We start from the raw sequence: 132,964 nt of genomic DNA, 5'->3' as shown, positions 1-132,964 counted from the left end.
TTGGCAATTCTGTTCTTCTGTATTTCTCTGGGTCTTCCTTCAACATTCACTTCATCCCAGCATCCAAGGTTCAGTAGGATCCATAGAAAGGGTGACTTTAAATGTGTCGATATGGCACTAATGTATTTTAGTTTGTGTTACAGCAAACAGAGTAAGATGTCATATGACCAAGGTGTCGTGAAAGAGAGATGGATTTGAGAGGCACAGTCAGGCGTTAATGTAAAATCCGAATCTCATCAGATGGCAGCTGGGATCAGGATCTGCTGGCTAACCCCTGCAGCAACTGTGGCCATTGATTCCTTGGAGGGATATTGTACTCTGAATGCTTTCTGCATTTCCCCACAGACAGCAACCAATGGTCCTCAGCAAGACTGGGAAAGTGGAAACGCTGCCCAGTGTATTTCTCAACACCAGAATATAGATGAAACACCACCCACCTCCTGGTTTCTATGCGTTATACTTGCCAAACTGCGAGCTTATAGTGCTGAAATAAACGACAAAAGGAAACAACATAGAAAATATGGCTGGTTACCAAATTATTCGGACCATAATTATTTAAAATGCTTTTCAAATGCCACCTGAGCAGAGATGTAACAGGCTAAGCTGAGAGAAACGTAATATAAAGAGTGGACTAGAAATCGCGAAGAATAAGCAATCATTTTGAAAACGCATTAATTTTAAGGAGCTGGATATTCACATTGAAATATATAAACTTGGAAAATCATTTAAAAATACTGTAATGTGTGTAATGTGTATATTATACGCCTAATATAATCTGGTGAGACACTGCTTCGCGGAGCTTATGGGAGTCACGCGCACATGTTTTCCCGCGCTTATGTGAGGCAGTGACAACGCCATTAATTATTAGTTTCTTATCTCTGGAGCAATTCATTTTTTATGGGCTTCATTATCTGCCCTGCGTCTCTGCGCAGCAGATCCAAAACCTTTGTGAAAATTAGATTCACTACATAGGAATCATCCTCTAAACACACGACGTTTGAAAAGTTCCAGGTAGTTCACTAATTTCTCCAAACGTCTCCTGCCTTAGGGGTTTCAGGAGCTCCAGCCAGCTAACGAGTGCCTATAGAATGAAAAAATTCACCGAAAATGTGCCCGGGAGTAACATCTAATAATTATTTTCATACGGAGATCGTATTAAGGTTTCAGGTCTGGGACATTTCTGGGATCATAAAATCTGACAGAAACTGAAAAAAAAAACATTTAATTCGTTAACATATATTCCATATTAATAGCAAAAAACAATGCCATAAAATACACGTAGACCCTCACCTATGGCTCAAACGTGTGGTCTAGTAAGAGTTAAATCCGTGTGCGGAAACAATAAATTCCTGATCTTCCAGCTCCTATTGATTTTTTTCTGTGTGATACGAAACCAGCAATCAGCTTTGCAGTTAGAAATTGCCCTGAAACCGAAGCCGAGACGTCGATGAGCCGGCGACACGTTTCAATTAGAGAGCCGCCCGGGCCGGTCTGTCCCCCGGGGCGCCGTGGTTCAGTCACGCCCCACAGCCGCCGCCGCCGCGGCGCTCCGGGGGGCGGAGAGTGCGGGGGCCGGGAGGGGGAAGCAGGCAGCAAAGGAAAAAATTGATGAAACATTATTCCTCCTACTCGCATAGCACACAGCCATGTTTTATGGTGCTTTTCAGCTTTATTTACGTATACATATATACACGTCGGTGTTTCATGCGTTTAATGGTGCTTGTTAATTAATTTTTCAAGCACGTATTGAAACAATTAATTAGCTTGGTGGTCCTTTGGTAAAATTTTTGTTGTTGTTGTTGTTGCAGTCGTTAACTCGACTTCACATATGAAAAGAAAATGTCTAGTAATAATACTATTAGCAGTAGTAAGGATTAGAACAGTACAGTCACTGTTGTCGTCGCCGTTGTTGCTATGGACAGGGGGGGGGGTGATGGTAATTAAGGGCACAAAAGAATGCTAATCCAAGGCCCGGGAGAGACCCTGCCATTTTACAAGGAACTGAACCTTAATTGTTCCAATGAAACATTTATCTGTGCATATATGTAACTGGGAAAAGAGTATGTTGCCCAACAAAATGATACAATACTTTACTGTAAGCTATATGTATTGGCTTGTTTATTCTTTATTTTTAATTTACTGAGTAGTCAAAAAAAAACAAGCAATAGGCATTTCTTGCATGAGAAACTTAAACTTTAGGCTTACATTGGAAATTAAAGGGTGAAGTAAATATATTCATGAAGGCACTTCAGTCTGACTATCGGTCTGACCTCGAGGGAGAGCTAACCTCCCCTGCCCCGGCTGTGCCTAACCCTAAACCACCCCCCTCCCCCCCATGTGCCTGCCCTCTCCGCTGTCATAACACCACAGCAGTGACACTCTACGTACCTACGCATGACCATGTACATCACGTACAGACCAGTCCTTACGTTATCTATCTATCTATCTATCTATCTATCTATCTATCTATCTATCTATCTATCTATCTATCTATCTATCTATCTATCTATCTATCTATCTATCTCATACCGAATGATTCTCCTGCCCAGCTGAATGTTGGACACCCCCGGGCATGATGTGGTTTCAACTGTGAGTTCAGAAACTGCACTGGAATAGTAAAGGCCACAGCTTTGCCTCGGCTTGTATATAAAAGACTCCCATTCTGCTGTCGGCCTGCCCAGTTGATGCAGTTTGGTTACTAAGCATTGCTGTCCAAAGGGCTACAGTGGGCCATGGGGTGTATTCATGAGCACTGCTTCACTGGCTAGGCTGCCTCCCATATGGGTGGAAGTTTATTACACTGAGCTGAAGAGCTTTAATCTGAGCTGTTCAATCATATTTCCCTTTGTTAAAATATGGGAGTAGATTATGGCTTAGAAAGAGAGGAATAAAGATCCCAATGAATAACTGGAAATACATTATTAGATATATACTATATATGCTAAAAGGGTTATGGTGGGCTGGCTAGGTTTTGCATATGCACACAATCATAAGCAATACAGCAGGAATACATATTGATTCAATAGTATTTGATAATCTATGTATGAGAGTACAAAATGAACCTACATATGAGAGAATATATTGAATTTATGAAAATAAATATTACAGTATGTTGTAATATTTGCTAAAAGCAGCAAGGAGGGCGTGTTAAAAATGGTGATTAGGACATCTAGATCAACATTGCTGAACGTACTCCACCTCTCAGCAATAGGAGAGCTCACGCTGAAGAACCGTCGCGAGGGAACCACTAGCAGTGGGATGGCGACGGACAGCTAGCTGCCCGGCACAGTCCTCACATCTGAGCTACGTCTCTGTCTCTTCTAGCCTCCCTCTGTCTCCCTTCCCACCAGATCAATAACAGACTTTGCCTTTCATCTGACTGACATGGGGGATTTGGCACTGCCTGATAAGAACTCACCACTAACACCCTCCCAAAAAAAACAGCAGGTTACTGTGGAAGACAGGCTCTGTCATTCATATTTGTTCTAATGTTACTGCTGCCAGAAACTGCTTGAAACACTGAAATGCTGAGATTAACTCAAATTAGACTCTGGGTCTTACGATTACAGAGCTGCTTTGTCGATATGATTGTTAACAACCCATAAAGTCTTATTTAAAGATGTGCCTTTAAACCTAGTTTCAGGTTTGGTTCCATTAATAAGAAACAGAGTATATCCCATAACTATGAAGGTTTTTTTCTATTACCCCCTAGACAGTATTTGCACTCATGTTTTAGGGGGGTCTGAGGAAATGCTTTTCTGCCATTTGGGTCTTCGGGGAATGACCTTTTCAATCTACAACACATTCCTTTCTTTCTTAGTAGACTGTCCTCCAAAGCGGCATGTCTCACACATCGCTGGAGTACGACAAACCCACCCCCACATTTCACCCCAGCCAAAGAGTCGCTGTCCCAACAGATGTTTAGTCTGCCTAGAGCAGGGCCGCAGCGTCTTGTTTTTATTGGAGGTTTATGTCGTGGGCTTTTCCCGAAACCGTAGGAACAGCGTCATGTGTGCTGGCTGTTTCCATTACAGACGTGGCTGTGGGAGTTGCGGGGGGGGGGCAGGATGGAGGCCTTAGCAGGAGCAGAAGCAGCTGCCAGACCAATAGGGGAGACGACCCGGAGCTGTAAAAACACTCCATGGTGTTGCAATCCGGAGTTTTATTGTTGTTGTTTTCAAAAACAAGGAGAACACAGACTTACACTTTCAGTACCTCACATAAAATGCTCAACTCTAATCCTTCCAGAAAGAAAACATTATTGGTACCAAATATGGACTGCTTTGCTACTTAATTTCAAATAAAAGAGAAGTCAGAAAGTTAGTTAATTTTGTTTAGTTCTGTTTGTTGTGAACAAAATCCAATTGTTATTTTGGAAGCTGTGAACATGAATTTGGTGTGATTCAACAGCCTGTATGAATGCATGCGAAGAAGGCCTTAAGTAATGCTCGAAGCGGACTAGTACTCACCGGTACATGGTACCGATATCTCTTTGTTTTCCTCTCCAGAATGCCACTTCTCGTGTACCGGAACCTCTGATAATCAGCCAGTCCTGAATGACAGGCACCTGCTTTTCCCACTATGCACTGGCTTTGAAGTAGTGCTATGTGAAGGTACCAGATAAGGAATTTAGTCTTTGCTTACATTAAATTTGGTACACTTATATCACACATATGGTTATTTAGTCTGGGAGTGCCTTTCACACTACAGCAGACGATTAAAGTGCTTTGCAGGCTAAGTTTGTTTGGGAGGCCATTAGATTCGTGCAAGAACATGTTTAGCCTAAGAGGATTGAGTGCTTTCTGGTGCTGGAATGGTTTTGCCCCAGACTCTGTTAAGGTCCCAATTAGCATTTACCACAATGTTTTTTTTTTTTTACTACAGACAAAGATGGGGTAAGTGAGAATGCCTCAGCTAAGAAAAAGAGATGGATGGTGCCCTAATCTTAACTGATAATGGCAAAACTAAACCTTTAAGGCTGGTAAAAAAAAATGTTGTGCTGCTGAATACTTAGCAAATTCGAGCCGTAACATTGTCACACTTACCACTGCCATTTTGCAAGATGTTATCACAATGGCTCAGCCATCTCTTACCACCAGGGTTTGGTGTTTGAGTCCCACCTTGGTATGTGAGGGAAGAGGAATTATCCTTCAGAGGTATGGAAGATGATACAGGGAAAATATCTATTTAATGAGGCAAGGGACTAATTAGGGACTAGACCTTAAATCGTCATTTAATAGAACTGAAAATGAAAATATGTGAGTATAACGGCAGAAAAATGAGCACAGCTAGTGAACTACAACGTAATCACCTATGGATCTGAACATTACATGGTTTGTCTTTAAGCAGATGCTACCGAGAGATTTGAGGATGTCTGCTTCTGCTGCATTGCTGGGTCATTTCTGTTCGCATTGTTGGCCACATTGCACTTTTTTTGGTCATTGTTTTGGATAATTACTTACTCTGGAATACTATCTTACTCTGCTGCAACATAACATTTTGAGATGCATGTCAAATTGCTATTACATCAGTCCAGGTCTTGTCACTTGCTCAACTAATACAGCTTTCCATAGACATTAAAAGGCAGACTGGACATCTACAGATGACAGAATAAACATTCAAAGATAAAATAAAAAAAATCAGAATTGTGGTTCTTCCGACTGGTTAGTTTCATGCTGTGTGTTATATTTAGAATGCCTACTTCTGAATTCTCAGGAATTTGATAAACTCCGCATCCCATGACAGTACGTTGATAAACTCTGAAGACATCCTTCCCTTATGTGAAAGGGCAGCTTGCTAGCTTGAGTGAGCCTGAGACACTTTGTTAACGATGGGCTTCAAAGAGCTTCCCTGGACAAGACCAGTAGTCACATGGCGATCATTTACTCTTCCTGTCAGAAAAAAGAAAAGATCAATTATTGATGACTTTAGTTTGTTTTCTGACTGTTTAAGGAGTGTGGGTGGAGTGGTTGAGCTCCACGCCGTCTCGAACCCAACCATCAGCTCGCTCCATCCCGCTGCCTCTGCAGTAGATGACTGGCTGCTTCTTCTTCCAGGAATCTATATTTCATGAGTGTGCTGCGTGGCGGCAGAGCCCAATTACCCACAGATAAGGCAGAAGCCCTTAAGCAGCAGGAGAAATATTTAGACAGTGCAGGGAGAAGACACGGATCCACGGTTCCCTGAGGCAGCCGAGCTGCTCTGAGACTTTCCTGGCTGCCTTCGCAATGACATCCATCTTTATCTTAATGACAGTCTTCAATTAATGCCGGCGGCTGAGCTCCCCGTCTGTCCATGCTCCATGTGGAAGCAGGACACTCAGACCGGTGAGAGGGGGGACTGTACAGGGACTTTAAACAGCCGGGGGTGTCTTACGCAGGCATTGCAGTTCGTTGTGCCAGGGTGACCTGTTCACATGACCCTGTGGGATTGTCATCTGCTTGGTTCGGACTCTCCACCTATCGGTGCTGGTTCGCACCTTAATACTTAATTCTGGTAATTGTTATTTTGATCGTGATAATGATCGCCTCACCGAGTTCAAAGTTTGTGCTCATTATGCATGTTTGGATCTTAAAATCAGAGTACTTCATTAGAATCTGGCACTGGACAAGATTTTCATAAAAATAATAATAACAACAACAATAATTATAATAATAAACTTGTAGTGCTGTTCAGGCAAACTGACCTGATGCCATAGTAAATTGTACAGACATATGCTGTGATGGATAAAATTCTGACAAATTTGTCAACATGTACCACGATTTGGAAGAACTGGAGCTTGTTAAAGGATAGGAGACATAAAATGTCATCTGTTGTGCTGAGAGACAAGATGGGAAGCAAATATGGTCAATTCTCTGTCAATTCTGGCCATTCTTCTCTAACATCTCACACTAACATGGTGTTTTGGTCTCAGAAGTGCCATTGACTGAATTTTTTTGTTCATCACACCATTCTTTGTCAACTCTAGATACTGTAGTGCAAGAAAATCCCAGTAAGGTGGCTGTGTCTGAGGTTCCAGAGCCTTCACATCTGACAACCAGTAGTCACATTACATGTGTTTTCCTTTTCTAGGGCAGGTTTAGTCATACATGTTTAGTCAAACAGCAGTTGTACCTCTTGACACTGCCTGAATGCTATACTGTATGCAACCACGTGACTCACTGCTTGGAGGAGCAGGGTATTTGCATTAGCCAGCAGGTGTAAATAAAGTGGCCACTGATGGACTCAAGGAAAATAAATAAGGTGGGTCTCTCCTCTCATCTCCACACAAAAGCAACTGTTTCTGTGCCTGTTGTTATACATTCATTTAGAGCTACTTAGTGATTATTTAGCAGGCAAAATCACTTAAGAATTTTGTAGAAAGAGAAAGGATGAACTGTGAGGAACATGGTCGGTGATGAGAATCCCTTGCAGCTCCGGGCATCTAGTTACATTTATCATTGCATTTCCTGTGTAGCTGGGTGTGAATGTCAAGCTGAAAAGCATCAGCAGAGACACTGAGAGCGTGACCTGGTGTGCATGAAGGTATGGCCACATCTCAGAGCTAGTCCTGCTGAGGCTGTAGCTCAGATCGTCACATCCAGCATTAACAGGCACAGCAACGTGCCTGTTTCACATCTAACAGCTGACTCTTGGGAGCCATTCAGGCTGTTAATGTGTCAGTGTCATAGTATTGTATCCAAAATCAGTCCCACAGAAATGTACAATTCACAATTTATTTGTATGTGTTCAGCTTCACTAGAAACTCATGACTTTTCATTCAATTCAGAGAACCATTCAGTGTCATGTGACCATATTTTCACCAATTCATTTAAAATATATGGAGCGTTAAAGAAAACACAGAATTTTATAGGAACAGCTTGATTTGGAAATGTAAATAACAACCAAACAGGGATATCCACTAAATTAATTCAAAAACTTGAAACCTAAAATTCATTTTTACACAAGATAATGATTGATTATATACTGTGCTATAGAAAAAAATCACTGAGACAGTTGTTAAAAGCATAACTGATTTGCTGTTCATTGCTGTTCATAGCAATGATGATGAGTTATTATGACCCAGACCTGTAAGAGCTACCAAGACAGCGTAGAGTGGAAAGACGAGGGTGTTGAATCGTGGAAGCCAAGTGCAGAGGCGAGGTGCAGAATGGAAAGTGCTTAAAGTACGCACACCCCCGCCCGAGGGAAGCCCTGTGCTCTCAGGGCTGGGGCACGACGAGCCTGGCAGGCTCGGGTAAAAGTAGAAAACAGAGGAGGCGGCGAGGAGGCGAAGATCGGGCTTCGTGTGAGAAGAAGCGGAGGCTGTAAAGCAGAAGGGCTTGCCTTCAGGTGAAGGGGAAACCCGCCCCCTCCCCCAGTGCTTGTGGTGGCCCACAGGCGTCCGGAAACTCGCACTCTGAAAAATCTCGCTTTGGAAAAATCTGTGAACTAAATGCATCGGGCTTTATCTAAAGATCCAGCACAAAACTGTAGGTGTAAGTATGTCGAAATTCTGGGTAAAACCTTGCAGTTTCTTAGTGATTTAAATCAAGCACGGAAATGTGTGGACAAAAGACTTTTTAAAAAATATATTCCAGCCACCTGCATTGCCATCAACAGTCTGAACCGCAGTCTGATTTTTAAGACAGGAAGGATTAGCCTTTAATAGCATGCACAGGATAACTCTGCGAGTACATAACTGTTCTGTCAAACCTCCCAAAAAAATTATTGTAGCAATCATAGCTGAGCCTAATATCGGTTTACTCAGAAATGAGGCCCAAATGGAAAAATGAGAAATAAGATTTGAGGAAGTATGTTGATCTGTGTGAATGTTATGTGAAAATAATTGTGATTTCAGCATCAACAGATATAGACCCACAATCAGAGGTATCTCTGCTGTGCCAATTAGCAGTTCAACTTCCAGCTGAGATTCCAGGAGATTTTTTTGTTTCATACATGACAATATAAACTGTATGTGACATGAAAGTCTGTATGCTACATAAAAACCTTTAAGCACTGGATGCGACACACTAGCTATGTCGCTTTGTGCCATATTACATATTACTGAGGAATTGTGTATGAAGACAAATGAATTCAGAGGGCTAGTTTATAGCTCCACATCACTTGCCTCTCATCCTGCCTTTTTCACACTCTCAGGAAGGCTGTGACATACTAGCAACCTGCTCCCAGCAGTGCTTATACCCTGCAAAGCCCCCAACTCCCACCCTGTCAATATCCCACCATGTCACTACTCTGCGTGACGTTAACCTTCTCGCTAGCTGAAGCAGCAGCAGAATATAAAGCTGAAGACATGGCTCCTACAATCACCAGCAGACACACATTCAATCAGATTAGCAAGCAGGCTGCGGCCTGTTTTGATTTTAGTGTTGCTGGTTCAGAACTATTTGTCTTTGGGCCATTGTTGACATTTCCCTAATAAATCCTACTTGTGATTGCTGGTGTATCTGAGTGTTGAAACCAAACAAATGTTACTCACTAACTCCATCTACTGGGAGTATTGTATACTAAGAAAATAAGCAGAGCCAAAGCTAAACAAAAAGAACTGCGCACAGTACATTAAAATGTATATGCATGTTTCAGTCAGGTGTGGCAGTTCTAGAAAGGAAAAGTCAGGACACACAGCTCAGGTTGTTTGGAAAAGCAATAATCATACTAAAACATGATGCATCTCTTAGAGATCTGGCAGATTTATAACCTTGCAGTACACTGCCCAGGTGATACACATTGTATAGATTAGGAGCACATTCTCACCCATTCTTAGCCTCATAATGATATATATAGGACACAAGTGGGACTGGTTTTGGCAGATTAGGTCTATACCTTGCTCAGTCTTTTATTTCAGTTCCTGGGGTAGTTTATTTAAAGAGCAAAGCTGAATAGTGCAGAATTATTGTTGGTTCCTAAATTACACCTGTAGTTTATAAACTTCAGTTGAGCTGACAGCATGGTTTGTTTGATTAGCATGGAGTTAGATTTAAAAGAGCGATAGCTTGCGAGTTCTTGTCTGGAGCTGTCATGACACCGAACACTAATTTTGGCTCAGACTCATAAGGGGGGAGGATTACTATTTTCTTTACCGTTATCCTATTTTTCTAGTGGTTGTGACACACCAATACTGGCTTCCCTAGAGCGACAAAAATGCGATACGTATGCTGATGGATTTAGTGATAATATTTCATAGCCTTCATGCTTAAGGATAATTAATACTTAATATTCCATCCATCCATTTTCCAAACTGCTTATCCTTACTGGGTTGCGGGGGGTCCGGCGCCTATCCTGGAAGCAATGGGCACGAGGCAGGAATACTTAATATTATTTTTTTTTTATTTTAAAATATATATGGGTTTAGTGTGAGCTGTCAGGAGCTGCAATGGAGAATCACTTATCACAGTATGTTGCAGCTGCGGAAAAGGGGCACTGATTTGCTGGCCAGAAATGGTTTATTCAACCAATAATGTAAATAATTTACACTTTTAAGTAGCTCAGCATTTATCAAAAGTCATCTATGATCATACAACATCACTGTTACCAATCGTACATGACATTAATTTTATGCTTTATTAGTCTTGAGCAAGGGGCGGCATGGTGGTGCAGTGGTTAGCACTGTCGCCTCACACCTCTGGGACCCGGGTTTGAGTCTCCGCCTGGGTCACATGTGTGCGGAGTTTGCATGTTCTCCCCATGTCGTTGTGGGGTTTCCTCCGGGTACTCCGGTTTCCCCCCACAGTCCAAAAACATGCTGAGGCTAATTGGAGTTGCTGAATTGCCCATAGGTGTGCATGTGTGAGTGAATGGTGTGTGGGTGTGCCCTGCGATGGGCTGGCCCCCCATCCTGGGTTGTTCCCTGCCTCGTGCCCATTGATTCCGGGATAGGCTCCGGACCCCCGCGACCCAATCGGATAAGCGGTTTGGAAAATGGATGGATGGATGGATAGTCTTGAGCAATTTTCTTGATTTGATATGTTTTGCACATCTATATTGCTTTTTAGCATAAAATGCACATTAATGAACTACAACCACCCTTAAAGTTTTTCAGAGCCTTTCATGGCTTAATATGCTTGTAACACACATTACCAAACATAATATTTTCATGTATTGTAAAACAGTGAACAACAGTGCTATAACCTCTTCAGTCCAGCAGGGGGAGGTAGGAGTAGCATAGTCCTGGACAGCATGGATGCCCTCTACAACCTGCGACTCAACCAGGAATTACTGCCAACTAATGAGCTTTGTGTCTTACATAAACTTCTTGGCTGCAGAGCTTGTGGCTGAGTCTTGTCACTCCATAGCACTAAGTCACCAGCCTTGTGAGTCAATCTGTTGGAATTTTCAGGTTAACAGCTGACTATTTTGTCGTAGACCTTGCTTCTCCTCTTATCCTTTAGGTGTTGGTTTATGCCCTTGTTCTTAGAACTCTTGTTTTTAGTCTTCTCCACAACATTGTGGGGTTTCTTCTGGGTACTCTGGTCCCACCCCCACCCCCCCCCCCCGCCACACACACACACACAGTCCAAAAACATGCTGTGATGAATTGGAGTTACTAAATTGCCTGTAGGTGTGTATGGTGCGTGAGTGTGCCCTGCAATGGATTGGTGTCCCATCCCAGGTTGTTCCCTGCCTTGTGTCTGTAGCTGCCAGGATAGGCTCTGGACCTCCTGCAGCTCTGAATAGGATCAGCAGTTACAGAAAATGGATGGAGAGATGGATTAATCTCTAAGAGAGCATAGTCTCAAGATCTCTCCTTAAGTCCTGACCATCAGTGGTTTCACCACCAATTTCCTTTCTACTTGCATACAGCCTTGTATGCTTTGTCTAAGCATGATATTTTTTTTTTATCTAACATAACTTTATCCTTTCCTTTTTATTAACTCACCATTCATAACTTTCCTCTTGCAGATTTATAAGATGCAATATAAAATTTCCTCAGTTCCTGTTTTTATTGTTGTGTCTATTATTTTATTATTCACTTATTTATCTATATATTTTTTATTTACTTTATCAGGCACTCAGAGGGGCACCTCAGATGGCACTTTATCATGTTTGCTCACTTGGAAGGGCACCATGGAGGGCAATTCATCATATTTGCTCACTTGGAAGGGCACCATAGAGGGCACTTTATAATGTTTGCTCACTTGGAAGGGCACCATAGAGGGCACTTTATCATGTTTGCTCACTCAGAAGGGCACGTCAGAGGGCACCTCATCATAATTGCTCACTCAGAAGGGCACGTCAGAGGGCAATTCATCAAGTTTGCTCACTCAAAAGGGCACCATAGAGGGCACTTTATCATATTTGCTCACTCAGAAGGGCACGTCAGAGGGCACCTCATCATAATTGCTCACTCATAAGGGCACCTCAGAGTGCACTTTATGAGTTTTTTCAACCAGAAAAGCAACTGTAGGACACCTCAAGCTTACAGTAGGGGTTCATAACCCCCAGTTCCCAGACGTACCAGTTTGTGGCCAGCTTTCGATTTAGACATAGAGGTCACCTTGTAATGGCACCCATTTCTATTAGAGTATTAGAGTACCCACAGGGACTGCTTAGACCATTATATGGGCACAGCATAGGGCACTGCATCACATTTTCTCTACTAGAAGGGCACTTATTAAAACAGCTCATAACATTTCCTTGTCATCATGCCATCTCACGAGTGGCACTCAATCATTTTTTTCCATGCAAAGAACAGCCAATAGTGGCATTTCAACCATGGTGCCACCAGGGTGTAGTTGCTCACTGTGCTCCGCCTAAGTCCGGCAGTGATACACACTGTAGCTTCCCTAAACAATATTGGTAATTTTGAATTTTACTTCTGCACATTAAATCCAGTATTTCAGAAATGTGATTAAATCTGACCTCACTATTGAACCTGGTGTTCACTCATTACCTACTAAGTCATAATCAATTTATCAGGACATAAGCTGAAACACAAAGGTTATGTGGTATTGTATAACAACAGGAAATTGCCAAGGGAGTTGTCAGAACAAGTGTACAAATCATATTTTTGTTTGCATTGTTCCAGTTTTAATACATGCAAATTCAATCTAAAGGAAAAGAAAGAAAATAATGAGTTAATAATTGCATCAACAGATAAGCATATGCCTTTAATGTCATCTGTGTCTACAACCTCTGATGTTATGACCAGATTAGTGTTTGCAGTATCACAAGAGTAAGGCTTTCAGATATGATTCTTTCTTGCATCTTTAAAATCATATGTGCAGAGTTTGTAAGTCTTTTGACATCTACGGTAGATGTTTATGACTTAGAAGGAGCAGGCATGCCTCAGAACTTTCATAGCATACAAGTTTGTTTTGAGACTTCAATACTCTACTAACCCAGAACTTACATAACATCCAGAGGTATAGTTAGGACACACAGAGAACTTGCATACAGTGCCACCAAGATTTGGAACGAGCATGCATATATTACTGGCCCAGCCGCACTAATTGCTTTTCACTTTGACAAATCTTCAGGCAATCACAGCCAGGCTTGTAGCACTGCTGCAGGGGGCCCTGGGGGGCAGGCAGGCGAGTGGAATAGAGGAGAAGAGGCTGCTGGGAATGTGAGCACCTTTAGAACTGACAGTAAAGGGAGAGGTGTCTTCTGAGAATTTGTGAGAGTCACCCTCCAGTGTCTCCAGGTTGGACAATCCCACATTCCTCCATCAGCTTCCGCTTCAGCTTCTCAGATCTCTGTAGAGAAAATATCACCCTACATCTCTTTACCCTGCCACTTCCTCTGGAGGTTCTCTGAAAAACAGAGGGGATGATGAAACCCCAGGAAATCAATAATGCAGAAGGACAGGGTGATAACGCTCTTTAGCATGTCCCCTAGGTGCGGGAGCCCTGGAGACAATATTGTGGTGTATGAATTCGAAATAAGTCCCTCATTTATTGTTGCCCACAGCTTGGTGTGAATATCTAATCGTTTTAATCACTCCTGTTTTGTCATTATGGAAAAATGATTTACATAATAAATTGTTCCAGTTATAGATTTAACTATGTAAAGATACAGGAAGCCATTATTTCAAAAGGATATTTACAACTTGTTTTTAAACTTGTTCTTTTTAGTATTTATCATATCTACAGTTATAGGAGAAATGAGGGTTTGAAACTCAGGGTGAGTGGAAATACCATGGTTTTGTCTCTAACTGTGGAGCATTTCAGTAGATACTAATGGGCTAAACTTTTTGCTGATAGCGGATTGTGATTTTGCATACAGTTGGTTTAGAGTTTACTGTAATTCCCAGTTGCACATATACTATCCATCTTCTGGCTACTTACCCCAGTCAGGATTAGGCACAATACAGGGGTACAACCTTACACAGGATGACGATCCATGGTAGGGCAGATACACACAAGGAGACACCAATTAGCCTAACTACACTGGACTACCAGAGCAAACTGAAGTACCCAGAGGTGATCAGTGCAACGCATTGATTCACAATTGAGGGAGCAGGGTTAGCCAATACCTGGAGCAATTGGGGTTACGGACCTTGTTCAGGGGTCCAAAAGCAGTAATGCTAGGAATTATAGTACTGGTAGTAAGACAAACAGCAGTAGAATGCTATTAGTCATAAAAAATAGCATTAGCCTTGCTATAATTTCCAGTTCAGCAATGGCCAGAGCGGAATTATTCAAGCCAATCTGAAACATGAAATAACATTTCATTTCATTTCCTCAAGAATATTTTAAATTAAGTTTGTTCAGTGGCTCACACATTCAGGATTTGAATGCCACCTCTGTATTTTCATTTGCATATTCTCTCCAAATCATACAGGGTTTTTCCTACAATTAGCCATGCAGCTCATTTAACTGGTGTCCTTAAATAGCCCATAATGTGTGAGTGTGCACTGTGATAGACTGGAATCCTGTATAGAATGTATCCCCTGCTGGTGTCCTGTGCTACCTGGGATAGGATCCAGGCCCTCCTGTAAACCTGAAACAGTTAAGCAATTGGAAGATGGATGGATAGTTTTAATTTGCATTGTATACAAATGAACAGCAACTATTTATTTGATGTTTCTTGCTACAGCTTAGAAAAAAAAAATCTTTCCTTGGTCTCCTTGATATCTGGCGCCATCTATTGATGTTATAACATTTTTGTGTATCCTTTAAGAACAGATGTAGTACCAGGGCATTTATGGTAGACATTTTAGTATAGTTTGCAACAGATAGACACTCAATGTATGACACCCATGCCATACTAATAACAAGCGACATCTCCTTCTTTATTGACCCCTCTCAGACTTTCCATACTGCTAATCATTCATACTATTTCGTCCCCCAGATGCTAGTGTTTGCTCGGCTCATTTCCATGTTGAATTAATCTTGGTGAATCAGACACATCCATTGACATAAATAACTGTAAATCTGGTTGAAAGGTAACCTGTAATTGAATATATACTTACATTATCTGATTACAAATAGAGAATTAAAAAATATATAAAAAATAAAGTTTTATTTGCAAAAGGAAGAACGGTAATCATTTTATTAGGTATAGATTTCAGCAGAATAGTTTACATGCAGTTACCGATTACTTTTTAATACTTAATTCAGTTTATCACTGTTCTCATACATATCTGACTGGTTTGTAAAATAAGGATATTGGATTCACTTGAACATATAGGGTGAGCAAAGTGAACAATTTTCTTCCTGCCATAGGTTTTATTTACAGAACTACAGGTGTTACATGAAGAATTAAGGGATTTTTTAATTCTCATGTCTGTGAAAATTTTTTAATGAAACACCAAAACTACTTTTTAAATGTCTTTTAAAAAGTTAATACAGTTATAGAATCAGTTATCATAATACATTGTTTTAGTTAATATTTTAAGTTATAAGATTACCCATATCAGCCAGTAACACAGGAAAACTAAGTGATCTGTTGTTTATTTGTTCTGTAGATTATTTATATATATATATATATATATATATATATATATATATAGTAGATAATAGAAATATTATTTTGGCTTAGACTGAGTGGACAATGTGCTTGAAAAGGTGCTGTTAAATGTTAGTGACTGATATAATGAAGATAATAATAATAAAAATAATAATAATTATTATTATTATTGATCCCCACTGAGAGGTTCTCTTTCATGCCTCCATCAACTTGCTCTTCGTATGCCATGAAGGGCAGCCAGCTATAGCAGCACCCAAAGGCAGCTTGGGGTTAAGGGCCTTGCTCAAGGACCCCCCTGGATGTGCTGAGTCCAGGCTCAAACTGGCGAACTTAGACACAGAGGCGAGTGTTCCTCCAACCCCTGACGATGACCCAAGGGAGAACAGGGCACGATGCAGAGAACATTCCAGACCATATGGTTGTCAATTGCAAGGTACACAGACAATTACATTTCATGGGCAGTTTTAGAGGCACCAATTCACATAATCCTTTGTTTGGGCCTTTGACAGGAAATGGGAGATGTTTTATTCAAAGCAATGTGCAGTTGGAAAAAGTCAGACAGTCCCTGGAGAAACTGGAGTTAAGGGCCTTGTTGAAAGGGACAACCATGGGATTTGAACTATCAATCTTTTACTCACAAGTGCACTGTCCCAACGCCCCTCCCCAAAGCTCCTGCATGGATCAATCTATGATAAAATGAAACATTAAACCATCTTACATTTTTTTGTATTGCTCAGATGTTTTTGACTTAGGCAGGTTATATGACTTTTCACCACTGTCCCTCTTTTCCAAAGCAGATGACTACTGTCCAGCTTATACCATCCTGATTAGAAACTGTTCCAGTTGAAACGTTAAATAATTAAGCAGTTATTGTAGCCATTGTACCTGCATTTTGGCATAGTCACTTTGGAACTCTTAGATGCCACATGCTGATTGTCAAACCTCTTTTAAAGCTAATTGGCAGACTTCCTAAGATTTACCGTTGCAACTGCGTTTCTGATTCTCACTTAAAGTCTTTTATCATGAAGTTTTTTTTTTATGCATTCCCCATATTTTAAACAGGGAAGTATTGAAACAAAGAAAACAAAAATGGTTCCACAGTGGTCTGTTTATAAAAGCCTTCACAGTTCAATACATGTATTTTTCCACCAAATGACTCGTAGGTGACTGCAGTAACCTGTATATGACCCACGGAAAAGCTGTTAGATTCCAAGCGAGCTGACAGCCTGAAACTTGAAGACGGTACATCTGGTTCAAGGGAAGCAGCGCTTCTGTAACAGAGCACAGCTGGATGCGATGTGCTAAGCCCCTGAAGCTGCCAAGCAGCGGACGCTGAGCACCTTCCTCACAGACGCAACGTTTTCAGTTCTTATTAGCATAAAGACTCAAGGTGACAGGAGAGGCTGCCAAACACAAAAGAACTGCCACCGTTAGGGCAGGAAGGTTTTTTGCCCAACATTAGGACATATGCAGCATACTTTCATTACCTTCATCTGCACTCGACTGGCAGCAATTGTCATATGGATCCAGAAGAGGCCTTGGTGGGAATATCCTTTTATGTCAGACACAATATTATGCTATACCTGTGAAATTCCACTAAAATAGCATGCTTAAGAAAGGAGTCCTGAGCAGAAGACTGACGAAACCAAAACACTTTAGACACTCAAAGGATGTACAGGAGGAGTTGTATAATGCACATCCTTTACTCTAAATCAGTGTTCCCCAATCCGGTCTCAGGCACCTACAGACAGTCCGTGTTTTTTGTCTCTCTCCCAGCTCCTGAAATGTGGATTGTCTGTTAGGGGGCAGGGTGAGAGCAAAAACAAGGACCAGATTGGGAAACGCTGCTCTAAACAAAAGTTCCCGGTTCTTATGTAGCCCTCAGGTAAACAGATGTTTCTTCAGAAGATGCAATGACGGCCCTGGTCACCAGGGGTCAGAATTGTGTATTTAAAATAAAAAAAAAAAAAAACATTTCAGCTATTGACTCTCCAAACCACAGACGAATTATGACTCGATACTTTGCCCACTATTTGAGTAGCGCCTGGGCACATTTTCACTCCAATCTTTCTCTATATTCCATTTCTTTGCTTTTTTTATGCATTAAAGCTCATTTAAAAAATGTCATCACAAAATACCCAATAGGTACCGGAGTCTCAAATGTTACCAGCCATATTTGTCTTATAGAAAGCAGAAGTTATTTATAATAGTCTAGTGTTTGATTTGTCAACATAACCATTATCTACTAAAGTCAGGTCTGGTGTACAGCTCTTCTAACATAAGCAATTTGCTTATAAAAATATAAATAGGCACTAAGACTAAGAAGGCACCAAAAAGGAACACTGTGGTGTAACTTAAGTTTATTTCAATTCCACAATTTTTTCAAAAAAATTACAAAATACTTAAATGGAGAAAACACAGGACTCACAAATTTTTAATTAATTTCTACCTTTTGTTTACATTGTGTTATCCCATGGTGAACTACTAATATATACAATAAGCTTCAAGATACCGGTATATATATAAATTTTTAGCAGTCTGAATTTACATTCTGTTACTGCCACTCTGAAACAAGAAACTAAATGACAACACTCAACATTATAGGCTTGATACACAAAGGCAAAAAAGGTTTTAAAAAATCATGGGGGTGTGAGGAGAACATGGTATCAAGACAGAGACAGGCAAACTGAAGCCGCAGGAAGCAATCCAATTGGTTATCCACTTATTTCGATGGGATATTTAATATTAGTGAACTGGATCTGAACTTCATTTGTCATAATAAAACTCAATGTTATTTCAAGCACATCTCTGATGTTCATAAAAAGTAAGAAGACTGACATACAAGTCTGAATATGTATTATATTTACTAGCATAACAGTCTGCAGTGGCATATAGACTGCCCTCAGCTCCACAGAAGACACACCAGGAAGAAGCAATTAACCACATCGAGAGAAACTACTGACTGGCTGATTTAAGTTATGTCCCGGGTTCCAGATCCGCTCCTTCAACACAACCTCCCATGCAGCCAATCGTGTCTGTCTGGTGCATGCCTCACATCACAGTGAAAATGGTACCAGAAATGTTGTTTCATTTCAAGATCTTTTTTTAAAGCCCTATTATGTCAGTCAGGAAAGCCGAGAGGATAGAAAGTGAACTAATTACAAGATTTAGTTTCATTCACACAAATTTCTGTGACTTAAAAGCAAGTATGCCGATGACGTCTGTTGAAGTGTTTACTCCCATTATGTCCACAGTGTTCTGCTGAGGAAAGATCAAGAAGGACAGGTAGCTGGCACCATCAGCACTGCAATTTATTTAAATAAATGTCACCTGTCCCATTCAATAAATATCAATGCAAGAAATGTTTTTTTCCCCATGAAGCAATATTACCAATATGTTAAAAGTGCATGTTTGATTAAACCAAAGCCATGGTGATATATATGTAGTATATTCAGTGCATATGGCTCCCTGGATTCCTCACTGATACTGCGTCGCCGATCACAGGATCTCTCCTCTTTAGACATCGTGAAACACTAAGTCAGACCGACACTGTAATAAATCTTTACAGCCAAGCAGAAGAAATTAAAGTCTCCAAATGTCTCGGTTCTGAAAGATGACAGAAGACACCCCCCCGTCTTGAGTTGTGGTGATGAGCTACAACCACTCGGTACTTTTAATGCTATTTGCCCGTTTCCTGCTCAAATAATGCCATCGTGCTCCCCTTTGAGACAAAGGGATAATGCTTGATAATTACAATATTGGAGGCTTAACATCTGTGTTAGAAGTTCACACCTAATATATATTATTTACAAACCCAAAAAAGCCATGCTTAACATTTTTATCTTTGTTGATGGGAGGGAACTATCCTATGTAATAAAATAATCTGAATTTCAGAAAGCACTTTTAAAGTTTCGGATGTAATGGCTTAACTGCTCTGTTTACGTTAAGCACAGTGACAAGGTGACCAGTACGGTTGGTTTTCTTTTTTTTTGAGCGCCTACAAAAACCGTAGGAATGTTTGAGTATTTCATGCAGTGAAGTCAAACAGTCTTGCAGATGTCTATACTCAAAAAGTATACATCAAATTAATGTTTAAAAAAAAAAAAGCACAAAGCAAAAAAAAAAAAAAAAGATCTTCATGGAGTCCTTTCCTATATGCTTCCTGGAAAGGAAAGAGCTCCCCAGATCTGCACTGACAGTCAGTGTCCCATGTTTCCGTTTCTCTGAGGCCTCACGCTCGTTAGGAAGTTAGAGCTGCTTGTCACTTTCTTTCTTCAGGCGGCTGGAAAACAAATCCAAAGCAGCATTAAACAATCTGCATTTTAGGCCGTCAAGCACATATACATGAGGCACAAATACATCACCACTTACAATTTTATACTTACACTTTAATTTTAAATTAATTTACTATTGCTGGTGCTGACCTTTAAGTTGCATATATTATTGACAAATACAAAGACGTTTATATTAGTATTTAGTTCAATTAATTTGACTACTGCTGGTGACTTTTAATGACCTTTACGCAACATATAAAGCAAGTTTTACTGCAAACATTAATAATCCGTACATGACTTTTGTATTTGTTTCGTAATGAATGCTGAAACGCTGGGCCCCCCCTCCAGTCCCTCACCTGTAGTAGTCTTCCTGGCCCGGCAGTGGACCCCCGTGCATGTGGTGATGCCCGTGCAGCCACTGCTGTTCCATGGCCAGCCGCTGCAGCTCAGCTGACTGTGCATGCATAGCCTGCAGCTGGTGCGCAGCTGACATGGGTGGGGGCAATGCTCCAGGGAGGTCTCGTGCATATGGGTTACCTGTGGGCAGAGATCATGCCACGGGTCAGGCAAAAAAATAAAAAATAGCAACAGGGCGTCAATGTGCAATCCACACATTGTTCATCATGCAATGCAAGCAAGAACACAAGAGACATTAATGCTTCCTTCCATTTTTTGATCCATATACTATGACTGCTTAACCAGTACAGCACGGCGTATGGATGGGGGAAACCCAGGAGAGCCCACCATGCCATTGCGAGGGAATACAATCACACAGTACAGGGAATTCAGAGACACCAACACACATAAGCGAATAGGAATAAAGTCACAAACTGAGGAAAGCAGCAGCTCACTTACCAAACATGGGATGACGTAGCATCTCATGTTCATGGGGAGGTTGGCCCAGCAGGGGGTTGGGGATGGCGCCAGGTGGGTAGGGGAACCGGGCCAGGTGGGGTCCAGCTGCCAGGGGGTCAACTAGCGGATGGGCCCCAGAACCTGGGGGACACACAAGACATTCACCACCACCTGCTGTGTGTCAGGATTTTTGGTTGAAAATACAGAGCAAAAACATACATAGCAATGTCTTAATGTGATATATTTTATTTTTAATATAAACAATGCTAATTGCTGAAAATCCACATGCATGGTCACATATAAGAATATTAATATATATTAAAACAACAACATATCAAGATGTCATTTCTAGGCTAGGAAACCAAACAAACAAACAAACAAAATGCACGAAAAACAAACTGACAAACAACAAAACACCATCAGCAAATTAAATGAAATGAAAGTTCACCTTGGTGCAGGGGGTCCTGCTGGTGCAGGTGCAGGTGCGAGTGGATGTGCGAGTGCTGGTGGTGGTGCGGCGTCACGTTGAACATCTGTAGGCGGGCGATGGGGTCATTAGCGACAGAGGCCATGCGCTCGGCATGAAGTCGCTCAGCTGCCAGCCGCTCCGGGTAGCTCATCTCGGGCCGCAGCTGGGGTCCGGCCAGCGCCAGCCGCTCCCGCTCCAGGGGATTGAGGCCCGGGTGGAAGGAGGCGAAAGGGTGTGGGCCGGCCATGGGCGGCAGTGTCAGCGCACCGTGCCGCGCAAAGTGCTCCATGGGGTTGGCACCGGGGTGCAGGCCGTCCAGTTCAGGCGGCTTCACCTCAAAGCCGGGTTTCATGCGCTCCCGCAGCTCTCGCTCGCGGATCTCCCTCTCGCGCATCTCGCGCTCCCTCAGTTCCCGCTCCCGGAGGGCCGGTTCGGCGCTGTACAGACCCGGCATGTGGTACGCCAGCAGCGGGTCAGCGGGGTTCAGAGACACGAAGAAGGGGTGGTTGCGGTTCGTGGGCGACATGACATGCGGCCGGGCGTACTCGCTCAGCGTGCGCAGCGCGGGGGTGTCCGGCCCGATGTAGGGCGGCACGGTGGCTATGGTGGTTGGGGGCTCGAAGGATGGGCGCATGTGGGTGGGGCCCACCATCTGTGGCTCGTTCATCCGGCCCTCATGGGAAGTGCTGGAGCACTTCTGCATGGAGAGAGGAGCCTATTAAAAACACTACTCAGGTCAAGCAAAACAGCTCATCAGTAAACGGACTTCCTGAAATTACTGAGTGCAACGTGCCCCTAGGTCAAGAAGGGAGGGAATTGTTTCACCTTTTGTTTTTTTTTTTCTGTTTTTTTTTTTTTCCTTCCCAGTCAGTCTTCATAATATGACATCATATTGGTTTGTCTTTTTCCTCATTTTCAAAGTCAATGCTCCCAGGTGTCCAACCATCAGGTCAGTGTATGGCTCAACAAGCTAAGCCTCTGTGCTTGTGAGTGGAAGGTTGGTGGTTCAAACCTCTTATCACCACCATGAAATAACGACACACCCTTAAACTGCTCCGTACTGCCTTTGCAGGTAAGCAAATTTTGTTTTGTCTATGTTTATCTATGACATGTCCCTTAACAAACGGCACATACAAGTAAGTTAGAAATCTGTGCACCATGCAACATAAAAAAATGGTTTTAACTAATGTTGTGATGTCATACAATGAAGACTGTGATTGGTTAAAGCAGTGAAATGCAAGCCCCTCCCTTGTTGCCCCAGGGACACATTGAACTCGGCAAAATCAGAATGTGATCAGTAAACACTCAAAAATTAACACTTCATCATCTTTCAACTCCTTCAGAAACAATTAACGCTGTTGATCCTTCCGTCACAATGACCTAGAGAAACCTCAGTTGGTAGGTAAACGTCTTACCGCCACTCTCTCTTCCCGCTCGCGCTCCCTTTCCCTCTCTCGCTCCTTTTCCTTTTCCCGCTCCTTCTCCCTCTCCTTCTCCTCTCGAGCTTTCTGTTCTGCCTCTCGCTTGGCCTTCTCCAGCGTCTCCTCCCTCTTCTTGGCCAGCTTGGAAGCTGCCAGGGGGGTGAAGTAGAAGTCTGTCCGAGCACAGGAGTTGTACCCTCTGTCCAGGTGTTTGTAGAACCTTGGGGTGAGAAAAAACAGAACATTTTCCTTTTTATCAATATGAATATTATTTTTAAAAAGTATAGTATCAGGTCTCTAAAAAGCATATTAACCACTCACTCATGCATTTTACAAAATTCTTATGTAGTAAGAATATTTTGGTGTCTGAATATTCTATGGTTTAAAATAACTAGTCAGATTTTCTTTTTTTGGGGGGGTGGGGTGTGAAAGGCAAATCCTGGAATTGTGCAGGGCTGCCAGTGTGACAGGTTTCTCTACTCTGATGGGCTCACTGGAATCCATAAACAGCCTTTACAGGACTTTGAATGAACAGCATAACAGGCAAGACTAAACACAGGCACCGTGATGGAGAATTGCTGTAATAAGGTAACTAATCCATTGCTAAGAACTAGCAATCAGATAATTTGTTTTTTCAGCCTGCTCCCAGACAGCAGATTACTGAAGGATTTTTCCATGCTTATGCAAGCTTTTAAAGTCAAATCGACCAACAGACAGGGTACTAATGTGCAGCCAAGAAAAGCACTTGCTCTCATAATTGAGATCGGTTTTGAAATTAAATTTCAAATTATCAAAGGAAATTGATCTTTATCAGCAGCGATAAGAACTAAATGATATTTATTCCAGATATGCAACCTGATAAGACACGTCACATTTCACATTTTTCAGCTTAAGCTTAAAGGGGCAGTTCATCCCAAAACTGAAAAAGATGCGTTTTAAAGGGGCTTTAGTGCTGGTATCTAGGCAACTCCCAGTAGAATAACCTTGATGGATATATAGCGTGAAAGCCCCTCTAAAACATATCCTTATGATTTTGTGGTAAACTGCTCCTTTAATATCTCGCTGCTCAATTTCTTTTGTGGGGAAGTAAGGTGTACTTTTTAATACTGGCAGTGCCCTAAATGGAAGTCGCCGGTGCATACCGTGCCGACTGACTGGCGTGACTTGGCGTGTTGACGATGGTGGGCTCAGGGGAGGGACTCCGGGGAGGAGGCGGTGGGCTTTCTGGCTCTTCTGACTCATCAAGCGGCTCCTCCTTGATCTGCACGGGAGGAGCCCCCGCAGAAGAGCTGCCCGACAGAGGCGTGGCCAAAGACGACTGTGGGGGCTGCAGGATGGGCATGGAAGCCGAGGAAGAGGGAGGAGCAGAGGAAGGCGGCCCGCTGGGGATGAAGGGGTGCGTGGAGAAGGTAGGCTGAGAGGGAACAGGGTAGGTGGAGGATGCTGAGGAAGGCAGAGGAGGAATCGGGGGAGGGGGGAGGCTGCTGGAGGATAGACTTTGGGACTGTGTGAGCACAGGGGGCTGAGCCGCAGGGGGTTGCAGCTGCTGGCTCTGGGACATGAGCTGCAGCGGCGGGGGGTGGCTTGACGGTGGGTGGTGCGTAGACAGTGAGCTGAGGGGCTTGAGGGCTGGTGGCGGGGGGAGATTTGAGGGCATCTGTGGGAAAGGTGGTGCAGACAGGTGTGGAGGGTGCTTATGGGATTGTGGGGTGGAGATCTGCGGGATGGGAGTGGTCGGAGGAGGCTTGATGTGAGGCATGGACATGGGTGTCGGCGGCAGTGGCTGCTCTCGGGGGGGCTGAGCTGGGCCCGGCACGGAGCACTGCGCCTGGGAATGCAGTGTGTGCGGAGAGAGCTGCTGAGAATGCCCGGAAATGGGAGGCTGGCCGGGGAGAGGTGGGGGCAGCTGGGGAGGAACCTGCGACTGAGAGGACAAGGGGAACGACTGAGGGGGCAGTGGGTGTGGCAAATGGGAGGGACCAGGCTGCAGTGGGTGCGGCATGGACTGCAGCTGGCTGTGCAGCGGTGCCTGGATAGGCTGTAGACCTGGCTGGCACAAAGAAGAGCCCTGAGACAGGCCCTGCAGCGGCGAATCAGGGGAGGACAGCCTCTGAGGGTGCAGGGGGGGGCCGCCCTGGATGAGGGAATGCGGAGCTACCTGGGGTTGCTGTGGCGGCATGGAGGTCTGGGGGTTAGATGCCAAAACTGGCTGGGCCTGGGAGGAAGGATTAACTGGGGGGAGCTGCAGGAGCAGAGCCTGAGCTGGGGCAGCCTGCAGGGATCCAGCCTGGGCTTGGATGACAGGAGGGTGCTGAGCCTGCAGAAGCTGCTGCTGGGCAGAGGAGTCGGAGTCGCTCTCGTTGTCCCGCGGGGAGGGGATGCTGGGTGACGAGCTGCGATTGTCCTGGTCGATGTCTTTGGGGTCGCTGCTACCCTCGTCGTTCACACTGCGGCTGTCCGAGCTCTCACCCTCACCCTCGGCCTCGCCTTCCGACAAGGAATCCGGACGGCTTAACTCCTAGGAGAACGAGGGAGCGGTATGAACAAAACCTCCTACTCTCATCCAGGGGGGTGTTCCACCAAGCAAGACTTCAGTTAGCAGGATTAACTTAAGCTAGAATTTACGATTGTCCAATAGGAACGCTCCTTACCTAAGCTCTTACTGAATAATCATGCCTTCTATCTTAAGTTAACCTGGGTAACTGAGAAATCCTGCGTCATAAACACCCCCCCATTGTTTTGGTCTGACCCATCAGGGTAGCATTCATTAAATTGTTACCCCACAAGCCCCATTGATATACTGACAACAATTTGAATTACAATTATTTTGACCATGAGTTTTTTTTTTTGCTTCAAACGGTGTACAAAGCATTTGCTATGGTCTCACCTGAGTCTTTGACTTCTTTGCTGTTGCCCTCTCAGTCTCCTCTGTATCTGAAGCACCTTTCTCTCGCTGCCGTTTGGAACTTTTCATTGGGGAAGATACCTCCTCTTTAATCTTCTGTGGACAACAACCACCCATTTAGTGCAAAGTTCTGAAACTATCTTCCACAATGTCCTCAAATGGAAACATACTAACATGGCATACAAGACAATACCACTGTTAACTGGAAAAAGTACAATGCAGCCACCGATGGACTGGAATGGATGGTAATTTGTTGTAGGGTGGGACAGCTAAGAGCTGAGGGACGCGGCACCTTGATGGGCTTCTTCATGGAGTCCGTCTTGCTGTCAGTGCTGGAGGTGCTGGCGGCGCTGGGTGACGTCCTACCACTGGACCTCAGGTCTTCGTTTGTGGGCGACGCTCTTCCATCGGGACTGGAAGTCTGTTTCTTACGACCACTTCTCAGAGTTGACATCTAAACAAAAGTGAAAAATAACATTTCTAAAGGAAGTAACAGAACATCCCACCTTCACTAACACAAAGCCCCAATTTCAAGCCACTCTACTAATGACAGTCCTGTTAAATTTAGCTAAATTAGTTAGGCTCATGTTCATATTAAATTGGGCTGTGGATGCAGACGGTCACGGCCGGTGCATGTAAACAGCAGTGATACTCCACCAGACCAGGTGAGGGCAGATGTAATGCAAACCTTGGGTAATACTACAGGAAAATAGATTACCACAGAATTATGAAATTGTTGAAAAAAAAAAATTAGCCATGAAGTGCAGAAAAGTGAAGTATGAATTGGCCTTAAGAGGAGGGCCTGTGACTGGGGTGGGGGGCCTACCGAGCCCCGGCTCCGTCGAGTCCTCATGCTGTGCTTCCCGCCAGGCCCATCCTCCTCCTCCTTCACGGGCTTGAACATAAACGGTGGCGGGTCGACCGGCTTCTCGATGGGTGGCAGCTCTCCGTACTTCTTGAAGTGCAGCCGGCAGTCTGTGCAGAGCAGGATGTTCTCGCGCCCCCCGTGGTGCCAGTCCTTCGAGGCTGAGGAGCCAATGGTGTTACCGACAGGGCCCAACCGGAGCCAACGGCGTTACCGACAGGGCCCAACCGGAGCCAACGGCGTTACCGACAGGGCCCAACCGGAGCCAACGGCGTTACCGACAGGGCCCAACCGGAGCCAACGGCGTTACCGACAGGGCCCAACCGGAGCCAACGGCGTTACCGACAGGGCCCAACCGGAGCCAACGGCGTTACCGACAGGGCCCAACCGGAGCCAACGGCGTTACCGACAGGGCCCAACCGGAGCCAATGGCGTTACCGACAGGGCCCAACCGGAGCCAATGGCGTTACCGACAGGGCCCAACCGGAGCCAATGGCGTTACCGACAGGGCCCAACCGGAGCCAATGGCGTTACCGACAGGGCCCAACCGGAGCCAATGGCGTTACCGACAGGGCCCAACCGGAGCCAATGCCGTTACCGACAGGGCCCAACCGGAGCCAGTGACATTACTGCATGACACTGTGTTACCTATGTGAAATAGCTTGCTTTCATTGGATGTCCACAATGCAGTACTTTCGATAGAAACAGCTGACTGAGATTTGGGAATTCCCAAAAAACAACCTTGCATACATTGCATGAGACATTAATCAAATTGTTATGCATGCTATAAGGCTCTATTAGCTGTGTAGATTCTGCACCAAACACTAAATAACGTGCAAACTCTATCCAAGCAGAGGCAGGGTAACAATCAAACTCACAATCTAGAAAGTGAGACCACAGTGCTAACCAAAAATAGCCACTGAAGCATCTACTGCTCAGAATATGTTCCTGCTAAACAAACTACACACAAAACAACAGTAGCAGCAGAAAAACTTAGAAACAGCCTAGAGGATCTAAGTATGACTGCGTGGTGGCTTGAGAGAAACAGTGCTGATGAGGACAGGCGGGAACTCACTGGTGGTGAAGCAGTGACGGCAGGCGTAGCCCTTCAGCTCCTGCTCGCTGTCCTCACTGTCAAAGTCATCCTCACTGGCTGAGCTGAGATCCACTAAAAGAAAAAAAGCAGCATTTAAAAAGCAGAGCACTGCATTTTGACACTAAGTGTTATTACTAGCAGTTTCAGAATTTATCACACATTTATTTATTTTACAGCCCTTAGCACTTTTGCACTATTTTGCACTTTCAGATAAGATGCAAAACTGCATTTCATTGTCCAGGTATTTGTACTTTGAGCAATGACAAAGTTGAATCTAATCTAATTCAGAAAATCTGCTTCACATGACAGCTAGATATTGTATACCATATGAAATAGACCGGCAATCTCAATCTCTGTGCCTTTAGAAATAAGGGAATATTTAAGCAGGAAGCAAAACAAGCAAGTACCTGCCAACTATACAACAGGAAGTTCTGTTTTATTCCACCCCTCAGGCCCAGAAAACACACCCAGATCAAAGTCTGAAACCTCATTGTTTTCACTCGTGCTAAAACTAAAAAGGCTGGTTTTATTTTTCATTTTTCCTCACAGTTCTGGTAAATCAATCTCTACTCCTGCAGCTAAAATCCCTCAATCCTTCCTGTCATGCAACATCTGCCATCCTGCCCAGAGCAAAGTCTTTTAATTAAAAAAACACTATATGGCCAAAAGTATGTGGACGGCAGCTTGTCCAATATCTCATTGCAAAACTGAGTATTAATATGAATTTTGTCGCTATAGTAGTATCCACTCTTTTGGGAAGGATTTGCACTAGATGCTGGGACATTGCTGGTGGGTTTGCAGCCATTCAGGTTGGGTATTGATGGTGGGTGATTGAGTCCCATTCTGTGAGCTTGTGTGGCCTTCTACTTCACAACTGAACATATTTCCAGATGTTTCCACTTAATCACTTCACTTGCGGTTGACCGGGGCAGCTCTGGCGGGGCAGAAATCTGGCAAGCTGACTCGTTATGAGTGTGGCATTACGTGACTCAGCCAAGTTGAAAGTCACTAACCTCTTCCGTATGACCACTCATTCTGCTATTGCTGGAGATGGCTGTGTGCTAAATTACACACCTCTGACAGCAATGGGTGAGGATTAATTAGGTAATTCATCCAACTAAAATAGGGTGTCCACATTCTTTTGGCCATTTAGTGTAATAATACTTAAAATGAGTATTTTGCACACATACGAGTGTCACATCAGAAAATATTTAAAAACAAAATAAATGGAGACGTACAGAACTCGCTGGATGGGGGCCGGGAGGGAGTGTTGACAGGAGTGGAAGCAGTGCGCGTCTTGATCCTGCGGAAAATGGGCTGCCGGCGATGTCGCCGATGAGCCCGGGATCCTGCAGCCTCGGGAGTCTTTTTCCAGTAGTAATAGAACGTAATCAACTCGCCCTGCAACAATATAACACACCTTCAACTACCCACCCCAAGCATGGGAACAAAACTGCAGAGTGGACATCTAAGCAAGAATTATAATAAAAATACATAAAATATTGTATAAAGTAATGGTACATTTTTGCCTCAACAACAAAAACTCAATTTCAAGCCACGTTCTTAAAGGCAGACCTGCTGTGTGCTGAAATAGTTACACCGAGCCCTTACAATGACTCTACAACCCCCTGACGAGCAACTAACCTACAATTCAAGAGAAGACTAAATCTCATTGCAGAGACTAGAAAAAAAAACAGCATTGTTGCCTGGAAAAACCGGTTTTGCTTTTTGCTGTGACTCAGACCCAAGACAAAAATGACTGAGAGGGGAACCGCCGACACCGGGGTGAGGATAAAGCGAATCGATAAAACAAAGCTCCATGCCGGGCTTTATTGGGAGACCAGTGTGATAGCTACAGGCCTGTCTGCCGGAGGATTAAGCGATGAGGCAGAGTGACTATAGGGGTATTAGGATCAGTGCTTTGATGGCTGCCTGGGTGGCAGGCGCATGAACGCAAACAAAAGGGCACGTCGGGTGGAAGCCCAGTACGACAACTGGGGAGAGTAATGGCTTCTGCCCCCTCTGCTGCCAGGGAATTGAGGTTTAATCAAACATACACAGCACAATAGCTCAGGCATGGCCCATATAAATCCAGCAAACAATGGGCAGTGAGCAAACCAAAAGATTAAAGCTCAAACAGACACACGCAAACACAGATATTTCCTTTTCTCACAGTACACACTAAAACTCCTACTTAGCGGAACCCACATGACTACCAACCCTAAACAGTATTATTCCAAAATCCACGTTTTCCCAAATCGCCTCACATTTTAGGTAAGCTTGTCCGTTATAATGGTTGATCTTATGTGTAATTTTGCCAAGCATTCTTTACAGTGAGTCGAGGTTCCAAATGTTTACTCACCTATAAACCATAAGACTGCATAATACATGCATTTCATTTCAGACCAAGAGCACTAACTTAACTCCTTTCTCCCTAAATATACACTACATCACAAACAAAGAAAAAAATAACTACTGAGGTAAAACATAGTCCGACAAACTCCAGATATACCGAATGTATTTAATGCCGCTTTTAACCCATTCTTTTATAGTGTTTTTCCACCGATCCTTCCATCTTCTACTGCCCATCCCGGGTTGGGTTGCAGTGAGCCTGGAACGTATCCCAGAATGAGCAGGCCATTATTGGGGTAACACCCTAGATGTGACAGGAGTCTACTGCAGGGTACACAACCGCATACACACTATGGCCAGCTTCAAGATGTCAGTTTACCAAACCACATGTTTTTGGACTGCGTGGGGAAATTAAAGGAAACATAGGCTCACAGTGAAAACATGCAAATTGCTACATAGAGAAAGTTCAGGGATGGAAGCCACAAACCCAGTACTAATCAATCGCCATAATACATTTTCAAATTATAAATGTGAGTACTTCACTTTAGCTAAACAAACACAATTAAGGACACTGGTTAATTAAAAACAATGACATGAAGATGAAGACATCAATGGGTACAATCAATCCTACAGATTGACAGATTTTATATGTGCACAAGTAAAGAAAAATGAAGAGCTGAGCATCAGAGATACCCGTCACTTGTCCAAATACTTATGAAACTAGGGGATAAATGCAACAAAGGAAATTATTTCAGTATGTATGAAAAACATCACAGAAGTGAAGCCTCACAGAACTTCAGCCTCATTTTCATCAAACAGGAACATGCCACAAAAAATCCTCTTCACAGACATGATGTGCTTCTCACTGAATATACGGAGCACACAAAATAACATAACACCTAACAATTGCCTATTTTAATATCTACAACCTAACAAGGAGCAGGGCCACCCTTTGCCTTCAGAACAGAGACAATTCTTGGAGTACTGCTGTACACATTCTGTGTGTATTAGTATACTGATCTCCGTATTAAACCATTCTTCAAGAAAAGCCACCAGTTCTTTGTGGGATGGATATGGAGAATGGTTCAATGCTGTTTACATCTGGTGACTGGGGAACTTGTTTAGCAGCGTTTATGAGAATTATCATTGTGGAATTTGGCAATATCCCGAGGGACTAGCACAGGGTGCATGTGGTCTATACTGTAATATGAAATATCCCGAGGGACTAGCACAGGGTGCATGTGGTCTATACTGTAATATGAAATATCCCGAGGGATTAGCACAGGGTGCATGTGGTCTATACTGTAATATGAAATATCCCAAGGGATTAGCACAGGGTGCATGTGGTCTATACTGTAATATGGAATATCCCGAGGGACCAGCACAGGGTGCACGTGGTCTATAATGTAATATGGAACACGGGAATATCCCGAAGGGCTAGCACAGAAGTCGCTGACCAAAAATAAAGAGTGAATGTTCCCAGATCAGTTTAGGAGGAGGAAAAGGTATACTTTTCCACTGAGCCTCAGGCCCACACTTGAATTCTATGTTAAATTTTGTTCCGATTTGGAAATCTATAAGCCATCCCCAAAAAGTCATGGAAACATATGCCTAATGTACAGCTAAAATGTAGACATTAACAAAGCTGCAAACGCTGCCCCCATAAGGCAGTCTGGGGGTCAAAGAACTTGTGAACCATTTCATCTTCTTATGCTGTTGCAGGAACTTCAACATACGTTACCTTTCCTTTGACCCATAACCCTCATGAGTATTCATACTCATTAACACTGCAGAGGAATTCCACTCAAAATCATACTCCTTTAGCCAGTTTGTCAGTGGTATAAGCAGTCATGGAAAAAATAAACCTGAAAATGTCTGTCAATGGAAACCAAAGAAAAAGAAGGAAAGTAAAAATAAGAATATCCAAATTAGTTCTAAGGAGTATTTTTATTAAAGGACATCTCAAAATACTCTTCGTTTTAGAGCTAATTACACTGCCCATTAAACAACAGGCATCTGGGTCATTCACCCAACGGAGGATGAGAACACAAAGCGACAGTGGTCATCTCCCTCATTCTAAATATATCTTTATATTTGCTCTGTCTCTATATCAATTCCACTTTATGCTCACAGTGATCTGCAGCAAATCTTAGCAATAATGGGGGTACAAGCAGAATCGACACGCACACACACCCCAAACACACAAACAAGCAAGAACACACAGTCCCACAAGGAAAGCTGGACTGCCCACAAAAAGCAGAGTCACAGACATGCAGGGCATGTTTTCTGAAGCCGAACGTGCACAAACTTCTAGCTCCTTGGACTGGTCTTTAAACTCAGTGCCTGGTGAGATCAGGGTGACAACTTTTCCTGGCAGTAAAAGCCAGAAACTACAGGCTGAAAACTTGGCAGCAAAACAGCAGAAAGACGGCGCCTGGCTCTGTGACCTGATAGGCCTGAGACCATGGAGCCAATATTGAATTTCCCAGCTCTCAGCAAATAAGACATAGGAATTTAATGGTTTGAGGAAAACATACAAGTTACAGGTTAACACACAAACAAACAAAAATCAAGCTTAATGTATCAAATCAGCTTCATTTTATAAGCAATTAAGTCTTTGCTAATATCTAACCATCAACACATCACCTTTTCAGTGTATAACCTAAAAATATCAATCTCTTTATGTAACCCCACCACTAGTAAGTCAAAATGCATTGCACAAAATGAAGAGTTAAAATGAAGCACTTTGCAGTCTCACGCTACAGCTAAAATCTAATTTGTTGGGGAACTTTTATACTTCCAGGTAAATTTATCCCATTTCATGACACAATAACAATGTTAATAAAGGTAAAACAAGCAAACAAATACATTTTTTTTATTTGAATGTTGGTGTATAGTACGTTCCCATGTGTAATGAATATATATGAATAATAATTTCATTTACCAACACATTCCCAACCTAACAAACAATTCCCCCACACCCTGGGTTTCACCTTATGTTAGGAAAGGATATTAAATAGGATGATCACTGCTGTGCTGTGAATTTGCTTTGGAAAAGTACATAAAGCTCTTATTTTACAGGTCAAAGATGCAAAGCTTGTAGAATCAGCAGTGCTTTTCCTAGTAGTAAGCAATTCTGCCAGGGAGAGAGAGTGCACTGCAGCAAAGGCACTTCGGCAACAGGGGCTGCAAATGTGGAGAAAATCAGCCGCTTCCTGCTCACAGACCAGACCTACCATAAAATGGCCATCAGACGATCAGACTGCTAGTGGTAAGGAGGACAAGAAAACCTCTTTAATACCATATTGCCCAGCAAGCTTATTACATTACTGCTATATTTACCTGTAGAAGGGAGATAAGTCAACAAATTAAATAGTAAGCACCTTCCATTGTCCCAGGGAAAACTAAAAATGTTAAACATTTCCATTATCATAATAATTATTGTGCAAAAAGATGCAAGTAGTTTTAAACTGTCCACATGGTCACTAGTAATGATAATGAAGCTACTCTGTTAGCTCACGCCAGCTGCTGCCAGATGAGGACAAGGGACCCTTGTAGCAGGTTTAATTAATGACTGAAACAAAATATTTATAAGCACAGGCTGCTCTAGGGTCCTGGCTACAGGAACGGGGAGGCAGCCATGAATTATACTTGACGTTTGTACAGCTTGTACTCAGGCAAACATCTGTTACATGGTTGTTCGGAAAATGCTATAATCTCTGCCATTTCAGCCAAGAAAATGACAAGGCCTGAGGGGGCCAAACAGCCCAGCCTCTCAATCCGAAGATGTTTCACTAAGAAACTACATCAAGCTGTAGCTGCGATTGCCTTCGCCACACTGCATTTCGGACACGCTCTCCTTCAGCTGTATCTTCCTTCCTCACTGCAACAGCAGTTCAACAAAGATAATGTTTTCCTAAGATGTCTACAGCTAGAGCAGACCCCTGCTCCATAGCCTAGGACTATTTTTGAGAAGACACAGAAAAAGCAGCCAAACACCCCGACTTTAAACCATAACTGCCCTATACCGAATCATAAACTTTGTTCATCTGGCAATAGCTTCTGCACTGTAAGAAATATCTAGGATATCGAAAACAAAAAGATTATAGTTCAAAACAGCTTATTACAGGCATTACAAAGCTGACTTGGTGAGAAAAGGTTAGGCTCGACACTGAGGGAATGGTTTGAATTTGTCAAAATTGCAAAATACAGGAAATCAGTGGAGCCTTAACCCCCTCCCCCCATTTCACTTTTATATAAAGGCATTCCTGTGAGCCAGTCAGCCCTGGTGTGTTTACACAGCGGTGGGAACGTACACTTGGCACAGTCCCTGGTGCAGGCCGAGAGCTGCACTGGAAACAAAGCTAATCAGGGCAGGGATGGCCAGGGCAGGCCTGGCTGCCAGCCCAGGAGATCCATTACCGCGATGCTCCTATCAAGGCCTGAGCCCAGGATGACTTGCAGGAACAACTCCAGCCAAGGGAGGGCAGCCTCTCCAGAGATCATAAGCCCAGCATGTGGAAAGTGTTAGGATTCTTTTTGCTCCATGCAGAACAGCAAAGGGCTCTTTCTGTCTCTCATCCTGCCACTTCTCCTTCATCTTGTCCTTCATAATTCCACTATTCAGGTTCCCCTCCCGCATGAGGCAGGGAAAAAGGGAAATAAACTTAATCCTGTTGTTCGCCAGGGCTTCTCCCTGGCGTGTTTAGCAGACTGAAAGCTGTTATTTCAGTTCAACCTACACACTGTACTTAGGATCTAGATCCAGATGTGGCTGAAGCAGACTGTTCAGTGTTTGGGCGGCGTGGCAGCTCAGTGGGTAGCATTTGCTGAGTGTGGGGAGTTTGCACGTCTGTCCTGTAGCCCATAGACACACAGGTAGGCTAACTGGCATCTCTAAAATACCCATAGACTCAGGGAGTGTATATTACTGCAATGGGCTGGCGTGCCATCCAGGGTGGACCTCTTGTGTTGTCTGGGAAAGGCTCCAGGTCTCCTGCAAACAACTTCAGGGTTCCATGAAGATTGACTGGACTACCATTTTTGCACTAGAAACAACTATGACGTTATAAGCTACGCAAGTAGTAAAAAAAAATCCACAGGTCACATGGTTAGAAGTTGAATTTGTACAGTCTGTTAATTACAGAAGTTCTATGAAAAACAGGAGAACTAACAAAAACAGGGCACTACTAAAGCATTTTATAAATCATGGCTTTCCCATATTATATGTTAACACGATAGCACAAAGCAAGACAACTAGTTTGGACGAAACTACAGGAATCTGGTCACAATGAATTACTGACCAACCCTGCATGACATTGAAAAGAACTAAAATGATAAAGCAAGTTGGTACAATTTTATTTAGACATATTTATCACATTAATCTTTTGTGTTCTGTATTTCAAAATTATTAATAGTAGACATAGACTGATGTGAGTATTAGTGCCCTGTAAACTGATCAAAGCGTAACACCAAATGAATAAGCAGTTATCAAAACTAAACAGTCTAGTGAGATGAGGTAACCAACCAAGTTTTCGGGGAACTCCTGTAATGTAGATTTTGATTCAGCTAACCATTTAGTATTAGACTGGGTTGTAAAAAATGATTTTAGGCGGATGTTGAATAGAAATCCTTTAAAAGCGTAACAGTTTAATTTTCGGCAAAGGTTTTGTTTTCCAAATCCTTTACCTAATACAGGCTGTAAACCTCCAAGAAGTAGAGCACAAGCCGGGGTACAGCCAGAATGGGATGCCAGGCCTCAGCAATCACATACGTCCACGCATAATCACATGCTTTGGGTCATTTACAGGCACTGAATCATGCGACAAATGAAAAAGCACACTGTTTGTATGATGTAATATAATAAGCCAATTACAATTACGTATATTTAAAAGCCACCCGATGACCAGAGCTGAAGACTTTTCTTTCTATTTATAATTCGATATCAGGCAGAAAATCACAATAAGCACTGTGTTACTAAAGAAGCCCAGTTGATAGTATTCTTAACAATTATCCATTTATTTCTGTCCCCCGCCAGTCTCCTCATAAAACCACTCAAGGGTTTCCTGTGCTTGTACTCAAATAATAATAAAATATAATAATAATAATAATAATAATAAAGCTCAACTTATGATTTGCCCTAGAGGATGGTTATTTCAGTATTAAAAGTAATGTGCAGTGAAAACAAGTTTTGTTTGGTGTGTGTAAAATCTACACAACCAGGAAAATATGACAATAGCTGCACAGAAACCACTGGCACAGAACACAAACAGTCCATCTCTTCTATATAGAAGTTGAAAACCAACACAATTTTTCATTTAATTAAGAATTTCCAGGTGATTAACTTTTTCACACAAACGCACAAACGAAACACAAACGAAAGGATGGGCTGCGTGGCAACCTTAAAATAAGGGATTCACAAGAATTCAAATAAATAAATAACCCGAGGAATTACAGGTAGAATTTTTACAATACGTCCACATCTTGGGCAGTTCACATATTTTATTACCTTCATCCAAGATAACGTTGAGATTGCAGGTACCGATAACATCATCCCATATAAGAGTTAATGAAATAAACATGGTACAATATTATTTTCATAAAAAATCCATAACTAATGCAACCAATGTTACATCCATTCTGACGCAGATTTTCAAGTGTCAAGCTCCGTATGATGCATTTAAAATAAAATTTACCATCAGGTAATAAAATTTAAAGATATTGTTTTTCCTATTTCACAGCTTAAAATTTCCATCTACTTAAAGAGCAGTACTGGAAACAGGAAAGACGCCTGAAAACAGAAGGCCAGGCCTCTGAGAAATATTTCCCATCCTCAAATGCTCTGTGCATACTGTGCTCTGCAATAGAGTTACCACAGAACACATAAGTGGAAACTCGCCCAATGCGGGAGACCTGCAGGCAGCTGACGAGTCTAAGATGCATTTTAAGAAGTCAGCAAAAAAAAAAAAAAGAAACCCTAGTATCCAACAAATCCGTTCAAATAACATATTTGTTATAATCAGAATGAGGTTTACTTAATGTTGAAGAAACAAGCATTGACAACCTGTTTACACATGTGGGTCCGTCTAGACTTTACCGTGTTATTAAAATGAGAAATTTTTTTATTTTGCACAACTGATGGTCATTAAACCGTTTTGGGTGATATATAACACAGGACACATCCTAACAGCCGAAAATTACAAAGAATGAAAAATATAGGCAAGGTTACACTAAAGACTCACATTAAGGCAAAAAAAAAAAAAGTTAATCTTGTCAGGGAAATGTCTGAAATGCCCCTGTGTATTTCAGAGAGGCTCAGAGAAGATAAGCTCAGCTAAATTTGCATTGTGGATCTATGAATGAAAGGGTTTCGAAGACTAAAAACAGCTGGGAAGTTAGCAGAGAAGCAAAAATAGCTTTAAAGTGCACCAAGCTCAAAAATCTGTTCCAGGTCAAAGGTTACAGTTTAATCCAACATGATTTATCCAACATGCCCAAAACCGAGACCTTTTATCATGGCTACACTTCTCTTTTTGTTTAAATTCAGGAAGTCTGCATGGAAGTTGCATAAAACACATTCAAATTATAAAGTACAAAGAGTACAGAAATCCTGCTGGAAATGTAGACCTTACCGTTTCCTTGTTGGGGAGCAGTTCCTTCCGAATCCTGAAGAAGTTCTTTCCGTACTGTCTTAGGCCTTTAATGAACCGTTTCTGTGTTTAACAAAGAAAAGCAAATGGAGAAATACAATTAAAAGCAATGAAATTGCATAGAAACGTATGTACATAAACTGCATCGCTTTATAATAGTGAAATGCAGCTTCAAATTCACACTCAAATCAATACATGTGATGAAAATGTATCAAGGGAAAATCTGCAAGAAAACCATAATGAAGGAAAAAGTGACAAAAATCAGTAAACCAACTTCAGTTTATACCTAATATACTTTTTATGGGCATCAGGACAAAAATTGTGTAAAATTACACAAACGACAAACTCATGTCATACGATAAAAGTACAAGAGAAAACAGAACAAAAATTCATGAATATGGTAAAAACCCACAGAATATATACTCGCGAAAAAGGCACAGCTGAATTTTGAAAAGCCGAAAGGCAAAACAAAGACAAATATCTAAATCAACATTTATGTTCCTTTAAGAGACAAAAATAAGAGATAAAAATATAGCCCCATGCAACGGAAAAAGCACAAAACATTCACAGACAGCCGACCAGACCTTCGTCAGATTTACTTTCTTGTTCGACACAAGCCCTCAGCAATCCTGGATAAAGATTTCCTCCAAGAAACTCCACAAAAACAGGCAAACTCCAAAGAGAACAAGGCACTAATTTTTATATCCAACCAGAGGGAAACTTATTCAAGGTTAAAATCCAGAGTCTTGGGAGGTGAACAGCTTTTTTCTTTTACAAGCAAGAATTTGCTTGTCACTCTCTGCCCCTCCACTACAAAGGGGAAGGCTTTACATGTGATCCTTCTGCAAGGCAGCCTGTGGTCTAGGGCAAGACAGAAAACCAGGCATGGAGCAGAGGGCTGCACATTTGAGAATGCTGCTCTTTTTCACAGGCAAGTCTTTTCAGGACACAAATATACGGTTACGGTTCTCAAACTCAAACTACGGTTCACTTTTAACTGCCAGGTCACCAGACACCATACTAACAACAGAAAGGAAGTCAATTCTGCAGTATTAGGGACTATATGCAGCTTGTACACAAGTGAGAAATTTGTGTAAAACAAGTACTTATGAATTGAAGTGCTGTACTGAAAAACTGACATGGATCTATAATCTGTAACAATGGTAAGTCTGCGGGATGACTGTATCATTGAGTTTTATAACGTTTATAAATTATTTAGAGCTGGACACAATATGGTGGCATTTAGAGACTGGGTTAATAAAATTTATTTCTCAGTTGCCTGAATGATGATGAAACAGTTTAAAGTCTATCGATGCACATGGTCATTGCCCATGTTGACTATTGTAATACTCATTCGGCTTGTTCAAATTATGTAAGCAAATGACTGGAACATGTATTAAAGGGAAAAAAGAACATATTGGGAAAATGTAACTATACAAAATGCCAGTGGACCAAAAAGTTATATTCAACTGATGTTAATAAAGACACAGAAAAAAGCAGTGGAAATTTATGTTAAATACACATTAGTCTAACATTCAATACAGTTATCTACCAAAACCTTTCATTCATAAAGCGATTCACCAACTAATGTGTGTTCAGAAAAAATATGGAAATTATTTTAAAAGCCTATGACTTAATTTCACCTGGAATACACTAATTATGACTTTTGAAATCAATCTGCAAAACTGGAAGGAACAGCATAGACAAGCGAAGCTGTGGAAACACTAATTCATAGACAGACCAACTCATTTCAACTTGACTATAAATGAACTGGAAGCACATTTAAGTGCAGTAAGGATTTATGTATGTATATTAGTTATACATCTAATGCTACTTCCACAGGATTCAATTATATATTAAACAGATGCATGCATTACTAATTCATTGAAGTGAATGGTTAATTAAATAACTTGCAGGTACATATACAGTTATGTTCATAATTGTTACAGTAAAAATTAAATTTAAACTAGTTTTGCTACATACTTGTTTCTATTTGCTTGAAACAATGTTTCCTGGATAAAATACACAGAAGAAATTTATCATAGCAATTCTAAACAATTCAAAATTAATGGTATCAATGATAATAGATATTAAATAACCCTACCGGCAATACAAGAACCAGTTTTATAAGCAGAATTATCTGCCCAGATTTAAAATCAATTTTAAATCCCAGCAAACAATAGAAGACAAGTGTAACATGTTTAGCTCAATGATGAAATTCTGACATAATAGACAGCAAAATAGATTGGTCCTGTACTTTGCTTTCCAATAAATATTTTTATGCTCAGAGGTATCGTGAATTTGGGCAATAGTAATAAAATGCTATAATTGTATACTTTTGAAGTACCATATTCATTCTATTAAAATGTGCTATACTGGGAAATGCCAAATGTATGTCCATTTTAAATTTTCATTCCCATAAAGAAAAAAACAGCATACGAAAACCATACTAGTTGTATCACTTATTTTACAAATAATATTCTAGTAATTTCAATAGGATTGTTTCTTAACATATATTCACTCCAACAAATGCTGAACAGTGTTTAGCGAGTTGAAAGCACTGTGTACACTGATAGACCGATATCTATAAATCTAGGTAATTAGGCCCTTGAATGCTGAGTACTTAAAGAGCATGCAGAGCATGAAATGAACAGGTCTGAGAATCGAACGAGGCAGCCTGCTGCTCAGGAGCAGTCTGCATTTCTCGGCTAGTCTCAGATTTTGCCACATGATAATAAGCTTTCTTTCTTAAATATCGCTTTAACAGAGTATAACAGAACACAATTTTTATAATGACCACAAACAATCCTTTATAGATGTAAAGGTTATCGCAAGGAAAAACTGCAATTTAAGCTGCAGAAATATTCACACTACTCAGCAGCTTACATTGCTGCATAACTGCTGACCTCCTCAGCTACAGCCCTCCTTTATGTCAGCTCCAGTTTAAGGCTCCATTTCAGCTGCTGGAGCCGACCATACTCACAGCCCAGCTAATAAATCACCCACCAATCTGCTCTACGAATCACTCTGTCCCAGTCTTGATAGCTCCAGCCCTCTGTTGCTAGGCAACAGAGAAGAGGAGGGTCTGGGGAGGGAGCGCAAGTGCAGTAACAAATTGCACGGCGCTAGGCTGAAACAGGGCTCTTTTGTCAGGAAATGTTTCACAGAACTGGCTCTTTGCATTGATCCTTATTACATAACTGCCACTATGGGGAAAACCGCAGAGAAAATTAAGGAGAAAGGGGAAAAACCTGAAGGAAGCGATAATGACGTCCTGAAGAAAAGTCATCTTAAAAAAATCTGAACCATTTGATCAAGCAAACGTGGCATATGGGAGTAGAAAGGATTGATTAAAAGAAAAAAAAAACCATAACAGTTGAATCGGACAGGTACTTATCAAATACCATACTATCATCCCAAAGATCACACCCATGCAAATAAGAAGCTAATGTGAAGTTGTTAAAAATCAGCATCGCTAGACAAGCAAATTCTTAGACAAATGTAAACAAAACCTAAAAAGAAAACTTCAATAAAAAAAAATAAATCAATTGCTAGAGGTGCATTAAATTGCACATTTGTTTTTAATCCTCATGTCCAAAAAAAATAAATAAAAAATAATTTAATCTGAGCTTCAAAGAGTGCAGAAGGGCATCCTTGGCTTCCTTGTAATTTGTATCAAAGAATTATACTAAATTAATTATACCGTATGAATTAAATTCTTATCATTAATCCAGAAGACCATTCACAAAGGGCAATCTGACGAAAAGCAACAAATACACATTTATATTCTGAATTCTATATCACACCACAACGTTTAACGTTTGCGTGCAAGTTTTGCATCTTAATGGACAACTGTTCCTTTAGAGACCAACATCACTGTTTAACAGACTACATGTGTCCAATGGACAAAACAAGAAAAAGAATTACAGAAAGCCAATTATCCAGTGTGAAGTGTCACACTAACATCCATCTACATGTACGGTTAATAGAACTAGCCTGAAATACAGCCTGAATATAGGAAATCCAATGGAAAAACGCATCTTCATGCATCACCCTGTTCTCACAAGAACTTTAGAAGGTTTCATTCTTCATTGTAATTTTTGGCATAAGACGAGAAGGACTGCTTATTAAAAATTCACAAAATAACAGCATGACTAGTATCCCTTACCACCTCATCCTCAGACCAGCACTTTTCAATTAGCTTGGGCACAGGTTTCTTGACCAGACGCTGGAGGGCCTTCCCTGCATCATAGTTACATTCATGTAGCTGTGAAGAAACAGTGCGATGAAGTGAGACCACCATTCACACTTTGCATTCATTCTTTCTATCTTAGCGGAAAATTAACAATTCAAAAGAATGATATTAATCCCCTCTGCACATTAAATGAAAAATGAAACAATTCCAACCAAGAAAATGTATCACTGAAGACAGTATGATAAATATGCGTTCATTTGTTTTTCAGATTTATCCAAATCCTTATCAGAGGTGATATTGAAAAATATTATGCATCAAACAATGGACCCAATGCCTATGTGCCTTTATAAGACTATTTTAAGTTCAGTGTTACAAGTTGACCATGATTCTGTACTTGATTTACACTATAATTTCCTGTTACACGAGTATGTTCACGGGACTTGTTACAATCTTTAGAAAAGTTATGGCATACAGTGCCAAGATTGCTGGCTTTTAGTGAGCCTCAATATGGACTGCAAAGCAGACTGAAGTCAGGTTCTTATGTCCTTACTTACAGTATTTAATGCATTTAGTGTTGTGTCATCTCGTGAAGCAGCTAAACATCCGTCCTCTGTCGAACCTCCATCGCACATTCCCGCAAACGCAGCCATGCTCCTGAAAGAAGGAAACGGGGAAAGTGCTAAGCACAGTCAAAAAACACAAGGCTTTGAAATAAACAGCGCTAATCACAAATATTCATATTAGGGCTGTTAAACTGCCAAAGGAAACCAAAATTAAATAGCCCTGCACAGTGTGTTTGGTCACCTGGCAGCTCGCAAATACATGAGCAAGTCACAGTCATTAACCCCTGGCATCCAGACCAGCTCTTCATTCTCAGTCACAGGATGGTTACTCAGAGGTGGGAAGGCCTGCAGCTCTGGAAGCTTGGCCTGCAGACATAAAGACAGATCTGCAATCATATATCAGCTGAGAAGGGGGGAATGCATCCCCCAGGCTGGCCATACGCCTCAGAGCAAAAGGACAGGCTATTAAAATAAGAAAACATGTAACAAGCTAGAACTAAGCACTCCAAAAAAAATATATAAAACTAAATGCCACCAGAAAAACACAAGTCGACAGTCTGTCAAGATTGTTCATGTAATTGTGCTGAAATGAGCTGATGGTTAAATATGTTAAACATGAACATTTACACATCTGTTTGCATATAAAAGATTGATTTGAAAGAGAACCCTTTACCCAGAGTAAGCTAAATCTTCAAACTGTATCATATCAACATGGTACTGAGATACTGGCCAATCATAATTATTCCCCAAGGTTGCCAAGTACTATTTGAAGCTTTTCTATAAGCAAAATTATAAACACAAATTATAGTCCGAGTAAACCTAGTCTGATCCTTAAAATAAATACAAAACAACCTATGTAAAATGCTTCAAGTAAAAATATGTACTAAAAAGCTTTATCGATTGGTACATTTGCACGGACAGGTCATAAGATACTGCAAATTTATATACACCGAAACGTTGCACTTTGAAACATACTTGATGACTGGGACCCACTCGGATTTCCCCTTGCGTGCTGTTCAGTCGCCTGAAAGACAGATTAATGATCAAAATCAAGCGATTAAAAATATTTTACTAAAATTATTACTTCAGATAACCAGATAAATCAGTGAAAATAACATGCATGTTTTAAATCATTACATTTGAAAAGCAGATAGTAAATGAAAAAATAAGCAGTTTTTTGGCTTAATATTCTAGAAGGCATCATTATATACCAGCTACACAGAATGCCACCTGGTCATACATCCGTTTTTGAATCAACTGATTTTTTTTCTAATTTTTGTTATTACATCTAAGTTTTCAGAGAGGAAATTTAAGCACAAATGCAAACTACATACAACATAAAAAGCACCAGCAAAATTGCAGTTGTAACAGTACTGGTAACCATAGCAACAGTTCAATAACAATGCTCATATCTCCAGCTGCAACGGATTAAAGAAAATGAAGTTCTCTTTGTAAAAAGTAGTCTGTTGCCATGGTGATAAGGCAGATTCATGAAATTGAACGGAGAAGCGCCCAGAAACTGTCGCTATGATTTGTGCCTAGAGAAAACCCCGTTAAGGAGGGAATTTCAGTCCAAACACAGAAGGAATAATCAAGTCTTCCAGTTGCTTTAACGCTAGCTAAATCATACATTTACAAATGGAAACATTGTACACTTTCACCTAAGCTCAACTGATTTCACTTCTGCTAATATTCTGCAAATGTGATAGGTATATGAACAGGTCAAAAAATTGCTATACTTTTATCTAAGTGAAAACGCTTAGATAACGTATATATGTAATATAAATATAAAACAGATTTATAAAATTCCAGTGTTCAAAAAGAACAGTACTTTGTTTCCTTTGGTATGGCAGTATAACCATGTTTGAATCAAGACAAGACCTGGAAATCCTGCATTCACCCACGATACAAAAATATAATCAATGTAACAATTTAAAATGTGATGCAATATACAGAGGTTATCTAAGTCTACACACCCTTACTGCAATTTCACCTTTTCACTGATGCCTGAAATCCAGAGTGATTCTTTCAGACAGTTTCTACCTTTAGCATCTTGTAGCAGGCAATATTTAAGTGAAAAAAGACAAAGAAATAATTTAGAAAAATTAATATTAAACTCAACTACAATCACACTGCGCTATTGATTTAATACATTTACTAAGATTAAATATTCTGTGGCGTTTCTTCTTGTCGGCTTTTTCTTTAACAACTCATCTTCTATGCTTTTCAGATATAATATTCTTCTTTATTTGGGCTGTTGAAATGATTATGACAGCTGTATATTGCCTATACTGGAAACCATGATAACCAAAGACTGGGACCAGAGAAGGGCTGCACAGTAAACTGGTACTGAAAAAAATTGAGGTACTAGAGTTTTGAAAATGGTACAATACCAGCATTGTGAAAAAAAATGATACTATGTGAATGGCTATTTGATCTGGCTAAAATGAATCTCTCTAAGCTCAACGCTGACAGCAGTGACATTGTATTAGTGGTGTGTGTGACGTTGTGAGCAACAACTGAGAGGAACAATACAGAGAGGGGTGTCCTTTTTCACTGTTCAAAGAATAGGGGACCAAGAATGAAATATGGAGATATTTGGCTATAAATTCAGCGAAAACGTGATCCCGTAAATACAACAGCACCACTGTGCAAGTGTCTCGCAAAGGGAGGCAACACATCAAACCTGACCAAACATCTGTCGGATAAACATTCCGACCTTTCCAGGGAATTCAAAGACCAACGGGTGATAGTTGACTAGTTCATTCTTGTGAAGTCCATAAAAGAAATCAGAATGATTGAAATGCCTCGTCACAGCAGTAACATGCACATTCATACATATTCTACAGTGATCGGGGGTCCATTTCGCAAGCAACCTAAACTCACTGATAAATTCAAGCTGACAATATTGCTAATATTAAAATAAGACAAAATGATGCTTGACCTGCTTTTTTTTAACTAATATGTAGTAATTACTAATAATACAATTTAACTGTCCCAATTTTTTTAAATAAAGCACAATAATGATATTTCAGCATTTCCCCATTATAGGAAAAAGAAGGATTATTATGAAAAAGAAGTCATGGCTTAGTATCGATACAAAAATGTTGGTAGCGCAGCAACACTGGTTTATAGAGGGCATTTTCAACCAGTCAGGTCTTGCACCAGTTATCTCTGAAATGGTTTCCAGTGCCTTTGTCCACATGCTTTTTGAAATGTTTGTAACACATGCATCTGTCCTTTTTTCAGCAAATGAGAAATAATTTATGGATCACTGATTTATGACTTGTGTACATCCATTTTCTCAGTTTTGACAGCCAAGCTTGATTCTTACAGAACTGGTTCTTAAGTGATGCATGCGGTAATATTGGTCCAAATAAAAGTTCTTGTTCTAACACTGGACACCTCTTTTAGGTTTTTTTTATTATAATAATAGAATGCAGCCAGTCCGGGTGCTTTCTCCTAGCGCTCTCACATACTGAGAACACCACCTGTGAATGCCTAATCAATAATATGATTTAGATTATCTCACAACATTGTCATCAAAGTAAGAGATGCAGGTTTTGGGGGAGGAAAATCCTAATATTAGTTTGATGCTAAAGTGCTACTCTTAACGAATGGTCATAAGCTTAAACTGAGATAACTGTGCTTGTATTTCCCTTATCAATAAGGGCAGCAACACCATGGACTCATGTCCTCTTTGCACTGAAATGAAACATCGGTTCCCTGTTGATATGGATACAATTCTCTTTGCACATTTCAGAAACTGACTGCATTCCATTATATCTATTTTAAGCATTCATTTTATCAATTGACTGAGTTCTGGTCATCGTTAAGGTACGTTTAAAGGATGTGACAGAATGTATACTCCTTACCAACAACTTTAGCTTACAAGTCTTCTAATGATTAAGAGAGGTAGCATCTTACTCCTCGGCAGGCCAAAGCTTCTCTTGGAAGAGCATAAGGTGAGCATGGTTCCTCAGTAAATACCAGTTCACCACAAACCACCAAACCAACACACTGATTCATTAAAATATCTATTAATCTGAACTGTATTGCAATGCAAAAGGAAATAAGTTTTAAATGTCCTCATGTGTTGTGATCATCCATTTTAACTGCTGATCCCAAGCAGGATTAGGCTATATCCGGTCTGCAGCCTCGCAGGAAGCACAGGGAACAAGGCAGGCAACACCAAGGACGTAACAGGTATTCAGACTGTACAAGGAAACCTTGATAAATATTAGCTGCAAAAATATTTCTCCTGAAGCAAAAAATATGCCTCAGTTGGGTTTCGACAGAGTTCACTGGGAAAAAAGTAAAATTAATTCTGTCCTTAGAGGTTTATGCTTCAATTTTGTACGGACGTGTGGTAAACATTTATGGACTGACAGTGCATTCTCATATAAGCATTCCATCAGAGGAACTGATATTAATTTAGCTTTTCAGGAGGAATTTCGAAGTACAAGCGAAGTGTGTTCAGCATCACAAACCATAACTCATAGCTAACGACCTAGGAAATTGGGGTTCATACCAGAGTTGTGTTTGATTTCAAATGAATCCTGAAACCTGGTGCCAAGAGAAGAGATATTAATGCAGAAATAGTGGAGTATTACTATAACGAAGATGTTTTCCAAAAATAATCAGTAGAAAAGGAGAGGCAAACAAGACCGTTTAAAAAATAGACCGAACGTGAACATTAGGACTGAATGATTTATCGATTTCAAATCGAAAATTTAATGTGAAACAACGCGATTTAGGGTATACATTATACAAAACATCTTAAGGTTTAAAACTCGTGAGAATGGCTTTGAAAATTCATGCCGTTCTCCTTGTGTGACAGTGATTCTTACCAATCAGAAGTGCCATGCTGCTCACGTACCAGCCATACTCACCAAAATGAAGTGGTCCAGTGTAACTGCCCACAAACCCACATGTGGAATCCAAGGAAAACGTTACATTCACGGTACGAAAAAAAAAAGAAAACAATTCTGTTGCCGAGTTATAAGTAAATTACCCACCTATTTTATGGTCAGAGATTGTTTACAGAAACTAGGGGTCCGAGCAGCATTAGCTGCAGAATCTCTATTTCTTTCCTTACTGGAATTGTTTTATTTTTATTAGTTTATTTAACGTAACCAAGCTTGTGTGATAATTGTTTTATGTTCAGGGATGCACATATCTGGTACGCAAGTAAGCATTCAGCTATAAAGACGATACGTGCGGCAATCATTTGTTGAAGCAGTTGCAAATGTGTACTTATTTTAAGTGCATTTGTATGCATGTGACAAGAAATTATGCTACATTTTAGCCTTTAAATGCTAATTCATACTTCACAATTTCTTGTCATAGAGCAAATGCACATAAAATACGAATGCATTGGCGATCTTTCAACAATCTATTGCCGCATGTTTCGCTTATAAAGGTGAATGCGTACTTGCATGCCAGTTATGTGCATAGTCGTTTATGTTTGTTCTCTTCTAATTTAACCCTTTTGTCCATAGGACTTTCAGGAAACATTTTAGTAAGGGTAAAAAAAGCGGTCGATCGCTGCTAAAAAGTATAGCACTTAAAACCCACGTTCTGGGTGCTAGCAACCCAGCACTTTTGTGGTCATATATTTTCCAAAGAACAATAATTGTAAGCTGCTTTGTATTATATGTATAGTAATCTGTTGCGGATAAGGAGTATGTCGCATAATCTGGGAACAGTGTCCACAATAAATCATACAACCATCATCATCAGATGACCACGTGAAAAGTTCAGCTTGATTAGAAATTGTTTTTAGTGTCCAGGAATGAGGTATTCAATAAATGTTTGCACAGTTATGGGTACTTATGGCTTGATTTTTAAATATGTATATGCCAGCATTACCAAATTCTAGCATTTAGACTGACAAATCTCTAGAGGACTACAATGGACTGATCTAAATTTCTACATATCAAAGGTCAGAACCTTTGTTGCTTGTGAGGTTTTTACATTTGTACTCTAACTATGAAATAAGTTTCATTTATAATTGACTATATTAAATTGATTTTTTCACACTTCGGCTCTGAAGAAATTAATTTTAAATGGCGAATTTATGTTTATAAAAATATTTGTAGAGCTTTAAACAACTTCGAAAAATATATTTGAGTTAAAGCAGAATTCAAATAATAAACATCAAAATGATAGTCAAACCTTTAGAGTACATTGAAACTGACCAAATTTAAGTCAATCAGGCCCATATATAAATATTTAAATAGTCCAACTGTTCTGGGTTTTGTTGTTAATAAAAAGTACTCTAAGCACAACTCAAGTGGTATTAATAAATGTTACACTAAGTTATGGGTTGATTACATATATGCATTTTGCACCTGAAATAACATTTAATGGCTCAGTTCGATTCTCTGTTTAAGTATTTTTTAATAAAGCGACAAATGTGACTATTTATCAACCACACCGTGTCAAAACAAAACAAATCCGACGTTTTGAATCGACGATTGACACAGCAATCACCGCTAGTCCCGCCCTTTTTATCAATACCAGCCAATCGTTACATCACTGAAACACTCCCTCCAAGGGTTACATAAACACAGCGATGGGCCTTAACGTTAATAGCCGCAGTCAGAGCTCCAGATCTCCGCTGCCAAGCTTGAACGTTGCTTGACAACTAGGCGAATGCAGTTGTACGTCGACCTTTCGTCATGTCACCTCCACTGTAAAGCAAGGCTTAAAATTACTGCAAAATGGAGTCTTGGCACGCAGCGCAGCTTATATTCTTAAAGTAACAGAAATAAACGAGGGAAAGATTCAGTGATAGGTGACATTTACCTGCTCAAATATAAAACCATTAACCGTTTTGCAAAGGTAAATTCAGCTCAGCACTGTTTTCGGAGTCATAGCGAGCTAACGCACACAAAACAAGTATATTGACAATGGCGCACATAACCTTGCAAAAAGACGACTGATGCCGCTGCAAATATTTTCGAGCTAACACCTTAAGACTGTCGTCGGAGTAAAAATACGCAATTATATACATAATGGCAAGATCTGTAACAAAGCCTACCTTCGCGGACTGAACAAGTCGTCCATTTCAGACACCCGGGTGTATCTTTTTAATGTTGACAGATTTCCTGGTATGGCTGAAATAAATTACCAGTTTCCCCTATTAGTACTCAAAATGGAGGAGCGCGCAGCCTTTCAGGGATTTTTACTGAGCTTGTGCTATGACCTCAGCCTTAACTTCCCCTTCCAGCAGAGCCGACTGAGCATGTGCCGCGACCTTACATACAGACATGCTGGAAACGCGATCCATTTCTGTCGCTCTCCCACACAAACAAGCCCGGCTTACAGAGCTGCTGACGCTCCGGCCAGCATACCAAACAAGCAGAAACTGGAAAAGGAGGAAGGAGGGGAGGAGGCGGTACCAGCGGCACTGGAGATGGGGAGAACGCGTGGGGCCCCATCCAGGGGGCTCCTGACATGCAACGGTCATTTGCATGCCGAGGACGTATACATTATTCATAGTCGGGTCGCCGTAGTAAACAAAGTAGTAATGATTTGATTTGTGCATTTTAACTCGCAACAAAAATGTTTATTTCTCTGCATATGTATTAATACAAGCTGTGACTTGTTTGCCTATCTAGCAATTATGTAAGCGTTAAAAAACATGTCTGGACCTTTCAAACGTTGTAAGAGACTTTGTGTTGCATGACATAAGCCTTGTGTTCAGTTAATAATACATAGTTCATACTATTACATTCATATTTTCCTTTCTGTATGGTATAGCATGCGTTCCCCCCCCACAAAATTGCAAAACCTTATTTTGGTTCCATTGTTCTTTTTGTAGCATCGAACCTGAAATAAGGAAAATCTTACATGATGGCGGCTAGCAATCTGCTGGTATCTGTGAGATACTATAGACGGCAAAACCAATGCACTGATAGTATGCTACCCTGAAGTATCTGATATTATATATACATATAGACACATACACACCAACCTTGAAATACTTAAATGTGATTTTTGGTGGCCAGTGATGTAATTAATCCCCCCCCCCCACACACACACACACACACACACACGCACGCCCGTTCAATTCCCAACATTAAAATGATGTAGCTGCACATTTTACTTTGTACTTTATGAATTTAAAGTGAAATTAGCTGGACAAAAAATATGCTGGTGATTTTCTGATATGACAATCTCCATATTCATTTCCCAGAGTGCAAACATCTGAAAAATAATTATGACCAATTACAATTACTAAAATATATACTAGTCATAATCTGTTTGGCTAATCACGAATTATTCCAAAATAGCAATTAATTACAGCTGTCAATTCCTCTGTATGGAGATGCTCGCTTTATTTAAAATAAATCTACATGGCTGTCACATTGCATTCATATTGTACAATAATGATATATGTTTGTCATATCTCTTTATTATGGTCTTTATTGATAAATTTACGGATACAGCAGAATTTCTACAATTGTTGGAAATTTTTATCTTATCCCATTTTTATGAATATGCAGTCTAGGTCCTAAAACTTACTGTGCCACTGTTTGATGTATTATAAGACAAACACAAAAATGTGTTCTACCTGTAAAGAGCATTACATAGCACTCACCTGAGCCCAAGAGATTTGACAGCTATTTAATTTTATTCTGCAATACAGCCTAATAACTATGAATATTTGGCATATAAAAATGGAGATATGTCAGGTTGATGTATGTATTTATATTTTAATATTCTCTATATATAGGTGTTTGTAAACCACTCCCACTGAGGTTGCTATATATAGTCCTAATAAAATATCAGGCTTAATGAACAAAGTTTATCAGTATTGTATAAGTTCTGGGGGTGCAGCTTTAAAAATATTAATTTTCTGGACAGGTATACGAGTTAACATTCTGCAGAATCTGCTCCATTTATTGCTTTAATACTTTTGTTAAGTATAAAACATGACAGCATGACATTCCTTTGTGATCTATAACCAGTACTAACAAGTATAAAATATGATCTGCCCAAAGAATGCAATCTGTTTGGTCTCCAATCAAGCTTAACGCTGATGGAGCACAGAATGCACTTTCCTCTTCAGCAAATTTACATTGGTAGGTCAAGGCCCACCAGGCAACAGTCTGTACTGTCATTAACACAATCTGGGAAATACATTACAGTTCAGTGATGTTTTGATGCTTCAGGTAAGCCTAATTCATGTATTCTCACAGTGATGGCTGGTATGAGATATTTGTGGTGACAGTGTTTGTTTGGTTCTTTCCAAACATGGCATGGTGCATTATAACCAAACATCTCCACTTGTCTCATATATATCCAAAGGACACTGTTGCAGAAAACTTGTGAACTTCAAAAACCTAACCTGCACTCCCATATTCCTTATGGAGAGAAGGGCTTCTGGCTACTCTGTCGAAAATCATACATGTTCAGACTTTTTCTGATCAGAGTGTTTTGAACTTGGAACTTGAATTCCTTGAATATGGAACCCTATATGTGTTTGGGTTCTATGCGATTTCTGGGGCTCAGTGTGACCTTTAGGTGAATCTGTTGGCAGATCCACTCCTGAGAAGACTGACAACTGTCATCAATGCTCTGTATTTGTAAACAATCCACAGTGTAAAATGATGGATTTCATTTTAACGGCCTTATAACCATTTTCAGAGTGAAAAGCAGCAACAATTACTTCCCTGAGATCATTCCTGGTGTCTTTTCTCCTTGGCACAATGTTAACACAAACTTAAATGCTCCAGATCATCAAAATGCCAGAAGTTTTGCATTTACAGATGTAGTCTTACTTCCATTGCTGAAAAGCATTTGATTGAAATAACCTAAATGCTATTCAAATTCTTAATTCCTTTGTAGCCTGTAAGCTTACGCATTTTAGTCTACTTTTTAAGTCTGTAATGCCACAGTGAAATCTGTTGTGTGTTGTCTTATCCAAGGCTAGATTTTAATTTTAGAAGACAACTGATATTTATAGCTCAATATATAAAGCCTATGAAAGAGGTTACACTTTTTAAATATTGTTTTCTATAAACAAACACATGTATTGTTCTTGCCTGCTATAACAACTGAACAGTCTATTTCAGCAATTCCAGAAGATTAAGTGTAAAATCTGCCATTATGCACTAAGAAGCAGAAATGTGCTCATCAATAGCTTAAACCTTGAATGGCAACAGAAACTAATTAAAATGTAAATGTTTTTGATAGCGGAATGTGTGAATCGTTTTAGAGACACCAGTGAAATGGCTTGAAGGCTGAAAGTAAATTAGCTCACGCTAACATTATGACGCTTAACAAGGTGCACGCTTACCTGGTCTCTGGGTTATATCCTAAGATATAAAAGAAGGAGTCAATGCAGGCTTTGAACTCCTTAGCAGCAAAAATATCAGAAAAATGGGCAATGGTACATTTGCCTCTGAAACAAAGGAGGGAAAAGCAATATTTAATGTAATGGAAAAATATAAACATTTACTGCAGTCTTCAATGTATATAATGTAACACACATAATTAGGATACGCGATTCACATCAATAATATCCCCATCCAATCAGTAAAGTCGTATGTACTGACAGATGTGAAAGAATCCGTTCCTCCATTAGCTTCTGAAGATCATCCTCCAAATCACTTGAATGAGAGGCCCATTCACTTCATTTTGAGAGAATGTCTCATGGCACATATATAAACACTCTTCTGAACATTACACAGAACAGTGTGGAATTAAGCAGTGACTACCCACCATATTTGCAATGATTTAATTCCTTTCATGTCTCGTTTCATCACAGTATGATAAGCATCCTTGTGGCGAGCCACTCTGCTGGAGCTGCATTCTATCACGATGAATGTAATGAGCGGCATGAACCACGGATAACAAAACTTGGCTGGTATTTTATAGGTTTATCTAAAACCTTTTAATGAGTAAAAATGGGCTCTGCATAGAAGTTTCTGACTTCACTGACAAGACCATTTTGTTTCCCTGTGTTTTCAGAAAAAAAATCGGACACAAAGATAGAGAACCGTCTTTTTTTTTTTTATTCAGCCAAAAACAATGTGGCTGTTTTCCCCCGGAAACATGCTGCGTTGGTTTTTTGGAAGCTCCGCCTAGCTGCACTTCTGCCTAGTTGACATCTTGACAACATGCATGTTTGCAATGTGCTACTTGCTTTACCTGGATGTCTCTTTGGATGACGGTGTCTGTTAAATAGGTTTGATATACATTTTTATATAATACTTAATAAATTAAGCTTATAATAATGATAGTATGAAAGCATTTTGCACACACTGAAATTTATACATAATCAAAATACAAAATTGATTATAATCTGTTGAGGAATTCTTTATCGGTTTTCTGCCACCCGTCTTATACACCTTCAAAGTGTTTATCCAGTACAGGGAAATGGATAGGAACCAGTCCCACGACAGGTAAAAGGTAGGAAAATAGATGGGAGGCAGTTTCATTACAGGGCAAGCACACTTGCACACAGTATTACTAGTGACTTAAAGATGCCAATTCACATAACTGCATGCCTTTAAACTGTAGGAGGAAACCAGAGCAAGAGCGAGAAACACAAACTGGCACACAGAAGAGAGGCGGGATTGTAGGGTCTAGGGCCTGTAGAGGAGAGGCTAGGCACTGCACCACCAAGCTGCCCAAAATCTGTCGTCTATCATTATATTTCTCAATACCACCTTTGACTCTTTTTGCCCATTTTTTGCATGCTGTAAAAAAAAAGAGGTAATAAGTAGGTGGTTACCTAAGAGCAGCAGCGTGATATGTGTCCACGTAGTCTGAGATGAAGAGCTCCCGACTCTTCACCACTGGGTCAGTAATGACCAGCTCACGGCCAGAAACTGGAAGAAAATGTCTCGTCAGTAACAACACTCACATCATCCGACATTCAAAGACACCAGTAAACTAACAGAAAGCTCACAAATAAGACTAGGAAAAGAAACGGGCTGTTGATACACGTACAGCAAATACGGTTTCAGTGCTGTACAGTGTTGCGGAAAGGGATACAGCCGGACATAGCTTAAAGAAACTGGAAAACCTGAATTTGACTGAATCACCTTTATAACACACTGAATTCTTAGTTAAATTACTGCTATCTGGGAATACGTGGAAGACATTAACCTTTTGGTCTCAAACTATAATAGAGAGGGACTTCTCACCATTCTCATTGTTGCGGTCCTGCACCAGATGCTGGTACACGGAGTCTGGAACCTCAGACTGGCGGTAATACCATTTCACATTCATGAGAAGGTGGTCCCGTTTACTCTGAAAGTAACAAAGGGGAAAAGGCACCCAATAAAATAAGAACTTATTTAACATCACTGCAAAAAGCTAGTTTTATTTTAGTTTGCCCTTCTATGTACAAAAACTTTAAATTACCATGCAATAATTTCTTCATCCAATGAAATATCTGAATGATAAACCTGGATGCAGGTGGAATTTACATGAAACATGATGGAACATCATAAATCCATTTCAGCCAAGATCCAGACTCCAGAACAAATGCACGCAGGACTGAAATTGTTTTTACATCACTGAGTTTCATCCGGTGGACTTTTATTTGATATAATATGGGCAAAGCACTGCCCCCTGCTGTGACTCTGGGGAAATCTCGAAGGTTGCCTGAGATTTATGGAAAGGAACAGCAAGTGGCAGCACTGAGTCAGAGATCAGTGTCCTGTTTCAAGAACAGAGAGAAAGCTTTAAGTGACCTGAAACAAACCCACTCAAGGTTTACCACGTTTAAGAGAGCATTAAACCACCGCTCGGAAGAGCAGGGCAGGACAGTGAAAAATAACTGCAGATTCCAATCCTCTGCAAACCTGCTTGTCACTGCATCTGAAAGTGGCTCACAAATGATTATATTAAAGAAGGGTTTCATAACTGAAGCTCCCCCTCCCTTTGACTACTGTGCTTTACAGATAAGAAGCAGAAAGAAATTGTTAAAAGATTCAACATATTCTCCTTTTAAGGCACCAGGTACCACATCAGCCCCACAGCTCAGTGAAAGCTTACAGTTCTCTGTTAACCAACTGAGAATAATGATCCTTGAATAAAATAGTCCTTTCATTTACATACAAAAACACAGAAAATATAACACTTGGAAGGAAGCAGAGTCAAATCAAGTACAATAAATGTATTCAACATATGTATTCTGTTTCCAGAAGCTTCTATGCCACAACATACTAACCGGCACATGCACACACCATACAACATGGTGAGAAAAACAGTGCAGCTGCAACTCAGTATTATACCTCACAGGTAACAGTTCTGAAATATTACACATTCGTAGAGGCTATATTTAAAGTGGGTTATGCATCCTCTGACGGCAAATTGAATTCTTTCCCCACCTAGAACTTCTATAAAAAAAGATCTAATTCTTTAAAATCAAACGATGCATGAAAAATGGTAATATAGGACACACGTACAAATTAATGCACTGACGAGTATTTATTCCCCTTTATGACACAAAAATATTCCCTGGAGGTGTAAGAAATGGAAGTACCATGTGCAGTCACATGCCAAAAAAAGAATAAGTTACAAAAATTACATCTCTAACATTCTGATTTTATGTATAAATTTGAGGTGGAAACTGTGACCTTTCTTATACCAAATCTGTCAAATGGAAATGACTGTTCCATTATTAAACCCTAATTATGTTTGCATGTTGCACAGACTAGATCATTGCCCAGAATCAAATTATGGAGATAAGTCCTCTTAAGCAGAAACAAAGCAGCAGCCCTCAGCCATTACAATGACAATGACAAACTGATTAGCACGTCCCCAAATTCATGGAGCAGAAGCCCCCTCCCCCCCCTCATCCTGGGGGCTTCTCATGTGACTCATCTTTTGGCTAGTGCCTATCCCTCCTTTCCTACCACCAGCTGGGGATGTGTGGGCTGGAGTGAGGTCTTAATCTGGAACCTAATTCGCGGGCCCTTCTACCATGAATATCTATGAGTAGGCACATTCATTGGTGGGAAATAACCCCCCAAAAATGTTATTTCCTTGAAATGGATGAGCGTTAAAAAGCTTATTTGTGAGCTGGAGGACGAAGCCAAGAGCACCACAGGCACTTCTCCTATTATGAGTTTGTCATTGGCTTTTTAATGGCTGGGCTCTTCTGTATTTGCACGGTACCTTTGCACTTAGCAAAGCTGTTAGCAGTGCTAGGAAAGATTTAACACATGCTGTCACATATAACTACAGGAGGTGAAGGATGTTAAGAAAACATATTGGTGTTAATAATAAGAACAAGAACAATAATAAGAATGACAACAAAAGTACTGCCACTATAATCACTAATAACCACAACAACAACAATAATAATAATAAATGTAATATATTATTATAATATGCACAAACAAACATTCTGATGAACTGAAACTGGAGATTTGTAGCATTACAATTGACTTTGCACTCAGTGGAAACTGGGTCAGATAAGCCAAGCTGTGAATAGTGCTGAACATTAAACACATTACACTGCAAATGCAAGAGATTTTTAGAGGTCACATTTACACAGGGAAAGCTCACTCTTGATGAGCAGATTGCCGTGTTCCTGTGAGGACGAATATTGAGCAGATAGAGTACGACAGAGCAGATACATCCACGAGTAAAGCAAACATTCCCCTGTCACGTTTTACCCTGCAAACTCAACATTAAGAAATTACCGTCAGAGCAGGTATTCAACAAAAGGCCAGGGAAGGTAATGTTTCAATCCATCAATGGACAAGCACATCAGCTACTTCTGGGTATTGATTTTTCAATGCTTGAAACATTTTTACTTAAGGCTGTGCCTGCAAGTGGAAAAATGCACAAGTCACTGCTCCTAGTAAAGAAGAATTATTCTGTACCCTGAAGCCATCTTTGTGCAATAAGGACTAGATACGCAATAATACATTTATGCAATGATACATGGAAATTGGGATAAAAATTAAAACAATTAGTTTTGATGGGTATTTTAGAGTACTCCAGAAGGATTAGAAGGTCACTATATTATAATAAATGTGTAGTTTTATGAAGGAGTATGATAAATAAAGCAAAGCATCATGAACTTTGTAGCCAGCCGGCAGAAACAAACACAGCATACATTTCATTGATCTGCTGCCTCTTTGTCTGGGACAATGTACAATAATAGAGAATTCCAGCAGCTAAGTACTTCAGTGTACCTATTGGTTAATGTTCCCTTAGGGGTTCAGCAAACCAAGACAGCGGTATCTGCTGCTCTCATCCCTCTCAAAATACATAAATCATACTGAACCCTAAAATGCTTAGATAAATTAAGCCAGTCAGAGTGTTTCCATATGTGAGCAAAGGGGAATTGCAATTTGCATACCCCCCAATGCGGAGAGGGGACGCAAAGAAAAAATTGTCGAGCGAACAGCTCTGGGAATGGGTTAAGTGCATTCCAGGAATGATAGGAAAACAAAGGCGAACAACAAAAGCTTATTAGGCTGTAGCACATCTTATGGGCCCATGACAGGACTGAAATTAATAATGGTACACAAGTGTTAATTACAAGTCATTTCTTTCCTAGCAAAAGCCCCTGCCCCCAACCTGCATGCTATCTCCTCCCATCAGGAAAGAAAAATGGAGAGAGGGGGCAGCTCCAGCTGGGTTGCCAGTGCTGTCAGCACGCTGCAGTTTTCGCACTGTGCCGTTTAGATATTAAATCTCTACTTGCTTTGAAGACAATCAGCCCATCTGTCATCCTGGCTCTGTATTGGATTTGGTGAGCATTAGCTAGTTCAAAGCAGGATATTTCCAATGTAACACCAGAGCCTACCCCTCTACCACCCTTGTCTAAACTCCCCGGTTCCCCTCTCACGTTTGATGTGTTTAGCAGCCCTGAAGGAGCCTGTGATTAACAGCTACAGTACAGACCTAAAGATAAGTTCTTTCCCATGCATCACCACTACAGGCTGTTTGAGGGTGACTCATGTAACTATCACAACAAAACGAGCAGCCCCGTCAATCTCGGGGTCCAGACCAGGTCCTCCATTACCACCAAAAATACATGTAAACAAGATCATAACTACTCAGCAGATTTTTGCTTGCAAACATCATACACAGTATGTCTTAGAATTAAACATTTAAACACTGCCAGAAATCAATGTAGCAATACAAATTTAATTTAACAGAGACAAAGGCTGCATTTGGCTGCCTGCACCAGCAGTAAAATGTTTACAGTGACTCATCTGGTTGCTTCTATAGAAAGATAATCATTAAATAAAAACATGATCTGCCAAATAATCTGCACGTTGTCTAAAATAATCATGACCTACTTGGTATCTAACAATTTAATTTGTAATTATCCATATAGCCAGAGCAACATAAATGTGCATGAAAGCATCCTACGCAAAGACAAACATACTATTTCAACACAGCGGTTTTTAAAACAGCTTCTGTTGCAGAGTTGAGAGGAACCAAAACAACTCACAATGGCTATCAACAACCTGAAGATCAGAGGCTCTTATTCCTGTACAACAGGAGCCTGACACGAGGCACTTTACAAGATCAATGCACACAAGCAATAGCTGCAGAAAAAAATACCAGCCCTCAAATTGAGCCAAATGTGCGGAGCAGCAGCCACCGGGTGGAGGCTACCTTCACAGACGGAGAAGCCCACCTGCAGCTTAGTAGGGGATCAAGACGACACCAGAAAGAAGCTAAAAATGGTGATTCTCTCAGATTCCATTAATACTCTCCTCTGCCAAGGATGCTAAATTTGTAAATCAATTAACTGCTACTTTGCTAGAGACTGAAGAAGTAAAATGCTCCCCAACACACACAAGCCTAAATAACCCAATTGAGCAGCTCACAGCCAGGAAGGGCAGCAGCACCATAGCAATATATGGTAGCGTCCTCAAGAAATCTCACATATACATTTTCCCCTTTTAGCTTCCTAAATACCAGCTTTAATGACAAAAATCTTGTTGCTTGTTACTTTGGCATGAATGAAATTGCCCTTCCCAGGAACACAGAGCCATACAGCGGGAAGGATGGTGTGGAAAAGGAGAACCATGGGGAACTGAGGAGGACCGTGAGAAGGAGAGTCTGAAACACACCTGGAAGGCTTATCGCGACAAAAAGACTGTGACCACAAAGCGGCGGCGGCCCTGCCCGAGCGATGCAGGGCAGGAAATGAGAAGCTTTGTTTAAGCCAGAGTAAATCGTTCAGCGCATTCAGTGGAGCGTGCTGAGTTGAGAGCAGGACTGCGGACCCCTCTCCCCATTGGTATTCTGCCACACGCTGTCATGTTGATGATGTGCCGCCGTGATTTTCTCAGCTGGCTGCAGGAGCTGCTCGGTGCCATTTTGGCAGGGCAGGCGTACAGCCTCTCTCTCAGGCTAGATGACATGCTATGAAATGTGTTCTGGATTCGGGGCTTAGTGTAGCAGCAGCAGCTGTTCTGGGTTCAGTGGGAGGTGCTCTGGTGATTGCTCAGCATATTCGGAAAGAAGCAAATCTGATCAGCTTCCATTGTCCTTTCTGGGATTCCTACTCCCTTTACAGGATTGCAGAATAACTAGGCTACTCCTCTCCAGCTGATAAGAACTGAAAACATGATCTCCTAATATAATACAACTCAATTCATGGTGCAATCTACAGGATACAGATGTTCTCACAATAATCCCTCATGATGACCCTACTTTAATACACAGCACCCATGTTAAGAAGCCCTCGAGTGACTGCTTCACCTCTCTTTTGTTCAATAATTCATGTCATACATTAACATCACCATCAATTAAAACACATTGATTTACTAGGGCAATGAATTTGAGGGATTAAATCACCAATCATTTGGTCAATGTAACGACACATCACATAACATCGCATTACGTAATAATGTGACAAAATGTAACAAATGTATAGCCTACATTATAACTTAATATTCCTAAATTAACCTAGTATCATCATCATCATCATCATCACCAGTGTTGTTATCACATTGTCCAAAAAAGAGTAACAGTGTGTTTTTCTGATCCATTTCGGGTAACTGCTGTGTCTCTGCGACAGAATAGCAGGCAAATGTTCTAATAAAGAAAGAAAATGAGTGGGTCAGATCACTCATTTTATGAATGAGGTTACAAACTACTATAGTTACAATGGGTTTTGATAAGATCATTCATTGATTAATGAGTGTTTAAGTACAAGATAACTATTTAGAGGCATGGTTTCAGGAAACTCACCCTTGTAAATTTTACCTTAATTTATTTAATGGAATTTTGTTACATTGTCATGCTATTACATAATGTGGCATTAATACAAAATGCGTAATTACAGTCAACACAAGCTATACATGCACAGGAAGGAAAAACACACTACACCATTCACACATCACAAACCACCAAACAAAAGAAAATAGAAGCACTATTTTGTTGAAGACAATGGAATTACTTAGTAAATGGTACGTGTGGTATGACAGGTTACCAGAATGTGATATGCCAGAGTAGAAACCAGACCAGCAAAGGCTAAAGGAGGCTTGTTCTCCCCCATCTTGTAGGTGACCCCAACCCACAAAGCTGTTTAACTTGCTGAAGTGTCCATCAAATGAAGGTTCCTGGGACTTGCAATCAGCAGTTTATTAGATAGTCATTAGGTGGCCAATACAATTGATTTATGAGCCACGATTATTCATATGAACTTCAAACTTCACACGTTATATATCTGCGGATGAATATTTACAGAGAGATTAACACTAGTGCTTTTATTAAAGAGTAAAAACAGATCTCTAATTTATAGTTTATAGGTCTGCAAAAACTAAAGCAACTATGTGTGCTTTTCATCTTGTAACTGGGCTATTGCATGTTTGATGTCCCTGCTGTTTCCACCTTAATTTTCTCTCTGGCAAAAAACACAGAATTAATTTCCAGCTCTCTTCCAGAATAGCTATACCCCACAAAGGCAGTTATCTACATTAATACTACATTTACCTGCATTGTTTGCTAGTGTCACTCCATGCATATACTTGATAAATGCAATAATTTAACAGTGACTCCAGTCATGGGCATTTATCCAAAATGCATCCTGGCAATCAAGGGGTGGTGACATGAAGCAGGGTGACAAACAACTCTCTAACCCTAGATGGCATTTGAGGGAGGCACAGTGGTGGACATCACCAGTGTTGCAGTACTCAAGTACGGTCTTAGTCTTGAGACCACATTTTCCATTACTCAGTCTTGTTTCAGATTTGGAAGCATTTCTACTCGGCCTTGAATCTGTCTCAGACTACAGTGTTTATCTTTTAAACTTGTAATTTTAAAGAGACGGAAGGCAGAGTTTTTTTTTTTCCACCCCAGAGATAAACATTCTCATTTCTCCCACTCTTCTCACGATACACATTAATAAAATGCAAATAAAATAAAGTTACCTATTATTCACCTACATTCTATTAGCTGTATATTGATTTATTTACTCTTAAAGATTATTTTTATGCCATTTATATGGATTATTGATTGGTTTACTGATCAATAAATCATCAGCTTTATTTGTATGAGGGTGCAGAAGGAAAAATTAACCAGCAGGCATACTGAGACAGACACACCACAAATCATTTCTGCTTCTTTGCTTTTCATCCTGACTAGTTTAAAGCATTACTGACCTTTTAAAAACTAAAGGCAGAAAAAGTTCTCCTCTGAGTTGTCACCCATCCCGCATATTGTGGGATTATCCAGTATTACTACGTTCTTTCCTGAACCAATACAGGACGTGATTTGTCCCATATTATCCGAACGTGAAATCGACCGAATACCCCCCCCTCCCCCCCCCCCCCCCCCCGACATTGCAATAGCTACAGAGGGCCCAGAAACGAGCAGAGTACAATATTTAAAACAGTAAGCCTTAACTAATTTACTATGCAAAGAGGAGGAGGAACCCACTGCATGATTAATACTCAGCCATGAGCCGGGTCAGAATGAATCATAGTGGAGTCTGATGGAGCTGTTCAGAACAAAGACTTTATGCTCATAACTGAAATCACTGATGGAATGCACAAAGTGAAATGAAATAAAAGCTATGCACTGCTAATCTGAGTCCAGCCTACTTGGCTCACAGCCACCATGCCGAAGAAAAGCAAACCATTAACTCTACACAATATGGACACACTTAACACAAATTTCACTGCCAAAATTCTACACCTTATTGATTGGGTGCAGCTAGTGTAGGCTACAGTGCTTAAGTGAAAATAAAGTGTGCACCGCATTATATGCCCTTTCCAGCCAACAAGGTGTTTAAAAAGCAAGCCTTGCCTTTCGAATATAATGGCTCATACACACCATCACGAATAGGCCTTGATAAGGAAAATTGCCATTTCCTCCTTTACTTTTCAATATCTTGAGGAAAAACACAACACGAGGTAAAGCATTACTGATATACAATCCAAAATAAAATTGAAGCACTAATCTTTCTTGAGGACAAAAGAAGGCTGTATGTCAGCGACTTGTGCATAGAGCAGATTCCTATTGTGATTACAAACTGATTACAATCCAAAAACAAAGTTCGTTTATATTTTAATTCATATTCTAAAAGCAGCCAACTACAGTGTACTTTATATGGAAGAATAACGACTAAATTGGCCGTATTTGAATTTACACGGCCGCATTCTTGCTTTCGTCAGGATCGCGACGTGTCAGTGTCGCTCAGCCAATGTTTAATTTCACAGTTTATCACCAGAATCCATTAATCGAAATATGGAAAATTATTGGTTTTGACCTTACAAATCAGATTTGTAGTGAACTAAAGCTTCAAAAAAAAAGAGAAAGAAAAAAAATGTTATCGCCTCCCGATTAGGCTGATGCAGCTTTCAAAATTACCATAACCATGTTCTAGTGCAGCGTTTCTCAAACTATGGGCTGCGGACCAGTACCAGTCCATGAGAGGGTTCCTGCCGGTCCGTGGAGCCTCGCTACTGCACCAGTAAAAATTCAGTCAGATCAGGTCCGGTATAACAATAAGAATAATAATAGTAATACTATCTATCTATAGTAATGATATCTATCTATCTATCTATCTATGTGGCGTTTCCAGCCGGTCATTTATGCATGGCCCTGCAGCCGCAAAGCCTGACATGACCGGTCCCCAAGACAAATAAGTTTGAGAAACGCTATTCCAGTGTGCCGCCTAAAAGCACCTTATTCACACCCAGCACAGAAGGCAACGCTATGGCCATTACAGTATGATAGTTACTTAAATATATTCCGAATGTTGAAACTGAAAGAAAAGATTTGAATTAATCTTAAGTAAGCTGATCTCACTCAAACTGAAATATGTTGATTGACTTGTGAAGTATAAATTGTGCACAGAACGAGCCGAGAAAATTAATGCTTCAGATAAAGGTTAAAGTATTCAGATTTATAACAGACATACATAAGGAACTAAAAATGGTACAATTCCCATAACTGGTACATCTTTTCAAACACACACAAGGCCGTGCATTTCCTGTAATTAATGACACAAAATAAAAAAAAATTAAAAAAAACAATTCAGTATGCAGTAACATTCAAATTCATTATTAAAAAAAGCAAAAACATGCAAATCAATGTGAGATGCTAAAAACTGTCACTAAATAATTAGTACTAGGTCAAAGCACATAAAAGCCGATTTTAAAAGCTGCAGCTACAAGCTATTGATTTATTCAAGTCTCTCAATTTGTAACCAATGGAGGAAAAAAAACACAAAAACGGATAGAGGGAACCATTCCATTTGGACCTGTTCCAATTTGGACTCAACGTTTACTGCCAAAGCTATATTTCATTTTATATGCTCCATAATAAAATTTAAAAAAAAGCAGAATGCGGGAATGTTCACAACAGCATCATTGCATATAATTTGCTTGTTAGACACACTCGTCAGAAAAAGGAACACAAAATAATTAAAAACTTAGATGAGATATTACTACCTCTTTGGGAAGAAATAAAAATAAAGTAAATGCATTAAACAGAACTGGAGCCTACTCCACTATCTAATTTGAAGATGACAAATATTCCATTTGTCCAGTAAAGGAATTTGACAGACATATACATAGTTAGATTGGTCTTTTGGGATATGTAGCTATTTAACAAATAGTTCGTTTCATGAGATTTTTATTTGATAAGGGAGCATATCTTTAGTGTCACTAGTGGGTGAACGTGGCTTGGGTGAGGTGTCGAGGTTACCCTTTAGAAGAAGATCGTTCACTTTCTAAAATTGTTGACTGTATTCCTCTGTTGTATAAATGGGAACACGATCAATCAAGTAGATTGTGAATTATTATCCAGCACGAAGTGCAATCTTCATTAAGAAAAAATGGTCTTTAAGGTTAGACTGTTTAAGCATAAATCTTTCCTTTATAAACGATAGCTACATTTTTTATTCCTCACCAGCAGACGTAAAATGTTCTCCCTCTATCCCTCCATATATTCCACAAAAAAGAAATAGGGGCTTCAGTCATGTTTAATATGTTTAAGAGAAAATGTGCAAACTCAGTCAACAGCCTAAGCTAATTATGAGCTCAGCCAGAACAAAAGACCAGCACACCGTCTAGCTTTTGAGACTTAAAGCTGTGTATTCTCAGAGATGCGCGAGATCACATTGCGATTATTTGAAATATCTATATTGATAAAAAATATCTACAAAAAAGATTAAATGTAACTGAAGTAACAGAGTCAAACAGAACGTGCTATTATCTACCAATAAAGAGTGTCAAATAAGATGGTAGTGTCAGACACAGATCGGGGCTCAATCAATAGATTGCCGTTGGGCGTTACAGTACACATGCATGCATAAACAAAAATGCACTAATGAATGTACTTTGGATTTATTGTTTTAAGTACAAGCATACAAAGTGAATGTGTGAAAATTATTTGAAGAATTTGAGTTAAAAATGCATTTTAGGTCAAGATAATGTAATTTCTGCAAGTCAGTTGCATCAAACTGTGGTCACATTACTTAGAGCAGCACTGTAATCATGCATCTCTTTCTTTACAGGGTAGAAAATAGAGAAAATGTGTCCTTTCTCTAGGTCTACTACTGTGAAAATGATGGCTTGACTACTAACAGGGCCAAAGGGAGCGTTTTCATGCAGAGCTTAATCAGAGGCATCTACAATCTAATCCTGTTAAAATCATGTTTTAAATCACCTCTAAAACAATCAGATCTAGCCCAGAAAGAACTGGAAGTTCAAAGCTTTCCCTTCAGGATAAATCAAGTGAATTGTTTTGACTAGAAAACAAGCACCATTATATTGTGTTCTCTCGCGTGCGTGCGTGCGTGTGTGTGTGTCAGAGAGAGAGAGAGCAAGAGTGAGTGAGTGAGTGTGTGTGTGTGATGTTGCAGACTGCTGCTTGATGAATTTTAACAGAGGTAGCAATAATACGCAGTTTGGTGTACCACAGGCTGTCAGAGGATTTGATTTGCGATGTGCTCCCTATAAGGACAATGGTTATAGCATGAGATATGAACTTAACACTTATGTAACCACAGCTTGAAGCAACAACTTCAAGCAGCACTGAAACGCGACAAAAAACGCTAGTGAAGTAAATTGTCTTGAGACTTACGCGCAAAGTATCCTTCTAAATCCCCACCTTTAATACTGTCTATATTAACAAATGTTTAAATATAGATTAAAATCTTTGTAATTATTCTCAATGGCTTAGAAGTCTACTACCTCATAATTACCTGCCTAAGATAGAGCCTCTTTTATACATCTTTACGAGCCATTTTAATAAAACCACACTGAAAGGGATGATAAGTTTAGAAGGTGGTTATGACAGCAGATTAGAAACGTACCTAATTGTATTGCAACTGAACACTTCAATTAGCCAAACGAAAGGCTGACATAAAGGGCAGCGCTTGAATGCATTGGGAAGACACACCATACAATCACAATAACCATCAACAGGGCAGTAGCCAGGAAGGTAAAGCCCAGCTAGTGAAACAGAAAAGAGGTTCTGTTTAATAATTTAGCCCAGATCAAGGTTCTGCTATTGATCCTGCTTTCACAAGATTTATGAAAATGTTATCTTTGATCAGGAGGACCCCAGTGGAACTATCCACTTCCGTCTAGATTTTTCTTTCTAACCACAGACCACACTGAGACTCACCTTGATTGTAACTCTGCCTCCTTTCCTGCCCTTATCCCACCACCCTATAAAAATAAGCGTTTTAACATTTTGGTCTCCATAAATTCCATAACATGGAGGGGAGGGGAGATAATTATGACACATCCATTGGAATTTCACCAGCTTATTTCTAATTCTTCTTAGAAGCGGTAATCAACCCATGTTCATGCACATCAGACACACCCTCTGCTCATCACGTGGATCTTTTTCTATACTTGGCCGGTGTGCCCACTGGAAAGCAGCTACTGCAGTTCATGCAACACAGACTGCAAGGAATTACAATGCTTCCTTGAATGGAGGTTCAACTGCACCAGATACACATGCGTTCCAAAATCTCCTGCAAGCAAACACTTTACTGCAGTATAGATAGGGCAACAACCAGCCTGGGTGGGCGACTCATTTATCCAGCTGCGAATCATCAAAGCAAGATGTAGCAGAAAGGTGAGGCAGAGTAAATATGTAGCATTTAACAATATGTAAATTCACTAATGACAGAAAATGTAATCAGCACCTGAAATGTTTAAATACAAGTGGCACTACAGCTTGAGAACAATATTCCAAGGCAGTGCATTAGAGAAACAGGTCATCGCTTTGTTTAATGTGTCCCTACCTCTCATGCAGAACACACACCTCTGAGCCAATGAAGATCCAGACAGAGGGCAGCATTTACAGAAGACATGAGATTAACACAGACATGCTGCTCTTAAGATCACTTCTACTGTCTGATTGAAAGCCATGATAGGCAGTGAGAAGGACCACAAAGCAAAGCAAGAGAAGCCAAAAATCCATTTTCAACAGCTGCAATTTCCGTGATACAGAAGTAGCTGCAGCTGCTCTGCTCAATAAACACTGACCTTTCGAGATGCAGTTAAAGCTCACTGTACAGTCCGAACGCACAGCTCATCAAACCTTGAAGCATTTCTAGAGAGAAAAGGGTTCCTACTGGTACTCTCTTAGGCAATTAATGAAGTGGCCACTGAGCTTAAGCCTATAACCATTTCTTTATATGTTGACAGTGACATGACCATTCTACCTATGCTTGTTCTAAACATTTGCTCCTATTTTGAAATTCCAGTCAGGGTAGGGCATTGGTATTTGTGTTATCTGATTTGTAAATAACAAAGTTTGCACAAAAATGGCAAATTAATGTGGAAATGTACTTGAAAATGATGGTTTAGATCAGTGAAGAGCCAAAGGCGCTGCATGTGATTTGGCAGAAGATTTGCATTTACATTTACAGCACATTTCCAAACAAACGTACAAAAGAGGCACATAGCACATTATTTTGGACTTATTTACTATGTGAGCTTTTGTGTAGCTCTATCAAATTTAAAATGCACACGAAGTCCCAGCGCAAACAGCAATGCACAAGGCAGCAAGAAAAAAACCTGACGAAAAAGGGTGGTACAGGTACCTCTCCCATATCTCCACTTTCCATGAAAATTAAATAGTTTTCAGTGCTTTGCTAAATGAACTATATGCGTTATCAAGCCCACACAGAAACCCAAGGAAAGGGAGGGAAAGAGGAACAAAAACTGGTATTTAATGAGATGATACTACACGTGTTTGTTCATTTCTGAATTACAGCCCACACTGTTCAAGAGAAATCTCCTTTGCAGTATTGTATGTAGTTAAAACAATTCACAGTAAGTTTATAAAGCATATGTACATATACATAAATTTTCAATTACATAAGAGAGTCAGTACAGAGTTTATTAATTTAATTCAATATCAACAGGAAAACTAGGTAATCCTAACAGATAACAGATTCCCTTATCAAGCAAAACCCATCTACTTTAACCTAAGATAAACGCTGCAGCTAATTAACATTCTACATCAGGTTCTCTGGGGGAAAAATGTGCATAGCAACACACACAGATACACATTACAGACAACCCTAATAAACTGTCACACTGTTACTGCTCATGATCATCATGATCTCAATACATGCATGCATTCACATACGCGCGCACACACACACACACACACACACACACACACACACACACACACACACACACACACACACACACACACACGTGTAGTCTTACCTCATTAGAAATACAAAACACAGCGCAAATAATTGATTCTCAATGATTTTTAAAGACCTAGCATTGACCTTAAATATACCTACAATGTGATGCACCCATGCCTGAATTAGACTGAGTCTCTTGGACAGCAGAGAAGAAAAGGTACAGGATGACAGTCCATCACAAGGTGCTGAGACAAACCATGAGATACACTAGGGTCAACAGAGCTGCAATACCCCTGACTCACATGCCTGCCACTCACACACAAACACCCGATAAACAGTATGCTGTCCTAAGCAGTGTGCATTAATGAGAAATAAAAAAAATCCGCAACATTCAGCTGTCATGTTACCGTATTTGCCTACCAATGAGGCCTGTGGTTGCATTTTGTTCTACAGGAGACCCATAGTAAGCTAATAAAGTGACACTGATCATAACAGTTATTTGCCAAGTACTTTGCAGGTACATGCAAAAGGAGGAGAAACTTGTAACAAACCACATTTGAAACCTCTAAAGTAACGGCTAGCAAATAATGTTATTTTCATTGTATGCTGTAAGCACTCAATGTCCCAAAGGTAGCTACCTTTACCAATTTGCAGTAAAGCAGGCTGTTATAAATCAGGATTCTTATAACTAGCTAGATTACAGGAATAAGGAGATAAGTGCTTAGTTTTTCATAAATTTATATAAAAATTTCTTGTGGAGCTGGCACATTATACCTTATGAACAGTAGAGCTTCAGTGTTATTACAGCATATAAATAGGACAAATGACAATGAGCTGTATAAGCCATGTGAAGTGTGTGTTTTCTGTCACGTCCTCTTGTCTTTGCATTAGTTCGTTATTCTTATTTTCATCTTCTCGCCTTGAGGTATCAATTGCTCTACCAGAGTTTTATTAATGCAGCTAAAGGTACTCAGTTGAGTTTTTTCTGTCCACTTCAGACCCCCAAAATGTGTTTTGCAATATAAATGATTTTATATTGCAATACCTATTCAAGGGTTTAAGCCACAGTCTTTAAAAAAAATTACGTTTTTTGTAAAGCCACAAATCCCACAAATCTCTGTAAAATTCTTGAAATTTAGAAGGGGCAGGCTGTCTTTTGCAGTAATTTGAAAGGAAAATATGCAGCAGGCTCTAGATGTCTACGCTACACCAAGTGAACAGAAGGTTCCGTGTTTTTTTTTATTCTTCTACAAGGAGCCAAATATCACCACAAACTCCCATGGCAAGCCGAACATTTGTAACATTTATTCAAAAGATACAAAATACAAGTTCCATTCGTCAATGACATGTCCAGGCCAGTGAATAGGCTGTATCAGCAGCAATTGAGGAATTACTGAATAGGCTGCTTTTATCATCATATATCTTTTTTAATAGTTTTGACTTACATTTTTCATGATCTTTCTTGATGCACCAACAAATAACTGTGGCACTTTTTGGAAGCAGAAAATGTCTCACTCTGAACCTACGTTTGGCTGTTTGCTGATCTCACAGATCGCCATATCGGCAGTCATCTTCATCAGACATCAACATCCATGTGAACATAATTTACATCCTTGAACTACATACTCATGCTTAAAACACAGCAACAGCACAGCAACATAACTTATATGCTTATGTGGCTGTATGATTTAATAACAAAGCCTAAGTGTTCAAAATGTTTCATGGCTTTTACATTTCCACCTTAAGTAAACATACTGTGTTGTAAAGGAATCCAGAACCGTGATCCATGATGTTATTTCAAAGAGCGCAGACTGAAAAACTAATTTAAAAATCAAGCTGTGTTACACTACATTTTTCTCCCAGTTCAATTATTTTATAGAGCAAATACTTTACTTCATAGGCAAGAGCCAAACATCTTCAAAGGAAAGAATGACTCCATTTTATGCTCAGTTCCTTCATTCTTCTAAGCAAAACAATAGAGCTCAGAGATAAAAGGATTTACGAAGGAACTAAACTCTGGGCCAGTGGCAAAGGAGGATACTCACCAATTTAAAGTCTTGAATGCTACATATGAAGTATGGAGTGTTGGGTCGTCGGCTCTCAATGTATACACAATCTGAAAGAGTAAGAGAAAGACATGGAGTCAACTTCAGATCACACCACGACATTTATATCAAATCATACCTTCTAATACATAATCAGGATTTTGCTACTGCCTATTATTCAAGATTCATGATCTGACGACAAGAAAAAAAAAACTATCAAGGACAAAACCAAACATCTAACAATGGCTCTCCTCCAACAGTTTATTGGAGAGGGTAAATAATCTTTTTCCTCCTTCCTAAATCACAGAATATTTCCACTTCCAGCAGTATACATCAGACATAAGGCAGATCTGACTGAGTACCCTGTTAAATATGACTGGAGGTACGGAAGGGTCAGGGACTGTTCGCTCTATCAGAAAGATTCTGCAGAAGACAAAAACACACTGAAAACACTACTTGGCCATTTGCAAAAGCATGAAATTGAAAGATAACCACCTAGGCTGTGAAAACTAATTTCCATCAACAGTTTTTAAGGAGTGATCTTGGGCGTCCATCTCCATACAGCCGCAGAGTTTGACTGAATTCACTAGACTAATTTACATTTCCCAGTGAGAAACTGCTTTTAAAACTGAATATGCATTTCAAATGGGCACAACAGATCTGATTCCTACAATACAAAATGCAAACCAAGAACAGATGGTACAAAAAGAAAAGATTAATACAATATATACAATGGCATCCGTCATTACTTTCAAAAGCCGCTATGTCATATATTAACAGAACAGAAAGGAGCAGATTCAGAAGCCAAATAACGCTTTCATCCATGTTTAATGACTGCTTACCCAATTGTGGGTGCAATGATCCAAAACAGAGGGGAAAGGTACACGCTGAACACAAAGCTGCAGCCAGACTCAAATCCCAGAGGTGCAAACTGACAGCAGTAAAAGTTAAGGCACAGTGTTGCCTACACCATACCCATCATCTCAGTTTACATTTTATATTAAAATGAATGCAAATGCAATAATATGGCATATAACGTGGAAACTACAAGCAGTGTAGATGCTACTCAACAGAACGTATAGGCTTACTGGCTCAAATACTTTGACAACCTCACTAAACAATCAGAACACTTGTGTCAATTTCAGTTTGGCACATGTTGAGTTTATAGTATTGTACCTATGTGGTGTCGGGCAACAGCATTTTAACAGGATTTAAGGTTATTTGTAAAGCCATAAAACTCACAAATCCTATTTAAAAAAATGTTCCAGGAGAGAGAGATTTTCTTTAACAACTATTTTAAAAGCAAATACCTATGTTTTGTTGGTTTCTACTTGCTGCCTTCCCCTCAGAAAGCCATTTCTCTTCAATACGGGCTCAAGAAACCACCTATAGCAGTCTTCAACATCCTTAAACCAGGATCCCCTGTAAAATCAAGCAGGCCTACGTGGCCTCCACCACTAATGCACGGTCACATGACTAAGAACTAAGGACCAGGGGGACTAACTGTTAACACCGAAATCGCAAACAACATAGAAATGTGGAGGATAAAGTTATTGTGTGTATAGAAGTTTACTTAAGGTGGATAATGTACACCTAATTTAAAAGAACTATATATGCAAAGGTTTAAGCTCCTCTGGTCAAATTACATGGTTTGCCGATTTTCTAAAAGAAAAGGAGTTAACAGCATCTGCAGGTCCTTAAACATGATATATCAAAGTTCAATGAGCACAGCTATTTTCCAAATTTACAGCCTAGGAAAAAGATATGAGGATATAAAAATTAAGCATGCACAAATGTTTGAGCAGTCATTACTTACTTGTAGCCCTCTAACAGTCTGCTTTATTCTTGCTTTATCATTTTTTCAGCACTCTTCCTTGCACAACACTTCTATTTTAGGAGAACTTCCTAGGTTATGGAGAAGCATGCACTACATACAGTCAGGAGGCTATGAAAGCCATTTCAAAATCTTATTCTCTTGTAACAACCAACCAACAAACAACTAAGTCCATCTCTTTACTGACACTGGGATTTTAGCTTCGAGGATTTTATGATTAGGGAAACCATTCTTCACTCTACCCATAAAAACATTTCCTGTACTGCTGACCAACACACTACCCCAAAGCACAAACAGATCCACCCACATACTTATCAACTGACTTACAGAACACAAAATCCTACACAAGGAAGACTAGAAGTATGACTGGAGATACTGGTTTACTGTTAGAATGCTTTACCGTTAGCATAGCGGTTTACGGATAGCATGCCTGGATGGCCAGTTGATCTTTTCCCTGCAACATCAAATGACAGCCGAGTTTCATGCCAATGCAGAAGGCTAATAGGATATTTGGCAGTATATCCCATTGTAATGGTGCACACACACAAATTTGCCAGTAATATTTACCATTTCTCATCAAGGGGAATGATGAGTGAAGCAGCAGCATGATAACTGACAAAATCTTACCTGTCGTCAATTATACTATAAGTTTGCTGGAATGGTAGGAATAAATTTAGGAACAAAACCATGGTATGTTACCCTATACTAATGCGTTGTCACACAGCAATGCTTTGTGCCGGCACAACCTGCAGCACCATCACCAACTTATTTGACAGACATTTGACGGTAGGTAATCATTTATGGTGATTAGGTATTTTGTATTATTGTGTTATGCAAGATTGTGTGTTTAGCAATAGGGCTAGACTTAACTTCTGCTAAAACTATCTTGAAATACAGAAATCGCGGATAGTAAATTAAGCTACATAATTTAAATCATAGTGATGATTAAAACAGGCGAGGCTTAAGGGCACATGGCTTATAGTTGTCTATGGCAGCCAGCACATTACTGGGATTTTCTTCTGAGATCAGATGTTACTGCTACCTAGACTGATTTTGTCTGTATTCACACAAGCTCCAGGTTAGCTGGCAAAAAAAAACTACTCCACAAGCACAGTGGGGTGTACACAAATTCTGCAGCAATGTATCAGATCATGAACTTGTGAAAACGAAACACCAGGAAAAACAAAAATTCGCTATATTAGCATTTTAACTTTGGAAATAAACATTTATTATGAATGGTACACTTTTCTGTTTTGATGAGCGTGCCTACAAACGGCAAAGAAGCTGGCAAAAAATGACAATGATGTATTCCATGGATGGCTCCATCACCACCCCTCCCCTATCTAATCACTACTCCTCCCACACCGCCCAACCTCCATCTCTAGATCCCCTACAGTAGGCTTGGGCAGTATTTCATTTTTCCATACCATCATACTGTCCAACTTTGTGTGACTCGGCTCGATGTAAACAGGTTCAAAATTATCTGCGCCTGTTCTTTCAAGGGTCACCAATGACAAGGACTATGGCTAAGAGCACAATTAAAGTTCCCCATGATGAATTTTGCCAACGAGCTGCCAACCTACTGCAATAAAACCAAGGATGCTTACGTTTCACACGGTTAAAAAGATTGGTTGGGTTGTTACCTGTTGTACGTGGTATTTTTGCCAAGTTCGCAAATTACAGTAGATTGGTCCACGTCAGATTTCCCAAATCCAAACCATTTCCACTTAATCCAAGGAGGACGGCTTTATGCATCAATTCGTCGTCAGCCATACCACACACTGTTTATTCAACAATGCAGCTGTCCCATCTAGGGACTGAATGTTTTCCACAGAGGGGTGTAACAGTACATAAAATTCACAGCTCAATAGAAACCCGTTTTGGGTTCACAGTTTTATTCTACTGTACTGAAATTTCTCCAATGTGTTTTGACATTGGTTTACAACTCTTCCTGATTCTTAGCAGTTTTATTAAAGGCAAATGTAGCTGTCAGTGTGATTTATTGTTATTTTATTCTATTTTTATTCAAAGAGGAACTTTGTAATATGCACATTGTAAATATAAATATGTGTAATTTATTGGGAAGCCAAAATGTCCCCAAACTGATTTAAGTAATGTTGTAGGGTCTTTGCACTTTCCAGCACCAACCGTGACCAACTCAGTGATGTTTTCAGAGTTGAACATCTACTTTTGAATTTCATTTCTGTCTGTATCAATAAATTAATTTCAATGTGCATATCAAACCAAAAACGATGTACCAAAAGGTACGCAAGAAATATGTGTACTGTTACAGCCCTATAAGTGCAATATTTTAGCAGCCAGATGGCATATTATGAAGCATAGAATGGACATGAAATATTTTTATACCATTTTTAGTACCATTTTCTAAAGATCATGAGGAAATTATTCCATTATCAGAAAACAGCAATGTTTATGCCCTTTCCCTCCTTCTGGAGTACAATTTTTTTTTTTTTTAACTGGGTATTCAATTACGTTTTTAGTTCAATATCTAGTCACAAAGCTGACATTCACTGAAAGTAGATTGACAAAGTAGTAAGATAAAGATGATGTTCCAGGCTGAAACCAGTTTGTTTCACATTGGCTGTTGATTCTTGTAGCCATCACGTGACAGACACTCGGTCTGTCATAAAAATAATTTAAGGGTGGGGGATATCATACTGATGTTATATCTAATATCTTGTGCTGTATAACAATTCTTACAGCAGCCTTAAAACGCTTATCGTGGATACAACTGCAACCGGTTACGATAAATTATATCACCCACCACTAGTCTAAAGGTCACAGTTCCAGTTGTCCGGCAGAAATGCTAGACACTAAAGTGGTCATGAACTACAGAAATTCTCAGCTGAGCCCCAGAACTTGTGACCAGGATTAAAATTCCAGAACTTTGGTAGGAAAGCGCCATTTAGGGAATACAATTAACAACCGGTAACCCTAGACACAGGGCTGCATTTCCTGAAATCATTTGAGATATATATATTCAGTCCTGAATCTTCAATAACTAAATGATGAGTTCTGGGTGCTGTACATCGTCATTAGATGCTTTCACACCAAAGTTCTGGAACCTAGTCCTGGTTTACAAGTACCTGGGTTGCTCTGACCTAGATCTTTAGTAGCTCCAGGTCATTTTCGCGTGTTGATTTCACACCACACAACAGGAAACTGGATCTTTAGGCTAAATAAGCATGAAAGATGGTCAAAGGTTGTAGGTTACATTTAATTTCATACAAACCTACACCGCTACGCCAAGACGGTGGAAAATAAATGTCATTTTGTCAGTTATGTATTAGTTATTAGTGGGATCGATTTTGTTTTCCACAGAATCAAAAACAATGCAATCTTATCCTACTAATACACGCTGCCAAGTTTCACCTCCAGTACCGGTGACATTAGACAAATATAGAAGCTAGCAATCAAATTTTCTGATGCAGAAATATGGAGACAAGCAAAAAATGTATTAATTGATACATTAAATGTAAATCGGGTTACAAAATTGGGGTCCATCTGCTCAAATTTTGTTCTGCTACATCTCTTTTTCTGCACTTTTCCTGTAACATCCAAGTTAGTGACGGTGTTTGTAGTTAACCAATCAGCATGCTATTGCTGTAAACACTTCTCCAGTAGTTTGTCTTCGAATGAAAAGTATCTAGTGTGGAACAGGTACTAAAAAACGGTTCTGGAACTGCTTCCGAGGAACAACAATCGGGGTGAATCCCTGCGATGTGAACATGACAAATCCCTGGTTCTGGAAAAAGCCTCTGGTGGTGTGAAAGCGCCTACAGTTATACACACCTAAATCGGAATTATTAATGGTGGACTTCGAATGGGGGGAAATCAAAGGTTTATAAAGTCCTTTATGTCACAATAAAATGCATCGATAAACTCCTTGGATAAGTACTCTGAAATATTATGGAAACTGAGGCAGAGAGAAATACTGGTGACAGATCACCATGCAGACAGACAACGAAACTGAGACGCGAAGAAAAAAATGTAACCATGTGACGTCACCAAGCTTTGCACTGTTATAGAGAGAAGATTTAATTGTGGCCGAAAAAAATTCCCTATTACTAATCCAACCGAACAGCTTAATGAGACAATGTTAGAAAACATACCAACACAAAGTATATGCTAGCAACATGTCCAGTAAATATACCAACTAAACAGCTGAACTATTCAGTCTAAAGCCATCTCCTGTTTCTAGGAAACTGTGACACACATACCAGCTCCTCCTGTCCCACTGCCCAATTCTCATTACAACTTAAAGATGGTAAACAATCCCATTTGCGACGGGCGTGTAACTATGGACAAGACTTTAAAAATGTACACAGAACAAGACTGATATATTATTTATACCTCTACGGCACACAAAGAAAACAAACCATATTAACCATTATATGCTTTTATGGAGAACCCTAGCCCCCCATTTCAGAGGAGTATGATGCTGGAGGGTTCCCCATTCGTGTGCCATGGTATCCCACTGCAGGAGGCTGTGTGCTGGCCTGTGTTTGACAGCCTCTAGGAAGGGGGCAAACACACTGAGCACAGTGTCACACATTGAGCTGTGCCTTGCAGGAGGTCCCACCTCGCCAAGCTTGTATGGAGCATGGAGGCATTAATTTAAGAGCCTAAGGCAAATACAGGTCTTTTAATCCATAACAATTCATACCACAACAAATGGCATAGAATAAAAATTTATGCAATAAAAACAAAGAATTCTCTAGATTCCTTGACACTTAATAGTATTACACACTGTAAAAGGGGAAATCCCCAAAATTCCTTGCAAAGCTGTGTTGAGAAACATTCTTAAACTACAGGATTATTTCAATCACGCAGTTTTGTACAATGTGGTACGACCCATCCTTCCTCATAAATGAATCGTTTGTGGATGTTGCAGTTATGGCAAATAATAATAGTATCATCTGTGTTTTTTGAATATTCCACAATGTCCCGTGTGCCCAGCGCAACCTTTACTGGAAAAAGTCGCAGGCACGAAAATCTGAAAGGGTGCATATTGTTAAAAAACAATGAAACGCACTGCTTAGTTTGTGTAGAGCACCTGACATGACCTTAAGTAGCTGAATTTTGAAGTTGTGTCACCCCCATCACACTCTCCCCTATGCCCTTGACTATAGCGAAAGAAAATTAAATGCCACTGACTTATGCCCTTGTTGTTCCAAGCTTAATTCTATTAAGAAAAGGTGCACGTCACTTACACAGCACTGCTGTGTAACCATAGTACTCTAACAAGCCACGTGTGCAAGCTCGTCTGCAGTTGGAGTTCAAAGCGGCTCCGTGAGTCTCAGTAAATGAGAGCCGAGCTCCCGATCCCCATTGAGGCTCAGAGAGCGCTACCCTGTGTAATTAGGCAACAGCTGTCCAGAGACCTGCAGGGCAGCACTTCTGGGAAGCGCCCCCGTCAGGGATGTCTGGGGGGGATGATACAGTGGCTGTATTTTCTAGAAGAAACAGCATGATCCTTGTCAAATAAATCCTGTGTTTTCTAGAATAACCAGCACGATTCTAGTCAACTCCTGAATTTTCTAGAAGAAAAAGCATGATCCTTGTCAGCTCCATTTATTTTTCATACAACTTTAAAATGTTAAATAGTTATCACCATTTTCAAGGGAGCTGTGTTATGTTTTTAATTGCGCTGCATACAGAACTGAGCTTGCATGTGCATATTTTGCTGGGGAGTGCCGATGCTGATTTTTAATTTAATTATGCTTTCTGGAAGGGGGAGGAATCCTGGGAGACAGACATACAGCCCGCCTGAGTCCTGTCCTCTGCAGCTGCGACAAAACACAAGGAACTATGGAGGGGCTTCAAAAAATGCCAGAGGCAAGGAGGCTGGCAGACAGCACTGTTTTTATATACATGTTACACAGGCTTTTTACAGCTAAAACACAGACTAATTTATATGGCATGCTGCCACCCACAAGAATTTATTTTTTTTTTAAACACAGTTTACCTTTGAGTGCACAGCTTTGGAAATGTTTGACAGGGGAACACTATTAAACAAAAGAAACATCAGTCTCGCAGGCTGCTGAGTAACGCCTGCCTGGCACTCATACAACTCAGTGTTCTTAGACACTTCCTTTGAAGCCGGTAGCAAACCAGCCAGTATGCAACTGAAGTGCTTTTAAAACTTTCAAGTCCATATCTATTACGAGCAACTTGAGAAAAAGAACCTCTGTCCGGATAAACACATTTTACATTTGTCCCGTTTGTTGGTCAGGCACCAACTCCCCTCCAGCGATGGCTGTTTTGCACATGATTAACTCAGAAGACCAAGATAACAGAATTATAACTGGACAAAGCATATTACATCCTGGGATTTGTGCCATTGTGAGATATTTTTATAAAATCTGATTAAGACACTGATCATCCAAAGCAGTTAAACTAGGACTGCCTGGACAACACTAAATATTAATTATCCAGTACACCTATTTAAAACACAGTGGATTGGGCAAGGAAATATTGCTTAACAAAAACCACCTTACCGCTCACTAAAAACAGATGTAATGCTTTCTGTATGTATGCCAGTACATCAATTGCATGCAAAAGCCAGCTTGCTCCAAATTCTTTAAACCCTGGAGGGGCATCCAACCATGCATAAAATTTATTTCGAAGAGGACTGGGAACAGCCAGGGTTAAAACATAACCTATGTTAACCCTACAATTTAAATAAGCCCACTATGAGGTTATTCTGGTCAGGGTTGTGGAGGGGTACTGGAGCCTATTGGACACAGCACAGAGCACAAGGTAGGGGGTACATCCTAAGTCAGTCCATCACTGGATACATGCAAATACTGTGGACACCAATCAACCTACCTGCGTTTCTCTTTGGACCAGGGTAACAGGGGGGAGAACATCAAAACTCCACAAATAAAAGCAGAGATTGAGACTCTTAGGCAGCATGGTGGTGCAGTGGTTAGTACTATTGCCTCACACCTCTGGGACCCAGGTTCGAGTCTCCGCCTGGCTCACATGTGTACGGAGTTTGCATGTTCTCCCCATGTCGTCGTCGGGTTTCCTCCGGGTACTCCGGTTTCCCCCCACAGTCCAAAGACATGCTGAGGCTAATTGGACTTGCTAAATTGCCCGTAGGAGTGCAGGTGTGAGTGACTGCTGTGTGAGTGTGCCCTGCGATGGGCTGGCCTCCCATCCTGGGTTGTTCCCTGCCTTGTGCCCATTGCTTCCGGGATAGGCTCCGGACCCCCCGTGACCCAGTAGGATAAGCGGTTTGGAAAATGGATGGATGGATTGAGACTCTCAGGACTCCCAGTAGCGAGGCACATTGCCAGCATGTTGCTATTTTAAGGAAGCACGATGTGATTGTGCTTTTGACCAACAAAAACCACATCTAAAGTCGGTGTTGCATTGTTAAACGGTATTTAAGTGTCGTGTTTTAGAAACGTGCAGGTGCACGTTATTGACACAAATACGCACTCGAAGTGCACTAATGGTATTTTGTTATTTCATTTATATACGTTATATTAGAGAGTACATCTGGTCTTTCACATAATCACATTGTTCAATAAAACACCAAAAGAAAAACAATATATTAAGTTAATAACAAACCATACCATTAAAAATCCTTTTGAGTTCATTATAAGAATTAACCACATACTGTAACTGAAAGGACATCTGGATAGTTGAAAATGCATTTCAAGTATTTAGATAACTGAGTCAGATGGAAAATTACAAAGAAGCGCTCAGAAGCTTGAGGAATTCTTTGTGGCAGGTCGTATGTGGCACAACATTGTCATGCGTGATGAATGTCTGCTGGACATAAATGAAGACACCTTAAAGGACTTCAGAAGGCGTGATGCTGAACTGCATGTGCCGATGCCAAGAAAGGAGTGTACGCCGGCAACAGCGCAGGTAAGGAGGGATCAGCTGGCAGAAAAGCTGAATCCTCTGTAGTCTGGTAAGGAATCTAAACTGCGAGAGTAGTAGTGTAGTTTGTGCCTGGTTTGAACAACGATCGCACTTTTATTTACATTTTACAAATATAAAATTGAATGAAAATGAAACATTCAAGCACAATTAAGGCCGCTGCTTTTGTACAGCAGCAAGCTTCCATTTCCCCCGTCTTCTGACATCATTATACCACTTTCAGCATTGCACAGATGATCTGGTAATGAGAGAAAACGAGGACACACTGACTGCTACTTCATCCAAAGCCTGCTTCACATTGAAAGGCTTAGGTGGAACAGTGCTGCTTGCGCATGAGCACATCCATTTCCTCACATGAAAAGCGATCTGGCTTTCCAGGCAAATGCGCCATTGTAATAGCAATCCGCGGTACATCATGCGCCGCTGCCTTTGAAAAGTGACGCGATACGCCCTTCCAATTGGTATATTACTTTTTAAGCAAAAAAAACACGCCTTTGAATAAGGGAGTTAGGAGAATCCTTTTCCACCTTACACTGGCGCAAACTGTGTTTTTTTTTCCACCATCAAAATAAAATGGATTTGGACATGCCCATGACTGTTAGTTCCACCTTGCGCTTTGCATTAGATTGTCAAAATTGAGCCCTCAGTCTCTGTGCACCGAGCCACAGCCTCTTCTCAACGCTTAACCTTCAATTGCTAAAATAAAGAATTTGTTGGAACAACAATATATTTTCTGCACGGCCCATCGTCCCCTTCCACAACGTAATCGCAACTCTGCCCACGCCCACCAACCTCTCTCTAACCCTACACCAGGTTTCAGAAACATCTAATTTGTCATACCATCACACACTCTATACATACCACAGTACATAGTATTTTGAAAGCATTTTCAAAATCAGTGTTATTCCAGTATTTTTGAAATCTTACTGGGGGTCTACCGAAAAAGTCAAATATTTCAGTATACCGAAAATACTATCATAATACCGTTCAAGTCTAGTCTATACACTCTCCCCACCTCCTATTATTAAAAGCCCAACTATATGTATGAGTTTTACTGACTAGTATTCACAAAATCTAGTATCCTCAGCAAGTGCCCTTTCTATGTTTCGCTGCTACCTAGCGCTAATGCTTCAATTTTAGGGGGGATGTCTCAAAACAAAATAAGGTATGGATCTCATCCATTTCATGTGTTTTGTGAAGTGGTATTAAGATTCAAGACCAAACACTTTTTGATTTATATTTACAAGGTCAAATGTCGTCAGAGGTCACCCTTTGCTGCGACAATTCTCGTACAATAGGTCTCAAAATTCTAAGAGTTCCAAATCGTCACCCAAAAAGATCCTTCAAATACTTTGAGCTATCACAATAACAGGACCGAGTGTCAAAACTGGCCTTTAACTTGCAAACACTATACGACGCTGATTCAGTTTTGAGAATATCTGTCTGAAAACTTGATCATTTCCAATTTGCCACCCACACAATGCCTCTGCAAAGTTTGAAATAGATCCATCAAATAGTTTGCGTTATTGCGTTACCAAGAAAATGCCTGTGGCAGTGGTGAACTATGCCCAAAACCATATGTATTCCCTGACTGTGTAATACACTACTGACAAACAACTCTGCATGACAGGGGTAGTAGTTTGTGTGTGGACAATTCGAAGACTTACCACCAGGTCGGTAAACGACATCGTCCTCTGTAATGAACGAGGTGATTTCGCCATTCTCGGTGCGCTCATAACGGGACTTCTTCTTGGGAGTTTTCTTCTTGTGTTTCTTGCTGGGCTCCTCCGTGATCACACTCGCATTCTCGTTGTCCTCATCCTCACTGTGGTCACTTTCAGCATAGTTCTTGGCTCCGCCTTCTAGAGTGCAGCTGCGGCGGGGTCTTGAGCTCTCAGTGTCCCGAGTCCTCTCCCTCTTGTCCCTGTCTCTGTCCCTCTCCTTGTCCTTCTCTTTGTCAGCAGTCATGATTTGCCACGTGCCTTCCTCTGTCCTCTCACGGCTGGGCCTCCGTGAAAGGTAGACTGTGAGCCTGGGCTTCAGTCTTCTGAATTTAACACTCAGATCCAGGAAGAATTTGGCCACACCAAGAACCCCAGCGTTTCACAAGAGCTACAGGTAAAATGGGGGGGGGAGACAGAAAAAAGAAACCATTCGTCAATCAATTCAAAAATTGTCACAAAACACTGGATAGTGAACACGTCTTATGATTAAAAAAAAATATATAAAAAAAACACGACTTTTTAAGCAATATGACCTAATAGACAGCATGTCAGTGCAGTGCTGCGATATAGACTTGAAGGCCACTTTTTGGGATTGATAAGCCATTGATTCTCAAAATCAATGCAGACCTTATCAGAACAAGTGGACTGATGTACTGGTCCACTCCTTCTGGCACCTATGTTTGCAATGTGGCTTTTGCCTCACCTGGACAAAAGCACCTGCTAAATAACAAACGTGAATGGAAGTGAGAGAGTACACGTGCACTGATATGAAGAAGTTAAAACAATAAAGAGGTAACAGATTTACTACTGCCACCCTCAAAGCCTGAGGCCAATGTTCTTCTTCATTTCCAGTGCAGATATTAACTGACAGGACAGCTGCTTTTCTTGAGATGCATTCCTTAGACAGCACCATTAAGTCACTCGAGTAGTTGCAACTGCATATATGCACAATGGTCCATGGGAGCCTTTCTTCTGATCTAATCCCTTAAGCAGTGGAATCTGATGAGTCTTGAATAAGACATGCACAGTAAAACTTAGCATTAACAGTAAATGTTTTGACTGCTGCTGTACAAATTATGCTCAGATTTCAGAGAGTTTAAAAAGGACCGGTACCTGAAGTGATACAGTGGTGTTCTGAAATTAGCTGAAACACAATGACACCCATCATTTACAAAGGAGACTAGCAGGCTTGCTAAAAATAAATATATCCTAGGGTTACATGCACTAAAAACTTCTCAGGGTTTAGTAAACAGCAGTCAAATCCACCAGTTTACATACCAGAAATTAAGAGAAAAAGGTGTGCTGGAAATGAGTAAATACAGAAAGCCCCCCGTTTCCCAGGAGATCCAACATAACATACCATCTATCAACACACTGTGCAATAATGAGCACAAAAGCAAAGCAGCAGGGTTTCAGTTACTATACACAATCTATTTCTTCTTTAGATCTTCAGACAATAAATCACAAACTAAACATTCACAAGCCAATAATGCCTCAAGAAAATGAAAAAAAAAGACTATGGAAAATCTGGAAGCAATAAAATACATCTCCACTTTTTTGGAGATCTTCAAATTAAATATGATTGGCGAAGATTAGCTTTTCTAAGATCTTACTAGCCAAATATGAATTGCATTCTCAAATTACTCTTGAGAAAAACCAGGTTAACTTTGAAAGCAAGGCACTGCAGCATACAACCAAACAGAACAGAATAAAATGACTCGACTACATCTGTACAAACCACACACATTTTGCCGTCTATTGGAGCCATTTAACAAAAAACTAATACTAAGGTGCACTGACAAATATAGACGCAACACAAAAGAGCGGAGGAAGCACCACCAATACATTCACAATCACTCAAATTCTACATTCAAATGTGGCTTGCATGTTTTCAGTCTGCTATCCTTTATACTGTCTATACATCTGTCAAAAAATACTAAAGATATTACAAACATATTACTATTACTAAACAATGCTAAAAACCACATAAGTTCATAACTAGAGGCCTAGTGTCTTTCCCAAGACACAAGGCCCCGGACATCACACATACTGGATGACATACCAATCTATCACATAGCAGGCACATACAAAGGGCAATTTAGAGACAGACAACTGAAACTGTATGCCCATGAAAGAACACCGCAGTATCTACAAAACAAAACATAAGGAGAGCATGCAAATTCCACACTCAGTGCCAGAGCAGAAATGAATGCCCAGGAGTCCTGGAGGTGTGATGTACTGAGGCTTGTTCAATAATAATAGTTTGACACCCCCCTCCCCACAAAAAAAAGCAGCCTTAGTGACTAGCAACCACACAAAGGAGTCAGCAAGAAGACAGCTCTTTGCAGCATCTGAAGTCGATGAAAGGAAAACAAGATCCAAAACAGAACTGACAAGAATGTCAAGGCAGAAGTGTCTTCTTTCTTCAAGATTTTAGAGTGTTTTTTTTTTTTTTTTTTGCAAGAGTAAATGTGGTACATTCAACACATTTATTAATTTGTCAGTCATTTTAGTCCAAGAAGGAATCAAAAGCAGGTCTTTAGATCAAAATACTTGCAGAGAAATAAGTAGACCAAGACTTTGAAGATTATTTTGATTAAATGAAGATTGAGCAGTGGGAAACGGGTGCTTCAGATTAATCACTGTATCGTTCATCAATTGTTACATGAACAGAGGGAAAAATTACCCATATGACGCATACTTTAAATCATTTAAAGTTACATGATTTCCATTTTGTCACACAATTATTATATGTAAAATGGCAGTCACTTTGAGTCACTTGTTAATTACTTTTTGAAATCAGAAAACCCATTTTACTAAATTCAAGATGGCTCCAATGTGTAGGCAGTTTGGCATAATCTGGAGCTCCACGACAGGAACACCAGAGGGGAAAAAGCAATTTAACACAAAAGCCCCATGCTATATATATATATTTTTTATGAGATACCACTGATTAGATACTTTGTGAAATAATGCAAGTCAAATGGAGTAATTTTGTTTGCCGAGATGTCCCTATTCATTGGCCCGTCAGTTCTTGAATGCCAGAACACTTAAATCCATTTGGTTTACGGTGCATGTTTGTCGTTTGCTCAAACAAACCATTGGCCAGATTTTCCATTCCATGTCTGACTGACACAAAACATAGAAACCTTCTCCTTTGCAACACAATATCATTCACAAAACTGCTACTTTAGAGCTAAGGGAGACACAGAGGGCTTCACAATTCATAACAGGTCTATGATATGTTATCTGTGAAAAGAAGCCAAATGTTTGTTGCAGGAGTTTGTGGTTTTTTTTTTTTTTTTTTAAGTTGTCTAAGCATTCTCGATTTAAAAGGCAAAATATTTGTTCTCATATTACTGCAAAACAATTTGTCCCCTAAAAAGAATTAACCACCAAGTTATTACCGTTATCATAAGGATAATTCATAATTTCATTGTGATTTTGTAATGCTAATATTTTGGATGTCTGACTAGCATATTCGTTAACCAATACAGGAAGCAGAATTATTTTAAAGCACTCTGTAGCAACATATTTCCAGTTTTGATTAAACTATTTATGCCCGATTCTGCAATGATTCTGAGTTACGGAAAACCTCCAGACAATATCACAATCATTAGTTAGGCAGACATGCGCACACAGTAATTAAGGACTAATCGTACTACCCCTAATAACCTTGGGCTTTCTATTAATCCCATTACTTTACAGGGTAAAAATAGCAGTGCCATTTCTCACCTCCAGTCCGTTTAAACCTCCACCACCCATATCCAATTATTTAATATTTATCCTCAGGGAACAGAGAATCTGATATGCAATTCAAAATCTGTTTTCCTTTCATACATTTTTTTCCCTAAAAAAATGCTGAAAATACCACAAAAAACAACTCCAGTTGGTGGTGAATTTTGCTCCCGTTTGTTGGGGATGTATTGCTATCTTGGTTGGATAATTACTGTTTTTAAATAGGATCAGATCCTCACCTTATACTCAGATATAACAGGATAAATTTTGGGACAAAGCACCTGTTGTGGACATTGAAAACAAACACAGGAACCACTAACCAAGAGCAGCCAGAGCATGCTGAAGAAAAATGAGTTTTAATCTGTCTGCTTGAACAAACAAATGTGAAAACACTTCAATAGCTTATCTTCATAACAGTTTTTACATTTTATCAGCTGCGTTTTGGGTAAAAACTTCCCTATCAATCACACCACTTTACATTTATCCACACATTGAGTTTATACACGCATGCACAAAAACACACCAACTTAAAATTTTAAGGAATATCCTGAGTAAGCCAGTTCATCCAGCGGCAAAAGATTTTAAACTGTGCCAACTACGACCAAATTACAAACACCTAAGCAGTCAAATGCTTAAATTAAAATGTTTTACACACACATAAAAACAACAAAAGGGACAAAAATTCAAAACATATGGGGATAATTCGCAGCCACCCAGATAGTGTGGGATTCAGTCCAGATCATTCAGTCTAACCATAAAAGCTTGTGGTAGCTCTTGACTTTATCAGTATCACCTTTAAAAGAAGCAGTGTTTCACCAGTCAGTCCACCCAACAGCTTGCTGCGCCCGTAAAGGTTTCTGTACCATAGCCTTCTGCTCAGTTAATGAATTACCAGTAAACAGTAAGGCCAAATCAAATTTTGTATAATGATCTGCCATTCATCAACGTGAAGCTACAAATTTTCAAACTGATCCACTCAGATTATCTTTAACATTTTTAGAATCAAAACACCCTCTATTGCAAGTCAACAAAGCTTAAATTAAATATTTCTTGGATGCCTGGCTTCTTTCATACCTAATTTTCTAAAATTACATATATGGCAGCAGGCCATATCTGCCCTGGTCTCAGCACATGAACATCAGAGTTCCGTCACACTTTTTAAAAGTGTTAAAAAAAGTTAAGTTTTTTTAAAGTCAAAAAAGAGATTCACAAGTTTCCCGATTTTACGTAATTAAGCGCACACTGTTGAATATTCTCCTGGAGAAACGTGTTTTGCCATGAGTAAGAAATGCCACATTGCTGAAGTTGCTTTCATCTCAGTATCTATTTGACCTGCCAATTCTGCCTGTAGCACAATAATTAATAACAATTCCTCTTACAAAATTGAAACATGGGGACTATACCAAGGGGCAGTTCCTTTATAACAGCAGCCAATGGCTTTGTGTGTAAGTGCTCACTTCATGGTGCCCAAGAAGTTTGGCTGAACCTGACACATAACCTGGAGATATGAGATAAGCATATAGGCAAAGAAATTATTCTGAGCAGCAGTGCTTTAGCAAAATTGTCACCTCCCAGTTACAATCACTATTACGAAGGAGATTTACAGAACCATTCACTTAGTTATACATGAGTCAGCGATGCCATCTAGTCTTTGCTGAAGTGTTTTGGGTAACACTATTGCACAGGGGTGGGAAACCTGACCCATGGAGAGCCAGTGTAGGTTTTGGGGATAACCTTTCATTCTGCCAATAACAGTGGGTCCCCAGGACTGGAGTTGAAAACCACTGCTTTATTCTAAAAACCCACACCCACAAAGGCTCTCCATGGGTCAGGTTCTCCACCCCTGCTAAAGCATTTCTTCTTACCAAAGAGGATGGATGGCAGAAGCTTTGATAAACTATTTGTGCTTTAAAAAAACCATTATTTGTGACATGGCGAGATAGGAGAGCTAAACACTGCACTAGATGGAAAGTCAGTGGCAGAGTTTGCAATGACATTAAAGTCAATTTTTACACCTTTCCACAATACATGTGGCCATACTAACAAGAAAAATTTCTTTGTGTGCATCTTATGTGTATTGCCTCGTACTGAAAAGGGGACAGAATTTCGATACGATGGGCACTGTATTATTGCCCTACCAGCTACTTTCAGCACTGGCTACCCATGAAGAATACCAAGAAAATGGTTTCAAATAAATGTTAAACATTATGATCTTTCCATTTACATACAAAACAATCAAGGATAGAAGTTATAACCCATTGTTGTGTATCTGAAAAAGTAATCCTTTGTCAACGGTGTCAATGTGTTTGTAGTGAATGACTAGTAAAAGAATTGTCGGTGTTATTTCCAACATTCAAAATGTTTTCAAAGACAAAGATGTTTTATGGACTACGTTGCTCATCCAGAACTAAAAGCAGAATAGAATTTCAAGTTACTTATTACTTATTTAATCATGTAATCCAGAGTGTGGTGCACTACTGCACTGTCTAATGCAATCTTCATAGTAAAAACCTGTGCCAGAGGTCACCTGTTACTGGGAAAACAAATTCCAGTAGCAGGATCACAAGCTCCTTCCCCTTGTGCAAAGAGTTACCTTAAAGAGAGACCTAAAGCTGGAGGGATCACAACACTTTATATTGCGAATCATGGAGAACAGTGTTTATTAAATAAACCCCCAGCAACATGTTCTCATAAAAGTTATATTACATGATGGCTCCAATACATAACTTCAGGTAGGTAAGAGCATATACCTAGAGATATACTGTATAATAGAGCTCAAGAGCAATGCTGACAATCAAATTGTCCCCATCAAATTGTCTTTAAGGTAACTCCCACTGTGTTGGGGATATCCTGGTTTTCACCTGTAAAATGCTGCCACAGCTATTCAATAATTAACTTGGTAAACTCAGATTTTTTCTTCTTCTAGCAAAATCATTTTCTTCTGCTTCCCTGCTGCATCTTATGCAGGACTATTAAACCCTGGACTGACAAATCATTAACTGGACCCAGACAGCTGGTCTGTTCTTTACAGAATATTTTTCATATGACCCACACTAACAATAGTCTGCATCACCTCACAATCTTCAGAACCAAACACGCTTAGTCATCTGTCATCTATGATCAATCCATTGATAGACGGTTCAGCCATTTTTTTTCCCCTCTGGAAACGGAATACATTTTGGTGAGAAAAATATTGCATCTTTAAAAAGCAGTATAGTCTACACCATTCCTAAGACAAACCTTTTTTTTAACACACCTGCATTTATTACACACAAAATCATAGAATATGAAGTAGTCAAGAGTTGTTTTAGACCACTTTTGTGATCCCATTTAAGCTGAATAAGTGTGGTTTATGACATTTTCAGAAAATAAATCTAAAATCGAGAGGAAAACTAGGTTTTGCACGTGCAATTCCCCAAATCACAAGGACCCTTACAATCAGTTGGGTTGAGATTTCAGTTGGGTGGCATCTAACTTATTCATACCATCATACTGTCCAGACATTGTACCAAGGCATATGATCTTATGACAATATTTTGAAAAGCAACACTATTCTGGCATTTTCAATTTTGGCAAAAAATCCCGGCCCCCAATACAAAATACTACAATATATACCTCATTACTGGAATAACGTCCAAGCCTGGTTGAGATAGTTTGCTAAAAGATTTTTATTCTGTCATAGGAAATAAATGTTTAGCAAGCTTTACAATTTCAAGATTACCTAGTATGTGTTAAATAAATAAATTGGTGCAAGGTTGACCATTTCTGCTTTTGCAAGACTCTGCATGCAGTCAGAGCCAATTATCATTTTCATCCTAGCTGTTGGACTCCCTCAGACAGTTATGAGAAATTTACCAAAGGTGATTGAGGAAGAAGAGAGAAACAAACAAGAACTGGTCATCAAAAGACATTTGCCTGCCACTGTATGGAAATATTTTGGATTCCATTATGACGATATTGAGCAAAAGCAAAAGATTTGTTAGCACCACCCTGTGTCTTTTGGCACAACCCTTCAGAAACACAGCAAGTTCCTTTTGGGCCATAGTTTATTTTGGGTTAATTTTCAACTCCACTTTTGCATTATAAATAATGCAATACGTATCATGAAATTTCAACATAATTAAATTTTTTCCAGTATCATGCTGCCTATGAGGAGATAGAGAGATACGATATTAATCCTGAGGGAGGAGGAACTGACTAACCATGTTATTACCAGAAACCTATGGGTATTTTTATTTCACAACTAGTTGCCCCGAGAGCAGTAGAAAAAGAAAATGGCATCATTTTAAGACAGAAAATAAAAATACATGCTTCAAGCACTGCATCTCTCTCTCCAGGGTAAGGACACATTAAGTGAAATGCTGAAATTAACAAGCATTTCCTTTACTTTCTATTTTTTTTACCCTTTCCCATGACAAATGAGTTCAAAAACGCACATTGGCCCTGTTCACACTTGGTTTTAAAATGCGTCTTGGGCGATCAGATCATAAGCAGACAGCTGAGACACATCACCATTCTCACCTGTGTCTATCATGCGTCTCGAGGGTGTCCAGCTGACTACTTATGTTCAGATTTCATTACTGCCTCGCGCAGAGTTATTGCAATGTCCTTGTCAGGGACGCATCCAGGACACATTACCATTTACACTACAAAAGACATGTGGTCAAATGCATCCCAGACCACCTCAGCAAGTGGTTTGGAGTAATCGGATCACAATGAGTCTTGGTGGTCGTTTACACTCATATTTATCGCTGTCCACTTGCAATCCGATGGCCCAGGATACATTTTAAAGCCAAATGTAAACATGGCCATTAAAATCAATGCTAGGTTTGATTAGAATTTACACTTCAATTAATCAGAGACATCTATTGAAGGTGCTTTTCCATGTGTGATAATATAGTACATTCAACAATGTAACCTTTATAAATAAATTTTTACAAAAAGCTACTCTATACCCGGTTAATTCACTAAAGCATATAATCCAGATTAATTCTGCTACTCAAAGTCTGGTTGAAAAACTTGAAATCCTGGCTCAGCACAAGAAAACGATTTACATGCTGGAAGCATTAACGGATATTTGAGGGGGTCTACTTAGGTATTCAGTAACTTCTGTAATGTTGCAAGCCCTTTAAACACACCGGTGAATTCAAGTCATACTGCAAAACCTTACATCCCTTACAAGCAGAACAGCTCTACGCTAAGCTTGAATAGCACATTCAAAAAACTAAACTGCAACTGGAAACCGTTACGTTTGGCTACACATTGAAAAGATATCAGTTATCTTTCTTCTTTTCCTTGAGCCTAATGTGAAAAAAAAAATCTACACTAAACATAAGACGGAAATTTAAATATGCATAACACAAAAACCATTAATATTATTGGGGCTATATTTACTATGAATGTTTTCAGAACAGAAACACAAAAATCAAAAATCAAGTTAGCATTTCGGTTTTTACTTCATTTACACAAATTATGTATTGGGTATAAAATGTTTGTATCACAGTAATGATTTATTTTATTCCTCCAGGGCTTCTACTGAGCTCTTTGCAGCAGCTATGGTGGCGTTCCTCATAATATTCCATGAAGTTCCATAGTCCAATGCCACTGAAAACACAATGTTCTTCAAATAATTAGCATACATGAGAACAAATGTTCACACTCTGCAACGTTCCTTTCACCTGCAGTATTCCTGTGCTTAGAGAACATTTCAATCTGAATATTCCAGACTATAAGAACCCCTAATTTTAAAACTGCTTCAAACACCACTCAGCGTAAAGGGAGACTGAAAAGCAGCACAAAGTCCTTGGATTAGAATTTTATAATTTTACAGGAATTAGCAAAATTGACACATATGTGCATGACGCAGGATGTGAAATATTTTAACATGAAACAAAATCAATCACCACATTGACTCTTACACACAGACCTCTCACAAAAGAAGCAGCTTCATTAATCAGAATGATGAATAGTTCTCTTAACAGCCAGAATAATGCATTAATAAAGCTGTAAAACACCGCAAATAGAACACATATATATATTCCAAAACGCAAGCTATATCATGCATACAGACAAACATGGCACAAAAGAAAGCAAATCCAGGCTTGATTGCCACCCCTAAATTTTAAACCTATAGTTTAATTTGTATTCATCGTGCCTGGCTAATTTGAATGCATGATTCATTGTCCCCCAGAAGGCTCACACAGCCGGCCATTTGTTCAGTTAACCCACACACAGACACACACCATCGCTTTTTAAATGTTCCCCGGATTGTCGGGTCATCATTACATAAACAAAACAGGAGCACAGCACTGACTGTAAGGACGGCGATTCCACTTTCAAATCTTTGCTGTCTATCCGACCACACTATGCTTCTTTAAGAGACTTAATGACCTTGATTGATCAAATGATGTTCCTGACCAATCTATGGATTCCACAAATTTTGTATCACTAAAAAGTATACCCATATTGATGGAATATATGGAACAACCTAAATATTACAGAAAACACTTATCCTAATGTTGCTGCTACTGTGGCATATTGCCAAAAATGCAAAACGTTGATTATAGCTTCTCAAAATGGAATGTCCTTTCAACAGCGCCATAGGTGTCATTTTGGAATACTGCACCAGCAGCTTCTTTCATAGAAAAAAGCAACACACTTAGGATACACGTCGAATATGCAGATCTGTTAATCAACAAAAGCTTAAAAGTACTATCAGAAAAGAGATACAGAAAAAAAAAGATGCATGAGCAGAAGATTTGCCTTCAGCACTGATTATTTTGGATTGCTGGAAGAAACAGTGAGTATTATCAGTCTGTCACAAGCTGGTGATACCACCTACAAAAGGAAAAGGGTGTAAAGCAACAAAGGAAACGTGCTGCTCTACCTCGGAAGAAATCGTAAGGATGTCTGCCTAAAGCCCTGACACCAATACACTCCTGAGAATTTTACATCCGATGATGCTTGTTTTTGATTAAATCGATGATACTACAAGAACTCGGCAATCTCCCACAGCTTTCTGAATGATGGATTCTGTTAGACTACCAGACACCTTCAAAACAGTAAACTGACTCCCAAAAAAAAGCGCACAGCACAATCCAACATCAAAATATTTTGATCTTTTAAGTATACAGCAAAATTAAATGTGCATGAACTCAAATCAAAACCTTAGCTTAGGCTTGCCATTTAAGTGATGAGTAACATTATAATGAAACAGCCTTAAACAGGAGTTCAATGAAGAAGCATCACCAACAAAACATAAAACACAATATCCCCTTAACCGTTACATTATAGCACTCATCTCTCTGCAAAAAGATCCTGGTTTAACGTCACAACTGGCTCCCAACTCATTTGCACATGACAGCTTATTTATTATTCAGAGTAAACTGCAGTCTGACCTCTCATGAAGTATTTAAATCCAACACCAAACAGAAGTGTGTCCCTATTGAGAGCAATACATTCGTAATGTTTACACTCTGAAAATAAAGATAAAGTAAATGACAAGTCATTCACGCCGATTTCTTGCTACACTCATGCATGAAATAGCTAAATTGTATCTGGTAAACATGTCAGAAATACCCTATAAAAAAAGCAGTTTAATTTTCAACACACTACTGTCCTATCTGGGTGTGCATCTACTGTCTAAAACCTTGATATGCATATGACATAAAGACTTCCTAAAACACAAATTCATAACACAGGAATTCTCCAGCTAATTACATTGCTTGTTTAAACATGTCTGGACATCTGGTGGGGTAGATAACTGTTTTCAGGAATTTCTCCAGCACACAAAACAACATGTTCTGTCACATGGGCTGTCACCTGACCTTCAACCTCTATCTGAAATGGCTGAAATGGCTGCCAGGGCCTTTGTTATTTCAACACAGGAGACACTGGACAGCAAATGCCCAAAGAATGTATGAAAAACAAGTTCAATCTAAATATCTGAAAATAAGGCAGGGCTGAACACTAGGGGTGAATTTCTATGTGTAAGAAAGTACAAGAGCTTTAAGCACCAATTTGCAATCAGAATCATCCCACTCACTATACTGTGAATAAAAGCACCATCGAATCGCAGTAAATTAATCACATTTGAATTATCGAGCCAGAGGTCAAATCCCAGTTAATAGGCTGTGAGGGAGAGGGGGGAAATGCAAAGCAAAGCCAAGGAACACAAAGCCAATTACAGAGCTCGCATTTATTACACAGAAAAGCGTCTGTGTAGCGAGCCATGTTAGCGCAGACCTTTTATTTAATGCCTCAGTTTTCAAAGGGGGAACATCTGCTCATAGTTTGGCGAAAGTAAAAGCGTGCTGAATCATGTAAAAGGTGGATTTGAGCGGAACACAAATGTGGCCTTTAGCGAAAACGAAAACGCCGAGGGTCCGTCGGTGTCGTGGGGGCGGAAATTCGCGTCCTCCTCTTAACTCAGCCGCGTATTATTTTACCCTGGCTAACACTTTCTTGCTACGGGCTATTGCCAGTCGCATACAACTCCACAGAAACTGGGAGGGATGCGCTCGTCCCAACAAAAGGAAGTAGCTGGCTAAGGCTGATCGCTTTGCCTTTAATCAGCAACTGGTCAAGCAAGTCTACACAATCATTCACCGTCAAAGGTTTGCGTGAACATTACTACATCCTAACGGCACACGATCAGTAAATAACCACCTACACAGTAAGTTCGTGCGATTACTTACAACTGGACGAATACATAAGCTTGGAATATCAGTTTTAGTTAAGTGTAATTACACGTATACTAACGAACATTCAGCTAGTGGGTTGGAGTATAGCTGAAATCCGGGCTCGCTAAAGCGCAACAAACGGCGCCCTTCTACTATGCAGAAAATGAACAAAAGTTAAGTCCAGAGCGTTTCCATAACCACTTCGGTGTGATGGGAGAATCAAAAAGTTACACTTACGAAAAAACCGGCAAAGACCTATTCGTAGCTTTGCATGATGCAAAAAGCATGGCGTAACTGCCAGTGTTTTAATTAAAAGTCCCTAATGCCGTGCTGCCACCCCACGACCAGTACATCCACGTCGTCTTTCTTAACCATCACTGTTTTGTTTGCTGCCCCCACCTCCCTCGTTTTCCTCCTCCCATTAAATAACACTTACCCGCCAGTCTGATAATCTTTTTTTTAAAAAAAAAAAAAAAAAAAAAAAAAGATCCAACTGACTGCTTGTAACACCTTCAAAGGCAAAGCCGCGATTACTCTCAAATGACCCCGCCAGTCCTTCCGTGTAGTCTGGGCCAAGTCCAAATAGCAGGGATACACAATATCGCCCACTTCATCCGTTAACAATCGCTGGTCGTACCAGAGTAGAAACACGCATTTTTCCTCAACAAAAGGCGGCCTCGCGGGGCTATTTGCTCACGATCACATCACCGGGACAGTTCGCAGTAAACGTGCGTCTTGCTCAGACCCACACTGCGGTAATGGGGATATCCAAGATGAAAGGGCTAAGTTACTACAAGTAGTAGGTACTGCTGTCCGCGAATAGGAAATCAGTGAGCTCACCTTGTACTCCGCTTCCTTTTTCTCACACGCGCGCTCGCGCTCTCTCACCCCTCTCGTGCATGCACGCCACATTCCCTCCCTCCCTCAGCTGTTCAGCAGACGTATCCACATGGCTGACCTAGTCTTCCTTTATGGAGACATTATTGAAGCCCCCCTTCAATACACACACACACACGCACGCACACACACAAAAGATAGGCTGCTGGAAAAAACGGCCTGGATTCTACTGGGACAACAGGACATAAAGGAGAAATCTTGGGTGATGGAAACTCCTAAGGGGAATGTCTACTCGAAAATGCTTCAGTAAGCAAATTATTAAAACCTGTACACCAGGCGTGATCAACCGCTCACGTGTCACTACTGCACTGAATTTTAATGGCAGTCTGATGTTTAACTACACCCCAAATAAATTTTATATTAGTAACAGGAATTAAAAACCCATAACGTTTGCTTAGACCTTACGCCTGTCTAACCAAGATATATAAAGTTGAATTGTTAAACAGTTTACGTGGGAACACACAATATCATAATACAAACAAAATACAAAAGGTAAAATCAGGAATTGAGTTGCCATTGTTTGAAATGGGAGTGTTCTCCAATTAAATGCATAGAACAAATGCAGAATTTCTAAATGGAATAAATTCATATTCTTAAACAAATGCAATGATTATTGCTGAGTAAATGCAGCATTCATATCAGACCAGTCCAGCAGAACAAGATAGCAAATGTATATCTTTAAATCTTGTGGAAAAAACTCAGAAATGATTTCCCAGGGCATCACAGAAGAACAAATTCTTTGTCAGAAACTGTTTACCTTTAAAGATAAATCAATACCATTTGTCCATCCACCAATTTTCTGACAGAGTTGTAGTTTATCCACAACATGAAGCAAGATAGGGAACACCCAGCACAGGACACCAGTTTGACAGTTAATCTTGTTTCATAATTTAAAACGCATTCGCAGATGAGAGCAACGTTGATGTTAAAAAGCAACAAAGAATCAAGTTTGATGAAAGTATTTCTATGGTATGGTGTGATGTGCTGCAAATCAGTTGAGCAGTCAGGTTTTCAATATGCAGTGAGGATTTAAATAATACATTCAACCACAAACCTGATATAGTACAACTAGTTTGCTGTGACATGGATGAGCAAAACTAAGCACTCAAATTCAGCGGCACCTCAGGCACGTCGCAATCCAAATCTATTCAGGAAAATAAGAATTTTTCGCTCACTAAACATACTGAGAAGGGAATTCAAAAGTAGACACAGCTATCAATTCAAATTAATGTACAATGCTGAGCTTCAAAATGTCGCTTTGTTTGATCTCCGTCTCCACTAGTTTTCCACTGCACCAATCACCGGTCATTAAAATGTCAGCCACTTTGACAAGTTCCTCAGATAATTACTGTTGTATCAATGAAACAATTGAACAGATGGGATCCAGAGCAAGCAAAACAAGAAAAACAAATCCTTAATGTGTAAATCCATCCATTCATTTTCTTGTTTAAAGCAGGACATTCTTATGAGCAACGCAAATACGTATTACATATATATTACGTAACATCAGGTGCTTCAGAAGTACGTAACTATTCGAAGCCGAGCACGGAAACACACGCCAGCACAAACAGCAGTCACATGAATGCATATTAAAAAGCTGCCTCTGAATGAGACATGGTGTCCTACTGAGGCCAAGGGCAAAACAAAAATCAGAAAGTAATGCCTAAGACCTCTAGAGTTTAAAGAAAAAAAATGCAACCCAAAGTTAAAATAATTGTTAATTAAAATGCAGAGGAATCATTAGATGAACTTAAACACTTTGGTTCAACAAAGATACTGGTAACTCCACATTCTCCAGAGCCAACAATGTCTTCATGCAATACCTTCATAAAGTGTACTTGTGCCTTCTACCAAATTCATACCGGTGCGAAAAAGGTTATGATTATTTGGCACACGGTTTAATGAGGTCATTTCCAGTCATGACGCATGTATGTGTAACAAACCTCACTGAATACATGTAAATTTGCTGATAGTTAAGCCACTCCCCCAAAGAACGATTACATCTTATCTAGTGCGGAACACAGCACGTAGAGTTGCACGATTATGAAAAAAATGTGAATCACGATTTTTTTTGTTGCTTAGATCCCAATTCTCTGTAAAAAAAAAAAAATCTCAAATTTAAACATTTATTGCACTCAAAGTGTAAAAGGACACAAAACAAAACATGACTGTGCCAAACATATGATTGATCCAGAACCGGCACATCAACTTCTGACAGCAGAAAGGAAATGTTACCAAAACAGCCATACTAAAAGTTCCGGTACCAAAAGGACCAGTGGGGTACTGTTTTGGTACTTTGGGATGGGACTTAAAACACTTTCTCTGTAGATCGGATATGCAAGTATCCTGCCTCTGAAACACAATACAACCACCGCCTTGAAGACAGATCTGAATTCAGAAAACAATAAACAACATAATTATAATAATAATGGATGCATGGACAAATGAAGTGACCCAAGGTTTAACTGCGATCTGGTCGGAAGAACCAGAGATCGGGACAGTATAAAAATTAAGTATTTTGTATAATATACTATGACATCACAGTATTGGAAAATTTCAATATGATTATGTTTTAATTAATATTGGGGTATTTATAACACAAAAAAGGAGTTCAATGTAAATTTCTCAGAAACAGATCTAGGAGTGATTTAAAACAGCAAGGATGAAAATGACTGATTGTCTAGGAGCTCACTTTAAACTAATTTTTAAACATTTACTATATAATCTTGAAAAGGAATAATAAAAACTACTAAATTTGGTGTTTTTTTTTATGACAGAGTAAATATGTTAGTGAAACCTAAACTCCTTGTGCTATAATGTTCATACCGAATTGAAGGCACGAAAAAGCCTGATCTTAATCTAGCTGACCAGTGATATAGGATTGCATGTGTACAACATGCATTGCTGGTATTCATATCGCATAATGATAGTAACAGCCAGCCCTATAATATAATACGGCCATTTTTCAAATTCAGTACAATACACCCTGCCTCAAGTTGTGCTGTCATTCAGTGGCAGTAACAGTTTCTACACCAGTGGAAAAACACCTTGAAGTACTGTACTTTTGGTACTTTCTTGAAGTACCAGAAGTAAGTTATCTGATGCGATGGAAAAGCGCCATTTAAAGAGAGTGCAGAATTACGGGACGCTTGAGACTCTCTGAGGAAAAGTAGGAGCGCTTCTTTTGATACAGGTGATGTAATACAATACAGAACAACCATTGTAATTTAGAAATGAGATCACGTTTTTTTTTTTTTTTTGCTATTAATTGTGCAGCCCTGATAATTAAATGTTAACAGTTAAAGACACTAAAAGGTTATGCTGCTGCTGCTTGGTAAAGATCTAAATTTGATTCCATTTCAGATCAAATGCTTTAACTGTACCCCATAAGGAAAGAAGATTACAAAATTGCAAGCCTATTTATATATGTATATGTATTAACATGGGTTGCATTTTGATCCTCAATCTTCTGACATCTGAAAATGTGTATTCAGTAGATACTTTAATAGGTACACTTAGCTAGTACTAGGTAGGACCCACTTTTTCTTCCAGAATGGCTTCAATTAGCCTCTCTGCAAACCACTGTTGTACTGGCCTGTTATTTTGCACTTCCTGCTAGTGTTAATGAGTCTGGCCAGTCTCCTCTGACCTCTCTCATTAACAATGTGTTTTTGCACACAGAAGTGTCAGTCTGGATTTTGTTTCTTGCACCATTTTCAGTTAACTCTAGACAACGCAGTGTGTGAAAAATATCAAGAAAGCAACCTTTTCTGAGATCCTGGGCCACAGTACTTGGCACCAACAATCACACCACATTCAAAATCGATTCGATCAATAACTGAACATTCTGACCCTGTCTACAAGCATTAACTTGCACACAAATTGCGCCCATTGAGAAAGACTGCATTAGCTGATGTGCGTAACATACTGGCCACTGAGTATGTATTGTAAATTTCTCTTAAATAACACCGTCACATGGGCAACCAAGCATCAACAAAACCTCTCTCCAGTAGAGGATCTGTTTTTTATGACTACTTTTAACTATAGCTTCAGTGTGGCTTATAAAATGCATTTAACATTCTAAATGATTTGATTACAACTGTACAGACCATCCTTGGAGGGAGACATAATACCTTAACTAGACAGTATACTCTATTAGACAGTTTAATACCATATATGGCAATACATTCACTCCAGCCATCTGACATTCTTGCAAAAAATAATACTGGTTACTCTATCTGGTTTTCTTAACATTATTTCTGCAAGTACAGTGTCTGTGACCCATCATATTCTGACTAATAAGATAATCTGATACCCTCAAATGACCAGTAATTATAAAGAGCTGAAAGAACAAAGTGAGGTCAAACCTGAGAACTGATCTGGCCACTTTGCGTCATCACTTCTTTCCCACCGGAAAAGGTCACATTCACACTTTGTCTACCAGGTACAATTTGGTTGCTTTTATTCTTTCGCATCAATCAATCCAAAAAATGTGTTGCCTTTGCTTCTTGTCTTAATTTGTGTTAAATGCCTCCCCCCCAGCCACCGATAAAATTGCATGTTCCTTCCTGGTGTCTTATTATGTCACTTTTGATACAATGTTGCATATGTGCAGTACGGCTATTTTTCTTCAAACCATTAACTTTATACACTCTTCTATTTTCTTATCTATTATATATGGTTAACCACCAAATCCTAGAAATGTCTGAAATGTTTGTTCTCACACTACATGATTATCCAGCTACAAAAATCCATGTAAATCAATTCTCCAACATTTCTTTCAATTCTTTACTCCGGAAATTTACCCTGTGCCAACACATTTACAGGTCCTTCCTCATCTGGCAAAGTGATATATTCAAAACAGCATGTGTTAAGGACGTAAATCTAGGGACATCTTATGTCAAGTAAGTAAAAGTTTGAGGATAGCAAGATTTCTAAAAACAAAAGCACGTTGGGCATTTTATAAAATACCAAAATATTATGTCATCTGTGTTCAGAGTAGTGGCAGAGGATAATTAAGCCATTCCACACAAACAGCCCATCAGCTGACATCGGCCTGCACTCCTGGACATGGCCTAACAAGGCCCCCGCACGCCAGCCTCTCCCCCACTATTACACAGACACAAGCCAACAAGTCGCCCTCCCCCACCGCGTTGCTGCTTCACACCATCTTTCATTTCGGTGCAGGTTCCCAAAAATCAACATTTATCTGGCTTCGGAATAATGGACATGGAAAGCAACTCCAAATAAAACAGAGTTTTTCCTACGAACATCAGTACTGCTAATATTACAAACAGGGACTGACATAACAGGTGCGCAAGTAGGTATTTGCTGTATAGAGGTTAAACTGTGTTATCATAACACAAATGCACACTTAGTTTATGCACACTTGCAATGTTACAAGAAAGTTTAAGAAAATTAAAAAAAAAATTGTTTACAATGAAGGTTTAACCTTCATACTGTGAATGGGTACCAGTTATGTCAACCCTAGATCATTAAGTAGCACATTATGGCTTGTTTTCAGAGGTACCATTAGCACTCCATTTAAATTACCTTTCATTGCAAGTTAGCCAGCAAAACTATATATTTAAACTCACATCATCTCACATAAATTCACATCAGTTCAGATTCAAACTTAGTAGTGCATCTAAAACAGCTTCATTAACCGCACTACTTAACCCCATACAACCTATTTGATACATTTCATGTTTTACCTGTCTTGCATCACAATGAATAAGGTAATCACCCTGGATTGAGACTGTATTGAAAAAAGAAAATATGCTCATTCTTCATTAAAACAGTTTAGCTTAAAATCAAGGGCAAATGTGTGGCTTTAATTTGTTTGTGAACACTATACAGTCAATAACACATTAGTGCTTTGGGCTGAAAAGACCTTTTGCTACAACCAAACTCCTCTAAAAATAACAGAACATATGCACTCACCAACCACTCTATTATGAAGACCATTCTAATACTGGATAGAGACCCCCCCCACACACACACACACGCTTTGAGAACAGCCTGAATTCTTCATGGCATGGATTCAACAAAAAATATTTAGAGAGTCTAATCCAAGATTGCGCTGACAAGATTTGCAGTAATCTCCCATTCCACCACATCCCAAAGGTGCTCGATTGGATTTAGAGCTGGTGACTGGGGAGGCTGCTGGAACCAGTGACTTTAGTTTTGTCACATGGTGCAATACCCTGCTGGAAGTAACCATTAGAAGATGGGTAAATGGTGCCCATAGAGGGATGCTCATGGTCAGCAACAATACTCAGATACTGTGTCATTTGAACGATACTCAGATACTGTGTCATTTGAACGATACTCAGATACTGTGTCATTTGAACGATACTCAGATACTGTGTCATTTGAACGATACTCAATGGGTATTAGGGAGCCCAATGTGCTGAGGAAACATTCCGCACATTACAACACCATCAGAACTATTAACACAGCAAAGGTTTGGTACATAGATTCATGCTATTAACAACCAAAAAACTACAAAAAAAAATAATCAAGATTCATCAGATCAGGTGATTTTTTATTTTTTTTTTTTTTTTACAAAATCTTCAGCTGCCCAGTCTCTGTGAGCCTCTGCCCGCGCGGAGTGGCCTCAAATTCCTGTTTTTAGTTAACAGGAGCAGAACCCAATGTGATCTTCTGCTGTTAAAGTCCATCCTCAAGGTTCAATATTTTCAGAGATGCGTTTCTGCTCACCACTGTTGTAAATAGTAGTTGAGTCACTGCCTTCCTGTCAGCTCAAAACCAGCCTTGCCATTTTCCTTTGACCTCTCACGCACAGGGCTGATTTCCACCCACAGATCTGCCACTCACTGGATGCATTTTGTTTTTTGCAACAGTTTGAGTAAATTGGGCTATATAAAAATCCCAGGAGATCAACAGTGTCTGAAATACTCAGTCCATCCTGTCTGGCACCAACCACCATGCCATGGCTCAGAGTCACTTGGATCACATTTCTTCCCCATTCTGATGTTTGATCTGACCATTAACCGAACCTCTTGACCCACGCCTGCATGATTTTATGCACTGAGCTGCTGCCAAATGATTTCCCAATAAGATACGTGCACAAACAAGCAGGTTCATATGTTCCTAAAATAGTGGCTGATGAGTGTATTCTGGAAATGCATCAATTTCATAAAACTGCAGCAGGGAACAACTGAATGCAGAAAACCACCTATCTAAACTGGAATAGTAGTGATCTGCTTTTTCATGGTAACTGCAGCTTCTATCTACTGTAGACATTGTATGTCTGCAGCAATCCTTAGCAATGCAGCTGTCAACTACATTTATAATTTAACACCTCCATATAAGGGCATTTTTAATGAAAAGCTATAAACTACTAGGTTTGGATGCACATTTTTGGTACTTCTCATGCAGGATTAAAAGCATGATTTTCCTATATCAGTTAATCTTATTCTATCAGAATAAGTAGCAGCTCATGCAAAAAGGCTTTTCAGCACCACTCATTTTAAAATGTCTTATGCTTCCTGCTACATTTATAACAGTAACAGTGGGAAGGCAAAAATCTGCTTGTGATTTGTTAACCGGATTACCACCTAACGAGAGCCGCCATACACAGGCGTTAAGTGTGAAACGCATGCCACCCCCTACCCCCACCCACCAAGACATGCTGGAGTGGAAGACTATAATGGCAGCTATCGAGGGCCATATACCAACAGAAAACGAAATGAATCACTAAGGAATCCCAGTTCACGGCCTCCTGCAGCATCTGTGTCAAAGTGCTATAGCACATTTTTTTTGGGGTGGCGGACAGACAGCAGAGAAGGAATAACAAATGTGGGGCATCTGCTGTTGATCCATGCGCACTAATGTTGTACGGTTTATAGGGAAGATTCTGCATTAACACAATGACTAACCTTGACTGCAAACACTCCCTAGCTCTTCACCACAGTACCTCTGAGTCCTAACAAGCACTGACAGGCACCACTCTAGGGGAAAAACCAGAAGAAAGACAAGAGGGAGCAACAGACAAATACAAGGAGCAAACATAACAACAGTGTAATGCTCCACTTATGGACACACTTCATGTTTACAAACACACCCCTCATTGTGTCATTGTATTCCTGTCCATTCTGATCAGAAATGAGCAACGAGTATGTCTTCAAAGGTTTCTGTTTCCTGCAAAACCCTAAGATTTAACGGCAAAAATTTGTATTCTTGATTAACTCTGTTGTACTTTCCAGTGTATTTCACACAGTTGTAGAAGACTGGACATGTAAAACCAAAGACAATATCCAGGATTTTATTATTCTAATCCTATTATAAACCTGCACAAAAGCAGCACAGAGAGCAAGTAATTAAATTTTAGACAACAATTTGTAATCGATGGTTGTCTTTGGTAAAATACGCAATGCTATTACTGGCTGTTAATTTGAAAACATCACTGTTTATTAATTTATCAAGAATGTACACAAACAAATACAAAGGAATTACTAAGCATGTTGTTCACACATATAAAACTATGATTTAATTTTCTAGGATTTGCACACTGATACTGAAAACTACAACACACACGCACCATATATACAATATACTGTATATACATACAGCATGTGTGTGTATGTGCATGCACATATATACATATACATATACATATATACATATAGATATATACATATACTTACATGCATATACACACATGTTGAAATAATTGATATAATTCTAGGTCAACTAAAGAGGAACTTCTTAAATCAAATGCACTGTATCTCTCACAAGTCACAACAGAAGAGCTGTCATAAAATTTTAAAAGCTCTGCAGTCATGCTCACACTGTACAGTCATACCTTCAGGACTGGAAGCTGATTATGGGATAAAGACTGTGTATTGTGAAGCAGCGGCACATTGACCTCTGAGATTGAGTGCATGTGCTCTTCCTGGCGAAGCATGACCACTCTTTACATCTGGGGTATAGAAGGGCACTTGATACTGAAAACTGTATTGCAAGAAAGAATCCTATTAGGTAGCTCATTTAGCCAGCCAAAGAGATTACTGCAACAGATCCATGGCCTGAGAAACCTTCCCCTTCGGTGTGATTCACACCTTAAAATCTTTCCACCTGTACACTATATTTCCATCTAACATACTGTACAATGTCCATTCATGAGTCTAGTACTTCGCTGTACATACAAATAAAAGTGGAGTAGGGAAGGACAACTGTGTAAGCATTTATAGTGCAGAGGGGCATGACTGACAGTGGCACGTCCAGACAGACACCAGTGCCATACCCCGACTAGCTCACCTTCACAGCACATATCACTTCAAAGGAATCTTGAACAGACCAACAGGGCACTTTGAAAGGCCACAGGGACACAGCTGTGTATCACTTAAGGTCAGAGTACAAAAAAAATGCAGCATCAAATCTTCAGTCCAATAGCCAGCTTTCTATCACTTACAAACAACCAGCTGAATAAGATCTCAAAAGTAAAAAGATAGAGAAAGCAAAGACACACTGGGAAATATGGGAAAATTCATTGCTAAAATTTAAAACCAACAAAAGCATTTTTACAGTGTGAAATCTTTGTAACTATTACAAATTACCATTTATAACAGCAATTAAACTATTTTCTTAATCCCTTGACAAAAAACACACACAGGTCTTCACTGAGCATTGCCCTGGATAAAGGTCCATGGTAGCCAAACGGATAAATGTACATCACTCTGAATCTAATCTATAGCAACATATTTGTCAGTGAGGATGATGGTACTATAAAACCCATATAAATATGTGACTGTGTATCATTAGGATCTAAATCAAGGGCCGAGTGGTATATCGAATTTTCAAACTAGATACAGGATGAGACAAGGCTGTTTATATATAATACACACAAAAATACTATTTTAACACACACAAAATGTAAGACTAAAGATTTTTAATAGATACCTACAGTATTTATTTGTGGTTGTAAACAATGCAAGTGCTTCAGTTGTGACACAGTACCAAATCCCAGAAAATCACAGTTAAAATCAAAACATTCAGTCAGCATCTCATGGGGACATGGTGGAGGCGAAAGGCAAGGACACGTTACCGGTTTCATTAATTTTGAGGAACATGCCAGACAGTTCAGAGATTAAAAATACTGTAAATTTGCAGCATGTTTTAAGGTTGTTTCATCAGGACTATTCCCTTAAAATGTGGATCTGTCCAGTTATTTAGTACAATTCCAAGGGTTGCAGGCTTCTATTTTTAGAGCCATTTCTGAAATAGGCTGTACATTTAGATTAAAAACATTTACCTTCTGTTCTGAGAGTAATGTTAAAGCGCAGTGAAATGCCTTTGTGTCCTTTTTACCTTTATTTTGAGATATCTGTTTGGAATAAAGAACATGCCTAAACTGAAGAGATGTAAACTGACAAGCATTTTGACCACACTCTGAGCGTTTGTGACATATCACAGGTGGTTTTAACTTACAGCTGAACATTTAACACAATTCATAGAAAATACTGAGATGTATATTGCATACTGCCGTTCTGCCTAAAAATAGCGAGATATGGTTTTTGGCCCTTATCACACAGCCCTTATCTAATACTATCAAAAAACCATCTTTAGCTACACTATATATTAATTACTCCTCCTAATTTCTTCAAGTGGAAACCCCAGGAAAGTGCATGGTTAATATGTAGGAGCCACTAAGAAGGTTCTTTCCTTCCTCTCTTGGCATCAAAAGGCATCTCTCTACACAGGCTATTATCAATGTTACAACCCTACGCCCATTCAGGAAAAACAGGCAAAAGACAAAAAGCATACCAAGGCGGCCTACCTAAAAAGGCTGGCGTTACAGTTCAGTAAGGTTGTACAGTAGCACAGCCCTGTATCCGCAGGTGATACATTCCAAGACCTACCGCAGATAGCCGAAACCGGGGGTTATAGTGAATCACTTACACACCCCATATATACGTGATTTTCATGTACATACATATTGTAACTGATAAATTACACACAGCAAGACATTATTATTACTCTATGTAATGCTGATAAAGTACACAGTATATTATACTGTACTGTACTCTTTCAAATGAACGGGATTCTGACATTTTAGCCTAATTATCAAGAAACAATAAAGCAATGAGAACATGCCAGGTATGAAGGGATGACGGAGCAACAAAAATAATGCTATTTATACCCCTCAGAGGACGAAGGAACAATGAAAAAACATTGATACACAATTTACAGTTTTGTTGGATCCTGGAAAACTGCAGATAACTGAAACCACAGATATATGAAATCCTGCCAGTTATGTGCAGACTAGCACATTATAGGAACACTGGGGGCCGTAGGCAAAAAACTCCACAGGGCCCTGCAACGCACCCCACCCCACCCGATAAAATTTTAACTAATATTTTAGCGGGAAGTCTAAATTAATCATTTAAAAGAAAATGTTATAAATACAATTCCTTTATTTTCACTTTACTGTGAAAAACAGAATACATAAACAAGACAAAGTACTATGTAAATCAGCCGAGCTCGGGGGCCCCAGGCAATTGCTTGCCTTGCCTGTCCTGTCCTGTCCCTCCGCCTCTGCAGACTAACAACCTAGACAAAATGCCCCCATATTTTCATTGGCTCTCAACAATGTTAATCATGGAGTACAGGACAGAGTTCTCAAATGCACATATGTGCTGCTACAAAAATTTTAGCTGTTGCCAGAATTCCATGAGTATGCATGACTTCGAACATTTTCACACGCGTAGGCCTGGTGCAACAGATTTTGGTAGTTTGGAAGCTGATTCTTTTTAACAAGAGACAGCACTGTAATAGTGAATTGGAAAAGTAAGACAAAATTAAGTTTTGTTTTTAGTTAAAGATTAATAAAGAAATTGAAATACTATTTCCTATGACAATTCTACCTAAACATCATGGCCATATTATATACATTATGTCGCTGAAGAATATATGGTGTTCCTTCCAGTATGTTAGTGATTTGTCATCACCCGTGTCCATCCCCTGAAAATAATCTGGATCTGCCAGTATATGATACACAGTATATGTATGAAACAGTACCAAAAACTTGGATAAGGCTGGGAATAATATTCTGATCAAGACCTGTCAGTCTCTAATTTCCAAAGGAAATGTTCTTAACCGTGCTAAGAGAGGCAGGTAAAAGGTTAGGCTGGGAGAAGCAGATTGTGTGAAGGAAAAAGACAAGATGCAACTCCACAAATTCCACAGACTCCTCCTTAGGGACTGTATTTTTATTTCAAGATAACCATGAGCAGGGAAAATGTTACAACCTCATTAAGGCTAAACAAACAGGAAGCCCTTGGAAGAGGGTAAAATCGAAGGGACTGTTTGTGGCCCAAAGAAGAAAACGTGAGGAGAGAAAAGCAGTAGTTTCTAAAGCTATAGAAGGTGCTGCTACATTCTAGTGCCAATGAACTCATTGGTCCTGCTGACGATGGAAGAGAAAAACCACAAGACTAATGGCTTGGTGTTATCAGTACTGTGGAGAACTGGAAATGCATGAAGTAAAGGTATCAGAAAGATGGCAAAAACAACTACATGGCAAAAACATACAATGCACAGTAGTGGGTCTGTAAATGACTGGTAATGACTAAAATATTATTTATTTAAATCACTATAAACATTTGGCTTATAAAATGCTGCCATTTATTACTGTCAAATATCAACATGTTATTACTGTCAGAAATGTCAACATTTTGTAGTTCCATAGTTTGTCATAAGTTCACAAACTTTCTAGCACCACCTCACGCACATAAAAATTAAGCCATGTTAATTCCCATTTGCTGTTCGTTTTTTTAAATCTCCTCAAGTATCACCTTCCCTTCCATGACCCCTAGAGCTCATCAAACACCTCCACACAACTACACCTGACACCTAATTTGCTCAGCTCCTAGGGGAGAGTTGGTCTCACACCAAGGTCCTGTCAGACATACTGCCATTACAGGCAGAGCAGATTGTAATTAAAGACTGGAGGTGAAAAGCTAAGTATTCTCCAGATTCCAAAAGTTGACAGATTTTCTAAACTACCATGACCTTAACAATAGTTGTGTCTAGTCTGTTCTGTTCATTAATTTCAAGTCCACTTACACCATTGCTAAGTATTTACTGAGCATACTGGGACTTCCATGCGAGGTCAGTAGAAAAGACCATATAAAACATAATTGAAAATAATTTCTCATTTCTGATTCACCAGAATTTAAGAAATACTGCTTTTTGACTTTGCACGCTGGTATATATTTTTCATTCCCGCTAATTTGACAAGCCATAGTCCCAGCCTGGGCATATTCTCCTTCAAGTCAGTTTTTATATTTGCTATACATGGTACTTTGTCATATTCTGTAAGCTTCATGGGAAAAAATGTTAATATCGAAAGACCAGATGGATCCCTTTCAGGGATTTGAGATGGGGTTTTTTTTGGAGAATTTTCATTAAATCTCAATTACTGCACTGAATTTTACCCCACATGCTATGACTGAAGCTGACAAAACCTGACACTCAAAAGTCTATGCAAACAATCCAGAATAAACCTGCAGGTCTACTACTCTACTCCGTGAATATTCAATATAAATAATTGTTGCTAAGAAATGGAAGGCTTTTTTAAAAAAAATTCAACCAAGACATGGAAAGAAAATATAGAGAACTGGGACCAATTTCAAGTCCATAATCTCATTCCAGATGTGCGATTACAGTACTAGAGTGCAGATAGGTGTACTTAATTACAAAAATGTAAACAAGGATTGCACCCAGCGGCAGTACAATACTATCAACAGCATGAATGTCAGATAGCAACAGCTATCGTTTTAAACATGGTTAACCATCAGTAAATCAAGAGCTTCTGCAACGGAAACTTGGGGTTTCAAATGACTGGACAAGCTGTAGGTTGTTCGGAATTTGTCTGCATCTCATTTCAATTGAATTCTGCACTAATTGGAATTTTTAATCAAGTACATGTTAAATACAGGCAATGAATTTGGCACACCAATACCAGTTTAAAAATGTATTTATTCAGAATGTTTAACACCACCTGCCTAATATTGTGTAGGTCCCCCTCATGCCACCATAGCAGCCCTGACCCGCTGAGGCATGGACTCCACAAGACCTCTGAAGGTGTCCTGTGGTATCTGGTATCAAGGTGTTAGCAGCAGATCCTTTAAGTCCTGTAAGTTGTGAGGTGGGATCTCCTGTGCGATCGGACCAGACAGACTAGCCTTCGCTCCCACACATGCATCAGTCAGTACGTTTACATGCACACTAGGAAAATCAAATTATTGTGTTAGTCCGGCTAAAACTGGACTTTTAAAGTACATGTAAACATGCAAGTGTGACTAAAATCGTACTAAATGAAATTTCTCTCAGAAGGACTAAGACACCCAGATAATGCAATTGAGAGTCGATTTACTCCTGCATGTATATACGTTCGATCGGACTCGAACCGGCCTAGATGGTCTGCGCATGCTCCAGTTTCTTCCTGGGCTTTGACCCGGAAGTAACAGAAGCAGCTTGGAGTACAGGAGATGTCACCATGTTGGCACACTCCAGCACTAAACGACAATGTTGTCTGCCTTCGGGTAACACCATAGCCCACAAGGAATGGCATGCGTCTTGTTTGGAGAAAAGAAGAAAAGAAAAACATGAAATGTACAGAGCTGTAAACCTGTTCAAATCACTACTCAACTAAAGGGCGCTTTTCCACCACAGCAGGTACCGTACTTTTGGTACTTCAAAAGAGTATGGTACTTCAAAGTACTGGTGCCAAATGACATCACAATGCAAGGCAGGGTATTTTGTACTGAATTTGAAAAATGAATGTAGCAGGATTGGACAACGTGTAATATTAATACCAACATCGCATGTTATGTACATCCAATTCTTACGTGAATTGGATAGACTAAAAATCAGGCTTTTTCTTACCTTAAGTTCAGTATGGAAATTATAGTGCAGGGAGTTTAAATCTTGCTAAAACATTTTTTTACTGTGTCATAGGGAAAAAAAATTACCATGTTTTGCATTTTTAATGATTATTCCTTTTCGTGATTATCTGGTGTATGTTTAAAAATCGGTTTAAAAGTTTACCTCTCCTGCTTTTGCCTGAGCACTGCATGCGTTCTCCGAGAAAATCAATCAATCATTTTCATCCTTGCAGTTTAAATCTCTCCTAGATGGGTTTGTGAGAAACTCCTTTTTTGTTTCATAAATACCCCAATATTTATTACAACAAATCACATTGTGATATGTGAAAAATGTGCAATACCATGCTGTGTATTATACAAAACACTATTTCTTGTTATGCTATCCTGATCTTGTTGCATCTGTTCTTCCAACTAGATTGCAATTAAAGCTTGTATTACTTCATTTGTCCTCACACCCATTACTGATTTTATTACGTCTGTGACGTAATAGGGCAACAGGAAAAAGCCCAAAACTAATGAGCTGAAGAGATGCCATGTGAGTAATCTGTATAAATTCAGTGTATCCTTATGCTTATTAAATTCGGTTTGCAGAGCATGCCACATGCGACTGTTTTGGTAAATCATATGGAAGCGATAAGCATTGAAGTCAAGAAAGGGACAACAGAGCAACCACAACATCTTTTAAGAGGAGATATTGTGGATAAACAAGGTAAAACAATGTTGTAAATATAGTTCATTCTTATTCTAGTCTGCGTATTATTTTGCGTCCGCTTTCATTTGTTTTAGTTTAGCATAACAACACTGGTCCCAACAAGCCGAACGCGCATGAACACAGACTGGCACCCCCAATCCACATAGAATAAACCCAGATTTTAGCCGAAACATTTTCTCAAAGTCTTATTCAATGGAGATTCTGAGGTAGCAGACAGACAACTTTATGATTTTAATAATGATTGTATTTAGCAGCTACAAGGACAGAAGATATTAAAAAGCTATCTGCAGTAACAGTAATTTAATAAACATGAATAGATAACACTTAGAATGATTTTGCTTATTCTGACGGTCCAGAATAGCGCCTGTGCATTTTCTCTTCAGGCACTCATGCATAGTGCTGGTGCCCCTGTAGTATGCCATCGAACACTTCACAGTGTAAAAGCACCTTTTTGTTCGTGCTAATTTGAATTACTCCCATAATTACGTTATGATATTAAACAGAAACATTTGTTATGTTAATCTGAAGCGTTTTAGAAATCGTAATGGTAAACTTAATTAAAATAATAATTTAAAAAAAGGGTCGACTTAAAATATTGATGCCGAACGCATCTTCAGCGTCGACATCATGGACTACGTCGACCAATCATGGCAGCCCTGGCGTTAACATTAAAAATCTCCTGAGCAGTCACTGCTTTTTGCTACGCTTTCACTAACAAAACAAATCTGCAATGCATGCTGCGCATGTGCATTGGTGTCCGGGAAACCACTGTTAACTTTGGTTGACGCTGGGCAGTATTTCACGTGAGTTTTTTTCCAAAGCACAGTAACCAACCACGTTTTTAAACATAATTCAAATTATAAACAGTAATAGTAACAGTAGGGAATTTTACTGTGGTTTACCATGAAACCAGTAATCGTTTCGTCCCTATGATGAGATGATTTGACCCAGTCTAGCCATCACAATTTGGCCCTTGTCAAAGATACTCAGATCCTTACACTTGCCCATTTTTCCTGCTTTCAACACATCAACTTCAAGAATTGACTGTTCCTTTGCCTAATACATAATGACAGGCTGTAATCAGACAATCCATGTTATTCTCTTGTTGGTTATTCTTCACATAATTATTCACAGTGGTTCTAATGTTATGGCTGATCAGTGTGTGTATGTGCATGCGTGTGAGTGTGTGTGTGTGTGTGTGTGTGTATGTATATATAAATAAATAAATTACATCTCACTGAGAAATCCACCACTTCATTCAAGCATTCAGTCACCATATTGCATACCCAGGCAGCTCTAAGCAAACATTCATCCTCAATGTTCACTCCCAAATTTAAGGAAAAGAGGGCCACACTAGCTAATTACTTTCCTTTCACTAATTATTTTCCTTTGACTCCATCTGCAGCCTTTGCCATTTACAGTTCATTGTTAAGATCCAACAGTTTCAGTGATTCAAACTGAAGCACTAAAGCAGGTGTCAAGATCGCTCTGCTAATGTGCGAAGCTAACCCTTACCTCACCTTTGGCGAGTATCCCAGCAATGAACACAATGCTGAAGCTTCAAACACCTTCCTGCTGCAGCTGTGCAACTATATTAAATAAGGCACTGTATCTAGATATCTGTATGTATCCTCTGTAAGAGGAACAAATAATCGATTTACATGAGTGATGTCCTGGACAGTTTATAAGCACCTTAATTCACACACTGCTTTCTGGCTCTCTCCCTCCCCAAGCCTTTCACTTCACCTAAATACACCCATTCTCATCCCTTCTGCCCATCTCAAAACCATTTCACTCCCCACTTCTCTCACAAACGCCTCCATTTCTCTTCGCCTTTCCCTCAAGAGCCCCCCCCCCCCCCCCCCCCGACTTTTTAAACCCACCTATTTCACCTGTCAATTTCGTTACCTCCTCCACCCATTAGTGTCAAAAGCACTGAAAATGTGTACAGCACACAGACATTATGCACCACCTGTGGACACTTTTGTCCACTATGACAGTTTTGGTGCGACAGAAACCAAATGTATAGTTCAAGAATAAAGCTCTTCCTTTAATAAACTGCCAGGTAGAGTAAAATTATATAAAGTGTTGTTTTGCTTGCTGAAAACACATTGACTAAAGCAGAATCCTTCAGGCATTAGCCAGGATTATGCAGCTCACGCAAGCTGAGGAATCAGTATCCTTGCCATTATTAGCAGATGTCAAAGCCAATTACCCCCAGGAACGATGCACATCAGCAAGGCTGCACCTTTTCCAAAATCAGTCTAAAGCAAATTCCTTTCATTGCTTTTTAAAATATAAAAAAATACAACCACCTGGAAGCAGTTTTACCTTAGTCATTGCAACATTATACAGTACATGATAGCCAGGTTTTGACCAAACATGCAGCCACAGCAGCCATCAAAGCTTAGTCACTTCCCAAAGGAATAGACAGAAAATGAGCAGCTTTCTGTTCTGAGCTTTCATACCTCGCCAGAGAGATCACCTGGTCACCAACACCCACAGTCAGATATAAATGAAGCTGTGAGGCTTGGTCAGAAAGTATCAATGCTTAGTTACGCTATACGGCGGCCAAAAATATTTGGACATTCCAATTAATTATAGGAATTCGCTGATTAAACCACACCCACTGCTGTCACATCGATATAATTAAGCACATAGTCAAGCAACCTCCAGAAATATATACAGGCAGCAGACTGGGCGGTCATACCGAAGAGATTAGTGACTTTCAACCTGGCACCAACACGTGATGCCATTTTTCCGCCAAGTCAGTTCGGCACATTTTTGCCATGCTATAGCTGCTCTGGTCAACCATATCGAAGTCGAAAGGTCTGAGCAAGTTCAGTGGCAGGCCACACAAACCCGCAAAAAGGGACCTGACCACATAACATCAATTTCCAACCTGAATGGCAGCAAACACACCAGCAAACGGCAGCAAATGAATGGCAGCAAACGGTGGAGTTCGCCCCCCTGGTGGAGTACAAAGGAATTGAAGAGGGGGTGCAAGAGTATGTTTTGGGGGGGGGGCAAGAGAACTACATGAGGGGTATTAAGTAGAGGCAAGACTATTTCCAAGCAGCAACTTTTAGAGATATACAAAATAATGTGAACACATGATATGCCCGTGCACCTTGATGGTAAAATTCATTACATTATGTGTAAAACAATCAGGCACTACGCACAGAATCTATTGCGCTAAAACTAGGAAAGTTGCCAGATTAATGCTTGTATACCTGGAGGAACTATGGAGAAAATTCTAGCTGCTAACATTACTGAAACAAAATGTAATGGCAAAGCAACACAGGTCTAAACAATCAAAACAGAAAATCTGACGATGCATATCTAGAATACTTCAGTTATTGTCAGTGGAGAGGTTTGGGCCTTTTGTGAGGTTTCTCTGTGCATCCTGCCTAATAGTTAAACCAACCAAATGAAAATGACACTCAGAGACGAAACAGGGTGTGTGTGTGCATGGCGGGGGGCAGGTCAAATATCAGCCCTATGGGGGGCCCTTCCAATTGATCTAAAGGAAAGCCTTCTCAGGTATTATAAACGGTGGACCAACTTTAAAATGTACTTGGTTTCAAATGGAGATGCTGGACAAGTCAGTGTTCACATATGTGTTGCTATGTTACATCTGATCTGAGGCTCAGCACTTTAACCCAACATTTCTGCCCTTGACATTCTCCATGATACTTGGCTGTGTGTAACATTTGTTAATATGCGACTGCATACTGTTGGAATTAGTGTTCAGACTGATGTAAACAAAATCAGGCACATCTGGAGAGGTGTGAACAAGCATTCAAAAGTATTACACTGGTATCAACACCTCATTAGAAAGTTGACTGATTCACTATCAGCATCACTTAGTCTCCTACAGATAAAACTAAAGACTTTTTAAATGACTTTCAGTGGGTTTAAGGGTAGCACTGTAACATTCTGATGGGGGCAACAGTGAAAGCACCAAGGAAATTGGTATCTTGTTGGATGGGATGTGACCAGACCAATTACTGCTACATTGTCGCACATTCATAAAAGGATGAAACACAGCTGTGTGTGAACAATGTATCAACATCTCATTCTATCCATCAAAAATTCAGTTCTCCCCAAATCACCTGTAGTTGTGTATATGCATGCAGAGGCCAGACAAGCTAGGAACAAACATAATTTTACGGTAGTATGCAAGTATCAGACAGACAAACAAACATTCAGACAGTGACAGACATTCATACAGATAACCGTTTATTAATCGTAATCGAGGTAAAATGTTCAAGTAATCGTGATACGGATTTAAGGTCATTTCGCCATGCCCTGGTACATGTATTACTATTATACAATTCGGTACATTATTTTTGGTTCGGTACACACAATGAAACAAACATTTATTGACATGGGCAGGACAAAAATTCACAAGTCGTTCAACAATATACTAAATAACTCATCTTCACCATGTGTTGGTTATGGCTAATACTGGCTACCAATCAGTTATTTTCAGCAGTATGGGAACATTTCGTTTTCCCAAGACAGTACACCAGCACTAGAGAGAGAGGAGCTGATTAGACAAAGACCGTCTATCATCTCGGTTATACTAAACATGCACATAGGTAGCTGAAAACAATCGTCTCTTAGGGTTTGGTAATGCAGGCATGTAACAGACACATTGCAGCTGTTCCAAAAAGCATTTGTGTTGACACTTTAAAAAAATAAAAAAATAATTCAATTTCAATAGAAATTCTGTTTTCTGTTGTATCAAGATTGCACCAAACCGGGAAGCCAAAACCGACGTTTGTACTGAACCGTGAACTTTTTTCACCGTTAGGTATTTACACCACTAGTAGGTTGCACTCCTTTCAACACGAGGGCGAAATTTTGTCTTTAGTGAATAAGTTGTAGTACCATGGGATATTGCTCAGAGACACTAAGAGAGAATATAAGACTAACAGGTTCACTGGCTACAGTTTTGCATAGTTTACCAACTAATCTATGCCCCTTTCCTCACCCATAGCAATGAACTCTGGGTAATGACCAAACGAAGAAAGGTCTCAATATAAAAGGCCAAAATTTAGTTTATCCCAATTAGATACCATGTTCACTCTATATGAGAGGGAGAGATTATCTGAAATCTCAAGGGACGCTGAAACAGAGCCTCTGGTCCTTCAGATTGAGAGGAGGTAGTTGGGTCACCTCATAAGGCATCTGCTCTGGGCCTGTCCCATCGGGCTGAGGCCCTAGGGCAAACACAGGATACGCTTGAGGGATTATACCTCCCCACTATCTTGGGAATGCTTGGGGATCCCCCAGATGGAGCTATAGTCTGTGGCTTTGCAAAAGAAAGTCAGCAGGCTGTCAATGTAACCCATAGCAGAAGAAGCAGCCTGCAGATGGGTGGATGAAACACATTTAATTATGCCAGAGAACAACAGATATAAAAAAAAAAAAAAAAAAAAAAAAAAAAAAAAAAAACATACCAACATACCCTGCTATACATAAAACAACCCCATTATAACAATTTATGTAACAACCACACAAAACCACCAACACACTAGCGGTTAAGAATTTTTTTTTGCTGCCATTTTGTATTCCTTTCAACTAACGAGTAATATAACATACCATTTTGATAAACTCTTGCCAGCACTCTAAGGCGGCAGACTGCAGGTAGAAGACATATTTAGTATCGAATAGCCTCTTATTAGTAGTACGTCCTTCCTTATTGCAAGAATAACCTTTAGCGTTCTCTACAGGCAGGAACGCCTTATTCTTTTTTCTAAAGCTCATCTTTCAAGTACATAAACTACAGCATTTCCATCAAACACTATTTCCTGTGAATGGCCAGCAAAATAAAATCCTGGGAGTGGCACAAAGAAATACACGGCTGGGTGTCGACGTCATTAAATTATCCTGACATCTTTGTTCACATCAATGAATTTCAGCTTGAGCAAAATAAAGTGCAACAAAATAATTACACCACCAAGGAAAAAGCAGGTGCTTCAAAGAATATATTTCTGCCTCTGAAGTCTTGCCAACAGTCAGAAGAGAAAAAAAAAAAAGACTCATCACGACTGCCTTTTTAAATCTCGCTACTTATATATTATATATACACATACTGTGCATACAAACGATAATACATATCTGCATATAGAGATCATTTCAAGTCTTTAAAGAAGTGCAATAATCTTTAATTAAACGTGCAATCCAAGCTTCTAAAGGTAGTGTAAATGATTCATGGTTTGATATCCCTCCTGTATAATCAGCACCTCTGGGGAGCACACACTGCATGCTTCACTGCACGCTTCACTGCACAGCCTGCCTATATTAAAACCTCTTAATTGGTATTGTAGCACAGCCATGGAAACAGGGTAATGGGAAGAAATCGAAACACTATTCACGTTTTAAAAAGACAAAATTTGCTCATTTGGCCAAATCCAATCATTACAGTAAGCAGCATTTTATTTATTAAATGACAACACATCTCCAGAAAAACAAAAATCTATTTTCTTACAAATAACCATTGTTCCACTTTCACAAATAATGAATTATCAGAGAAGATGAGACTCTGTACTTACCTCTGGCTGAGGAAAATGGCAGCAGTCATAAACTAGACTATTTAGCTTAAAGATGTATAATTAAGTGATTCACAGTGACCAGTTTTTCCACGATAAATATTTGCTGCAGCAGCCATCCTTCACTGCATTATTTCGGAAAGCACACCGCCACCACACCACGCTGTTCTTAAGATTCATTAACAACCATAGGAAGCTATAATGTTAAACACTAAGATGCAATATGGGGGTAATTTACAATGAGATGCAAATTATATACATGCGTGTGTTTATTAACACATCAATATCCTTAGAAGGCTTAATGTTACCACTGAAGTACATTTTTTTTCCCTGAACAATTACACCACATAGGAAAATAAACCAACAGTCATCAACACCACACAGGTTCCATTACCATCACAGGTCAAATGGTAAACATGCTTATCTCCCTGCTTCAGGCTGGCCTCAGATCAAATATCCTGTTACAATAAAAGCCTTTTATTGCTGAAGCACCACATCACCCTGCTTCACTAATAGGGCTAATTAAGATTTAAGCTTACTGTAACTGCATGACTGCAGGGATGTCAGTACTGTGCCGGCAGCAGACATTGCAATCTGCACTGCCCACGGCTGGAGACTAATAAAGCCACCCAGCAGGGGCCCTTTTCAGGCCCTCGCCCTGCACTCAAAAGTGAGCGAAGGGAAGAACAAGAGGATCTGCTGGCTGTGTTTGCTCTCAGGGAGACAGACCCCAACAGGAAGTCAGGGCTCCACCCTAGCACCCAGAAGTCTGCCTTAGTACAGAACACTAGCAATTTCTTGAAAACAACAACCCCTGCACCTGCATTCATCTCAGTCCAGCCTCTTATCCCCTTCACGTTTGCAAATGTAATCTCCCTTATGGTCAGCACAGCAAACGCGCGTTACCGGGCAAACAGCACGCTAAAAGCATGCTTTACATATGGGTCCTGCAAGGCTTGTGGCTTTGAGCCAACATCGTCCCAGGCTCATCAACACTGCAACTGCAGTCGACCCACCAGTGAAAGTAGATTGCAAGGGCTTGTTATATAAAAACACACTCGTTAAAAATTTAATTGATAGGCAGCATGCATGGATATAGGATTTGCATTCTATGAAGAGATACTCCGTAAATTTTCCATTGTTTTCCTGTGGTTAGTTTCAAATTTCTTTACCTAAACAAAATGCATAAACTATTATAGTCATCAGGAGCTTCTCCAATATCCAAGAAACCGGTTTTCAGCTTGTTTCAAACAAGTTAAACTCCATTCCTCACCAGAATCTGTGTGCACTGCTACGCTAACAGGAAGACAACGCAGGTGGCATAATGACAAAACCAAAGCGAGGCAAAGCCAGGATACAGACCAGCCCGAAACACACAACTCACAAGCCCATGTCACCAAGCATCCTCCTAAAAAACAATTCACTCAACAAAATGGCAGGCTGTTTAGAAGTGATTCTCAGTTATGGATTTAATCACTTCAAAACATCGTGGGGAGAACAAAACCATTTAAAAACAGTGGTTCATATGTACCACCTCAAAAAGTAGTATACTCTCGCATACCACCACTGACATCATGCTTTCCTGTTAAGAACAATGTCCTGCGTAAGTGTGTTATTTTCACTGCACAGGGGCCAGAGTCTGTTTCAAGTCAGGATGCTGCAGAGTGCTGCTTCAGGCAATTTTATCAGGGCCTTATATTTAGTTTTTAGATGGTTAGGCGTAATTAGAGTACTACAGTGTATGTTCCCATTTTCAAAACTCCTTTTCATAGTTCAGTAGAACAAAGATTGAAGTTGACAATACTTCGGTTTTTGTGAACCCCGTAGTATTTCTACGCTGCAGACATTTTCTGCCATTTATTTTGCAAGATATCGCTGATGTGTCATTCCGTTACAGATCATTATGCAGTTGGTTACAGGCATTGGCGTTCTGTCAGAAGGACAAGTACATGAGTGCAGTGTCAGACCCAATACAGATACTAGTATGCATCCTCAGCCTGCAGGAGCAACATCAGAACTCCAAGACTACACACATTTAGAATGACTGGACTTCTTTTTCCTACATAAACTACTGTATAGGGATGAAACGGTCACTGGTTTCACAGTAAATCATGGTAAAATTCCCGAAAGTTAGCACCAGAATTTCAAATTTTAATTATCATTAAAACCTTGCTTGACTAGCCTCTAAGACGACTAAAGTCTAAAGTGTGATTGCATTGTTCTTTATAAGAATGCTGAGGAATTCTTGACTGAAGATGGCAGAACGTGCAGAAAGAGAAACTGCTGACAAAGTGGCCAACACTTCAAATCCCATGGCCACCACCCACTACTTTATAGCAAATGCAAGTTAAGTTAACTTAGGTCAATGCATGATGTCGACACTTCAGAATGAAGGAAAATATCATGGTTTATCTAATTTGCTAACAGCTAGTCAATAATGCAAACTGAAGCGCTCAGTGTTACTTGCTCTTGTAAAAACACTACACATTGTCAGTGGTGAAACAATATTTTTGCATCAGCGTTATAGCTAGCTGAATGGCCATTTGCTATTAAGGATAAGTTGGGTATGTTTATATTTGCATATCTGTGAAACAGAACACTGTTTAGACCAGTTCATTTCCTTCTGAGTCGATTTTCCAGCATAACTACAATGCAACAGCATTATTTTTATTTGTCTGAAGTTCAGTAAATAGTTGAACTCTTACAAAGTCTTGAGTCAATTATCCTACTTTGCTGTCAGAGGGAATCGAACATTGGGGAAAACTGCCATTTCATTTGCCCTCTTTAGCATTAAACCGATATTCTGACATGACCTACAAATTAACCTATATTATACCAAGACTTTTAGAACACAACATGCACAGGCAGACTCGACTCTTCCCTTTACACTTGATTTACGCCGAATAACTCATCCTTAGCGCCCTCACTCAGAAATTCTTCCTTACAGGCTCATTTAATCCACTGGAGCAATGCACATGAATGTTTAACCAGGTAACTTTTGCATTTAAAAAAAACATATCTGCTCTTAGTGTTTTTGTAGCCCAAGAAAGTAATGTCATGTATAAAAGATCAAGAAGGCTATTGTACTTTAATTCATTTCAAAGGACAGAAGAGATCTAGGCTAGCCCATCACCCTTTTATGCATTTAGCAAGCATAACAGTAACATATCATCTATAACAATAATAATGGCTTTGACCCCTGACTTCTTCCACAGTCGAACTAGTTGCAAGTGTTCCAGCAGGAAAAACTTTATAGTCCTCTGTATTTATGTCAGCCGTTGGGCTCACTGCAATTACCATCACTGTCCAGTTATGACTCATTTGTTTTATGTAAATTTTGCATGTGGTTATTGTGTATACTCAAATGCAACACAGAAGACAGATTGTGTGCATGCGTGTGTGTGTGTGAGAGAGAGAGAGACAGAGAGCAAAAGAGGAGGTAATAATATAAAATAATAATAAATACATTTGCTATTCCCTAGTTAACAGAGTGGGCAGGCATCTGGGAGATGCAGTAATGCAACTATCCCCTTGTCCTCATCTACAGTTACACAGACACCATGCATTTAAAAGACAGGCTGTTTATACGCCCACGTGAAAAAATGCTCAAGACCTCACTGAAGCCATTTAGCATTACATCACAAAGGAAAGGACGACGTTTCAGATCAGAGAGGTCTGGCTTTATAAGGCTGATAAAGGTTGCCATCACATCCTTTTCCAAGACTGAAATCCCAAACCTGCACAACCAGGTGAAAGTTGATGCTGGGGGGGGGGAAAAAAAGTCTGCCTCAATAATTTATTGGTTATCATTTGAATGTTTATACGAACAAAACGTGCAGTGCGCTGCTAATTTTATTTGCGGTTTTCAACATAAAACTTGATTAAATGCTTTCAGTTTGTGCATTAGTACTTTGTAAACATTTTCAGCACATTTTAACAAAGAAATTAGTCAACGTATCAATGCAAATTAATTTTATTCTGCAATTAAAAGGATAATCTTACTATTTGAACTATGGCGCTGACTGATTCACAGGAGTTGTTTGCAACATTTATGTTTACCCCTTTGATACCGGGGTTCACACAACCCATAGAAGGTGGGAGTCTACAGGAGCTTCAAGTATAGCTTATTTTGATATCTGCCAATGTTGACTGGACAGTTAGATATGCAGTAAGATATTTTAAACCCACCTGGAGATCAGGCTTCTTTGCATGGTGATTGGCAAATGTACCATTATCAAAACTACCATTAATGCTCACAACCGACAAGTTTCACATACTGGTGGCGCTGGCTAACAGTATTAATTCAGTCACGTTAGGTGGAAAAAGCATTTCACTGCAACCCAGAGTGGCAAGTTCATTGTTTTGTATGTATTCTTTCACCAGTGGCATTTGTAAATATTGTAAATTTTCATTGTCATTGAGTTGAATTTGACTGATTGTTTAATTTTCAGGTCAAGCAATTCTTAGTAGCTTAATACGGCAGTTAGCTTGCTAAGCTGTGTGTTCATGCTGAGCCAGTAGCTTTGAAACAAAGTCGCAGACACTGCAGCTAATGTTTTTCACTTCATTCTAAAGAGGTCTTTTGATGGAGAGCAGAATTAACATACAAGTAGCTGACTGTCTCCAATAAGAAAAAGATACTTCGCTGTTACACTGCCAACTGTCGACACTGTGCTTCCCTCATTTTTAAAATCATCATCTGCCACTGATGAATATATCAACCTAGGTCACAGTACATCACCATAAAACTAGATCCCAGACTGTGAGATTAGGTGTCCATATTTTTCCCACTATAATCCTGAACACTGAGGTTCCAGAAGACTGTGTGCTCACTCTTCATTCATATTCATCCATAATGTCAACACCATCATGTAATTTACAGACAGCATAGGTTCTGACAACGATGAGGCAGCCTACAGGGAAGAGGTACAGAAGCCGATAAGGTGGTGTGCCACCAACAACCTGAGCAGTAACACAAGGCAAACAAAAAGAGTTATTTATGGATTTCAGAATATAGAGATGCACTGCACATTCAGCCCACAAACATTAGTGTGGTGGCACAGATGCAGGTTCCTTGGAATCCATCTCTCAGGACCGTTTATGGAGTCTCAACATTACCTCACTAGTGAAGAGGGTATAGCAGTGCCTGTACTTCACTTCAATCCAATCGATCTGCATATAGCACCTTTCACAACACAACCAACCCAAGGTACTTACCAACAGTGCCCAACAATGCAATATGTTTACATAAAAGCGAAACTACAGGAAAAACAGAAGCAGAAAAATGCTACAAGACCATGAGGGACAGGAACCTGAAACTCCACAGTACGGAGACAAAAAATAAGAAAACCTTTGGGGGTCCAAGGTCAACTGGCTGCTGATGTTCCCTGGGCAAGCTGCACATTATAAATGTAATGCTTTTATAAATGTAAGGTGCAAACCGGTCAATGTCAAAGTCCATCTGTGAGCCAGACATATTTTAGCTTACCTAAGCATCCATGCTTCCGGATGGCCAAGAACAAAGGTGTATAAACATGTATTTCAGAGCTGAACATGGATGAATGACCTGTGTGATGTTAAGACAGAAACTACATCCCCAAAGCTGAAAAAAACTTCACTGTATCATTCGGCGTCAATTGGCTTTTTTCAGTGAGGCTTGTTCTTTTTCCAGGGATGAGTCTTTCCTTTCATGACATGAACTAAAAGCTAAATCTTCCATAGCCAATTATCCAGTACAGGGCTACAGGAAGCTTGAAGCCTTCCCAGGCAGCACAGGGCAAGACACGCGCACGCACACACACACCTGGAAATTTAGACATATGAATTCACCCAAACAGACTTTTTTTGCAAAAAAAAAAAAAGAAAAACAAAACAAAACCTGCACAGTCATCATACATAAATAGTCACGGCAGAAATTTAACCTCTACATCTCTACTGTGAGGCCACAGTGTTACTCATTGAGCTACCATGTTAACTAGAAATATGAAACCAGTGAGCTAAATGTAAAAATTAACAATTTAGTTGGAACTAGTAATTTCAACATAGTATCAAAACAGTTTTATTACCTCAGGTAAAAGGGACCAATGAGAGATTTAACAGACACTGAAAAGTAAAAAAAAAACTGCAAAATGCCTTTCAGATGGACACACTTGACAATTGCTAAAATAGAGAGACATGACTACCAGACAATCAAACATTTTGTTGTGAAAAGTGCAGAAGTATAAGGTGTCAAATGCTCAGAGACATAGCCAAAGCAAAGTGGGCTGAAACACAGCCACTACTGAATAAGACACACAAGTAGAAACGTCAAGACTGGGTCAAGAAATACCTGAAGACAGATTTTTCAAAGGTTTTATGGACCTATGAAATGAAAGTGACTCTTCGTTGGACGAGCTCATGGCTGAATCACTAATGGACACAGGGCACCAGTTCAAGTCAGGTGCCAGCAACGTGGAGGAAAGAAACTGCTATGCACTGCTATCATTAAGGGATGAACTCGTTTCTGGAAGATGCTTTCTTTAAGCAGTGGTACAGGAAGAAGTCAACAGCATTCAAGAAGGCCATGGTCTTTATGCAGGACAATTATCTATCGCATGCATCCAGGTACTCTAGTGCTTAGCTAGCCAACAAAAACCTCAAACATGATCGAATAATGACCTGGCCCCTTCCACACCTGACGTAAATCCTATTGAAAACTTGTAGGCCCTTCTGAAATGCGAGATTTACTGAAAGAGAGGACAATACCCCTCTTTGAACAGCATGTGTAAGTATGAGGTTGCTGCTTCATTGCTCCATGAATGGAAAGCTCAAGGCAGTTGTTGAAAAAGGGTCCATGAATATTTTCGAAAGGGCAAAAAAGTTCAACAATAAAATTAATGCTGAACAATACAATTTGCCTAATAATTGTGGACACAGTGCATATGGTAATAGACGACAGAGATATTGTTTAATATTTTTGGTGGAATACATCCAAGCAGCATTTTCACTCAAGTTCAAGGGGCCTGCTGACAACCATTATCTCACTTAATTACAGGATTTAAATAGCTTGGCAGTATAATTAGCTTACAAGTTAGGGTTACAGCTGCAGTTATAACAAGCTGGGGATGTTCTTCTGCAATTGGTTTTGATAGTTTGCAACAAACCTAGATGGAAAGAGATATATATTAACCATGCAATCACAATGGTAAATTGATGCATTTGCAATTCTAAATATGCCACATTACGTATTCTTAACTGTTGTCCCTGCTGTCAAATAACAGTATGGGTTCTCTTACCAATTCAACTTAACCGCTTAGGAAAAAATGCTTTAAATTTTGCTCATTATGTGAATGCAATCAGCATTCATCAATTGTACTCATTAATACTGCCACATTAGGTTAAACAATGGAAAAATCATTACAGTACTCCAGCAAACAAGAACAATTAATACCAGCAAAGAGTGAAAAGACCAGAAAATTGAGCATTAAAGGGGCCCTATTATGCTCATTTTCACTGTTAATAATTCAGATTTTTGGGTTCTACTACAATAGATTTACATGGTTCAATGTTCCAAAAACACAATTTTTTCTCATACTGTATATCTCTACTCTCTCCACCTATAACAGACTGTTAGTGATTTAGGGCCTACCCCCAATGAAACCAATGTGCTCTGACCGGTCAGCTTGCCTAACTGGTCAACTTGCTCTACATGTTCTGCCCTGTCTTGGGGTCTGCTGAAAGCTTGCAGGCTGGCAGCCAATAAGGATTGTGTTACAAGGTGACCTCATCATGTCACAGAAGCAAGGGCTGGAATTCCGAAGAGGCGTTTCAGGTAGATTAGAGAATAGTGGTTTCTATGATGAGTGTTACTTCCTTTGGTGTATACTTTGCGTCTTGAGATTTTTCAGACCGTACATAAAGCTGTAAAACTCACTAACGAAAAGGGAAAACCAGAAAAGCATAATAGGGCCCCTTTAATAAACACCCTAAAGCTTTGCAGTTATGTGGAGCGGCGTTGATAAAATTGCCCACAGGTTGTACGCGTGTGTGCCTCTCATATATCTGCAGTAACACATTCGCTATGCCCCACCATCAATGCACATTAATCATAACAAACCCCATTTATGCTGCCATCTGTATTAGAGAGGCAAAAGACTTTAGGTATAGCATTTCTTCTCTCCAACAAGCACAGACCTCAAGAGCAGGGAAAAAAAACCATAAACATATCCAAAGGAAAAGGTGGAACAATGACTGGTCCAAAAGTAAACACCTCGCATCCATATAACGCTGAAAATAATGGACAAACCACAAATACATCAGACACTTAAGACCACCAAAAGAAGAAATCTAGAGCTGAGAGCAAAGCTTTTTTTTTACCTACTTGATGAATTCCCACTCCATTACCAATCTTTATGACACACAAGCAGCAGCCCCAAACAAAGCCCAGTCGGCAAGCAAACAACAGTGAACATATTTGTAGTCAAATGCCATAAAAAAGGGATTATGAAAAGATCATCCAGAAACCTAAACATTAACATCTCCAGGCAACTGCAGAAGTCTGGAAATAAAAACCCTGAATGTGACAGCACTTGTGTCGCACAACGTCTTCCATCCATTTGCATGAACCCTATTCCTAGCGGCATGACTATAACAGCATGAGTATGTTTAATTTATTAGGGATAAAAAATCTCAAAAGAAAAAACTGTGTGCGAAAACATCTATTCATAAATAAAATAGTGTAGCAACACAGTGACATCAAGAGAACACAAAATGATCTTGTCAATAATTTCCACAATGCAAACAATCATATGGTAAAACCATATAAAACCACTGCATCTGCTGTTCTCTACTTTAATAAAAAAAAGAAAATCCTCGTCATGACTAGTTGCACTAAGTAAATGTTGTTTTTTTTAAAAAAAAATAGTAGTCTGTCTTCTTTTGAAAGACCCCGGTGTCTTGAAATGAACACACAGTCTTTTTCAAACAATAACTGTTTTGATTTTAAGGGAGTAAATCTACAAGATTACTAGCCCTTTGTGTTCTCAGTCAAGTGTTGACAAACTTAATGTAACAGTGTAGCACTTAAATCAATAGCACACTCATTAAAATTCCTCTTCATCTTAATTAAAAACCCCAGAAAGTGACAAACTCCTGAGAAGAAAAATGCCGAACACACCAAATTTAATAAAAATGGTGCTAGACAGTATATAAGATTTACAAACCAATACAAGCAAAAATGTATACAATTAAAACTCACACGTAAAACTATCGCTATGTAATCTCTTCAAACATGACTTAACAAGTAAAAAGTGATGACAGTAATTTTATTCATGTCCCCATTAAAGACATGTTAATGACCTTGCACAAATAAATATGGTCATTAATACTAAACGTTATATAAATCAAATCTGCTTCCTTTGTCATCATCACAAGTTGGTTCATATTATCAAAACCTTGTCTAGTATGCAAGAACACACCACCAGCTTTTCACAAAAAAAAAACACTTAGTGTATATATGACTCATAAGATCAGCAAACAAATTTTCAAAAATGCATGAACTAAATCATACATAATCTCCAAACTGTGTGAATGAACTGGAAACACACACAATGCAGGTTTCCTCTATGTTCTGAGCAGGTTTGTCAGCAGGTTTTCGCCAGATACATAATGATACCCAGTGTAGGTGAAATGGTGTCTGCGTGCGCACTGGTCTGGAACATGGACTGGTCACAATGTACCATCTCACTTTCTGTACTTCCTGGGAGAGTCACCAGGCTTATTGTGACTGATCTGAATAAGCTGTTCCGGAGAAGACTATCAAATGTTTCCTTATTTTAGGTGAGAGGATTGCCAAGTTCATAACATGGAGAACCACTGTACTGCTACAGAGTGCTATTATAAACACATTTACAATATAACTAAACTGATCTCGTGAACTGATATTGACATTTCATAATTTTTAGGATTTAACTTGTCCCCTGTAAATGAATGCTCCAGTTGTCATCTTGTGGATCAATTAAATCTGACAGCATGCAATGGTAAGGTTTATAATATAGGTGCCCAAAAATATGAATACTGTTAAATTTGATTACTTACAAATGTGTGTACATGGAGAACATGAAAACCTGAGGCATTCCTAAAACCGCTGTGCTTTTGGAAAATGTAAAAAATATTAATTTGCAATTTAATGCCGGATACAAATGTTAAAATCACTATTATAAATAGATGCCCATCTCAACAATGCACTTTCCTGAAATACCCGGCCTAAAAAGCATTTCTGGCATTCCACCCTCCCAACTGGCATCCACCATTGGTTTTGATTTAATTCTGATAATCCCATTGACATATATCGTAATTGCACTTATTCTATTGTATATATGTTTATATTTATCTTATTGTATATATGTGTACTTATGTGTATATTTAGATTTGTGTGGCTCTTGCATGGTTGTTAAACCCACTGTATGTAACCAGACACACATAGGCACCAATAACGAATAACCACCGATCATTTGTCCAGGATTTTCCGCCCCCAAAATGAACAAAGCAGCAAGCAGATTAGCATAAAATAAAATAATAATCAATAAAACAAAAAAACAAATCATTTTAAATCTTAGGGAAAAAACTATGTACGTGAACAGAAAGTTGGATAAAATCATGTTTAGAAAGGAATGCCAACTACAACAATTGCTAAGAAGCAAACAGAGAAACCTAAAATGTGACACCGCCACCACATTAACCCAGCCAATCCTCATAACATTACTTCTGACTTTGTGTTCAACTAAATATACTTTGCACACAGAAGCCTTGGGCTACAATCGAGGCCTTGGAACATCTCCACCTAAGCTGCATAAATACAGACATGACATACTTCATACCTTCTCGAAAGGTCAAATTATCAGAAGTCACCAAAACCATTCTTCAAAATAAACAATACAGACCTCCAAGTGACCAACACAAAAGCTCTAATATTAAGAATCCGTTCAATATGTTAGACACACCAGTGTACACCATGTACCTTTCTAAAGCACTTAAAGACGATAAAATTGCTGGTTCATTCTTATTGTTTATTGTTTTCATTGTTAAAGTACCAATGGCGGACATTTAACCATGTCTAACCTCCTGCATGTTATAATCAATACATCTAAAGGGAACAGTGAACACGTAATCATGAGAAAAATGTATAAACTCGACTATTAAACATCAATCTGTGACTTCAAAACCAGACCTGATTTCATAGTAGTTACTTAAAATTCTAACAAGCAAAAGCACAACTTTTGCAAGAACAACACTGACAACGTTTCATTTGCAAATCAAATCTTCTCAAACACCTTCAAACGTAATCTCACAGGTAACGTGAATGACTTCTCATTTGAAGTAGCCACTTAGTTTATCCTCTAGTTTGTTATCCAGAAAAGTAGATAAGGAGTGCTTGTTAACTAATATTATCTTTCAGTTTTTAAATCCATAGTTAAAAACTTTGTCCTTAACCAACTTCCGATATTGGATCGTGATGTTGAGTTTCACATATTTTAGGAGTTTGTATTGGCTAGGTAGGTAGCCTGTGAGTGATAAACAATAGTCTGAAATAATTTAAGTCATAGTTACCAAGCCGACTAATGTTTGCATATTTTATGATAAAAATAGCAGTCAGGTAGCGGTGCCGATAGAACATGGCTACCTTTATTTTGGCCCTCTTCGAGGTTACCGGCGTTATTATTATAATAAACACTCGTGCCTGAAAGCTAAGTAGCTATGGAGTAAAACGAGATATGCACAACTTACAACACAATTGTCAAATGTTAGTATTTAGTTATATAAACACGTCGACTACCGAAATACTTCTAATTTAAGACTTACCTTTTCTGTTGTGTTACCACATCTGTGCTTTTGATATAAATCTGCAACAAAGCAGAGCCAGAGAGCACAAAAAGGCAGGGAAGTAGCTAGCTAGCTAACACAGTAGCCGAGACTATGCTGAGCTAGCTAGCTAGTTAAAGGGAGGGGTATGTGTGCCACTTTTTTTTTTTTAATAAATGTTAGCGACCACTCATGAAATCGTATTTTACTTATATGTAACTATATGTGTAGAGAGAGACGTTAGCTATCCGTAAATATCAATGTCATCAATGTCGGTATTTTTCGTTCTCTCACCTTAATCTTTAGGCACCTCCTCTTAGAGACGAATGGTGAAAAATATAAAGTTCCACCCACTTTCCAGTATTCTGGGCTCCAATTGGCCGCTCATGTGGCATAGGGTTGGATTGTCAACCAATGGGGTCAAGAGGTCGTGATTTAAAAACAAGAGTGAGCTGACTGAATGATTTTAAGTGGCAGCGGCTTTTACTCAGTTATGTTAGCTCCGTATTTTTAAAATCGTAACCTACTAACACAAATATTTATAATGTGTGTGGAGTTGGAGTGTTCTCTGTGTGTTTGAGTGGGATCTCCCTAGGCATCGTGATTTTCTAACACAATCTAGAAATATTAAATTAAATGTGAAATAACTGTTGGAGGGGCGGCATGGTGGTGCAGTGGTTAGCACTGTTGCCTAATTGGAGTTGCTAAATTGCCCATAGGTGTGTGTGTGTGTGTGTGAGAGAGAGAGAGTGAATGGTGTGTGAGTGTGCCCTATGATGGGCTGGCCCCCCGTCCTGGGTCCTTGCCTCGTGCCCATTGCTTCCAAGATAGGCTCCGGAACCCTGGATAAGCGGTTTGGAAAATGGAGGGATGGAATAACTGTTGGACCCCAATAAACTGATGTAAGCTCCAATGCTGTACCTGTGTTATAAAAGACATGAGCTTCTCTCATGTAGGGTGGTATTAAACAGCTGGTCCCTCTTTCTGAGGTAACATTTCGTATCCCACCAGCATGTCCTGGGGCTGCCCTGGGGACATTTAGAGGTATGTTCCAAAGATACTTATGACATGCCACCACTGACTCAGTCTGAAGGAACAGTTTCTCTGTTTCGAGCTCCATCGAGAACTGTGAGCTTCACACCCTGTCGTGGAGAGTGAGGCTCATTTTTGCAGCATATACTTCTTCTTATGGTCCCATTCTAAAATTAGGGGTTACCAACACCATAGCCATGTGTTCAGTCATATCGTTCAATATGCTGTGTACATAGATTATGCATAAGTCCAGTAACATCCAAGTAAAGAGCTTGTGTTTAGATCAGGGAAAAGAACTTGGTGAAAGTCAGTTACAGATGATCTATGTTGAGATAAGGAGGGAGAAGGGTCACACCTATGACCATATAGAAAATCAGAGCAAAAGACTGAACCAATAAGTGGGGCAAAGGACATAGTAGATGTCAGACTGTGACATTGCAGTTTAAAATGGTGAAAATCGACCCTGCTCGGAATGTTGGCGTGCAAATACTGGATATTTCAGGATCAGAGGTAGATAAAAGACAGCTAAGACTGAAAACTGCTTTATAAGCAGGGACAATGTAAACTAGAGCAGTACGATTTAAGTTGATAAGAAGGAAATGGAAACAATAGCCATACCAGAGTTCCCGATCAATAACAGAAGAGCATTGTGAGTAATTACATTACAGAGAAAAATATTCTGCATTAGAATACTTTTTTCAAAGTATGAAAAAATAAGCTATTTACAGAATTGAAATTTAATGAAACTGGGAATATAGACAGTAAGTCGGAACACATCTGATATATACATTTGGTGATGGACGTTCATCAGTGTATGATACAGGCTGTAGTATTGACTACTAACCTTTGAAGCACTATTAGTCGGGTAACACCTTTGTAGTATTCAACAAGTAACTAGCCCTCCAACATAAATTTCCTTGTCATTTTTTCTTTTTTTTAAATTAATTATTAGTAAGTCTCAGTTTGTTGGACATTAGTCCCAGAGACACTTACTGAGCCCAGATGTATTTAACTATGAAACTTTCTTTACATATGTGCGAAACAGACAGTGAGAAAGAACTCCAATATTCAGGATCTGGACAATGCCTAAAAAAAGTGCCAATCACGGGCTTGTTTGTCTGTATCTGCTTGTAAGGTCTCGCATGTAATTGTGGTCTTTTGTGTGATGGTGTCTTTGTCCTTGTTTTTATGTTCATTTATGTTTGTTTTTGTTGCCTTGCTGCAAAACCAATGGCACCTTCAATGACCTGAAGCTCCGGCTGTTGGTAAGGATTCCGAACAAAATGTCCCTTTTTAAGCTCTAGGGATGGTGAGATTATGGATGGTGGACAAATTAACACCTATGATCCATTGTACAAGTAAGACGATTAAAATTAAAAGGTGTCTGAAACAAACCCATCTTCCAAAAATGCTTTAGCTGATACAGCGCCTTCTAGAAAGCTTGAGTCCATCCCAGGAAGCACAGAGCAGGGGAACACCTGGGAAAGCATGCCAGTCCGTCATGGGGCAGGCACACACACACACACACACACACACGCACATGCCGGGTATACCTATCCTTAAGGGGCCCGCTCATTCACTTCTATGGGAACCTTAACCCCCACCCTGCTCTAACCATAACCATAACTAACCAAGCAAAATACAAGAGTTTTTACATTTTTAGTTTTTTCATAGCAGTCACTAATTTTTATAATATACAGTTTTCCCTTATGGGGACCAAGAAACCGGTCCCCATAAAGGAAAACAAATGGATGCATGCACGCATCATACTGCATACACACACACACACACACACACAATAAGCAATGGAGTCATGGAGGTGTCTATCCACCAAGCCAAAAAATTTTTAATCTTTTATAAGACCCCCCGCGACCCAGTAGGATAAGCGGTTTGGAAAATAGCTGGATGGATGGATAATTCTTTCTGTCACTATTGATATAAGTGAACTCAGTCCATCCATCCATCCATCCATCCATCCATCCTGGAAGCAATGGACATGAGGCAGGGAACAACCCAGGATGGGGGGCCAGCCCATCACAGGGCACACTCACACACACACTCCTACAAGCATTGTAGAAACTCCAATTAGCCTTAGCATGTTTTTGGACTGTGAGGGGAAACCGGAGTACCTGGAGGAAACCCCACGACGACATGGGGAGAACATGCAAACTCCACACACACATGTGAGCCAGGCGGAGACTCGAACCCAGGTCCCAGAGGTGTGAGGCAACAGTGCTAACCACTGCACCACCATTCCACCCCTGAACTCAGGCCACTAGCCTATATTGTATTGATTTAAAACTGATAAATGCATTAACCAAGTAGAATTTATAAATTAATTCATAATTTTATTTTACAACTACAACTGCTTGCCTTTTGATTTGAGTTTTAACTGGTTAAATTATACAATGGAAGCAATATTCCCAGCATTAATT

General features: G+C 39.8%; 1 protein-coding gene across 10 annotated transcripts; it reads right to left on the bottom strand.

The window, feature by feature from the left end:
* Window positions 1-18,252: 18,252 nt before the first annotated feature.
* On the bottom strand, window positions 18,253-129,842 carry LOC125747797 (arginine-glutamic acid dipeptide repeats protein-like). 10 transcript variants are annotated; one of them, XM_049023300.1, is made up of 22 exons: window positions 129,792-129,842; window positions 82,100-82,544; window positions 70,679-70,749; window positions 54,718-54,823; window positions 54,303-54,399; window positions 52,863-52,967; window positions 43,529-43,577; window positions 42,795-42,919; window positions 42,545-42,644; window positions 41,964-42,062; window positions 37,778-37,858; window positions 29,033-29,195; window positions 27,774-27,866; window positions 26,660-26,859; window positions 26,126-26,287; window positions 25,816-25,929; window positions 24,071-25,446; window positions 22,923-23,148; window positions 21,487-22,204; window positions 21,039-21,209; window positions 20,540-20,720; window positions 18,253-20,191 (listed from the first exon to the last, which is right to left on the bottom strand). In XM_049023300.1, exons 2-22 carry the CDS (start codon window positions 82,398-82,400, stop codon window positions 20,158-20,160), a joined length of 4,572 nt encoding a protein of 1,523 aa, XP_048879257.1. In that variant the 5' UTR covers window positions 82,401-82,544; window positions 129,792-129,842; the 3' UTR covers window positions 18,253-20,157. The 10 variants fall into 10 exon arrangements, with proteins under 10 accessions (XP_048879257.1, XP_048879253.1, XP_048879259.1 ...); XM_049023296.1 differs by lacking the exon at window positions 129,792-129,842 and adding an exon at window positions 129,498-129,783; XM_049023302.1 differs by lacking the exon at window positions 129,792-129,842 and adding an exon at window positions 129,498-129,783 and having other exon boundaries at window positions 21,039-21,179.
* Window positions 129,843-132,964: the final 3,122 nt, after the last annotated feature.

Source organism: Brienomyrus brachyistius, chromosome 8, assembly GCF_023856365.1.
Source record: "Brienomyrus brachyistius isolate T26 chromosome 8, BBRACH_0.4, whole genome shotgun sequence".
Classification (NCBI taxonomy): domain Eukaryota; kingdom Metazoa; phylum Chordata; class Actinopteri; order Osteoglossiformes; family Mormyridae; genus Brienomyrus; species Brienomyrus brachyistius.
The sequence above is the reverse complement of the archived record's forward strand: the minus strand, read 5'-3'. Positions and strand labels throughout refer to the sequence as shown.

What these genes read in the sequence shown, in the direction of transcription:
- LOC125747797 (XM_049023300.1), bottom strand. Translation starts at nt 82,400, where the DNA reads ATGACTGCTGACAAAGAGAAGGACAAGGAGAGGGACAGAGACAGGGAC. An exon ending in TATCACGCTGCTGCTCTTAG is followed by an intron (nt 52,968 to 54,302) that starts GTAACCACCTAC and finishes CCTTTGTTTCAG; the next exon opens with AGGCAAATGTACCATTGCCC. An exon ending in GGCCAGGAAGACTACTACAG is followed by an intron (nt 20,192 to 20,539) that starts GTGAGGGACTGG and finishes TTTGTTTTCCAG; the next exon opens with CCGCCTGAAGAAAGAAAGTG.